This window comes from Pseudophryne corroboree, chromosome 2, assembly GCF_028390025.1.
Source record: "Pseudophryne corroboree isolate aPseCor3 chromosome 2, aPseCor3.hap2, whole genome shotgun sequence".
Lineage (NCBI taxonomy): Eukaryota > Metazoa > Chordata > Amphibia > Anura > Myobatrachidae > Pseudophryne > Pseudophryne corroboree.
This window is the reverse complement of record NC_086445.1, coordinates 608,768,629-608,912,807: the sequence shown is the minus strand read 5'-3', so window position 1 is coordinate 608,912,807 and position 144,179 is coordinate 608,768,629. Positions and strand designations below refer to the sequence as shown.

General features: G+C 45.1%; 1 protein-coding gene across 3 annotated transcripts; it reads left to right on the top strand.

The window, feature by feature from the left end:
- The first annotated feature begins 38,999 nt into the window (after positions 1-38,999).
- On the top strand, positions 39,000-134,025 carry LOC135039548 (mucin-2-like). Of its 3 annotated transcripts, none has more exons than XM_063954741.1 (5): positions 39,000-39,016; positions 54,507-54,596; positions 55,824-55,835; positions 87,738-88,442; positions 131,024-134,025. In XM_063954741.1, exons 2-5 carry the CDS (start codon positions 54,527-54,529, stop codon positions 132,898-132,900), a joined length of 2,664 nt encoding a protein of 887 aa, XP_063810811.1. In that variant the 5' UTR covers positions 39,000-39,016; positions 54,507-54,526; the 3' UTR covers positions 132,901-134,025. The 3 variants fall into 3 exon arrangements, with proteins under 3 accessions (XP_063810811.1, XP_063810809.1, XP_063810810.1); XM_063954739.1 differs by lacking the exon at positions 39,000-39,016 and adding an exon at positions 39,058-39,235 and having other exon boundaries at positions 54,510-54,596; XM_063954740.1 differs by lacking the exon at positions 39,000-39,016 and adding an exon at positions 39,058-39,235.
- Positions 134,026-144,179: the final 10,154 nt, after the last annotated feature.

Sequence of the window (144,179 nt, the reverse complement as noted above, 5' to 3'; positions counted from 1 at the left end):
AGTACAGTATGTGAGCGGCCAAGTCTTGTAGCCATTAGGGCATAATCTAAAACCAATGGCACGGGATCACTGCTTACATTTAGACATGAGCTTGTGTATCTGTCATGAGGCGTGCACATGCCTTTTTTCTCTGACACTTTATTTACAAAAATTATATTGTAATATACTGTACTGTACCTTTACATTCAATAGAAATACTGTATGCACACAGGTTTTCCATGAATCAGGGCAATGCACCAGGAGTGTATCATTACGCTATCTAAAATACACAGTGAATATGGGTGGGTATAAGTGAGTCCTATCACCATAAACTGTCTGCTGTACTGTACAGTACAGCAGATTTGCATCTGGGATGTATAGGTGTGTTTGTAACAAATAAATAATTTACTGTACATTTAGTGTATACAGTATACACATTTCCTGTGGAAAAGACTGTAGAGTCCTGTACAATACTGTACATGGAGCATTTTCTTTACTGATCCATTTATTTATTTATATTTACTTCACACTGTACACTGAACCTTTGGTCCTCCAGCTGTTGTTGAACGAACTACACATACCAGCATGCCTTGCTACAGTTTTGCTATTTGGCCATGCTAAAACTGTTGCAGGGCATGCTGGAATGTGTAGTTCAACAACAGCTGGAGGACTGAGGGTTCCCCATCCCTGATGTACAGTATTGAACAGTGTTTCTTTGGAAACTGACTTCCTGTACAGTATATTTATAGACCAGCTCGTTGTACACCCAACAATCTTGTTTGCCATAATACAGTAGAATATGTATAAAGTACCATATTAAAGAAGCAACTTAAGAAAAATCAGAAAGCATGGCTACAGTATTGTAAATCTTGTAGTCTGAGATATCAAGCCGTGCCATACTGTACATGGCAGGATAAAGTAAATACTGTATGTACAGTACCGTGTGGACAGATCTCTACTTTATGCATTAAATTCCAAATTCAGTTTAGAGTAACCTTGTCCAAAGTCTTTTGTCTGTTTAACTGAAGTAGATGGTCCAAGTGGTTGGTTCTTACAGTATCTTCAATCAAAAGCTATGTCTCTTTGTACAGTACCTACTGTATTACTAATAAAACATTTGCACCTCACACGTCTGAGTATTAGCAGACATTGAGATACTGTACAGTAAGAAGCTAGCTGGTACACAGGATGTGTTCTCTACCACAGGGGGGACTAGGAGGGGGTTGCTTAGAGTCAGGACTGCTTTACAAAAATACTGTACAGTAGCAGTCATACTGTACCTGTATTGACTGGCGCAAATCCCTGTCATTCCAAATTCCTTGTTGTAACTCAGGCTGCGGAAAACATTCTGGGAGATTTGATTTACTGTACTGTATGATGCAGGCAATTAGGAGATAAGAATTGCAATTTGGAGACTCCTGCAATATCCATGAGGGTAGGCAACTACTGTAATGTATGAACCAACAGAATATGTGCGGAGAGGAATTATCCTCCACTGCATAAAGGAAGCACTCAGTACATTTGTGCAAAGTTCTCAAATGCTTTTTTATTTCATAAAATACACACATCATTTATAACCATGTAACATACAGTATTATACTGAAAAAATTAAGCACAATTGTGACTTGAACATTAACACAGTAATGTACAGTACATAAAAAATACTGTACAGTATGCAGCTTAGACAAATCACATTTCTTCATATTTGTGATTATTAGAATTCTTGTTACTCTAAAACAGCCAAGGTACTGTATACAGTACCAGTGCTGTATGAGAAACTAATTTCCAAGATTTTTGAGGGTGCATAGCCCCTCTGAGTTTGGGGCCTGGTACAAGCATACTCCTTTGTCCCCTATGTTGCCAGACCTGGCTGCTGTGTCCACCAGTGACTGACATCACAATACATGTCCGCCCAGTTGTGACATCATGCATGGGGGTACAGTCAGGGGAGATAGACCATAGGCCTCACCAGGAAGAATCCTGGTAGGACGATGTGTCTGTGTGTCCTGTTTTAGGTTTTGCCATGTGCCCCAGCCCACACATGACAGGTGGCCCACCCACCACACTCAGTACACTGCATTGTCCCGATTCATGGCTTCACGGTACGTTATACTGTGCCTCTTGTGCTGCCCATGTCTGGACACTTATAGACAATAGGACAGGGCCACTTTTATTTTCCAATCTGCCCCTCAGACACAGCGGCAGCAAGGATGCAAGGAAAGCTGCATTTGCATACTATCAGGCCATATAAGGCAATTACCCATTGTCAAGATGGCCGAATTATTGTTGTTAGTGTTTTTCCCCCAAAATAGAGTATACAGCTCAGTAAATAATGTACAGTAAAGCTACTGTACATATGTCCTATCAAGATACCGTATTGTACAGTCTTACTGTAAAGGTGTGATACAGTACAGCACTTTACTATACACAGCAACCTCAGGAGAAGGAAATGTAATGTACTGTGCTTTAGAAATACTGCAGTGTCTCACTGAGCTTGCAGTACAGTACTGTACAGTAATTATGACATTGTACAGTTGTACTGTGTGCTGAGTGACTGAGTGGTACAGTATGTTTATGTACAATACTCTGTGTAATGTAAAAGGACCATGGTTAACCAACAGGCAAGCATTCATCATCATGGGTGTCATGAATAAAATCCAAAACAGAAACTTAGTACAGTAATAGGTAAATGTACTGTATAATACTTTCTGCTTCACCTCATTTCCAAGACGAAGCAGGAAGGGACATCAACAAGATGTACTGTACTAAGCAAAAGCTCCCCCCTTTGGTAATTACCCCATAGCACTTCAGCACCGAGTGGAAGCAAGGAAGAGACAAACAACTACAGACCAGTGAGTCTTACATCAGTAGTAGGGAAAAGAAAGCGTTGTACTGCAGATTATCTCAAATACAGCAATTTACAGGATCCCAAACAGCAGTGATCCCTCCCCATTGGTGTTAGTGTATGCTGTTACAGGACTTGGATGCTTATATTGCAAAACTTGTTATTTAGCCACCATCTCCCCCCCCATCCCCATCCCACTTCCCCCATCCCCCCTGAGAGGCTGCTCATTTCATACACAGGGAGGGAGGTCAGGTTACAATAAATGTACAACACAGTACTGTATAGACATGATCTCTTGGGTAAATGGTAGCAGTGATCCCTTCTCATACAGTACAACACAGAAACTCTAATGTCAATGATCTACAGTACAGTGCTGTGTTGCTCGAACAGTAAGTTTCGTAAGGATACACTATTTATATTTATTGATATGTCTATAGGACCTATTGCTGCTGTGTATTTTAGATAAGGGATTCAGATGCTCCTTCAGCATTTCCCTGGCTCTTGCAAAACTGATGCCATTGCTGAGGGCTTCTGCAAGGCACAGGGTCATGAGCGGCTGCCACTTTGTCAACTTGCTATGTGATTGAGTCTGGTGTATCATAATGTGCATAGAGCTCGCTTGTCCCTATCGCTCCTGTGTATTTTAGCTAGGGGATTCAGATGCTCCTTCAGCAGTGCCATGACTCTTGCAAAACTAATGCCACCGCTGGCTTCATCGCTGAGGGCTAACATAACAGAAAATTAATAAAGTATCAGAAAAAAAACATGCACTCGCACTGTGGGAATCGAACCCGGGACTCTTAGCATGGGAAGCGGCACACTTTACCACTCGGGTGTAACGCCACATGATAAATAGACAAGCTCATGTGTAAATGTACTGTAAGCAGTGATCCCTCCCCATTGGTGTTTGTGTATGCCATTACAGGACTTGGACACTTGCAGAACACGGTACATACTTTTATGTCAATGAACTACATTATTGCTTTTACACATTTGTTGCATCTGTTTGCTTTGTCTACGGGACTTGGACGCTCACATAAAGTAACATGGCAATGGATACAGTAAGTGTTTTAACACGTTCGTTTGTGTCCATATAATTTTTATTTTTTTTATTGACTCTCCGTCTGGCCATAGGTCTGTGTGTACAGTATATAGTACATTACATTACAGTCATCACTGACCATTTGCCAGAGCTTGTAGTGTAGATCAATCCGCCGCTATTCTCTCTAAAGTACTGGATTAGTGGAGCATTAGCCACCCAGTGGTGGAGATGTGTATTGCATGCTGAGTATGTAGTCGTGCCTCAACACGCCTGTCTGTGCAAAATCACAGCAATTTAAGCTATCGCCTAGGTGCAACTAAACCTTGGTTTAGGCAGGGAAACAGCAAAGATAACAGAGGCTCCATCTGTATATAAATATATTGACAGTCTGATACTGTTATAAAATTACAATGAAAAAACCATAGATTATGGGAAAAGACTCTCTATATGGGGCACATGGGAATATGCTGCTTAAACGCTTGTCAAAATGTGTCTAACAATTGGAATTAATACTTAACTTACTTACTTACTTACTTACTTTGGCCTAATATACTGTCAGTCTGACCAATAATTGATGAAACTCCTTATATCAAAGCATCCTGCTTTTTATTACTGTATCTGTATTTCAGGTTCCAGATAATTTATAACAGTAACAGAAAAAAAGGGGGGTGGACTAGCCACGCTGAAAAAAACGCACTCAATATGCTCAAATTTTATATACCCAAATCCTATTGTGTGCTAAACATATGTTTTATGTGTTTATTAGCAAAGTAGATGGTGCTCCCTGAGAGTAAGAACAAGGTACAAAGAAAAAAACATAGATTATGGAAAAAGACTCTCTATATGGGGCACACGGGAATATGCTGCTTAAAAGCTTGTCAAAATGTGTCTAACAATTGGAATTAATACTTAACTTTTATTGATAATAACTAATTAAAAAGGAGTGAAGAACTCCTAATGTGCTAAAAGGCGAAATATGACAAACAATGACAATAAACATGAAGTTAAAAGTTATACTGGTATAATATGGGAATATTTGGCCTCAGCCTAATACATCAATTGTTTTATATACTGATTATACAGAATAACAGAGCAAGGCAGAGGCTCCTGGTAAGGTTCGGGGTTCTGCTTCCCCGCATCTGCTGTGCATCGAATAAGGGGTGAGAGACCCTTACTATTACCAACCCATGTAGTTGCAGAGTGGTATATAGGTGTCTCTCGGGGTGCCTGTTAGTTAAACACTCTAAAGCTGATGACTGTTGTCAGCGCAGCAATAGTGAGTGTCATGTCGGCATTCCCCCACCACTATACCAGGAAGGAAGGTAGGAGAAAAGAGTTTGTGGATAAAGACACAGATTAAATCTCTATATCATATTACACACTGTATCTGTGTTCTATGTGCTCTGCAGTCCCTGTTCGTTAATTGAACAGTGGGTAGTAACCATAACTCTTATACGATCTCCTACTCAATAAGTTACTCAAAAATACATTAAATGTCATGAGTACTATGCAACAAGAAAAGGGAGCCCAAGGCCAGGCTTTATTAGACAACTGCAATAATGATACGTTGAGGATACTATATACTATATGTCTATATAATTTTTCTGAAAGAAAAGGACAGAGAACAAAGATGAGAGACAAAGCCTTAAGGTCTGTTCTAGGGTCCACACCAGCCTCTGGAATCAAAGACAGTGCCAGGGTTTATGGGTTTCTTTATTCGTTTCTGCTTTTGGCTGATGAGTGAATCAGCGCAGCTAATGAGAGAACGAAAGATGAAACCCAACCCTGGTGTGAATAGTACCAGTCTTATGGGATGCAAAACATTCCACTAATGTTGGACTATAGGCAAAAGTCCGTGCCTGATATTATATATAGCGGTGCATCAGAGATTGGTCTTCCAGATATATGGTGTCTCTGTTCATGATTATTCAGTAGTATTAGACCATATATTAATCGTATTTCTGTCCAATAATCATAGCAGCCTGCAAATTCTGGGGTTGGATATTTTAAAGCCTGCTTATTTCTTACATAGCCATCTATCACCGTGCATCATTGAGAGATCTGAGACCCGTGCTCATGATTACCTCTTCAATCGCACGTCTTCTCCCTCTTTCATGGATCAAAAAATGTTGTAATCAGGGTAGCCAATTCATGTAGCAGTCTGCCAAAACTATATTCACTGAGAATTCAAAACTCATGTATTAAATATGCTTCATTGATTAGGCATATTCTCATGTATTGTTGCAATTTGTAAACATTTATGCAACCTGAAAGATCTAGAGCATGATGATAACTCAATGTTTCACAACCTGCTTGTTACTTATATTTCCTTCATGTGTAACCCAAAAGGTCCTAAGGAATCATGGATCCGTGCTGTAACAGCCCTAGATTGTACGGCTTCCCCATCTCTAATAAAACCGTGTGCAATTCCAAAAACGGCTACATGGTATACCAGGCTGCAAGTATTTCTGACACTCCTGCCACTGTTCATATAGTTAGCCCAGTGCTTACATATAAAGATAGGCTCCAGTGGCTGATATGATTTGTCCGTCTCATCGATTAGGATGAAAAAATATAGAGGCGGCTGCAGAATAGCAATCAGTGCAGAAATCAGATAGCGGCTATGCACTGTGATAGACTACAGGTGCTCTAAACCAGCAGTCACTGGCCAGATGGTCAATCAAATATTCACATGTAAAAATAAGCTCCAAAAACTGAGCTGGCTCTCCGTACCTCATAGGTTAGAGCAAACAACAGAATTAAAGGTAACTGCAGTATGATGACCTGCGAGTAGTCTAGCGCAGTGGTCGCTTTATCATTTCATTAGCTCAGTGCTTATATACAGAAACAGACTCTAGTGGCTAGGTAAAGCCATAACATATTGTGCAGTGTCATTTGAATGTATCTCAAATGAAAGTATTTAAATAACCATATTACCAGTACCTCATTAGGTAGGAACCCCGCTGGCAGTCCCGCTGATGCGCATGGTGGACTGCCTGTTGTACTGGTAATATGTTAGACACATTTTGACAAGCGTTTAAGCAGCATATTCCCGTGTGCCCCATATAGAGAGTCTTTTTCCATAATCTATGGTTTTTTCTTTGTACCTTGTTCTTACTCTCAGGGAGCACCATCTACTTTGCTAATAAACACATAAAACATATGTTTAGCACACAATAGGATTTGGGTATATAAAATTTGAGCATATTGAGTGCGTTTTTTCAGCGCGGCTAGTCCACCCCCCCACCCCACCCCCCTTTTTTTCTGTTACTGTTATAAATTGTTTGGAACCTGAAATACAGATACAGTAATACAAAGCAGGATGCTTTGATATAAGGAGTTTCATCAATTATAGGTCAGACTGACAGTATATTAGGCCAAAGTAATTTCCACTAACACAAAAAAATAAGAATTTACTCACCGGTAATTCTATTTCTCGTAGTCCGTAGTGGATGCTGGGGACTCCGTAAGGACCATGGGGAATAGACGGCTCCGCAGGAGACTGGGCACATCTAAAGAAAGATTTAGGACTATCTGGTGTGCACTGGCTCCTCCCCCTATGACCCTCCTCCAAGCCTCAGTTAGGAACTGTGCCCGGAAGAGCTGACACAATAAGGAAGGTTTTTTGAATCCCGGGTAAGACTCATACCAGCCACACCAATCACACCATATAACACGTGATAGGAACCCCGGTTAACAGTATGATAACAAATGGAGCCTCTGAAGAGATGGCTCACAACAAAACCCGATTTTTGTAACAATAACTATGTACAGGTATTGCAGACAATCCGCACTTGGGATGGGCGCCCAGCATCCACTACGGACTACGAGAAATAGAATTACTGGTGAGTAAATTCTTATTTTCTCTGACGTCCTAGTGGATGCTGGGGACTCCGTAAGGACCATGGGGATTATACCAAAGCTCCCAAACGGGCGGGAGAGTGAGGATGACTCTGCAGCACCGAATGAGAGAATTCCAGGTCCTCCTCAGCCAGGGTATCAAATTTGTAGAAGTTTGCAAACGTGTTTGCCCCTGACCAAGTAGCTGCTCGGCAAAGTTGTAAAGCCGAGACCCCTCGGGCAGCCGCCCAAGATGAGCCCACCTTCCGTGTGGAATGGGCTTTTACAGATTTAGGCTGCGGTAAGCCTACCGCAGAATGCGCCAGCTGAATAGTGCTACAAATCCAGCGCGCAATAGACTGCTTAGAAGCAGGAGCACCCAGCTTGGTGGGTGCATACAGGATAAACAGCGAGTCAGTCTTTCTGACTCCAGCCGTCCTGGAAATATAAATTTTTAGGGCCCTGACTACGTCCAGCAACTTGGAATCCTCCAAGTCCCTAGTAGCCGCAGGCACCACAATAGGTTGGTTCAAGTGAAAAGCTGAGACCACCTTTGGGAGAAACTGAGGACGAGTCCTCAATTCTGCCCTATCCATATGGAAAATCAGATAAGGGCTTTTACAAGACAAAGCCGCCAATTCTGAAACCCGCCTGGCCGACGCCAAGGCCAACAGCATGACCACTTTCCACGTGAGATATTTTAATTCCACAGTCTTAAGTGGTTCGAACCAATGTGATTTCAGGAATGCCAAAACCACATTGAGATCCCAAGGTGCCACTGGGGGCACAAAAGGAGGCTGAATATGCAGTACTCCTTTGACAAAAGTCTGAACTTCGGGCAGTGAAGCCAGTTCTTTTTGGAAGAAAATCGACAGAGCCGAAATCTAGACCTTTATGGACCCCAATTTGAGGCCCAACGTCACCCCTGCTTGCAGGAAGTGCAGGAATCGACCCAGTTGAAATTCCTCCGTCGGGGCCTTCATGGCCTCACACCAAGCAACATATTTTCGCCAAATGCGGTGATAATGTCTTGCGGTGACATCCTTCCTGGCTTTGATCAGGGTAGGGATGACTTCCTCCGGAATACCCTTTTCCTTCAGGATCCGGTGTTCAACCGCCATGCCGTCAAACGCTGCCGCGGTAAGTCTTGGAACAGACAGGGTCCCTGCTGCAGCAGGTCTCGTCTGAGCGGCAGAGGCCAAGGGTCCTCTGTAAGCATCTCTTGAAGTTCCGGGTACCAAGCTCTTCTTGGCCAATCCGGAACCACGAGTATGGTTTTCACTCCTCGCCTTCTTATTATTCTCAGAACCTTGGGTATGAGAGGTAGAGGAGGAAACACATAAACCGACTGGTACACCCATGGTGTCACTAGAGCGTCCACCGCTATCGCCTGAGGGTCTCTTGACCGGGCGCAATATCTTTTCAACTTCTTTTTGAGGCAGGACGCCATCATGTCTACCTGTGGCTTTTCCCACCGGTTGACCAGCATTTGGAAGACTTCTGGATGAAGTCCCCATTCTCCCGGGTGGAGGTCGTGCCTGCTGAGGAAGTCTGCTTCCCAGTTGTCCACTCCCGGAATGAACACTGCCGTCAGTGCTAACACATGATTCTCTGCCCATCTGAGAATCCTTGTGGCTTCTGCCATCGCCATCCTGCTTCTCGTGCCGCCCTGTCTGTTTACATGGGCGACCGCCGTGATGTTGTCTGACTGGATCAGTACCGGCTGGTTTTGAAGCAGGGGTCTTGCCTGGCTTAGGGCATTGTAAATGGCCCTTAGCTCCAGGATATTTATGTGAAGAGAAATCTCCTGATTTGACCACAGTCCTTGGAAATTTCTTCCCTTTGTGACTGCCCCCCAGCCCCGAAGGCTGGCATCCATGGTCACCAGGACCCAGTCCTGTATTCCGAATCTGCGGCCCTCTAGTAGATGAGCCCTCTGCAGCCACCACAGCAGCGACACCCTGGTTCTGGCCGATAGGGTTATCCGCTGTTGCATCTGGAGATGGGACCCGGACCATTTGTCCAACAGGTCCCACTGGAACGTCCTTGCGTGGAACCTTCCGAATGGAATTGCTTCGTACGAAGCTACCATTTTTCCCAGGACTCGTGTGCATTGATGTACCGACACTTTTCCTGGTTTTAGGATGTCTCTGACCAGAGATGACAATTCCTCGGCTTTTTCCAGTGGAAGAAACACTCTTTTCTGGTCTGTGTCCAGAATCATTCCAAGGAACAGAAGACGTGTCGTCGGGACCAGCTGTGACTTTGGAATATTGAGAATCCAGCCGTGCTGTTGTAGCACTTCCTGAGAAAGTGCCACCCCCACTATCAACTGTTCTTTGGACCTCGCCTTTATCAGGAGATCGTTCAAGTACGGGATAATTAAAACTCCCTTCTTGCGAAGGAGTATCATCATTTCGGCCATTACCTTGGTAAAGACCCTCGGTGCCGTGGATAACCCAAACGGCAGCGTCTGGAACTGATAGTGACAGTCCTGTACCACAAATCTGAGGTACTCCTGGTGCGGAGGGTAAATGGGGACATGCAGGTACGCATCCTTGATGTCCAGGGATACCATGTAATCCCCCTCCTCCAGGCTCGCAATAACCGCCCTGAGCGATTCCATCTTGAACTTGAACCTTTTGATATAAGTGTTCAAGGCTTTTAAATTTAAGATGGGTCTCACCGAACCGTCCGGTTTCGGTACCACAAACATTGTGGAGTAGTAACCCTTTCCTTGCTGAAGGAGGGGTACCTTGACGATCACTTTCTGTGAATACAGTTTTTGAATAGCCACCAACACTGCCTCCCTGGCAGAGGGAGTTGCCGGCAAGGCAGATTTTAGGAAACGGCGGGGGGGAGACGTCTCGAATTCCAGCCTGTACCCCTGAGATACTACTTGAAGGACCCAGGGATCCACTTGTGAGAGAGCCCACTGTGTGCTGAAAAACCTGAGACGTGCCCCCACCGTTCCCGATTCCGCCTGAGCAGCCCCAGCGTCATGCTGTGGACTTACCGGACGCAGGGGAGGACTTCTGCTCCTGGGAACTAGCTGTGTGCTGCAGCTTTTTCCCCCTTCCTCTGCCCCTCGGCAGAAAGGATGAGCCTCTAGCCCGCTTATTTTTCTGGGGCCGAAAGGACTGTACCTGATAATACGGTGCTTTCTTTTGCTGTGGGGTAGCCTGTGGCAAAAAAGTCGATTTCCCAGCAGTAGCTGTGGAAACGAGGTCTGAAAGACCTTCCCCAAAAAGTTCCACCCCTTTAAAGGGTAAAACTTCCATGTGCCGCTTGGAGTCGGCATCACCTGACCATTGCCTAGTCCATAACCCCCGTCTGGCGGCAATGGACATAGCGCTTATTTTTGATGCCAGCCGGCAAATATCCCTCTGTGCATCACGCATGTATAAGACCGCGTCTTTTATATGGTCAATCGTTAGCAAAATATTGTCCCTATCCATGATATCAATGTTTTCCGACAGGGAGTCTGACCACGCAGCAGCAGCACTGCACATCCAAGCTGATGCAATAGCGGGTCTCAATATAATGCCAGTGTGTGTGTATATAGCTTTTAGGGTACTTTCCAGCTGTCTATCAGCAGGTTCTTTTAGGGCGGCCGTATCCGGAGACGGTAGTGCCACCTTCTTTGATAAGCGTGTCAGCGCTTTATCTACCCTAGGGGGTGTTTCCCAGCGTGACTTATCCTCTGGCGGGAAAGGGTACGCAGCCATTAACCGTTTAGAAATGATCAATTTCTTATCTGGGGAAGTCCACGCTTCCTCACACACCTCATTTAATTCGTCAGATGCAGGAAAAACTACTGGTAGTTTTTTCTCACCAAACATAATACCCTTTTTTGTGGTACCTGGGGTATCATCAGAAATGTGTAATACATTTTTCATAGCCTCAATCATATAACGGGTGGATCTATTGGAGGGTACACTCGTCTCATCATCGTCGACACTGGAGTTGGTATCCGTGTCGACATCTGTATCTGTCATCTGAGGTAGCGGGCGTTTTATAGCCCCTGATGACATTTGAGACGCTTGGACAGGCACAGGCTGAGTAGCCGGCTGTCCTATGTCGTCAAACCTTTTATGTAAGGAGCTGACACTGTCACGTAATTCCTTCCATAAGTCCATCCACACTGGTGTCGACCCCACAGGGGGTGACATCACATTCACAGGCATTTGCTCCGCCTCCACAGCATTATCCTCATCATACATGTCGACACAGCAGTACCGACACACAGCAGACACACAGGGAATGCTCTTACAGAGGACAGGACCCCACAAAGCCCTTTGGGGAGACAGAGGGAGAGTATGCCAGCACACACCAGGGCGCTATATAACACAGGGATATCACTATACAGAGTGTTTTCCCCTATAGCTGCCTATAATATATATATACTGCGCCTAAATTGTGCCCCCCCCTCTCTTTTTTACCCTTTCTGTAGTGCAGGACTGCAGGGGAGAGCCAGGGAGCTTCCTTCCAGCGAAGCTGTGAGGGAATAATGGCGCCAGTGTGCTGAGGGAGTTGGCTCCACCCCTTTTTCGGCGGGCTTTCTCCCGCTATTTTATCGTTTCTGGCAGGGGTTAATATACACCTATATAGCCTCTGGGGCTATATATGGTGTTAGTTTTGCCAGCCAAGGTGTTATTATTGCTGCTCAGGGCGCCCCCCCCCCCAGCGCCCTGCACCCATCAGTGACCGCAGTGTGTGGTGTGCATGAGGAGCAATGGCGCACAGCTGCAGTGCTGTGCGCTACCTTGGAGAAGACAGAAGTCTTCAGCCGCCGATTTTCCGGACCACCTTCTTGTTTCTGGCTCTGTAAGGGGGACGGCGGTGCGGCTCCGGGAACGGACGACGAGGTCGGGTCCTGTGTTCGATCCCTCTGGAGCTAATGGTGTCCAGTAGCCTAAGAAGCCCAAGCTACCACCACTTAGGTAGGTTCGCTTCTTCTCCCCTTAGTCCTTCATTACAGTGAGCCTGTTGCCAGCAGGTCTCACTGAAAATAAAAAACCTAAACTATACTTTCTTCTAGGAGCTCAGGAGAGCCCCTAGTGTGCATCCAGCTCAGCCGGGCACAGAAATCTAACTGAGGCTTGGAGGAGGGTCATAGGGGGAGGAGCCAGTGCACACCAGATAGTCCTAAATCTTTCTTTAGATGTGCCCAGTCTCCTGCGGAGCCGTCTATTCCCCATGGTCCTTACGGAGTCCCCAGCATCCACTAGGACGTCAGAGAAATTAGTAACACATGCATGCAGTCACAAAATACATGAGTGACATATGCAGTCCATCTCAATAACCTGGATGTTAATGGTTAACAGATTCCCTCTGTATGGTAACAAACAAATAGTGTGTTGCTGTACTAGCTAACAATGTGTCAATGAAAAATGTAATGTGATACAATACCTCTGTGGAGGGGTGGTGGTAATGAAAGAAACAAATCAGAATCATTAAAATGCAGTTCAAAATAAGTATGCCGCATAGATAGATACAATGTATAAGTTAGCTAGCAGTGAAAATATTACTGATTAGTTTAGATTCAATGATGTATCTACCACAATAAAAACATGCATGGGTACACTCAGGGGTTATAGAAAAGAAGGCCTCACGGTGTATGAGCTCTGTAAAGGTGGGTACACACTATTAGATATATCTGCAGATCAATTGATCTGCAGATATATCTATGTACTGATCGGGCAGTGTGCTGTGCATACACACAGCCCGATCCGTCGGGGGACTGACGTCATGAACTGGGCGGGCGTGCGCTCGTACCCGCCCAGTTCACCTGTCAATCACCGCCGGCCGCCGCAGCATGTGTACGGGCAGTCGGACGACCGCCCCGTACACACACAGCGACGCGCCAATATATCGTTAGATATATTGGCTGTCGGCTGTGCTGCGCGGCCGACGCGATACGTCTGTGAACGTCGGAGTTCACAGACGTATCGCCCGTACACACTGGCCGACGGCCCCGCGATGTATCGGCCGTTCAAGAGAACGGCCGATATATCGACCAGTGTGTACGGGCCTTAAGGCAGTTGCTTCTCTGTCTTATGCAAAGGGTCGCAGTGATGACAGAGTGACCGTGTCCGCAGAGCCGGCACTCTAGAAAGGAGACAGGAGTATATAGAATGTCTGCTTTTGGAAAAATGGAGTCAGATTGTCCCTGTTGAATTCAATTAATTAATTAAATTTAGCGCAGGGACACTGCTGACACATAATCCAATGACATCTCTACCTCTCCTCTCCAGAGTGCTGAGATGAGGTGTGGGCAGATGAAAGGAATAGAGCAGGAGAGGGGTAGAACAAAGTTCCGGTGAGGCTGTGGAGAGCTGCTGCTGCCTGCGACATATAGTCACAGTGGACAGCGGTGAGTAGGTCCTGCCACAGCTGTGACAGGATAGAAGGACGAAAGAGTAGGCGGCTGTGGAGAGTAATCGAGTCAGCAGCATGTCCTGTTGCAGTGCAATGTTTTGAATTGCGTAATTGAACTCAAATTTCTTAATATTATTCCTGATATGTTTGACAACCCTTGACATTTTTTTGTAGTGTTATGTCCCATGTGAAATTTATCTCAGAGGATATCATATATCTATTCTAATTACAACTAATAAAAGTTAAGTTTAACTAATTAAATTTTTTCATAATCGAGAACACCCCAACAAGAGTTTTTGCTCTTTTTTCTGTAGAGAGGGAGGGTTTCAGGGAAAGAGAGGAAAAGTGAGAAAGAGAGAGAGTGTTATGGAGAGATAGAGAGAGAGAGAGAGAGAGAGAGAGAGAGAGAGAGAGAGAGAGAAGGAAAGAAAGAAAGGGGAGAGAGAGAGTGACGGAGAAAGAAAGAGGGATGAGAGGGGAGAGCGAGTGAGGGGGAAGAAAGGAAAGAGAGAGAGATGGCCAGGGAGAGAGGGAAGGCAAGCGGGAGTGAGACAGAGGGTGTGTCCGGGGAGAGAGGGGAGCAAGAGAGAGTGTGTGCCAGGAATAGAGAGGGGAGAGCCAGTGAGAGGGAGGGGGAGCGATGTAGAGTGAGAGACAGAGGGTGTCCAGGAGAGAGAGAGAGAGCGTGTCAATAATAGAAAGAGGGAGAGACAAAGAGAGGTAGAGAGAGATAGGGGGAGAGACAGAGAGGGAGGAGAAGTAAGTGGCACAGATTGAGGGTATCAGGGAGGGAGAGAGACAGACAGAGGGGAGCAAAAGAGAGTGAGAGAGTGTTGGGGAGATAAAGAGAGGCATATAGAGAGGGACAAATTGAGGGGAGCAAGAGGGAAAGAGAGAGGAAAGACACAGAGGGAGGGGTAGTGAGTGGGAGAGAGCATCAGGGAGAGAGAGTGCATCAGGGAGAGAAAGTGCATCAGGGAGAGAAAGAGAGAGGTGCAAAAGACAAGAGGGAGAGAGAGAGGGCAGAGATGGGGACAGAGAGATAGAGAGGGGAGAGAGAGGGTGGAAGAGAGAGAGAGAAGGGACAACACCCACCTTCAACAGCCTAAAACTCCCTTCACTCTTCACTTACAGTCTATCTATCTATCTATCTATCTATCTATCTATCTATCTATCCTAGTTCGAAGGACCTGGTCATCTCAGTCTTCCAAAAATGAATTAAAGAAGACTCTTGTTTGGGTGCACTCTTGTTAAAGTTATAATGTTATTATAATATTAAAACATAACGCTTATTGTAATTCCTTAAGATAAATTTAGTATCCACTCATTCTCCCCATGGAGTTAGTATAAAGCAAAAAAAGAAGAAATACACAAGCAAAATTACCATATCAATAAGGTAAAAAAATGTTGTGTGTTCTGGTTTGGTCTGTACCCATTATAGACTGGCATAGAGATGTAGGTACAGTCGTCATACATCTACTTTATGCCTTACCAGCACAAGCAGTGCTTGTTTTATTGGGACCTGAGCAGGCCATGCATGAATTGGTTCCTAATGCAACAGAAATATCTGTTCCATCTCTCGGCTATCACACCTCATCTTCTAATATCTAGATTATAATAACATTATAACTTTAACAAGAGTGCACCCAAACAAGAGCCTTCCTTAATTCATTTTTGCTCTAGCTTTTTTCTGACTCTGGGTGCACCACCAGGCTTCAATTAGAGATTTTCTCTGCATAAAAATAATACTGGTTTATAAAAACACATGTAATTGTGTATGACTGGTGCGGAATCATCAACCTTTCTTGGTCAACTTGTAGTCTTACTGATCCTAGATCAGTTTCAGATTCCTGCACAGTCTGATACTCACAATATCCAGCGGCAAGTGGTTTTTTTTTTTTCTCTTTCCTCTCCCCACTGCCCTGGGATAACCTAGCATCCACTCAACAATACAATTTTGCAATATGTCTGCCTTCTCTTTGAAATCTGAACTCACCAGATGTAGGAACACTGAGGGGTTTGAATATCTCTTTTCGGAAACTGGGGATTCTGGAAGCCTATCTACAGATTGGAGGGGCCCGTTATCCAAACTCCAGAAAACGTTACAAAGGAGAACACGACTTACTTGGGACATCACTACCCTGGAGAATTATATTAAGCATAAAATTGTACCCAGGGGTTTGAGACCTAGGATTTTCCCATCTTTTCCCCTAGCCACAGACAATCTCAAGGCAGAGTGGGAAAATACCCTTTTGAAGTGTTCCAGTGAATTATTACATATACTTGTTAAACACGATACGCTGATCCTTGATCAGGTGGAAAAAGAAATAGAAGAGGTTGGGAAAAGCCTGGAAAAGTGGGAAAAGGATCTTTCCTTTCAATCTACCTTTGAAAAATATAAGAGAGATCTAGAGGTCTATGAAAGAAATATCATAGAACGGAAGCGAAACAAACTCCAGAGGGATAAACGGGACTTTTCACAGGGAAATCAATTTCGTTGGAATACACAGCCCACAAAGTACAGAGATAGGAAACCGAAGGAGGACTATATATTCTCGGAATTTGAGTCATCCAATAGCGAGGACTCTGTGAATGAACTGACAGATATTCCACGCAATAACTATATCCCGGAGGATCGAGAGGACTCACCCTATTTTTTAGGACGGGGCCAGAAGACAAGAGGACGAACAAGACCCGGAGGCCAATACGGAGGGGGAGAAAGAAGAGACAGAGGAAGGAACAATGACTGGGACACCCCACGGACCTCGAGGTATCCGGAACGGCAGAGGAAGGCTCGATAAATTCACTTCCTATGCAACATATAAAGATTATTAATCTTTCTGAGAGAACAATTACCCCTGAACAAACCAAAGTATTAGGCAAGGGCCTATCGTTTTCACCATCAAAACCCTTTAATAGATTTTTGTGGGAGAAAGATCTGAGAATGTATGGGAGAAAATTACTCCTGAAAAAATTCTTTAACAAACAGAATTCCACACGAGGATCGACGGATACCGGTCCCCTTTGGGATAGTGAAGATTTGGGCATGATTGATATTCTTGAAGAACTTCAGCTGGAATCTGGGACAGAAGTGACTAGCAAACACTGTCCTATCTGTAAAGGGAAATCAACTTTCTTTCCCTCTGACAGTAATAGTCCAGAAATTAGAGTTTTTCTGCACATGGTATCCAGGGAATTCGATGAGATACAAAAGAAAAATCGAAATAGACTCTACTTCTTTCCACCAAATCTGGATGTAGGAGAAAGAGCAGCGCTTAAAGAGATACAAGAATGGAAGGATGTGGTAATTAAACCTTCGGATAAAGGAGGGAATATAGTTCTTTGGCCAGTCAAGATGTATGTTATCAACGATTGCTGAGTAACCCAACACCACGATTTCTGAAGGAGTACACTGATCTAACAGAGGAAGCATTAGCCAGAGGAACTATCACCAAACAAGAACATAAATATCTGACTGTACAAAACCCAAAGACACCAACTTTCTACCTTCTCCCCAAAATACATAAAGATCTGAAAAAAACACCTGGGAGACCAATTATGTCTGGTAACGGGGGTCTCCTGGAACAGCCAAGCCGGTTCCTAGACCTACATCTCCATGATTACGTTCTCCAATTACCCTCATATCTCAAGGACACCTCAGATTAACTGCGTAAAATTCATGATATCATCTTTGAAGACAGCTTCCATCTAGTGACTTTAGATGTTGAAGCTCTGTACACTAGTATTGATCACCAAGCAGGCTTGAGGGCTACCAAATATTTCCTTGATGGAGGAGAGAAGAGTGCCTTCAATGATCTCCTGTACACCCTGCTAGCATTTGTATTACAGAAGAATTATTTTACATTCCAAGAACAGTTATATCTTCAGGTTAGGGGTACCGCAATGGGGGCAGCGAGTGCCCCCACGTATGCGAACCTATTTCTTGGATGGTGGGAAAAGATGTTTGTCTTCACTGATACTAACGACAAATATACAGCACATATCATATTATGGCTGAGGTACATAGACAACATATTTGTCATTTGGGATGGAGACCTTAATTTACTTCAGGAATTCAGTCAACTCCTCAATACCAACAACCTGAATTTGAAATTGACACATACTATCAGCCAAGAACGAATAGCTTTTCTGGATGTCCACATATACAAATCTCCCAACGGGTACCTGGCTACTGAATTATATAGGAAAGCAATGGCAACTAGCAACTTACTGTTTCAAACAAGCGCACACTTTCCCCCTACGGTGGAAAATATCCCCAAGGGAGAATTCCTAAGACTCAGACGCAATTGCTCAGAAGATGAGGTATTCAAAGCCAAGAGTTATGAACTGATCCAACGATTACGGGAGAGGGGGTATAGCAAACAATCACTGAAGAGGGCATGTGTGGAAGTAACCAAAACACCAAGGGAGACTCTGATTTTTCCACTCAAATCGACAATACATCAAGAGAAGGATGAGAAAATCAGATTCATTGGGACATTCTGCCCAGAATGGAGGATAATAAAAAAAGCAATAGAAAAATATTTCCCTATTCTGAAATTAGACAGCGATCTAGCACCATTCATAGATGACAACATTCAGATGAGTTGGAGAAGAGCCAAGAATATCAAGGATCTCCTTGTGAGGAGTCATTTTCAAAAACCAATGGCAATCAAACATACCAACTGGCTCTTTCTCCTGTGGGCATTGCAAAGCATGCCCCATTATATTTAAAATCAACTCAGTGATCGATCGATATGGAGAACCAATTCAGATTAAACATTTTTTCAACTGCAGTACCCAAGGAGTGATATACTGTATAGAGTGTAGTTGCAATCTAAAATATGTCGGGATGACGACACGTAAATTAAAGGAGCGCATACTGGAACACGTAGGGAATTGCCGGAATGTTGCCAGTGATCTAACCCGCATGAAGAAATTGACTCCGGTTGCACGGCACTTCCATTCCCATCACACAGATTTTTCAAAAGAATTTAAGGTCTTTGGTCTGGACAAAGTACAGATGGGAATAAGAGGAGGGGATTTGAGTGGAGCACTGCTCAAACGAGAAACTGAATGGATTTCCAAATTAAATACATACAGACCTCTGGTACTCAATGAAAGCATAAATTATAGTGCCTTCCTCTAGAAAACCACACTTGATTAACGTTATATTATCAGAACGGGATATTAACTAATTAAACTTAGTAACAAGTTATGGATATAACCCTAAATTACACTGGGCCCATGCACATAATCCCTCACTCCTATTCCCCTCCTCACCACACATCTCTCCAGCAACACCAATATCACTGCATAACCCTTTTCTTCCACCCAGTTACTTCCTTCTCCCCCATGCATCTTTTGCAATGAATTCTTCCCCACTCACATTCTCACTTCATTTTACTTTAATACACCAGCAGTTAATTATACACACAGAATCCATTCCCCATTCCCCATTCACCTAGCAATTACAACAATACAATTATTCACAATAATCCTTTTTGTCACCACAATGGTCTGGTTTTCTTTTTTCCTTCACGTGTGTTTTTTTCTTATCACCTCCTCACAACATATAACATAACACACATTTAAATTCCCGAATCATTAGTTAATCATAATGCACCACACAATTCTAGCAATTCATTTCCCTGTTAAAATGATACACAATCATTCTATCACAATCCTATTTCCTGACTAGTTCCATATTTCCCCCCCCCTCCCCACCTTTTTTCCCCCTTGCCCACCTCCCCCTAATTCTCCCTTCTAATCAATAATCACACGTCATTACACACATGATATCAAAAGTCCTAATTCCTAAACCTAGCTAATAGGTCACTCTTTAATCAATTCCTAATCTTATTTTATTTGAATATTATTATTTTATTTGTATATGTATATTTATACGTATATTTATAATTCCCCTTTCCCAAAATCACAGGTTTTAACTTACACATAACCCTAATAAAGCTCACACACTATGGTATCACGGTTCAAGTTAAGCACCAGTTACATGCGCATAACTAAGTAACAACGTTAACTAACTAAGAAACGATATCCTTAACATAATCTTTTAACCCGGGATACAGTGACAATAAAGAAGTTCCTTCTCCTGTACACCCGTTTCCTTGTTATAACAATTCAATGAGTGGGTTGCCAGGCAACGAGACGCTATCTTGCCGAGTTATGACGCACGCTCACGTTATCCGAGCAACCGACCAGCACGCCGGTGGATGCGAAGCAATGACTCACGCTATAGTTATTAGAGCAACCGACCCGACCGCTTGTGGGCGCGACTAGGATACGAGCCCCCGGGACGTTTCCAATCCAAAAATGTTCCCAGCAAACGCTTGCGCCTACATCTCACGGACGTCCCATTTCCCTCTCTCTTTCCTTCATCCTACTTTGTATTTTTCTCCTGATCAAGTGCGCCTTGAAATAGCAACACAGGACTTTTTTATCACGCCCCTCTATTCAACAATAATGTAAGTAGGTTACTTAGCAACCACACACAATGTGACGTTTTCCGCTGACGTCAGCGGGGCCGGAACTACTAATTATAGAGAATAAGCAGCCATTGGCTGACCAACATTTACCAGGGCTTTTAAACCCGGTACTGTGATCCGATTATCAGCATTGGAAGTGAGCAAGCCCGCGAGACGGGTGAAACGCGTTTTTCTACCAAAGAATGCATTAGGACCTTGAATCTTCCAGCAAGCCATGCAATAGGACTTAATTTCGGGATCATACCATCACTACAAATCCTCTCTTTTACTGACCCAGGGACCTGGGCGGTATCCGGTATCTAAATCTACACAAATGTTTTATTTCTAAATCTTTGTAAGGGTATCTGAATTTCAATTAACAAAAGTAGAGCTCCCATAGCACCTGGGGCAAACGGATGATATAGTGAATATCACATAATATACTATCCAGAATTGATTGCTTCCCAGATGCTTATGGAAATAAGTTCACTGATATTGATTCTGTAATCATCCCTTATACTATTATATGGGAAGGCTGATATATGTGAAATACTACCACGAATTATGTGTTTTTTTCAGACCATGATGATAATTATACATGTATGAGGAAGCATAATATTCTCTCATAATAACACAATTACTGGGTATCATTACCGCATATGATGTGAAATATTGGTGGAGATGGCTGTGTAAAAAGGACACATGGCTATTCTCACACAGGAAAAGAAGTTCACATTTTTCCTTCTCTGACTCAAGATCTAACCCACACAATCAAATACAATTTATATATGTAATTGTGCTTATTCTTTATATCTTTTCTTCTTTACTCAAAAAATTATTTTTCCTCTCAGTCTTTATCCTATTTCGTAGACTCTCATCTACGATTCCTAGGAGTAATCCTGGGTCTAACGTAGACAGCAGATCTAAACTTTTTTCTTTAAAACTTATTGACTAGGTGCACTGTTAATGGCGAGTGGAACACCTTAATTGCAGTTTACTATCATACCTCACCACAAGAGCCCAATCTCGTCCGATCTTGGATGCAAAACGGTGATGGGCTGGGTTAGTATCTGTGGGGTGACCCTCAGAGAATACCCAGTGTAGTAATTTTGAGGTTGTTCTTTTCAAACTCAATACCAACAGCAGGATCACCACTGCTTCTTCCTTACAACCTTTACCTACTCTGATTCATTTCAGGCAGGAATCTGAGTAACAATTCCATTAATCCTAGTGATACATAGGCACACCCTAAGGTCATGTATTTATCCGTGATAGTGATTTAAATATATTTGTCAACAAAGCATCCCAGATATTAGAAGATGAGGTGTGATAGCCGAGAGATGGAACAGATATTTCTGTTGCATTAGGAACCAATTCATGCATGGCCTGCTCAGGTCCCATTAAAACAAGCACTGCTTGTGCTGGTAAGGCATAAAGTAGATGTATGACGACTGTACCTACATCTCTATGCCAGTCTATAATGGGTATAGACCAAACCAGAACACACAATTTTTTTTTACCTTATTGATATGGTAATTTTGCTTGTGTATTTCTTCTTTTTTTGCTTTATACTAACTCCATGGGGAGAATGAGTGGATACTAAATTTATCTTAAGGAATTACAATAAACGTTATGTTTTAATATTATAATAACATTATAACTTTAACAAGAGTGCACCCAAACAAGAGTCTTCTTTAATTCATTTTAGCTCTAGCTTTTTTCTGACTCTGGGTGCACCACCAGGCTTCAATTAGAGATTTTCTCTGCATAAAATTAATACTGGTTTAGAAAAACACATGTAATTGTGTATGACTGGTGCGGAATCATCAACCTTTCTTGGCCATCTCAGTCTTCCCCCAACCCATTCTGCTGACTTTCCCCCTGTTGGGGTCACACTCTAGGGGCAGCCCTGAAAGCAGGCCAATCATAAACAGGGAACTGGGATTAATAGCACAACCAGGGTCCAGAACTAAGCTCCATGCCCCAAAACCGGTCATGAAAAAAATAATAAAAAAATAATAATGTTGTCTGCTCTGCAAAACCATCAACGATTGGTGGGTAACCTGTTAACCATGGTTGGTTAATGGCCTTCCTAGTACATATTTTCTAACGCCACTTACAAACCATCTATTGCCATAATCTACCAATTCAAATACAGCATGACAGCTGTGCGATACTTAGCTCTCTGGTGATACTGGCACAAAGATGACTGCCTTGTCGTCCATTCCAGGACCCCTCTAGGTATGGTTGACCTAGGTTTGTTGGATAGCACATACACACTATAATGAAGCCCAGACTTGGGCTTCCAGTAGCAGATTCACACAGAATAGAATCATAAATATAATTTACTAAAGAAAAAGTGTTTTTTTTTTATAATAAAGCATTTTTTTTCCTGCTCAGTACCACTCTTGGTGGCCAATTCAATTACAACAAGGTGGTTAAGTTACCATAGAAACTGCATACAAACACTGGGGTAAATTTACTAAGGTGGGATTTTTTTTAGAACTGGTGATGTTGCCCATGGCAACCAATCAGATTTTATCTATTATCTGCTAGAAGCAGCAAGATAAATGGTAAGTAGAATCTGATTGGTTGCCATGGGCAACATCACCAGTTCTAAAAATCTCCCACCTTAGTAAATTTACCCCACTGTGTCCAAACTCACCCCTCTCGTGGCCTGAGCTTACCCTGGACTCACGGATTTTGTATGCATCCCTATTGGGCTGCTAACAAAAATTAGCAAGTCTAGAGCTACTGTAAGTGTGGCATATAGCACTTAGGGGTTTGAAAAATGACAGGTAGGAGCTGGTTGGCTGGTACTTTAACTCCGTCCAGGAGCAGTTTTAGGCATGGGCAAGCCGGGTGGGTGCCCAGGGCGTGGCCGCAGGTGCCACCCACCCGCACCCTGCATCCCGCACTCTGGCTGCAGCAGGCGCTGTGGTCTGTGTGGGTGCCAGCTGTCAGATGCTACAGGTCTCTCCTATAGAGAAGAGTGGGCGGCGATACTAGGGGGCACAACTACAGGGGGCACAGCTACAGGGGGCACAGCTACAGGGGGCACAGCTACAGGGGCACAGCTACAGGGGGCACAACTACTGGGGGCATATCTACTGGGGGCATAACTACAGGCTACACAACTACTGGGGGCAAATCTACAGGGGGCACAACTACAGGGAGCACAACCACAGGGGGCATAACTGTGGCCATGCCCCTTTTTTTACACGCGCCTCTGGCGTGCACCAACCCTGTTTTATCTGTCGTGGAGGGGGGAAGGGAAGGGAAGGGTAGAGAGGCTGACGCAGATAGGAAGGGCAGAGAGGCTGGCACAGACAAGAGAATTGCCGAGAGGCAAGCACAGATGGGATGGGCAGAGCAGCAGACAGATAGAATAACAAAATGGCTGCCATAGACATGAGACAAGCATAAAGGCTGACACAGAAAAGAGAAAAACAGAAAAGCTGGCACAGACACAAGAACAGCAGAAATGCTGGCACAAACAAGGATTGGCAGAGGCTGGCATAGATAGTAGAAGGGTTAGAAAGGTGGGCAGAGACAAGGAGGGGCAGAGAGAGGCTTATGCAGATGGGGACCGGCATAGAAGCTAGCGCAGACTGGATATGATCATAAGATTAACAGAAAGGATGGCACAGACACAGCAGGATATATTTATGCATATAGAAAGGCATGGAGTCTGGAACACGCAACAGAAAGGGCAGAGAGGCTGGCATATGCAGGAAAATAGGCAATACGGGCTGGCATAGGTATGAAAAGGGCAGGAAGGTTGGCATAGGCCATCATTCAGTAAGGATTACATTTACTAAGCTGCTCGCAGCAGCTTTGCAATGCAATACTTAGCAATGCAAATGCAGGAGGAGGTGCATAGCACCTCCTTTCTGCATTTGCAATAGCAAGACAGTAGACAATGCGATCACAGTCTGGGATGATGTTCATCTGTGACAGAAGGCTGAGTAAGCCTGAGCTTCTTTAGGCTTGCTGTCTCAGGGCCATGGAAACTGCATCTCACAATGCATCTCACTCCTGTAAAATGGAGGTTACATGTGTAGTTGCGGTATATCAGCAGAAATTGTCTCCGGTGGCAAGGAACGGAGGACTGCACATGTTAGATCTGCCCCCCCTGCAGTGCACATGGTTTTGCCCAATAGCTAAGAAATTTGCTGCTGCGATCAACTCTGAATTAGGCCCTTAGACCGTCCATTATGCTTTGTGCTACAAGAAAGATCACTTGCTCCCTTGTTATCACACTTTATTTTGATGATCTCACTGTGATAAAGAAGACCTAATTCACATAAAGGGGGAGATTCAAATGTTTGAAAAGTCGGTTGGATGTCTGTTTTTTCCTGTCTATTAGATAGGAAAAAACAGACTCCCAACTGACTTTTCAAACATTTGAATCTACCCCAAAGTCTCTTTTATCCAAAGCGCTTCTTTTGAAATTTTTGTGAGCACCATGTACTCCGCCTCTGTTGTAGAAAGAGCAACTGTGGGTTGTGTTTCCTACTTGCCCAGTTTACAGCGGATTGGGATGCTGGGACCCAGGATCAGATCCTGGCCCGCTGGGTCCCATGCACCACTATAGACAATCTATGTAGCATTGCCAAGAGAATCTATGTGGCATTGCCAAGAGAAAGACGAGAGACATGAAACCGAACAATGCAGAAGAGCTGAAGGCCGCTATTGAAGCATCCTGGGCTTCCATAACAGTTCAGCAGTGCCACAGGCTGATAGAATCCATGCCATGCCGCATTGAGGCAGTAATTCATGCAAAAGGGGCCCAAACCAAGTACTGAGTACATATGCATGATTATACTATTCAGAGGGCCAACAGTTCTGTATTTAAAATCATTTTTTTTATTGATTTTATGTAATTTTCTAATTTTCTGAGATTTTGGATTTGGGGTTATCCAAAAATGGGGATTTGAGATAATGTGGAGTCACTATGGGCTGAAATCTCAAGTGGGGGTATTGATGCAAAAAAATGACTCATAGGCACGTGCTACAAAAAGCCGATATTAGCATACATGAGGAAAAACAACTCGCAGCAAATTTAAAAGGCTGCAGGATTGGGGGGACATCCTAGTGATTGGGGATTTTAATTATCCTGATATAAATTGGAGTAACAATTCATGTGTTAAATCTAGGGGCAACAGCTTCTTAAATACTTTATAGGATCACTACTTGTCTCAAATAGTCGAGGACCCAACTAGAGGTAAAACTACTCTGGATCTAGTAATTACCAATAATGTGGACATTATATCAAATACTAAAGTTAAGGGGACTTTGGGTAACAGTGATCACTATATGATCACATTCGACATCAGTTTCAAGAAGCATAGCAACCAAAACAATTAACTAGAAAAGCTAACTACAGTATGCTGAGATGTGCACTAAACGGCATTGAATGGGAAGTTTTATTCATGGCAAGAACACTACGGAAATGTGGGATGCTTTAAAAGGGTTGCTAGATAGTATATTCACAAATTCAATCCCATGGGCAGTACACGGAGGAGCAATAAACTCAAACCGATGTGGCTTAATAAGGTGGTCAAGGAAGAAATGGATAAAAAGAAGCGTGCTTTCAAAGCATTTAAATCTAATGGAAAGGAGGATTCATTCCATTACTACAAGGAATGCAATAAAAGATGCAAAAAAGTAATAAGAGTAACTAAAATTGAAAACGAAAAGCAAATCACTATAGAGAGTAAAACCAATCCTAAAAAGTTTTTTAAATACATAAACAGTAAAAGTTTAAAAAGGAAAATGTAGGTCAAATAAAAGATGAATTTGGAGTATTGATAAATGATGACGAAATAAAAGCTGAAATACTGAACACATTTTTTTCATCGGTGTTCACCAGAGAAGAACTGACGGTGGGAGTAGTGCATAACGATAGTGACAGTAATGATTTGTGGCTAGATGCTTGTTTAACTGAAGAAGTAGTCCAGGAGAGACTAAGCAAAATTAAGATTAATAAATCACCTGGCCCAGATGGACTTCACCTGAGGGTTCTTATGGAGCTTAGGTCACAACTAGCAAGACCTCTATACTTGATATTCAATAGTTCAATGAGATCAGGCATGGTACCAAAAGATTGTCGAATAGCTAAGGTAGTTCCATTATTTAAAACGGGATCTAAAAATCATTTGTGTAACTACGGACCAGTTAGTTTGACATCTATAGTGGAGAAGATATTGATAGGAATTATAAGGGATAGCATACAGGAGTATCTGCAGACCACTGTGAATGCTGATTTGCATACAGGACAAAAAGCTATACCTTTTACACTGAAATTCGAGCAGCTGTGGCAATGCTGATTTACTCACAGGACTAAAAGCAATACTTAAAACCACACTTAATACACTTTAAAATCGAGCCTCTGCGGCCGCTGTATGCAATCCTTAACCAACGTACTTATTACTCAGTTTGTGTACAAAGTCCCGTACCGTGTACGCACTTTGCGTACTAACGCCGCGATGGACGTGCAAAGTACATGCGGTGCATACACACACAACGACACGCCGTGAGCACTATGCAGCTTCACGTGTGTCTGTAATACACTTACAAATCTAGCAGAGAAAGAGACACGGCACCAATTGTATTTAGGAAGTTGGGATCCGACCCGCCAACATATAATTGATAAAAGGGGGGTAACAACGAGACTTCCGCTTCCGGTTGCATGCAGAGCACAGCGTGATCGTGCTCCTCCGTCCAATACCCAGCATTATATACCTTTTAACGGCTCAAGTAGCCTCCACAGCCTCGCTGTCTGATCTCCCTACCTCATTCTCCCCCCGATGGAGAAGTTTCTAGCCTCTCCGCCCGCCGCTAAGCACCCGCAAACTCGTCAGGAGAAGCGCCGTGCGGACCCCATCATGGTGCCGGACACTGAAGCTGCTCACAGCATCCCGGCCTCAAAGAAAGCTGCGGCTGAAGCATCAGACGATGCAAACTCTCCACAGGTACGTCGTCCCCCTGACTCCCCTGCTACTTATCAGGACATAGTGGATGCTATTAAAAACACTATGACCCCCCTGCTAACACAGGCTGTAGCAGACATCACACAGCAGTTACACCACCTACAGGGAAGAGTCACTGATACAGAACACCGTGTAGCCTCGGTCTGTTATGATATGTCAGAGGCTCAGCGTGCCATTCTAAAACTACAAAAAGAAAACCACCAACTGTGGAACAAAGTTGATGATATAGAAAATCGTTCCAGGAGATCAAATATAAGAGTGGTAGGGATACTGGAATCTGTTAAAGGTCCAGCCCTGCTCTCCTTTGTTTCTGCCACACTTCCACAACTGCTAAAAATTGACGCAGAATGCAAAGACCTAATAATAGAGAGAGTACACAGAGTCGGTCCTCCTCCTAAGCCACATGAGAAAAGACCGCGTGTTGTCATCTTCAAATGCCTTAGCTACCTCCACAAGTTAGCCATATGGAAGGCTTCCCATCAGATTAAAAACCTTTCATGGGAAGGTAAACGCATACATTTATTTCAAGACTTCTCAGTAGAGCTCACAAGAGCTAGAAAAGCCTTCTCTCCAGTATGCTCAGCATTGGTTTCTGCTAAACAGAAATTTGCTCTCATGTATCCGGCGCGCCTGCGCATATTCTTCCAAGACAAACATTATGACTTTAACACTCCGGAAGATGCACAAGCTTTCCTGAATGAAGATCGGCAGTCCCAAGCCGAAGATATATCCGACACACCTCCTGATCACCAGTAATTCTCATCTATGGTCTCATCCACAGAATATATATACAGTTGCATAGACTCTTGTTTAAAAATTCACTCCTCCCCCCCCCCCCCTCCTCTATACAGTTCCACACCTGTTGTACACACTGTGCTGTTATATTCCCTGTCTTTACCACACGGACTCCCAATCTCCACCTGTCGCTATTACCCCTCATACTCAAACAATTGTGCTTGAAATGTAGTAATATGAGTATGGAATGGTCACCTTACACTACCTTATTGATATACGTCAGAGGCCTAGTTATTATGGTATCTATATTAGGGTTTTGGAGCGCCTGTTATGCCCCGTTATGATATTGTACCAAATTCAAACACTGTGATTAGTGTTTTGTTTGTATATTTTACTCTCTCCTATTTGCGGAAGTACCATGCATGCATGCATGCTGATGCAGCTGTAAATATGAGGTATGTAACTCTGTTTCGCCTATGTTCTTTTCTACTCTTCTTGTCTCGTCTCCCCTATCCCTCTTGTATTTTCCTTTTATGTCTCCCTTTCCACTACAGGATTTGCTGCATGTTCCTTAGTATGTCCTCCTGCCCAGAGTTTTCTCCATGCCACGCTCCGAGGTAACTACATTAAGGGTTTGCTCTCTGAATGCTGGGGGTTTTTGCACTCCTGCCAAGCGACGCAAGGTATTAATTTATTTAAACAGACAAAAATTGGATATTGCATTCATTCAGGAGACGCACCTTACGCTCCCGGAAACACTTAAACTACAAATGCTTAACTGGCGCTTACTCGCCTCTTCCTCCTTTAACTCAAAATCCAGAGGGGTAGCAATTTTGATATCTAAATCACTCCCACTTGAGATTATATCAACTGATTGCGATCCAGAGGGTAGGTATACCATCGTTTCCATCAAATTATACTCTACCACCTATACCTTATGCTCAATCTATGCTCCTAATTCCTATTCTAAATCTTTCTTTCAACTTATATTATGTAAACTACTACCCTTTACTTCTAATAATCTCATCTTGGGCGGAGATCTCAATCTGATTTCACACCCACATTTAGACAGATCCCATTCTAGAAGATCCCACCACTCCCTACCTAAATTAGGTATCCCCTCGATCCTGTCAACTCTACAACTAATAGATGTTTGGAGGGCCCTACACCCTACAGAAAGAGGTTACACTTGTTTATCCTCTGCACACCACTCCTTATCCCGCATAGACTACGTCACTCTCTCTAATAACTTATTTACCCAAGTCCTGGATTCAGGTATAGAACCAATCACCATATCCGATCACGCTCTGGTATGGCTTACAATAAAAACCCACAATGAGAGATCTACACATAAAACCTGGAGGTTCCCAGCGCACTTATCTAAAATCCCTAGATTCAATAATCATGTAGTAAACTCGTGGGACGACTACCATGAAAATAATAAACAGTACCTAGCCACTAATCCAACGCTATATTGGATGTCCGCAAAGGCGGTCTTGAGGGGTTCTATCCTGAACTTTGAATCCAAGGAAAAAAAGAACCGTTCTAAATCTTACCTGCTTCTTCAACGATCCCTTACAGAGGCTTACTCAAATTATAGTATACAACCCACCCCCGCCAACAAATCCATATATTTAACAGCTAAAATAAAATTTGAGGAAACCCTTCAAGCCCTAACTGACAAATCACAATTCTACTCTAATTACCGCTTTCACAGATATGGTAACAAAACCAGTAAGTTATTAACCAACATTCTTAATGGAACTAGACCCCCTATGACAGTACACCCCCTAATCCAACCAGATGGCACACATACTACATCCAACAAGCAGATCTCCCAAAATATGCAACACTATTATGCAAACATATACTCTCACCCCCAGGCACCTTCGAATATTGATTCCTCTATACCTTCCCCCCCTCTCAATCCCCCCCGATCCTTATGGGACTCACTTCGTACCCCCAAATTCCTAATGACTCTATTAATTCGTTAACACAACCGATCACTCTCATTGAAGTCACTCAGGCCATTAAATCACTAATATCAGCTAAAGCACCAGGACCAGATGGCTTTAGTGGAGATTTTTATAAATTATTTGAAAATCGTATTGCCCCAATCTTAGTATCAGTCTTTAACTCTATTCTCTTCAACGCAGCCCTCCCCTCTTACTTTAATTCGGCAATTATCAAATTAATACTTAAACCTGGCAGAGACCCTGCTCTATCTGCTTCATATAGGCCCATCTCCTTATTAAATTCTGACTACAAACTCCTTACAAAAATCTTAGCCATGCGTCTCAACCCCATCCTTCCTTCAATAATACACCATGACCAAACGGGATTCATCAAGGGCAGACATTCACTTACAAATATTCGCAAGGTTTTAGCGGCAGTACACACATGTAGTGGGGGAACAGGTGAGTCCAGTGGAAAAGTTATTCTCTCTATCGATGCTGAAAAAGCTTTTGACTTAGTACACTGGTCTCACTTGTTCCTCACTATAGAGAGATTTGGCATCCCACCCACTTTTATCTCGTTTATTAGAACATTCCCAATTCAGAAAGGTACTAGACAGGGATGCCCCCTGTCACCACTTCTTTTTGATTTAGCGATTGAGCCTCTAGCTATTGCCCTTTGCTCCGCATCAGACTTCATAGGCATTAACGTCTCCTCTTTAGAATTAAAAGTGTCCCTCTTTGCAGACGACATGCTACTCTTCATATCAGACCCTGCTAAATCCCTCCCAGTAATATTAGAGATAATATCATCTTTCAGCCTGATAGCAGGTTATAAAATTAATGTCTCTAAATCAGAAATCCTCCCCATATCTACACAATCTCCCGACTTCCACTCCCTATCGATACTATCCCAATTCCGCATAAAATCCTCACAACTTAAATATTTAGGTGTACAGATCACTAACAACTCTCACTCTCTATACCCAGCTAATTTTCCCCCCCTTCTTACAAAAATCTACTCTCAACTAGATGTTTGGTCGAAACTCCCTCTATCACTGCTAGGCAGAGCAGCCGTTTTGAAAAGTGTAATTTTTCCAAAAATATATTATTCCTTACAATTACTACCCTGTGCCCTATCCAAATATGATCTTAGTAATCTCGAGAAAAGAATTTCAAAGTTCTTATGGCAGGGCAAACGTCCGAGATTAGCCCTAAAAAAGCTACACAAAACAAAGTCAAATGGAGGCCTTAGCATCCCAAACTTTGCACTATATTCCATCACAACACAATTCAGGATAATTGCCGATTGGCTCATGGAAACCTCAAAGTTCACTGATAAGGCTCTTGAGCAATCCCTGTTTTATCCATTCTCCCCAGGAGCTCTATTACACACACCTGCCCATTTAATACCTCCACACATTTCAAACCACTCTTTATTTAGAGATACATACAGCAGCTGGATCAGGATGAGTAAAACCCTCAAATTCCCGCATACATACTCACCTTTCTGCCCACTATGGGGCAATCCCAATTTTCACCCCTCCCTAACTAATCCAATGTTCCGCCAATGGTCTCAAAAAGGCCTTAACCTAGCCACAAAACTCTTCGATCCTGGTGGCCATATACTTACCTTTTCCACTCTAAAAGAAGCTTATGATCTCCCTAACTCCCACTTTTATTTATATTTACAAGCTAGACACTACGCACTATGCCTACCATCCTTAAGCTCCTCACTCAAAGTTCCTCACCCTCTGGACGCTATCTTCAAATCCTATATCAATCCTAAATCTTCAACCAAAGCGCTATATGCTCTCCTTCTAAATTCATCGAATGACATTGGTCTAAATAACCTTGCGTCTGCCTGGAGTGCTGACATCCCTGGGGTTACAGGAACCGAGATTATTAACACTGCCCAGTATCAGAAAATAATGAAAATACTCCATTTATCTTGCCTTCAGGAAGTCCACTTTAAGTCTATACACAGAATATATATCTCCCCTGCACAAAGGAAACATATAACTACCTCAGAATCTGGTTCTTGCTACAAATGCTCTATGGCTAATGCCAAATTTTTCCATTGTTTTTGGTCTTGTACTAAGGTATTAAAATTTTGGCGCAAGATTATAGCTTTTCTCAACTCTACATTACACCTAAATCTGGATCTCAACCCACTCGCCTGTTTATGTCTAAATTTCAAAGATTGGAACTTTTCCAAGACAGAGAGCCCGCTCTCAGCATTTCTTATTACAGTGTTCACAATGGCGAAGAAGCTCATCTTGATACATTGGACACAAAAATCTGCCCCGTCTATCAGAGAACTTCGGAACAGGATCCTACAGCTAATCTACTTTGATAAAAGAACACTCTCACTCAACACGGACTGTTCCTTTTGAATGCTTTGTCCGAAAATGGGGAAAATATATCTCTACTTTAGATGATTCTACTCGCTCTGACATATGGAGGAACTTGCTGCAACCCTAACAACTTCACTTAAAAGATTTTAGATTTAATCACAGTCTCTTTGTGTAATTCCTTACTATATAGTCTACGAACTCTCGTTACCCCTCCCTCCCCCTCCCCTCTCATTCACCTCTGTCTTGTCTTCACTTACCCCCTCCCCCCTCCTCCTGCCTTCTCACACTTTTCTCCTCTCATCTTTCATAATTTTATACCTGTTTAATGTTCTTTAGGGACTCACCTCTTATATGCACTGTTTAAATCTTAAGAAAACATACATGTATGATAATATATCATGTAAATGTTTTCTCCCATTTGTTAAGTCCACCACACGGATACTATTATATGTATACAGGTAAATGGATTACAAAACCTCATGTCACCTTTTGAGAGCATTTATTAAGTTTCCATATTATTTGAATGATATGTTACTTATTTGTCAAAAAATCAAATAAAATCTTTAAAAAAAAAAAGGGGGTAACAACAAAGATACAATTACAATAACAGAAAAGAGGCTACAGTCAATGGTACATACGTTTGGTTTCGCCTGCGTTTCCCGGTCCAGTCCGATGACCTTCAGAGATTGAGAGAGAGAGTGTGACCTGGCCTGCAGCTGGCTTTTTATACATTTGTCCAAAATCTAACACAATGGAAACTGTAATCTCTTTGTCCATTGGACACTGGGATGGTCGTTTACAGTACAGGAGAGGTCATAGGTCAGTTTGAATAGGTGGACGATGTCTGGTCCAGGTGCACTTGCAGATGTTCTCCTCTGGGTTCCCGCCGCATATCAAGAGCACAGTAAATACAGTTAATATTTATATTTTGCTGCTGCGCATAACTATTCGCAGGAGCGTGCGATCTTCTGCAAACCAACACTGGAATATTGCTCTTAAAATACCCTACAGCTGGATACCAAACACCACCTTATAACCTAGTTCTGTCCCCTCCTATCCTGTAAAGGTGAATCCCTTTGTTGCTGTACCATTTTAAACAAGTGTAAATTGCTGGTGCGGTGCATGTGGACTATGTGTACATTGTGCACTATTTGGATTAAATATGTAATGTGTTTTTATGGCTTTTCCATGCGATCACAAACACTACCGTAATTACTCATACCACACGCTAATACGCAGAACCGCGGGTGCGATCATACGCAAATTGCGAATATGTGCACGCATGGCAGAATAAGTACGCGCACGGAGGCCATCTGTGTGTAGTTTGTACGTGATGTGTGTACTGAAATATTTTCAACTTCGACACCACTAAGATTATTAGCAAGAACCAGCATGGGTTTGTGAGGGACAGATCATGTCAAACTAACTTAGTTAGCTTCTATGAGGAACTGACCAACAATCTTGACCAGGGAAAAGCAGTGGATGTGGTTTATTTAGATTTTGCAAAAGCCTTTGATACAGTACCCCAGAGGAGACTGGTCATCAAATTAATGGAGCCTGGCCAAGGAAAAACTATTTGTGCATGGATAAGTAACTGGCTGGATAACAGGGTACATCGAGTAGTGGTCAATGGGATGTCCTCCAGATGGGCACCAGTAGTCAGGGGAATACCGCAAGGGTCTGTACTTGGACCACTACTGTTCAACATATTTATCAATGACCTATAAATAGGCCTGGAAAGCACAGTGTCAATCTTTGCAGATGATACTAAACTGTGTAGGGTAATTGATTCGGAAATAGATGTGGAGTCTCTACAAAATGACTTATCTAAACTTGAAATCTGGGCTTCTAAATAGAGAATGAGGTTCAATATAGAAAAATGCAAAGTTATGCACTTTGGGATGAAAAACAAACTTGCATCCTACACATTACATGGGGAAAATCTAGGGGTAACAGTATTAGGGGGTACTCATTGATAATAGGCTTAATAACCATATACAATGTCAAAGTGCAGCAAAGAAGGCAAGTAAAGTGCTAGCATGCATAAAATGGGGCATTGAGACAAGGAATGAGAGTGTAATCCTGCCGCTGTACAAATCATTGGTACTGTACGTCCACACCTGGAATATTGTGTTCAGTTTTGGGCACCACATTATAAAAAAGATATCTGTGAACTCGAAAGGGTTCAAAGGTGAGCTACTAAATTGATTAAAGGACTAGGGGGACTTGATTATGAAGAAAGGCTTACTAGGTTGAATATGTATACACTGGAAAAGAGGCGTCTAAAAAGAGACATCATTAATATCTTCAAATATGTAAATGGACATTACAAAGAGTTATCAGAGGAATTGTTTATCAAAAGAACTCTGTATAGGAAACGAGGGTACCTGCTGAGGCTAGAGGAAAGAAAATTCCATACGCAATGTAGGAAAGGGTTCTTCACTGTTAGAGCAATAAGAATTTGGAATTCCCTGCCAGAGAAGGTAGTAAATGCATTTAAAAATGGATTGGATACATTTCTGACTGAAAAAGATATCCAAGGTTATAGCATTTAAAATATTGACATTGATAATCTGGGAAGAACATGATTTATAATTGTTAACTAGACATAAAACATTACTTCAGCAGGGACATTATAATGAACCCAGCTAATACAGAATACAGGTTGACCCCGGTGGGCATTTTACCTCTTTTCAACCTCATTAACTATGTTACTATGTTACTGTACCTACTAAAATCATCTTTCTTACATTCACCATGGTGCATTGTTGCATAATAAAACAATCAAACACAAGATATTACATTTGGCCATTTTGCATACATTTTGAAACAAATAAGAAAAAATGGATGAATACATTTCTCCTTTAGACTATGGTATATTTTAATAGGAGATGGTGATAACCAGCTCATAGATGAATACACTTAGCCCTGGTGACAGAGAGGCAGCTGTCATGAAGTTGAATGATGACATGCAGAATTATGTTAATTTTTAAAGATGGTGGCAATGTTCAGATAACCTGTGGCAGATGTTATCCTACTTGTATGACCTTATGATGAGTTTAATTTACAGTATATGTATAATTACATATTTGTAGGTGGGGATAATATGTTATAAAAATATATTAATATCTTTATATTTTAATTTTATGAAGTAAAATCTTTATTAATAGTTCATATATGCACACATTGGTGGTGTAGGGGTTAAAAATGCTTATTCGTATATGATATATGTCTTGATATTAATGTATATACAATGGTGTCAAGAAGGGCAGGGTTGCATGCGGACAGTTGGAAAGGTGAGGTGTGTGGAAATATAGGGGGGTATTCATTTGTTTGAAAAGTCAGTTGGGTGTTTGTTTTTTCCTATCTAATAGACCGGAAAAAACAAACACCCAACCAACTTTTCAAACAATTGAATTCCACCCATTGAGAGGGGTTTAAAATGGAGTGCTGCCACAGCAGCAGTGGTCTGCTATTTGCTCCTTCAGAGCGCTCACCTCCCTGTGCTGGCTCTGCAAGAGCAGTAAGAGAGCTGTAAGCAGCGGGCCACCTAGTACAAGGGTTGAGTGGAGCCAGGAAGGAGTCCGGGTCCCACTTTAGTAAAGTGGCCAGAGCAGAAGAGAGCTTGGGGGCAGATGTATTAAGCCTGGAGAAGTGATAAAGCAGTGTTAAGTGCAAGGTGTAAACGCATCAGCCAATCAGCTCCAATATGTAAATTGACAGTTAGGAGCTGATTGGCTGGTGCGTTATCACCTTCCACTTATCACTGCTTTATCACTTCTCCAGGCTTAATACATCTGCCCTGGTATGTTCATACTGAGTGGTGAATCCTGTCAGCAACCGATGGGAGAGGCTGTGGAGAGGTGATCCACTGATCCACCAATGACTGATCCTGTGTGACGTGAGGCAAGACCAACACACTGCATACAGCACAAGTAGGATAGAGCTGAACTAATGTTAGCGCTGACTCACCTTACATTGTAGTAATATAGCCTCAACATAACATAGACAGTTTGGCTATAAGATTGGGGGAATTGTTTAACCACTTAACTGACGATTTTTCCATTCATTACTGAGGTATATGGCTCCTATCTTTCTAGCCATAAGATTTTTAGGGATACTACACTCCCATCTAGTGGCCAAGTAAAATAACTGTGATTTTTATTCCAGCATAAGACTACTGCACGATGTAGCCTATTACCATTAGTTAAATATTTTCAAGGACCTTACAGGGTATAAGAAAGGGTGTAAAATAAATTCCTGCCTCTAACTGCGAAGACATCTGTCTTGTAAAACAATATTTTACATGTACAGTATCCATAAGGATGTAAGAGACTTGATCTAAACTACATATATTCTAACTTCATTCATTATTAAATACATATATATGCATATATATAGGACTTGCATCAATATTATTTTTAGCTATGTGCACAGATAGTCAACAAGTTAGGGGATGAAGTTGTATTCAATTGTTAATCTATGACTGTTAAGTATATGCACTGTATCCATTTTCTTATTTATTAAACTACTGTGTATTAACGTCAGGAGGTGGAAGATGATGAGGAATCTGCATAATGGTAATAAACTTGCCTGTTTTTCAGCAGTATTCAAAATGTAAGTGGTGAATGATATTGCGTTAAATCACTCACATCAGTAAGGGATTTATTGCAGTTCCATACTGTGTACTGGTATTGAGGGTCGTCTCAAAGTTGGCCTCACTATAGCATAGCTGAAAATCATATACTTGGGTGGAGGGAGGCACATTAGTTATTTAGCAATCCACCCAGTGGCAGAACTTGTGAGTGGTGGGCCCAGGTGCAAACATATAATTTGGGACCCCCTCCCACACCAACCCAAGTTCACAATATGCCACATGGCAGTGGAAGACAGGGAAAGGCAAAGGGTGGCGGTATAAGGCAGGGGGAGGCAGAGTTTGACATAGAGAGGCAAAGGGTGACAGAAGGCAAGTGGAGGCAGAGGGTGACAGCAGAAAGCAGGGGAAGGCAGAGAGTGACATGGGGGAGGCAGTGGGTGACGGGTACAAGCATAAAATCCTGCACAGTGCACAGAAAAGGGGGCATGTATCTTGGTGGGGGCAGGAACACATTGGCCTCTGTTCTGTCAGTAACAGGGGCCCCTGCTTATCTCAGTTTGGGACTCGATCAGGCAGACTCTGACAGCACCAGTTACATCTGCCTTTAATTCAGACAGCAGTAAATCTGAAAAGATGTACAGCTGTCTGTTAATTAGAGGCAGTGTCTGGCTGTGATCATTAGCGCTGAGAGTTGGCAAGACTCCTCTATCATTCTGGCACACACAAGGTCAGCCCTGTGTAACTAAGGAAAGGGGCAAGTCCCTCAGGCAATGGGGCCCACCCTACTCTCTGCACTTTGCCATTCATTCGACATTGCTCAAAATGGCCTGCAAGGGGGCCGGGGGTAACCTCATTCTTGACCTGGGCAGCGGTGGGCTCATTAGTCCTCAGGGGCCCCGGTGCAATGCACCTGCTGCAACAGTGGGTTACATGTATTTAAAAGTGATTTGAATGCCTTTCTTGCAAGAAACAATATCTTCAGTTCTAATTATTACCATGCATTACTGGAATGGTTGATCCAGGGAACTGATGTGATTTTTTGTCTTGTTGGGATTCTGTTTTGCTTTACTCTGGATTCACTCTGTTAGAACATACTATATAAGAATGTATTAAATGTAATGGATTTTTTTTTTATTCTTCAACCTTACTAACTACAGTATATAACTAAATTTCTAGAAAATGCACAAAACAAGGAAGACTAAGGGGTACATTTACTAAGATGGGAGTTCTAGTTAAGATGGGATGTTGCCAAGCAAACAATCAGATTCTTCTTCTTATTTATCTAGCACCTTATAGAAGATAATACCTGGAATCTGATTGGTTGCTATGGGCAACATCTCATCTTAAATAGAACTTGATTGATGCCAATTTACTAACCTAACATATATTTTAATATAGGCACTTAATTTACTAAGATAGAAGATAATACCTGGAATCTTATTGGTTGCTATGGGCAACATCCCATCTTAAATAGAACTCCCATCTTAGTAAATTTACCCCTAAGTACCTATATTAAAATATATGTTAGGTTAGTAAATTGGCATCAATCATCTCCAACCTGTTCAATTCTTGCACTACTATGTTTTATTGAATCAGAATTGCAACATAAATCGTTATGTTTTTAACTTTATTTTAAAGTGTGAATTTTATTTTAAGTAGCTAAACTCTGGAGAAACTCACTGAACAGCAACACCCAATGCATGCCTGTTACGTTATTGAGAAGATAATTTAGAGAGAAACTATTTTAATAGAATGGCTCTGGGGTTCTGTGAGAAATTTGACACTATTGTTCAAGTAATCTGAAGGTCAGTCTTCTAATTTGACATTGTTTGATATATTCTGCATTCTCTAAACAAATGCCTTAGGTTAATACAGTAGAGCACATTTTGCACTATTTTTCCTATGTCAGGTGTGGCTACAAAACTGATTGGTGAAATTTTTAAGAGGCACTATTTCACCTTCCATAAACTTCAGTCTGTGATCATTTTGAGGAGTGGCAGGTGACAGTAACAACTGAAGAAAAGGTAATGTAAACAAGATATCTGAAAATGTGCCAGATTACAGAATGAAACTGATGTTATATATAAAATATATATTCTTGACATTGTGTTTTACCTAAAATATTTGTAAACTGTGTTGAGAATAGAAATTGTGGAACTGTTAAATCCACAGGTCAGATTTGTCAAAGAAAAAGGACAGAGCACTATATTTCATTATATTCTGTTACAGTATAACTGAAGCTGGGTACACACTTGTTACATCTTCAAGGGATCTAATTCCATACCAGACTGTTGACACAATCCTGGAGACCTACAGTAGGTTGCAAATACAACATGCAAGCTATGCATACACACTTCTCCAATTATGCTGCCGATCTTTGATCTGCATCTGCTGAAACCATTTGCCAAAAGGTATTGGGTTACAGTACACACTTTTCCAATCTTTGGTAGACCAACAGCCACTCACAGGGATGAATTGTGAGAAGAGCTGAACAAACCAGTCTCAGGAGCAAACACACTTATAAATGAGTCTGGTGATTGGTGATCTGGTCTTCTGATTTTACAGCAGGTTTAAAAATCTTTTAACAAGACTGGATGATCAGAATTACCAGAGGTTGTGTAAGTGTACACACTCTGCCAATGTGTGACCAACTGGTAGTTTAGAGGTAGGATTGGATGAGAATTGGATAAGTGTGTTCCCAGTTTAAGATTGTAAACTTTGAATTCAGCAAATAAGAATGCATTAAACATTTTTATTCTTTTTTTCTTATAACAAATTAAAACTATTGTTTTGAAAAATATTAGCATGTCAGCAGTACAAATGTGAACAGAAGTGTGGGGAGTTGTAGGCATTAGGCAATGACACATTTTCAAATCTTCATTAAACACAATAAATGTTATATCTGAAACCAACTGAATAGACAATGCTGATTGTTAAATCAGAAAGCGACGCAACTGGCCATAAAAAAAAAACAGGCATTCATTTTAATCAGTTTAGAGCAAACTACACAAATAAAGTAAAGTACTTCATTTAGTTGGTAGATAACCTCCAATAACCCCAAAGATATACTGTAATATGGTTTATTCTTAAATTCTAAAATAATAATGATGTTCTAGTGTATGCTTGTTTTGAAAGGACCATTTGTAATTTTGTCAGTGATGATTTTTTTTATTTATAATGTTTTAAAAAATGAATTTACTGTAATATTTAGTCATACAGCTGTTCTAACTTATACTACTAGTGTTCCTTGTCAGACAGTGTTTTTTGTAACAGGTTTGTTACTTGGACAGTACTGTATGTTTTATTTCAGACTAATCCTAACTTTAGGACGCTGCAACCACCAATTATGTGTAATCTCATCTAGGTGTAACCTACAGTATTCCAACCAAGTTAATCATACATAGTACTCCCAAGCTGCCTCGTCGGGTACCTTTTGTGTGTGTGTAATATACAGGGTGAGGCAAAAAAAAACTCCCAGATTTTAAAGGTTGACAAAAAAGGCATGGTAAATGCTATTCAATATTTTAGTACATAATCTAAAACTGCATGGAATATAGTTTATTTTCAGTTGTCTTTAAGTATGATATTGTAATTTCTTGGTGTATAGCAACCTTCAGTTCATTAATGGCTCTTGGTTGATGTATAATGACCTCAGCTTTCAGATGGCCTGTTGGTTGTGGAGAGGCCTTTCATGAAGCTGATGGGGATTGTTTTCTGGGGTTCGGTATGATATCCCGCTGCACGGGATGCTGAGAGTCAGTATACCGACATCGGCATCCCGAGTGGTAGAATGCCGGCAGGGGGCGAGCGCAACAAAGACTCATGCTGGTTCGGTGGCGAGCTACACTCACCAAAGGTTCTATTCTCCCTCTACGGGTGTCGTGACACTCATAGTGGGGGAATCACTCTCCTCACCAGTATATTGGTGGTGGTATGGTGCCCCCACCAGAATCCCAGTGTCGGTATTGTGACAGCCAGGATGCCGATGAGTGGTATGCTAACTGTATACTGTTTTCTGCCCAGTAATGAACATTCTGCGTTTCCTCTTATGTATGCATCACAGCACACAACTCCCGGAATAGCTGGGCATACATGCTACTATGCCATCTTTTGAATGGGAGCACCCACCGCCTATTTATACTAATGGGAGCCGACTAGCTGACTTGTTATATGCAGCAACAATATACAGTAGCAGCACATACTGTATGTGTAGCTAGACAAATGAAAGTGAACTTTATCAAGAAATTGCTGTGATAACACTGAAAATGACCCACCGAGTGATGTGAAACTTCAGAAATTGACAACAAATGTGTATCATGAACGAAGGCCACCATCTGGATGATATAATATTCAAAACCAATTGAAAATAAGCTGTAGTCTACATTTTTAGTATGTACTAAAATTTTGAATAGAATTTACCATACCTTTTTTGAACCTTTGAATCTTTGAGGTTTTTCTGTCTCACCCTGTATAACCTGAGGAAATTATTTATTACCCATAATGACTGCACCAACTCTGAATCATGCTTATACCCCTTTCACACCAGATATGCAGGGGTCTTACCCGGGAATACGGTCCCTGGATCATGCAAGGACATTCCCGGGTAAGACCCCTTGCATACCGCAGTCAGTAGCCCGGCATATTGCCGGGTTGCTGACGTCAGTGGTGACGCGGCGGGGGCGGCGCAAGAGATCACATGATCTCCAAGCGCCGCCTGCTACATAGAAAGTGAACGGGAGCCGGGGCGCATTGACCCGGCTCCCGTTCACACAGACCAGGTTCCCGGGAGGATTCCGGGACCAACCCTGGTCGATTGCAGGGTTGAAATGCCGGGGCAGGAATCCCGGGATTTTGAGCCTGTACCCTTTCACACCGAGAAATTTCCCGGGTTGGTGCGCGTTCATGTGCAATAACCCGGGAAATTTTGGGCTGTGTGAAAGGGGTATTATTGTGCTCTCCCTCTCTCTCTCTCTTTAGTTATCTTATCTACTTGCAGTAATACAAAATCCTGTTAGAATGTGCTACGTTTTTATGTCTATAAAGCTACTTTGAGTCCCTGGGGAAGGGAGGGGGATTTACTAATTGTTTTAGTCTGTGATCCCTAATCATCCCTCAGTGCCGGAATGTTTTTCATAGCAAATCACACATTTACTAACAATCATTTTGGCTGCCATATTGTTATTTAGTGGTGTATTAAGTCGATTTGTGTAGTGTTGTGAGGTGCGACTTTAGCTGTGATAAGCAGCATGTTTGGTCCGAAGTCTGCAATGGATTAGTGCCACCCATGAAGGCTTGTGTGTTGTTAGTGTAGTAAAGAGTTGATTTGTTAAAAAAAAAATTGGCGTTTGATCCCCCCATGGGCACTCGATAGACTTTTCATTGGGTGTGAACTGGCTGCTCCCTCTATGCCCCTCCTCCAGACCTCAGTTGTAGGAACTGTGCCCAGGGAGACGGACATTTTCGAGGAAAGGATTTAACTTTAAACTAGTGGTGAGATACATACCAACTCACACCCTCAACCATGCCACACACATGGCATTCAACATAACACACGCCAACAGGCATGAACTAATTGCAGCAACATGCTGAACCAAGATAACACAACTTGTGTAACTTAAATAACTAAACTGCAGGTACAGTACGCACTGGGACGGGCGCCCAGCATCCTCTACAGGCTAGGAGAAAAGGATTTACCAGTAGGTATCAAAATCCTGTTTTCTCATACGTCCTAGAGGATGCTGGGGACGACATCAAGACCATGGGGTTTATACCAAAGCTCCAGTACGGGCGGGAGAGTGCGGATGACTCTGCAGCACCGATTGACCAAACTTAAGGCACTCATCGGCCAAGGTGTCAAACTTGTAGAACTTAGCGAATGTGTTTGACCCTGACCAGGTAGCTGCTCGGCAAAGTTGTAATGCCGAGACCCCCCCGGGCAGCCGCCCAGGATGAGCCCACCTTCCTAGTGGAGTGGGCCTTTACCAATGTCGGTAACAGCAATCCAGCCATAGTATGAGCTTGCTGAATCGTATTTCTGATCCAACGTGCAATAGTCTGCTTGGAAGCAGGACACCCAATCTTGTTGTGAGCACACAGGACAAACAGGGCCTCTGTTTTCTGTATTCGCTCTGTTCTAGCAACATAGATTTTCAAAGCCCTAACCACATCTAGAGACTTTGACTCAGTTAATGTGTCAGTAACTACTGGCACTACAATAGGTTGGTTTATGTGGAAAGACGAAACCACCTTTGGAAGAAAATGTGGACGAGTTCTCAACTCTGCCCTATCTTCATGGAAGATCAGGTAAGGGCTCTTGTGAGACAAGGCCCCCAATTCAGACACCTATCTTGCAGATGCCAATGCCAAAAGCATCACCACTTTCCAAGTGAGAAACTTCAACTCTATCTTTTGTAGAGGCTCAAACCAATCCGATTGAAGGAACTGCAACACCACGTTAAGGTCCCATGGTGCCACTGGAGGCACGAATGGAGGCTGGATGTGCAGAACCCCTTTCACGAAGGTCTGAACCTCTGGAAGAGAGGCCAATTGTTTTTGGAAGAACACTGACAAGGCCGAAATCTGGACCTTGATTGATCCCAATCGGAGGCCTGCTTCCACACCAGCCTGTAGAAAATGGAGGAAACGTCCTAAGTGAAACTCTTCCGTAGGAGCTTTCTTGGATTCACACCAAGACACATATTTTCTCCAAATACGGTGGTAATGTTTCAACGTTACTCCTTTCCTGGCCTGAATAAGAGTGGGGATGACTTCCTTGGGAATACCCTTTCGGGCTAGGATCCGGCGCTCAACAGCCATGCCGTCAAATGTAGCCGCGGTAAGTCTTGATACACGCACAGCCCCTGCTGCAGCAGGTCCTCGCGAGGAGGAAGAGGCAGAGGATCTTCTACGAGCAACTGCTGAAGATCCTGGTACCAAGCCCTCGTTGGCCAGTCTGGGGCAATGAAGATTGCTCGAACCTTTGTTCTTTTTACGATCCTGAGTACTTTTGGGATCAGCGGAAGTGGAGGGAAGACATACACTGACAGGAAAACCCACTGGGTCACTAGCGCATCCACCACTATTCCTTGAGGGTCTCTCGACCTGGAACAATATCTCTGAAGCTTCTTGTTGAGACGAGATGCCATCATGTCTATTTGAGGAACTCCCCAAAGACTTGTCACCTCTGCAAAGACTTCTTGGTGGAGGCCCCACTCTCCCGGATGGAGATCGTGTCTGCTGAGGAAGTCTGCTTCCCAGTTGTCTACTCCCGGAATGAATATTGCCAACAGAGCTTTTAGATGTTTTTCTGCCCAGAGGAGGATTCTTGTCACCTCTGCCATTGCCGCTCTGCTTTTTGTTCTGCCCAGCCTGTTTATGTACGCGACTGCTGTTACATTGTCCGACTGGATCTGCACGGGACGGTCTTGAAGAAGATGTACTGCTTGTTGAAGGCCGTTGTAAATGGCTCTCAGCTTCAGCACGTTTATGTGCAGGCAGGCTTCCTGATGTGACCAACGTCCTTGGAAGTTTTCTCCTTGAGTGACTGCTCCCCTGCCTCGGAGACTTGCATCCGTGGTTACCAGGACCCAGTCTTGAATCCCGAACTTGCGTCCTTCCAGTAGGTGAGAGCTGTGCAGCCACCACAGGAGCGAAACCCTGGTTTTGGACGACAGGATTATCTTCCGGTGCATGTGTAGATGTGACCCCGACCACTTGTCCAACAGGTCTCACTGGAATATTCTGGCATGGAACCTGCCAAACTGTATGGCCTCGTAGGCCGCCACCATCTTCCCCAACAACCGAATGCACTGATGGATCAACACAGAGGTTGGTTTCAGTATCTGTTTTACCATTTTCTGTATTTCCAAGGCCTTTTCCACCGGCAGAAATACTTTCTGAACTTCTGTGTCCAGAATCATCCTGAGGAAAGACAACCTTGTCGTTGGTTCCAACTGTGACTTTGGATAATTTATGATCCAACCATGTTGTTGGAGTATTGACAGAGAGAGTGAGATGTTTTGTATCAACTGCTCCCTGGAGATCGCCTTTATCAGGAGATCATCCAGATAAGGAATTATATTGACTCTTTGTTGTCTAAGGAGGACCATCATCTCCGCCATCACCATGGTGAATACCCTCGGCGCTGTGGAGAGGCCGAAAGGTAACATCTGGAATTGGTAATGGCAATCCTGAACTGCGAATCTCAGATAAGCCTGGTGAGGAGGATAAATGGGAACATGCAGGTAAGCATCCTTTATGTCTACAGACACCATGTAGTCCCCCTCCTCCAGACTGGAAATCACTGCTCTCAGTGATTCCATCTTGAACCTGAACCATTTTAAATAGAAATTCAGATCTTTTAGGTTTAGGATCGGTCTGACTGAGCCGTCCGGCTTCGGAACTACAAAGAGGCTTGAATAAAACCCCTCCCCTTGTTGTGACAACGGTACCAGGACTATGACCTGGTCCTGACATAACTTTTGGATTGCCGCTATTAATGCTTCTCTCTCTGGCGGCGAAGCTGGCAAGGTCGATTTGAAAAATTGGCATGGGGGAACGTCTTGAAACTCCAGCTTGTATTCCTGGGATATTATTTGCAATACCCAGGGATCCAGGCCAGACAGAATCCAACCTTGGCTGAACAGTTTGAGACGTGCCCCCACCCAAGCGGCCTCCAGCAAGGGAGCCCCAGCGTCATGCTGAAGACTTGGCAGAAGTAGGGGTAGACTTCTGCTCTTGGGAACCAGAAGCCGCTGCGGACTTCTTTCCCTTTCCCCTTCCCTTACCTGTAAAAAAGAGGGGACCTCTCACTTTTTTGTATTTATTAGGCCGAAAGGACTGCATGTGTGGGTGATATGTCTTTTTTGCCGGTGCAGGTGCAAAATGTAAAAACATTGACTTACCTGCGGTAGCCTCCGAGACTAACGCATCCAGGACATCGCCAAATAAGGCCTCACCTTTGTACGGGAGAGCCTCCATGTTTCTTTTGGAATCTGCATCCGCGTTCCACTGGCGAATCCACAACGCCCGCCGAGCCGATACTGCCATGGTAGCGGCTTGTGAACTCAAGATTCCAATATCCTTCATTGCTTCCAGCATGTAGGCGGCAGCATCCTTGATATTCCCTAACTTAAGGAGTATCTCATCTTTGTCAATCGTGTCTATTTCTGATGACACGCTTTCTGACCATTTTTCAATAGCGCAACTCACCCACGTGCAGGCAATAGTGGGCCTGAGGAGTGTACTCTTGGCTACATAAATGGATTTCAATGTAGTTTCCATTTTACGGTCTGCCGGCTCTTTTAGTGAAGCCGTGCCAGGTGCAGGGAGAATTACCTTCTTTGTCAACCTGGACAGAGCACTGTCTAACACAGGGGGTGATTCCCATTTATTCCTGTCCTCTGCTGGGAAAGGGTAAGCTATCTGAATCCTCTTGGGAATACGAAATTTATTTTCAGGATTCATCCACATCCCTTCAAAAAGAGTATTTAGCTCGTGAGAAGGTGGGAAAGTGACTTTGAATTTCTTTTCCTTACAAAAATATGCCTTCTCCTGAGGTACAGGAGTGGCTTATGTAACTTCCAGCACCTCCCTTATAGCCACAATCATATATTGTATATTTTTTTGCCAATTTATGATCTATTTCCCTGGAGTCACTATCGTCGACACAAGAATCAGTGTCTGTGTCGGTATCAGTATTCACAACATTTGCATATGGTCTCTTATGTGACCCAGAGGGGTCGCCTGCGGATGGAACAGAGCCCTGAAAAATCACATCCTCCACAGATTTTCTCCAGCACTCAGCATGAGATTCAGATTTATCTAATCTCCTATTGATATGATGCATACTATCACGTATTTCTTTCACCCATGCAGGCTCTTGGTGTGCCGGCAGCGCCACCACATTACAACTCTGTGTCCCTAAAATGGTTTCCTCTGGGGAGGAACTCCCTGCCTCAGACATGCCTCACACTTGTACAGCACTCACAGACACACTGGGACTTATTTGAGGACAGACCCACAGTAAAATCTGTCAGAGGGACACAATATAGGAGTAGCCAGCTCACAACCCCAGCACCTGTATTTAATGTCTGTGAACACAGAATGCCCACTGACATGCAGCGCTCTTTACACAGTAAAACACATTTGTAAAGCATCCAAATCGCTTTGTGCCCCCCTTATTTACACCCTAAATACTTGTAGTCAGAAGTGGAGGAGGACCAGCTATATCTCTGCAGCCTGAGAGAGAAAATGGTGCTGAGCAGTGTGCTGGCTGCCTGAGGAAGAAGCTCCGCCCTTTTTACCTCAGAGACTGTTTGTAATATTTACACTGGCGGGGGTAGGGCTGTGCCTGGGCATCTTATGCCCCCTATTAGCCAGTTTATAGAGGTATTTTGCTGCCCAGAGCACCCCCCGTGCCCTGCACCTTGCAGTGCCTGTGTGTGTGGGCAGCAATGGCGCGCTGCGCTCCCGCCAGCCGCGCCCCCGCCAGCCGCGCCGTACCTCAGCCGTCACTTACTTGATTGAAGATCATTCTTCTCATACTCACCTGTCTTCTGACTTCTGGCTCTGCGAGGGGGGTGACGGCGTGCTGTGGGAGTGAACATCTAGATACGGCTAGCATTCAGTACCCTTCAGGAGCTAATGGTGTCCTGTCAGCCAGAAGCAGAGCCATGAAACTCTTTAGGAAGTTGGTTCTGCTTTTGCCCCCTCAGTCCCACGAAGCAGGGAGTCTGTTGCCAGCAGTTCTCCCTGAAAATAAAAAACCTAACATAAGTCTTTTCAGAGAAACTCAGTAGAGCTCTTCCGAGTGCATCCAGTCTGCCTGGGCACATTTCTACAACTGAGGTCTGGAGGAGGGGCATAGAGGGAGGAGCCAGTTCACACCCAATGAAAAGTCTTTAGAGTGCCCATGTCTCCTGCGGATCCCGTCTATACCCCATGGTCTTGATGTTGTCCCCAGCATCCTCTAGGACGTATGAGAAAACAGAATTTTGTGTGTGGGTCTTTAATTTTTTTTTTTTTTGCTGTCTTACCATGTGTAGGGAGAATATGGTAGTCCAACAAGGCCTGCCGCTTTATAAGTGAAGACCATCTACGCATTAAGGTGGTCATTCCCAGTTGATCGCTCGTTATTTTTTTTTCGCAACGGAGCGATTAGTCGCTAATGCGCATGCGCAATGTCCGCAGTGCGACTGCGCCAAGTAAATTTGCTATGCAGTTAGGTATTTTACTCACGGCATTACGAGGTTTTTTCTTCGTTCTGGTGATCGTAATGTGATTGACAGGAAGTGGGTGTTTCTGGGCGGAAACAGGCCGTTTTATGGGAGTGTTTGAAAAAACGCTACCGTTTCTGGGAAAAACGCGGGAGTGGCTGGAGAAACGGGGGAGTGTCTGGCCGAACGCTGGGTGTGTTTGTGATGTCAAACCAGGAACGACAAGCACTGAACTGATCGCACTGGAAGAGTAAGTCTCGAGCTACTCAGAAACTGCACAGAGAAGTCTTTTCGCAATATTGCGAATCTTTCGTTCGCAATTTTGATAAGCTAAGATTCACTCCCAGTAGGCGGCGGCTTAGTGTGTGCAAAGCTGCTAAAAGCAGCTTGCGAGCGAACAACTCGGAATGAGGGCCTAAATGAGGGACCACTTTTTTATTTAAAATAAGATGGGGGAGATAAGGGCTTTAGATCCCTCCATCTGTAAAAGATTAGATATTTTGTGTTCTATTTCAATCATTGGGCCTAATTCCAGTTGGATTGCTTGTGGATCCAACCAGCAGTTTTTATTTGCATTGCATTGCTAAGGATTGCATTTGCAAAGCTGCTGCAAGCAAATGCAATCCTTACTAAATTAGGCCCATTGCCTGGTGATTATCAAACAATGGGGGTGATTCCGAGTTGTTCGCTCGCTAGCTGCTTTTAGCAGCATTGCACACGCTAAGCCGCCGCCTACTGGGAGTGCATTTTAGCATAGCAGAATTGCGAACGAAAGATTCGCTAATTTTCTCGTAACGATTACCCCGCAGTTTCTGAGTAGCTCCAGACTTACTCTGCCATTGCGACCAGCTCAGTCCTTTTCATTCCTGGTTTGACGTCCCAAACACACCCAGCGTTCGCCCAGACAATCCCCCGTTTCTCCAGCCACTCCCGCGTTTTTCCCTGGCACGCCTGCGTTTTTCCGCAAACGCTGTGAAAACGCTGAGTATCCGTCCAGAAACACCCACTTCCTGTCAATCACACTCCGATCACTTCAACAATGAAAATTCTTCGTTCTGCTGTGAGTAAATCTACTAAGTTTTGAGCTAAAATACTTAGCGCATGCGCACTGCGTACCATGCGCATGCGCATTTTCGCATTAATTGCTCAGTTGCGAAAATCAGCAACGGGCGAACAACTCGGAATGACCCCCAATAACTATTAATCAGGCACATTGCTTGAGAGAGGAGACTCCCCTCTTTCAAAACAATGTACCTGTATGTATGTGCGGGTCATAGTATTGCGTCCTTCATTCATCTCTATAATATGCAGGTGATCACCAGGCAATTTCTGCTAAGCTGCCACATAATTGTAAACTCCCCTATCTGAAGTATGGGATATGCGGTCTATAGATCTACAGTGTCTAGGTAGACAGTCAATAGGTCGACACCAAATGGTCGACATGCATTTAGTCGACATGGTCAAAAGGTTGACATGATCATTAGATTGACATGCAAATGGGTGACAGTGCTTATGGTAGATAAGTACAAAAGGTAGGAAGGTGCAAATGGTCGACATCCCATTGGTCAACACAGCATATGGTGGACATGAGTTTTTAAAAAAATATTTTTAATTATTTCAACTTTTTCATACTTTACAATCCACGTGGACTATGATTGGGAACAGTAACCTGAAAACAGGCCTAGTGAAGCGGTTCATTAATTAGGGTTTCCTATACTGTGATGGCAAAAACCACACCAAAAAAGAAAAAATGTTTTGTCACCCTTTTTCTGTGTCGACTATTTTTCATGTTGACCTTTCCATGTGTTGACATTTTGACCTTTTCAACTGTCGACCCTTTAAAGGTCAACCTAATTACTACAGATTGAGCTGCACTCATCTGAGGCAGCTCCATCGCAGGCATGCACTTCCGGTATGACTAGGCGATCCGTCCACCTAGTCACGCCGGGAGTACACAGAGACGCTCTCCCATTCTATGAATGGGAGAGCATCTCCTTCTAGGCACACCCGGCTGGAGATTCTCTCCCAATCTAGTGAATGGGGCGCACCCAGGCACAGATGGAGCCATGACTAGCGTGGCTCCATCTGTATGTCGATTTTTTGTCCATGTTGACCTTTTCATTTGATGTCGACCTATTCATTGTAGACCTTTTGTACTGTAGATCTAGTGAACCAAAATCAGGTGCCCGCACTTTACCAGTCTAATTATGGGTGTGATAGGGCATGCAGCACCCACCCACCCATATACAGAAAATGTACAGTATGTTTTCCATGGCGTAGGCTAATATTGTCTGTGATCGCAGGTGATCATCAATTAATAGCTACTAGTAGGCCACATGATTTGACCACTTCTCACTTTCAATATGGGTGCCCACTCAGTTGCATCTGTCGTTTCTTTAGCATGGGGCAACATTGCCTAGTAATCACAAGTGATCACCAGGCAAGAAGTAATAAGAGGCCTTTGTGGTGGCAATAAATCGGGTAGACTGTTAGCAAATTTAATTAGGTCTTCCTGCATTTTGAAACTGAATACTGATGCTTCATCTGTTGTTCACCGACGCACTTCTGTGATCAAAATCTTAGGAATGTGCGGGGATGGCCAGCACAGGGCATTTGTGCCATGCATTCCAGGTCTTGCCCCCCCCCCCCTTCCCCACAGAGGTGTGAAAAAGCATTACATGGAAGCGATGCTTTTACAAAGGCAGGCGGCTACACACCAATGCTTTTGGCTCTGTGGCTGCGTTGACATCACGCAGCTGCCGCTGCACACCCCGCAAACGGTCCCAACACACCTGCAATGTCCGGACCACACACCCCAACGCTGCCACAATGCTGTCTCATCGCCGCCGACATACTTCACGACCTTCACATCTCACTGTGTGCGCATGTGCAGTGCAGCTGCTGCACGTGTGTACACGGTACAGGCCTTCAGCCTGCATTTGCTGCCGCAACCAGGTCTGAATTAGGCCCATACTGATATAGCTACGTACTTGGTATAGGCAAAAAGAGTGAAATAAAGGGAAGGGAACTTAGCTTTAATCTGTGACAAGGTAAGGACAGAGAAGCAATCAAAATCTCAAAACGAACTTGAGTCCCTGAAGGTGCTATGAATGAACCACCACATTTGCTTCACCAATCTGAAAGGCTGGGTTATTAAGGGCATAATCACAGAGTTAGACGAGCATGAAACAAGTTGTTTCCTAAGAATGTCAAACAAGTATGCAAAACAAGGCGTATAGAGAAGGGGTTGATGGCTGTGAAATTCCACTCTAACCCCCAGGCCAAATTGTAGCCAGAAGTGAAGCATCATTCACTTGCTTTGGTCGTTTGAAGCGAGTGGTTTACCAATTGCCATAAAAATTAACAAAAGTTAATTCCATGCAGTGATAAAACACTTTTATTTAAAGAAGTGTACAGCAACACAGATCAAACCAGAGTTAGACAAAGTTCATGAGGACTCTGCTTCTGCATTATAGACCGTTTGTTTCTGGATAAAATAATTTAAACATGGCCTAACCGGCACTGAAGACAAAGCAGGCTCCAGACACCCAGTTTAGATCACCACGTCAGATATGGTGGCAATAATCCACGGAAGATGGCCGAGTCAAGGTGTGTGAGATTGCTGAGGCCATAGGCAGGGCTTAAAGTGGACATGGAGAGGTAGGGTAGCTCACCTCGCCTGTGACCCCTCCTGCTTAGCGCTGCAGAAAGGGGTGTGGCCTCAAAAGGAAGGGGCGTGGCCACACAAAAGTACCACCATTTCAAAATAAGCCTCACAGTAGCACAATCTTATTCACATTGCCCGCACCACATACTAGTGCCCTTTACGCACACAATGCCCACCGCAGTACCCTCCCCTCCTAATTTTAGATTTGATTCACAATATAGCAGTATATGTTGAGCTACCTTTGCTCCCCACTCTTATGTCTTCTATGTGTCCCTTCTGCTTTCTTGTTTCCTTTGTCTGTCACTCTCCTCATGTGTCCATATCGTCATCCTAGGTATCCCTTACTCCCTATATGCTCTCCTTTGTGTCTGATCAACTGAACCTTTCTCTCCTTTACTTATCCCCTACACTTCTCACTCCCTGTACCTCACTCCCCCATCTCACCCCCTGAACTTCTCCCTCCCTCCCCATCTCACCCCCTGCACCTCTCACTCCCCCATCTCACCCCCTACACTTCTCACTCCTCCATCTCACCCCCTGCTCCTCAAACTCCCCCAACTCACCCCCTGCACCTCTCACCCCCTCCCCATCTCACCCCCTGCACTTCTCACTCCCCCATCTCACCCCCTGCACTTCTCACTCCTCCATCTCACCCCCTGCTCCTCTCACTCCCCCAACTCACCCCCTGCACCTCTCACCCCCTCCCCATCTCACCCCCTGCTCCTCTCACTCCCCCAACTCACCACCTGCACCTCTCACCACCTCCCCATCTCACCCCCTGCTCCTCTCACTCCCTCCACCTTTCACCCCCTGCTTCTCTCACCCCCTCCCTATCTCAGCCCCTGCTCCTCTCACTCCCTCCCCATCTCACCCCCTGCTTCAGTGGTCTTGGCCTGGAGCATCAGGTCCCAGCTGCGGATTAACGCTGGCAGCAGCCGCCAGACAGTATTGGCTCACGGATCGGCTGCTATTGAAAAGAAGCAAGGAAGCACTGAATCTGGCGTCGATTGTGCAGCTTTTCATTGGCTGGCGGTCTGCGAGCTGTAATTGGCTCACGCCAGATTTTAGAAAAGATGCCCCTTCTTTTGATTGGTGCTGCAGCCAGTCCGCGAGCCGGGATTGGCTGGCGACCGCTGCCACCTTTACAGTGGAGCAGAGACCTGATGCTGTGGCCGGACAGAGGAGGAACTGGTTCTGCCTGCGATTAGAGGTGACGGAACACAGTTCCGCCCCGTTCCAGCCCACTTTAACCACTGGCCATAGACACCTTGACGGAATAACTACATAAATTCTGCATGAAAAGTTGCACATGAAAAAGCTGTATGCACGATGGGTGCCACGATTGTTTACTCTTGCCCAAAAATGCATGTAAAAGGATGTTTCAATGCAGTGTTTGGCAATGTTTAAGTGCAATTTGCAGGATTTGTGTAATTGATTCATGACTGTAGACGAAACTTGAATCCAGCACTAGACATTTGACAATGGCAGACTTCTTCCTGTTTCCAAATTTAAAAATTTGGCTCAGTGGGAAGAATTTCTCATCAATCATTTAGAGGAGATGCAGAGCTGTACAAAATGTTGTTACATCTTCACTTGCGGTAGTGATGTGATATACATATATACGTAAAGATAGGGCAGCAGAGAGCCTGACTGGGCCCATGTACTTTTGGGGGTGTGGATTAATCACAGGAGGCGTGGCCACACACCCTTATAAAAAATACTGAAAAAAATTGTATTTTTAGCGCCTCCATGGCTACACTGCAGTCCAGCACACAACAGCGTGTGCAGGGCTGAGGAGAAGAGCTGCAGCTGCTGCTGCCAGTTAAGGGGCAGGGGGCCCAGGGCCCCACCATCAGACCTGGGCCCGGGTAATTTGAACCCTCTCCCCCCTCTCTCAGCACCACTGCATAAAGATCAGTGAGTGTGTATTGTGGGCTATGAAGAATTGTGCATATGAGTAATTACACCTGTTTTTAGACAGATCTTTTTACACCAGTGCTGGTGCAGTGCACACTGATAATGATGATGATCACAATGAAACCAAGGGGTATATTTATGAAGCAGTGACTTTTGCATGCCTACAGTATGTTTCCCAGTAAGTCTGACCTCAAAATTTAAAGTGCCATTAACAATAAGTGCAACATTTATGCTCTGCAATGAATATACCTGCCACTAATTTTGAGGTCAAACATGGCATTTTGTAAATACACCTAATTTAGTTTTGTGATCAAGTGTGTCAAACTTGTGATCACTTCTACAACAGTCCTATTGAATTAAATGGAAGAAAATGTGCAATAGCAATTTAATGACAGACATGAACTGTAACATTTACACTTACACTTAAATAAATAAATAAATAAATGTATCTATGGCTTTTTTTTTATAACAAATGTAATGAAGTCTATCTATTAGCAGGGTAAGCAGACATCATTATGAACACAGCCAAGTTCTTCTTGGGAGCCCTGTTCCTGGCCATATGCTTCAATGATTGTCTTTCACAAAGTAAGTACAGCACATCCTGTAATATTTAACAATATTCTGTTGAAATCAAGGTGAAATAACTTCTATTTTTGGCAAAAAATAACAGTTCACATAAAAATGGAATACACAAATCCTTCTAGTCTACCAAAAAATGTACTTTTAGAAAAACCCATATAAACACCTTTTAGATAAGAAATGTACTGTAGCATACCCTCCAACTGTACCTTTTTGACAGGGGTGTACCTGATTTTTGGCTCTATAAACTTCCATTGAAAGTATAGGAAAGGGGCATGGCCATGCCCCCTTTACCCATGACCACGCCCCTTTTTGAATTTGTACCAATTTTTATGTGTAAAATGTTGGAGGGTATGTTGTAGCTATGTTCTTATCGTCACACTGTATCTACTAGCCTTATTAGCCTTCTTCTCACCTTAACTAGAACCAGGATCTGCTTTATACAAACAGTTTTCCTGTGGCTCCTTTAGTTTTTCTCACATCTACAGTACATCTGAAAACCAAGTGGTTGGTTTCAGGCTCCTGGCACCATCACCACACCCCAGTGCTGGTCCTCTTATTTGCACATGCTGGGTGGGGGGAGGGATGTATGGGTGCGGGGGTCAGTGAATGAGATGGGAAGGGGCAGAGATATCACTGTACCGGACCCCTAGATTTCTGGTGCCGGCCCTGGATGCGACATTCAACCTACGGGGCAGAGCATCGCACTGTAATCGTATGCAAAACACGTATGATTTGCATACAATGCATCGTACGATGCGGCAAGATCATATATTCGTATACCAGATTGCTCTAGTGTATGCGAACATAAGATACTATTGGCTCCATGACATTGATGGGGAAATGTTTTGTGATTTTACCAATAAAGCTTGCTGTGTTTTTATCCTGTGAAAAAAAATATTGCATTAAATAAGAGTATCTGATTGGGGTATTCATTTACTTTGTGGTATGCATTCAGTCCAAGTGAGTCAATAAAATATTCCATTCTAGCTTATGCGTACTGAGTAAATGTACCCATACAGTATACGCAGAGCTGATTATACCAGTGGATCTGCCCATGTACTGTATGGCCAGTTTAAGACATCAGATGTGTATATATATACTGGGCAGACTGTAATATTTCTTGGGTTAAGAGAATTTAGCTACAGAACATTTTAGCATTCACTCAGTTGTTTTCTGTTACATTTGGTAATAAAGTATACTAATCTAATTTTTGTTTGGTTTATTTTTCAGCTTTTACTTCAAGTGAGTATATGATACACTGTTGCCTCTGATATTCTTGCATGTACAGTATAGCAATTTAAGTTCAGAAAATAAAAAAGTAACACCTACTTACATCATAAGAGTTAAATATGAAGAGTTTTCTGCAAAAATTTAATAATAAATTTTGTTCTGCTCATCTGTAAAAAAAAAAAAAAATCCAGAGTGCCCACTAGTGACTGCCAGCCAGTTCTCATGCGCACATCTTGCATTGTCCCTTTACCTTGTTGTACTGCAGTCTTTACACAGATTGCAGGTAGAACTATAGTTTTACAGTTAGCATTCAACAATCAGACTCTCAGCCTTTAATTAGGATCATTACTGTCTCACAAATAAAAGCAATCTAATAGAATTGACTAATAATTAAGTGTGATCATATGAAACGTATTCTAATTGTCCAGAAGAGCTCATATAACTGATGTATCCAGTAAGTATTTGAAATAATCAGAAATTCTAATTGCATTGTTTATCCTCCACATGAGACACGAGGGGCAGATAGTAATACTGTACATGCCAAATCAGGCATTTTTTTTGCATGTATGACTTTTGACCGAAGCGTGGCAAGTGCAGCAAGCCTGCAAGGGGACTTGCTGACGGGATTCCAGCAGATGGAATGCCACTGTTGGTATAGTGACAGCCTGCATCCAGTCTGCCAGAATATCATATATATCCCCATAGCTGGATATGCACTTCAGTCTCCTTCCTACATTAGACACCAGCTATGCCATTAAACTCAGACTTCCCATACAGACAACTTTTAATTGTGAAATTATGTTTCTAAATGATTGATAAATTCCTGAAGCATTTCATTACCATTCATGGTATGCAGTTAATTTACTGCAGGGATCCTGACGGTCGAAATACCGATTCCGGAATCTCGACCGCGTAAACAATGCCAGTGGCCGAATTCCTGACAGATGCCCAGTATTCCCTCTAGGGTGGTGGTCCACACCACCACCTGAGGGGGAATAGAATAGTGTAGCGAGCCCGAAGTGTGGCGAGCGTAGCAAGCAAACAAGGGGACACGCTGCACCCGATGTTGGGATTTCGACTGTTGGGATTCCGGCAACAGTCTTCTCACCGTCGGGATCCCAACAGTCCGTCTTTCATACTGAATCCCCATTCACTAATTTCCATAGATCATGTTAGGCAGGCACTTTTTATTTTTTCTAGGTTTATCAAATTGTCAGCACATTATTATAGATATATATTTTTTATGCTGTGTGAAGGTAACATTGTGTAAATGGCAGTTTTCAATTCATAACCTCAACTCAGTTTTTACTACTGTATGTCTGAAGGTATGAAGTCATAAAGTCGGTGTTGACATTCGGAATGTTGACACTAAAAGGACATTCTGGAAATATTAACTTTATGTCAGTGTCAGCATTTGACATGTCAAAACAATGTCCATGTTGACATTCTGAATGGTGATATTTAGGCCATGTCAGTCGAGTCTAGATGGTGGAGGGCCCCAGAGTGTTAACGAGTGTAAGGAAGTCCAGAGTTCAACAGACATCTCCCACCAATGCACTGATACCACGGATCTGGGCCACAGGAGTGTCTCCAAGAGGAAGGTGACAGGTCAGCAGAGCTCCACTCCTGGGAGGTCCCAGAGCAGGTCATGAAAGCTCAACCAGCAGCCGTGAGTTGCTGGGACCCCAGGGAAGTTGTCAGGTAGGGGCAGTGTTCTTAAAACTTCTCAGGAGCAGAGCACTGGTTTTACATGTCTGTCATGATTTTTTGTTTGCTTTTATTCACAACAAAGATACGCCATACAGTACTTTGTGGTTTGCCAACAGTCCACCTTATCAAAATAGTAAAAAGTAGAATTCATTGGGTGGAATTCAAATGTTTGAAAAGTCGGTTGGGTGTCTGTTTTTTCCTGTCTATTAGATAGGAAAAAAACAGAGGCCCAACTGACTTTTCAAACAATTGAATATCCCCCATTGTGTAGGTTTTGCAAAAAATATCTGCACTTGAAATGAAAATGCTTTATTTTTAAAATTTCCATTTGATTTAAATGCTTAGTTTGTGTAAGAAGAATATGAAAGCCCAAGAATGCCTGCCATTTTAAAAGACACACTATCGCATTAAATGAGGCAACACATTTTGGATTTGACACAAGATGAGGGACATATGGGATTTAGAGCCACTTATACAGTATGTAGGGTAAAAATTGTGTACTGTTTCAGTTATTTTGTGGTGAGCCCCAGACAATAGCTTCTAAATGGGCACATTGTTTGAAAGATGAGACTCCCGTCTTTAAAGACATGATGCTTCCATGTGTGTGCAGGCCAGTGTGGGTGAGATAGGCCACAATGTGCCCTTCCCTCATACATAGAAGTTTATGATGATCACCAGACAATAGCTACTAGCGGGCCAAATAATTTAAAAGTAGGAACGCCCACTTTCATATATGGGTGCCCACTTGGTTGCAGCTTTCATTATGGGGGGTGAAAGAACACGTAGTGTCTTCACCCCCATATATAAAACACACATTTTCTGTGGTGGAGAGCAACATTGCCTGGTGACAACAGGTACTAAGGGGCCCCAAAATTTCAAAGTAGGGACTCCTCTTACCAAAATTGGTACCCCTTAACTATTCGCAGCTAGGTTTTCCCACATGCCTTGGCTACATTATTTTTCAATAGAGCACAGAGTTTATGTATGGTGATAAGTGTCAGCACACAGTTTGAAAAAGAGGACTGCCTGCTTTCAAACAAGTGTGCTGATATCTTTCCTAGTGTTGGGGTTCAGGAGTTAGACAGACTGAAAATTCCTCAATTTATCATTTTTATTCAGTTCTTTTCTACAAAAGGGATGAGTGCAGCTGCAGGGGTCCCCACCGATCATAAGGACATACTGACAGCTGTACTAGCACTTGCACAATAAACCACATTTCCTGGTTAAGCTAAACTGGTCTGGTTCTTGGGTCATCCTATAAACTGCCGGTGTGCACATTTAACTCTGCTAAAACCACCACTTGTATACACATTTCCAACACCAAGCTGGTTTGGTGCATTAAAACAGTGGACTTACATCATGGGATAAATCTGTAATGTGAAACCACCCTGTCATTCCAGCTGAACCTGCATGCATGTAAAAAAATGCAACTAGCAGCGTACATCACAAATGCATAAGTAACAATACTTAATCACCAATTGCAGTGGTTCTCAAGCTGTGTGCCTAGGCACTTGCAAGGGTCCCAAAATATAATACACATGGCCATGTTATGTACAATCCCCATACAAGTACATATAAATCAAAAACAATACTTAGGAGGATATTTTATACTTCTCTCAATATTTTTGTAAACATATCAAGCAGCAAACTTGTAGCAACAATTTGTATCTAATAATCAGTCTTTCATCAACAGATTGTTACTTGTATCCAGCGGAGAGTTATTACTTGTAATTTATAGCCAACTATTAAAGCAAAGCATATTAGTATAGCATGATTGTGCTTCTAGTGGCTGATTTAACACTATGGCCCTCATTCCGAGTTGATCGGTCGCAAGGCGAATTTAGCAGAGTTACACACGCTAAGCCGCCGCCTACTGGGAGTGAATCTTAGCTTCTTAAAATTGCGACCGATGTATTCGCAATATTGCGATTACTAACTACTTAGCAGTTTCAGAGTAGCTTCAGACTTACTCTGCCTGTGCGATCAGTTCAGTGCTTGTCGTTCCTGGTTGACGTCACAAACACACCCAGCGTTCGCCCAGGCACTCCCACCGTTTCTCCGGCCACTCCTGCGTTTTTTCCGGAAACGGTAGCGTTTTCAGCCACACGCCCCTGAAACGCCGTGTTTCCGCCCAGTAACACCCATTTCCTGTCAATCACATTACGATCGCCGGAGCGATGAAAAAGCCGTGAGTAAAAATACTTTCTTCATAGTAAAGTTACTTGGCGCAGTCGCAGTGCGAACATTGCGCATGCGTACTAAGCGGATTTTCACTGCGATGCGATGAAAAATACCGAGCGAACAACTCGGAATGAGGGCCAATGTGTCTCTCCCAGATTATTTAGTGATGCAACAATTATAAGGTCTGTGCAATAAGCCAAAGTGCATGCAGCTTCTTGTTAGTGCATTAGTTTCTCGTCATAAAACCATTATCATCCATGCGGCTCAATATTCCAACCAGTTATAAGGTATTAGATGGGATGTGTTTTTTTTGTATAATCTGTTTTTATTTAGGAAAATATGAAGATTACATCACATTTAGACAAAAGAGCTTCAAAACATATAATTAAAGTCATTTGCAGTATAGCCATAAGGGGCAGGGTAGCGTACCACCCTAGACACTGAAGGTCGGTGTAAATACAGGCAATAGTAGGGTGTTCTATAGTGTCAACGTGGTACCTACTCGCTATTTATCCAAACAGTGAGTGTAATCATGATAACATAAGTAACGTAATAGAAAAGCTATAGAAAAGAGCGAAGTATGAAATGAAGGAAAGGATAGAAGAAAAACATAGTGTGACCAAGCCTGGGGGCCCTCGAACTGAGGGGGAGGTGTAATGCAGTCTCTTTAATCGATCAACTGCGGAGCTAAATCATTTAGTGGCGCAAATGTAGTCTTTGTAGTCTTTGGAGGATGTATATTCTATCCACGGTAACCAAGTGGTCATGAACTCTAGGAGTTTATCTCTGGAAACCAGGAGGATGTTCTCCATATTCATATAATAATTGATTCTAGTGAACCATATTTTCCTTGTGGGTGGAGATGGAGATCTCCATAGAGTGGGGATAACTGCCCGTGCTGCATTAGACAGGTGGCGGAGTAATGATGTTTTGTGCTGAGCCAGTGATATTGAAGAGTGGGAAAGCAACCAAAAGCCGGGTCAGTAGGGATAGGGGTATGAAGTATGTCTTGGGAAATGGAGATGACATCAACCCAGAATGGTCGGAGTAGGGGGCAGTTCCACCAGATGTGCATTAGGGAACCAGTGGCATTAAGACATCTCCAGCATCTATCTGTCACTCCAGGATACATGAAATGGAGGAGGGAGGGGTGTCTGTACCATCTAATTAAAAGTTTATATTGGGTTTCCCTAACTTGTATACAGACTGAACTATTATGGGATTTGAGGAATATCATCCGCCAGTCTTTGTCTGATAGTTGAATCCCGAGATCCCTCTCCCAAGCTAACTGGAAGGGTGGGGGCGTCTGAGCACCGGGGCTCTGTAATAATTTGTAAAGTGTGGAAACAGTGTGCTGGGGGGTGCATGTAGAGACGCACAACCTCTCAAACTGTGTTAGTTCCCTAGAGGCTTGAAGATATCTGTGTTTGGAATGCAGAAAATGTCTAAGCTGTAAATATTTCCAGAAATCATGTTGTGGGATTTCCCATTTAGTTCGCACTTCCGAAAACTGTCTAACTCCTGAGGAAGTCGCCAGCTGGCCTACCCTGAAGAGACCCTCAAGGGCCCAATCACGAAAGTGGGAGAGTGTTAAGCCGGGTAGGAAGTCGGGGTTGGCTAGAAAAGAGGTCAACGGGCCGAAATCGGAAGAGAGGAAGGGCCAGCGGCGAGCTTTTTTCCAAAAGGAAAGGGTCGCGGTAACAGTTGGGTGATGGGAGGGAAACTTGGGGAGGGAAGGGAGCCAAGGGAAAATCTCTGGGAATTGTTGCATGTAAAGCCCCTCCAGAACCACCCACTGCTTTGTGTCCCGACTCCTTGTCCAATCCAAAACCCTATTAAGCAAGATTGCCAATAATAGCCTCTGATATCAGGTAACTGGAAACCACCACATCGGGTGGAGCGAATCATAGTGGACCGGCTGATTCTAGGCCGTTTCCGAGACCAGATAAATTGTTGTATCAAGAGTTGGATGGACTTGAACCTGGAGTCTGGGATCCGTATGGGAAGAGCCTGAAGTTTGTAGAGTAGCTTAGGGAGAGTATTCATCTTCACAACATTCACCCTCCCCAGCCAAGAGAGTGGTTTGAGGTACCATCTGCTGTAATCAGCCCTGAGTGTTCGGAGAAGGGGCACAAAATTCAATGAGAACAAACGGGACAGATCGCTCGGCAGTTGTATTCCCAAGTAGGATAGATGGGAGGTATTCCAAGTAAAGGGGAAGGATTGTTTAGCCACTGTGTCGGGGGGGGGGGGGGGGGTGTGGAGATGTTCAGGGTGCAGGATTTGAACATGTTGATTTTGAAGTTGGAAAGTGACCCGAAATTGGACAGCTCCTGCATAAGATGAGGGAGGGAGGAGACCGGGTGCGTTATTGTAGCTAATAAATCGTCAGCAAACAGGGAAAATTTGTGCTCTGTATCACCAACCTTCAGGCCAGTAATGCAATCATTGGCCCTGATAGCTCTAGCAAGAGCTTCGATACAGAGGACAAAGAGTAAAGGGGATAGTGGGCAGCCCTGTCGTGTCCCGTTACCTATGGAAAAGGGGTCGGATAAGGATCCGTTGACTCGGACCCGAGCTGTGGGTGATCCATAAAGTCCCATAATCCTGCCAAGTGCTAGGGGACCCAGTCCGATGTGCCCCAGTACAGACCTCATCAAACCCCAACTGCCTTTTCGGCATCAGTGGACAGCAGCACAGTGGGAGAGCTACCCTGGGATGCTATGTGAATTAGGCTCAATACCTTGGTGGTATTGTCCTTAGCCTCGCGATTCGGGACGAAGCCCACCTGGTCATTGTGAATTAGAGAAGGCAGGAGTACATTCAGTCTGTTTGCCATTAGTTTTGCGAAAAGCTTGACATCGACATTTAGAAGAGATATGGGCCTATAACTGGAGCACACCGAGGGGTCTTTACCGGGTTTAGGAAGAACGGAAATGTGGGCTTCTAAGGACTGGTCTGAGAAATGGGTATCTGCGGAGATAGAATTAAAGGCCTGGAGGAGATAGGATGAGAGGAGATCTTTAAATTGTTTATAGTAGGTAAGCGTGAAGCAATCCGGCCCTGGACTCTTGCCAGAGGGTGTCGAGGTCAGAGCGCTTTCCAGCTCTTGCTGGGTAAAAGGTAGTTCCAAAGCTTCCCTATCTGAAGGGGATAGGACGGGGTAGGACACTTTTTCTAAATATGCCTTCGCCTGTAGAAAGTCATAAGGGTGGGTGGTGCCATCGGATCGGTTCTCCAGGTTACATAAAAGGGAATAATACTGTTTGAAGCATGCAGCTATTTCAGGGGTTTTGAAACGGAGAGCGTCCCCAGGGTCCTTCACGTTATTAATAAATAAAGAGGAGCGTTGGGCTTTAAGAGCCTGGGCCAGGAGGCGACCAGGTTTATTACCCCACTGGTAGTATTTGGAGTTGCATTTACGGACTGAAAGCTGGATACTATCAGTAAGGGTTTTCTTTAGTTGAGCCCGCGTGTCAAGTAGTTCTAGGTAGTCAGTCTCTGATAGAGATGTTTTGTGCGAGGACTCAAGATGGTGGAATCGTTGCAATAGTTTGGTGATTAGTGCTGACCTCTGTTTCTTCATAAATGTTCCCAACTGTATAAGTTTACCCCTTATGGTGCATTTATGCGCTTCCCACAGGATAATCTTAGAGACATCGTCGGTATCATTCATGGAGAAGAATTCAGTCAAAGCCTTTTCTATTTCTCCCCTGCAATATTGGTCCTGTAGCAATGACTCATTAAGACGCCAGGTCCACTGACCCGGGGTAGCCTGGGGGGTTGAAAGAGTCATAGATACTGGGGCGTGGTCAGACCAGGTTATCGAGCCAATGGAGGAGTCTATTAGTATAGGGAGATGTCTATGACTAAGAAATAGATAATTGAGACGGGAGTAGGCTTTGTGTGGGGGTGAGTAGAAGGAGTAGTCTCTTTCAGAGGGATGAAGAACCCTCCAGGAGTCAGCCAGCTGGAGGTCATGGAACAGTCGTCTAACCTGTCGGTATTGACGTTGGGAGGTCCGGGGGGGCGTTAGAGGATGAGTCTAAGGATGGGTCCATTATCCAATTCCGGTCACCCCCAAAACAACAACCCCTGAAAGGAGTGGTTCCATTTGGGAAAGGGCGGAGCAAAAAAATGGGACCTGGTCCCTATTTGGGGCATAAAGTGCAACAAATGTGTATGGGCACATACATATTTTACAACGCACTATCAGGAGACGACCCGGGATCAGCTTATGAACTGATATGTCTGACAGCTGAAGGGTCCTAGAGAATAATATCGCTACACTTTTTGATTTAGAGTCTAGGTTATTATTATAAAAGGCCTGAGGGAAACGGTAGTTAGTCAAGGAGGGGTTCTTAGCTGAGATTTTAAAATGCGTCTCTTGGACCAGCGCAACATCTACGCTATCGGCCCAAAGAGACCGTAAAAGGGAGGTTATTTTCTCCGGTACGTTAAGGCCCTTCGCGTTGATCGATGTTATTTTAACTCTACCAGGGGATGTCATAGGAGACATAGGTCATGATGGAAGGCGGTGGGCCCAGGGTGGTCAACGAGAGGAAAGAGGAAGGAATAGGGGGGAAAAAGAAAGGAACAGAGCATGTAGAAAAGACAACAATAACAATAAAAAAACCCGCAATGGGGTAGCCGATCCATCTGAGGATCGGGAACCAAAGAGGCAAAACAGCCAGGAGCGGGTGAGGGGCAGATGAGGGAGCCACCGCCAAAGGCATATTGAAAATGGGAATAAATTATGCAGTAATCATTGCACATACTTAGTTTTAACAAATTGTAAACTGTAAACTGTAAACCTCTATAACATGAAGAAATCTTCGAGTAGTAGGATGTAAGAAATCTCATAGTCAGGAAACAGGAGCTAACAATCAACGGCCCAATATATAATGGGAGGGGCATAGCCCCAGTAACAGCAAAATATTGGATGAAGGTTCATCAGTGGTGAGAAATGGTATCACGCTGTAACCTAGAGAGATAGGTTAGGGAGAACAAGGACAAACAAAAGATCTCAGGTTATCAATCAGGAGGCATTTGAGTCTTTGTCAGAGGGGGATTCGTTGGAGTCTTTTCTCCCGGCCCTCCGCACCTCCCGCCAGGGGGTTTCTGTACTCGGGGGTTGGAAAGATGGCAACGTTGGAGTAGGGAAGTCCCAGTCGCGTAAGTCAAGTTTTGGTATGCCAAGAACTTTACAGAACACAGGGAGATCCGAGTAGGAGTTGAGGGTGTGTGTTTTCCCCGATGAGGAGACTTGGAGGTTAAAGGGAAAGCCCCAACGGTATTTCAATTGGCGTTTACGTAGCTCGTCCGTTAGGGGCTTGAGGGCCTTCCGTTGTTGGAGGGTGTGCCAGGACAAGTCTTGGTAGATATGAATCAGTGAACCGTTGAAATCAACTCCATCGAGTTGGCGTACCTTGCGCATGATGTCGTCCTTCTGGGTGAAATAATGCAATCTGCAGATGACATCACGTGGTCTGTCTGCGGAGAGGCCTCTTGGTTTCAGAGCATGATGGGCCCTGTCAAAGGTGATAGTATCGTTGGGGTCGTTACCTAATATCTCGTTGAAGATTTTCGTAAGAGCGTCAATCAGGCCTGTTTGAGGGACGTCTTCCGGCAAACCCCACACACGGATGTTGTTTCTCCTCCCTCTGTTGTCCAAATCCGTTAACCGTGTTTGGAGGGAGCGGATCTCTGCCGACTGGGCTTCAATGACATTCGTCAATGACTTCAGAAATGTGTCGGAAGAGACCTGGTAATCTTCCACGCTCGTCACCCGGTCAGAGATGTGGGAGATGTCTTGTCTCATGGTGGCCAATTCACGCCTCACTGTGTCCTGCAGATCCTGTTTAGTGGGTAGGTTTTTCATGTAGGCTAAGATATCTTGTAGATCCCTACCTCCTGGAGGGCAGGCATGCGGTGCGTCCATGCTTGGAGAGGATGGGTGGGAGGCATGCGGGAGAGGGGGGGTTTGCAGCAGAAGGGTTTTCTGTTAAAGCAAGCGAGGTGGATTGTAAAAATGATCTCATAGCGGACTGTGACATGTTCCCCCGTGGAGTTGATGTGCCGGACTTCTAAGAAGATTTCTTGTTCCTGGGCATCACTCAATCAGCATCGAGAAGTTTAGATTCCTTAAGGTCAAGGTAACGAGGTGAAATAAGGTTGCATAGCTCACATGAGAATGCCTTCAGCGGTGTAGCTCCCTATGGGTTGGCATCAGCAGATCATCACAGCATCAGTGGCAACGGCAGCCTGGCATAGCACAAAGCTATAGCACTAGACCGTTGGGGTATCTCAGAGGGGTAGAAAGGCATTCCAATGAGATATGATATGATATGAGGGAGGGCTGCAGGAAAGCCAGGGCGCCGCGGTATGGAGCGTAGCACACTCACGTCCCCCCAGCCTCGGGAAGTATGGCCAGTCCCTGTCCTGTCTCACCAGTAAGTCACCGCCGGTGCTCAGACACTGGATGTCACGGCTGTGAGGGAGAGGGTACCAGCTTCGGGTGTTGCGGGCCGCTGGCATGCATTCCAGGCCACTCGTCTGGGGCCTCAGGGAAAGCTGCGGCAAGATGGTGGCCGCCCTCCTCGTGGAACCTCGCTGCTCGGGGCTCCGGGGGCCAGCCTCCCAGGCCGCCGGGTGTGTAAAGGGGTAGGCTGACGGTGGCGAGTGCTTCACCAACCCTGCGCAGGGCTCCGGAGGCCTCTACAGGCGGATCTGGGTGCCAACGCGGCTCTAGGAGTTTAGGCCAGGCTCCGTGGTCACTCTAGGCCCCGGCTTCAGTCTAGGGAGAGGGCCGCAACCCGCGGGAGCGCTGAGAAGTACTCCCCGATTCCGCGGCACCTCCCCAGGGTATTCAAGCCCATTAGTTAGCAGTGGGGGTGATAAGAGGTTGTGGATGGGTGACCCCAAGTGTCCTGCGAGGGGCTGTTTGTAGGGCACTGTCCGGGCGCGTTGTTGGTGGAACAGTGTGGGGAGGGAAGATGGCCGCCGGAGTCTGCCACTCACTGTCGGAGGAGGATAGTGCGGCGTCTTCCGCTTCCAGCCGCCAGGCAAGTTGATGGGCCGCGCGGAGGAACAGGGCGGCAGGCTCCAGTAAGCTATCTGGCGGGAGGGGGGGATGATGTCCGGCGCCCGTGCGCAGCTCCGTCTCCGGTCTAGATGGGATGTTTATGAGTGCTCAAGGGTCTATTCATGAAGCAGTGAAAAGTGTGGATAAGTGAGCCAGTGGAGAAGTTGCATTACTAGCCACCTCCCAGTCACCACCCAGGAACGCCCATAGCTTTTCCACAGTGTTTCTGATGCCATCTGTCCTGATTACTACAGCACTTTTGTGCAAATACTGGTGGTTGCAAAATATAACTACATGCAGGGGCATTTTAACAGAGGAGGGGGGCCCTGTGCAGTCTCTGGGTGGGCCCTCTCCTCTGCATGGCACAGTAGTCTCCGGCTTTGTGCCGGAGTTACATAGTTACATAGTTAGTGAGGTTGAAAAAAGGCAAAATACCGATTGAGTTCAACCTGTATCCGTATTAAGCAGTGCACATTATAATGCACCAACCAAAATAATGGTTTTGTACCTATTTACAACTATATTTCGTATCACTCCCATATACATAATGTCAATATGTTAAATGCTATAGCCTAGGATGCCTTTTACAGCTAGAAAACTGTCCAATCCATTTTTAAATGCATTTACAGAGTCTTCTTATTGCCCTTACGGTGAAGAACCCTTTCCTACGTTGTGTATGGAATTTTCTCTCCTCTAGCCTCAATGAGTGCCCACGTGTCCTATACAGAGTTTTATTAAAAAACAAATCCCCTGTTAACTCTTTGTATTGACCCTTTACATATTTGAAGATATTAATAATGTCTCCTCTTAGTCTCCTCTTTTCAAGGGAATACAAATTTAACCTACCGTAGTAAACCTTTCCTCATACTCCAGTGTCTCTAATCCTTTAATCAGTTTAGTAGCGCACCTTTGAACTCTTTCGAGCTCCCCGATATTTTTTTTATAATATGGTCCCCAAAATTGAACACAATATTCCAGATGCGGACATACCAATGATTTACAGAGGCAGGATTACATCCGCGTCCCTTGACTCAATACCCCGTTTTATGCATGCAAGGACTTCACTTGCCTTCTTTGCTGCTTTTTGACATTGCGTACTGTTATTAAGCCTATTATCTATGAGCACCCCCAGATCTTTTTCCACCACAGTTACCCCTATCTTTTCCCCATTTAGAGTGTAGGATGCAAGTTTGTTTCTAATCCCAAAGTGCATAACTTTGCATTTATCAATATTGAATCTCATTCCCCATTTAGACTCCCAAGTTTCAAGTTTAAATAAGTCATTTTGTAAAGACTCCACATCGATTTCTGAATGAATTACCTTACACAGTTTAGTATCAACTGCAAAGATTGACACTGTGCTTTCCAGGCCTATTCCTAGATCACTAATAAATATATTAAACAGTAGCAGGCCAATTACGGACCCTTGTGGTATTCCACTGACTATTGGTGCCCAGCTGGAGAACATCCCATTGACCACTACTCGTTGTACCCTGTTACCCAGCCAATTTCCTATCCATGTACAAATAGTATTTCCTAGTTCGAGTTCCCTTAATTTGATGATCAGTCTCTTGTGAGGCACTGTATCGAAGGCTTTTGCAAAATCTAAAAAGATCACATCCACTGCTTTACCTTGGTCGAGATTATCGCTCATTTCCTCGCAGAAGCTAATTAAGTTAGTTTGACACAATTTGTCACTCACAAACCCATGCTGACTATTGCTAATACACTTAGAATTCCATAGATAATCCTCAATGCTATCTCTCAAAATTCCTTCCAATATTTTACCCACTATAGAGGTTATACTAACCGGTCGATAGTTCCCAGGATGATTTTTTGATCCCTTTTTAAATAATGGCACTACCTCAGCTATACGCCAATCCCTCGGTACCATATCTGATCTAATTGAACTATAGAAAATCAAGTATAAGGGTTTTGCCAGCTGAGCCCTAAGCTTCATAATAACCCTCGGGTGAAAGCCATCTGGGCCCGGTGATTTATTAATCTTTATGTTGCTTAGTCTCTCCAGGACTAATTCCTCACTTAAACAAGTATCTAGCCACGCATCATTATCATCTCTGTCGTTATGCACTACTGTCACCGTCTGATCCTCCCTTGTGAATACTGCTGAAAAAAAATTGTTCAGTATATCCGCTTTTATTTTGTCATCATTTATCAGGGATCCCAGTTCATCTTTTAATGGACCTATATTCTCCTTTTTTAACCTTTTACTATTTATGTATTTATAAAACTTTTTAGGATTGGCTTTACTCTCTATAGCTATTTGCTTTTCGTTTACAATTTTAGCTGCTCTAATTACCTTTTTGCATCTTTTATTGCATTCCTTGTAACTGGAATACCTCCTCCCCTCCAATTGATTTAAATGCTTTGAAAGCACGCCTCTTAATAGCCATTTCTTTTTTGACCTCCTTATTAAGCCACATTGGTCTGTGTTTAGTAGTCCTGTGTTTATTTCCCATGTGAATGATTTTGTGAATATTGCTATCAAGCAACCCTTTTAAAGCATCCCACATTTCCGAAGTGTCCTTACCCTGAAACAAAACCTCCCAGTCAATGTTGTTTAGTGCCTGCCTCAGCCTATTGAAGTTAGCTTTCCTAAAGTTTAATGTTTTTGTTGATCCCTTATAGCTTTGTTTTTTTAAACTAATGTCCAATAAGATCATACAGTGGTCACTGTTTCCCAAGGTCTCCACAACTGCAATGTTTGATATAATGTACACATTATTGGTAATAACTAGGTCCAGAATATTTTTACCTCTGGTTGGATCCTTAACTAATTGAGACAAGTACTGATCCTTTAATGTGGTTAGAAACCTGCTGCTCCTAGCTTTTACACACAAATCATTTCTCCGGTTTATATCAGGATAGTTGAAATCCCCAATCACTAGGATGTCCCCCATTCCCGGAGCTTTTTCAGTTTGCTGCCAGAGTTGTTCCTCATCCTGTACGCTAATATCCGGTTGTTTGTAGCATGTGCCAATGACTAGTTTTTTTGCTTCAATGCCCCCGCTTGCGATCACAACCCATAGTGATTCCACGTTACCTCCAGTCCCCTCGTAAAAAACATCTAATATGCTTGGCTTTAGAGATGGTTTTACATAGAGACATATCCCTCCTCCCCTTTTGGAGTCTACTGGGCATGCACAGGTCTCTGGAAACATGGTGCCTGCCATGTTCTGGAGACCAATTTCAGTACTGCACATGTGTTGGGGCCATTTTGGCTGCAGCTGAAGCACCCGACATGGGACTCTGTAAAAGGTAAGTATTAAAATAATGGTGCAGTGTGTGCGGTGTAGCCCCCCCCCCCCTCCTGGTCCCAGGGGCCTGTGTGCCCGGTGCACACTGCACAAATAATAGATACACCAACGGCTACATGAACATCAGCACTGTGTGCATTTAATTCAGAGCTGAATTAGGCACTGAATGTGCAGTGGATGTGGGAGGCAACTGATGTGATACAGGAAGGAGCTTTACCTAGTTTTTGACATGGGAGGGCTGCGCTGTCCCTACCTCTGTCAGCTCTTGCACAGCACACCTTTCTCCCTGCCAGAGTAAGTGATTCCAGCCATGCATTAATCAGAGCTGCAGGCTGAGATCTTTAAAAATTGAGATCACTTTTGTGTGGCTGACTGTGAGGGGAATTCCGCATGGATCACTATTGATACTGAAATTATAATTGTCTCAAAACTGCTGCTGTTAAAAATTGCATGTGAAGAGCCGCACTGAAATGGTAAAATATGCCCACTGATGCGATCGCAACTCCCTGTATGCATTTGCAGAATTACGATCTATATGCAGGAACTGAGTACCAGTGCTGGTGCTAGGGTGTTCAACGCCCTCCTACAAATGATAAATTTGCGCCCTCCCTTACATATGTAATAAAGGGATTATGCGCGCCCGCAAAATAAGGGGTGTGGTGGTATTACAAGGATGAGTGTGGCATAATTTGAATCAGGGGTACTATTGTGTGGCATGGCCACACAGTAGTACCCCCAATTTAAATGATGCCACACAGTAGCACAATCTTATTCACATTACACCTTATGTAGTGCCCCTGATTCATATTACACCACATAGTAGTGCCACTTGTTCATGTCATGTAAAACAGTAGTGCCCCTTAGTCACTTTATGCTACACAGTAGTATCCATTGTACACATTATGCTACACAATAGTAGTCCCCTTATACACAATGGCCACAGTAGTGTCCCTTACTATACAACATTTGCAGTAGTAGCGCCCCTTCCACATGATGGCCACAATAGTAGTGCACAGGGGTGTAGAGAGCAGTGGCAATCCTAGGTACTTTTTTAGGGGTGTGGCAGAATTGCAGGAGGTGTGGCCATGCCTCCTTATAATAATTAATTGTAAAAAGTACTATCAGCATTGGGAAATGGTAGGTGGGGGTGGGGGGCATGATCAGTGTGATCACTCCCCCCTGCACAGGCAGAAGAGAATGCTGCTGCTAAGCCCCACCACAGCCCAGCCAGCACACAGCAGCATGTGCTAGTTGGAGAATGAAGCTGCTGTTACTGACAGGTAAGGGGGATGGTGGGACAACAGAGGACCCAGGCTCCTCCATCATGCATGGGCAATTAGTACCTGCCCTCATCCCCTCATCAGCAGTGGTAGTACCCCTTTCAACCTCAGTAGAAATACCCCTTACACATAGCCCACAGCAGTAGTGCCACACATAATGCCCACAGTAGTAGTGTCCCTTACCCATAACACCCAATGTATTAATGCCACACGTAATGTCCAAAGTAATCGTGCCCCTTACACATAGCTAACAGTAGTAGTGGCACACATACTGCCCACAGTAGCAGTGCCCTTACACATACCACATAGTCACAGTACTGCACTTACTGTACTTATCAGATGCCCATTTCTGCTGCAGCCACCATCCGAAAGCTCTTCATGCTCAGCACCACACACAGCAGCCCAGCACATAGTAGTCTTTCCCCACAGCAGCCTCTCTCTCCACCCCCCACCCCCCCATCACAGCTGCGGCTATCTCTCCCCCCTCCCCAATCAAAGCTGTTGCTATTTCTCTCCCCCACCCCCCTAATCACAGTCATGGGTATCCCCCCCCCCCCCCTCCCTGACCATAGTGCAGCTATGTCTTCCCTGTCCCTCCCCAATTCTAGCTGTGGTTATTTCTTGTCCACTCCTCCCCATCACAGCCATTGCCATCGCTCTCTCTCTCCTCCCTCCTAATAATAGCTGCAGCTATGTTTCCCCTGTCTCCATTCACAGTTGTGGCTATGTACACAAGGTGAGATCCTTGCTATGCCCGATTTTCACTTGCCATTTCCCTTGAACTCCCCGGAGCCCAGATAGCACAGATTTTGACAAACTTTTCTTGAGATCTGTACTATGTGTGCTTACGATTTTGGCTTATGTGAGATTTTGGCTTACGTGAGATTATGGCTTATGTGAGATGTCATTGACATGTGAGATGAACTAGATCAGGGGTGGCCAACCAGTCAAAGACAAAGAGCCAAGAAATCTTGTTAGGTACATCAAAGAGCCGACTTCGAGCCGAAGGCGCACTTGCAAAAATGGGGTGTGACCTTGTGCCTGCTAGGCCACGCCCCAGTATAAAATACATTGAAAAAGCCAGATCCAACATAAAATATATTGAAAAGCCAGATTCACATAATACACTTCAGCCAGCACCTGCCTGTGTCACTCCAGCCAGCTCCCCCATGTGTATTTGGCTCCCTCAGTTCTCAGTCTACGTAGTGCTGCTGCATGTCTGGCTGGAGTGCAGCGGTTTACAGATCTCTTGTGGTCACGTGACTTTGAGTGTTGGGAGCCACATTTGAATAAAGAAAGAGCCGCATGTGGCTCAAGAGCCAAACATTGGCCACCACTTCCATACATGCACACACCATCAATAATACACAGTACGGTACATATCTACACAGCATCCCAGCAGTCACAGCGGCGGAGGGCGGCCTATGGTAGAGGAGAGAGCCAGCAGCAGCAGCGCTTCTACCAATTGCACAGCGCTGCTGCGGCTCCCTCCTCCACCCCCCTCCTCCTTCTTCTCCCCTGCCAGAAGGCTGCCAGAAGCTGCACGAGGAGCCTGAGCCAGTGGAAACGGTAAGTATATCTATCTATCTATCTATCTATCTATCTATCTATCTATCTATCTATCTAGTCTGCCGTATTGTGTAAAAAAGGGGGACGCTGTCTGCCGTAATGTGTAATAAATGGGACGCTGTCTGCCGTAATGTGTAATAAATGGGACGCTGTCTGCCATAACGTGTAATAAATGGGACGCTGTCTGCCGTCATGTGTAATAAATGGGACGCTGTCTGCCGTAATGTGCAAAAAATGGGACGCTGTCTGCCGTAATGTGCAAAAAATGGGACGCTGTCTGCCGTAATGTGTAATAAGGGGACGCTGTCTGCCGTAATGAGTAATAAATGGGACGCTGTCTGCCGTAATGTGCAAAAAATGGGACGCTGTCTGCCGTAATGTGTAATAAATGGGGAATCTGACTGCCGTAATGTGCAAAAAATGGGACGCTGTCTGCCGTAATGTGTAATAAGGGGACGCTGTCTGCGTAATGTGTAAAAATGGGACACTGTCTGCCGTAATGTGTAATAAATGGGATGCTGTCTGCCGTAATGTGTAACAAGGGCACGCTGTCTGCCGTTATGTGTAAACAGTGTACGCTGTCTGCCGCTATGTGTAACAAGGGCACGCTGTCTGCCGTTATGTGTAAAAAGGGCACGCTGTCTGCCGTTATGTGTAAAAAGTGTACGCTGTCTGCCGTTATGTGTAAAAAGGGCACGCTGTCTGCCGTTATGTGTAAAAAGTGCACGCTGTCTGCCGTTATGTGTAAAAAGGGCACGCTGTCTGCCGTTATGTGTAAAAAGTGCACGCTGTCTGCTGTAATGTGTAAAAAGAGGAATCTGTCCGCTGTAAGGTGTAAAAGGGTCTCTACCTGGTGTAGTGGTGCTACTGTGCGGCGTAATTTGAATAATGGAGACTACTGTGTACCGTTTTATGAATTGGTATTATTTTGTGACCACACCCCTTCCCCAAGAAGCCACGCCACTATGTATTTTTGCGCGCGCCTACGGCGCACACTGCCACTGTTTTGCATGCAGGGGTGGGGCTCCGATGCCGTTTCTTGCACACAGTGCTAAAATGTCTAGTTACGGCACTGTTGCTATGTTTCCATTTCTCTGGCCCTGAGCAGGTCCCCCTCACCAGATCCTCTCCAGTGGTGGACTTGGATGGGATGTGGGGGGGGGCAAAGCATTTTGTCGCACCTGGGCCCACCGCTCGCTAGTTCCGCCACTGGTTACACTGCACTACTCCAACACACGTACACACAGGGTTACACTGCACTGCTCCACCATACACACACAGGATTACACTGCACTGCTCCAGTACACAGACAGGGTATCACTGCACTGCTCCAGCAGACACACACTCGGTAACACTGAACTGCTCCAGTACATGCACACACACACACAGGGTTACACTGCACTGCTCCAACACACGTACACACAAGGTTACACTGCACTGCTCCAACACACACACACACACACACACACACACACACACACACACACACACACACACACACAGTTACATTGCACTGCTCCAGTACACACACAGGGATACACTGCACTGCTCCAGCAGACACACACTGGGTAACACTGAACTGCTCCAGCACATACACACACACACACACACACACACACACACACACACACACACACAGTTACACTGCACTGCTCCAACACATGCACACACACACACACACACACACACACACACACACACACACACACTCACACACACACACACGGTTACACTGCACTGCTCCAACACACATACACACAGGGTTACACTGAACTGCTCCAGCACATGCACACACACACACACACACACACACACACACACACACACACACACACACACAGGGTTACACTGAACTGCTCCAACACACATACACACAGGGTTACACTGCACTGCTTCAACATACACACACACACAGGGTTACACTGCACTGCTCACACACACTAGGTTAAAGTACACTGCACACACACATATTGTACATATATAGCTGTCCGCCTCTCCCTACCTTTACACACTTCTAGTGCTGATCTTCTGTATCAGTCAGGGCCCCCTCCTCTCCATTTCTGAAGAGTGCTGTCACATACGCATACAGCACTGGCAGATTATATGTGTGTGAAGCGGCGCCTGTGTTTCTTGGAAGCAGCTCTACGGAAGCTTCCTGGCGCAGCGGAGCGGGACGGCGCCTCTTCAACCCTGCACCGTCCTGCACTGCTAGTTACCGCTTACTGCCTCGTGCCGGCGCTCTATCCTTTTCCTGTGCCCAGGTCGCGTGCTTTCCAAGCCCCCCCCCCCAGTTGCGGCTCTGGAGTACTACTAGGGACGGGCAGCCACTGGAAGAGATGAACAGTCACGAGCAAGAGGAAATGCAGGTATAGTCAGTTGCTGAGTAGGAGAGAGCTGTAATTGAAGTACAAGAGAAGATGGCTGTGAGAACAGGAGAGAAGAGTGCCCTGGTCCAAGGAGCTTACATTCCAGGCGAAGGGGGGAGAGATAGACAGGTGACATGAGGCACATGCAAGCGGAAGGTGGTCAGATGGCAGTAAGTAAGTGACGTAGAAATGGATAAGGCATGAGGCAGGGGGTTGGGAGAGTGGTATCGAGAGTATGTTATGTGGAGGGGTAAGCTTTGATGAACAGGTGAGTTTTCAGTTCCTGTTTGAAACTTTGTAAGGTTGGGGAGAGTATAATACCATAAGGGAGCTCATTCGAGTGAAGGGGTCAGTGTGGGCAAACTCGTGGATTTGCGCATTGGATGCAGCGACCAGGGTAGAGGAGGGGTGATGATCACTGGCCGGCCAGAGAGGACGGGAGGGAGTAAATAGAGCGATAAAGTTGGAGATGTAGGGAGAAGTGGAATCAAATCAAACAGCATTTGATTAGGTTTTAATAGAGGCTGTGCACTTTAATACATTGAAATGCACCTAAGCAAAATTACCTGAGCTAAAATGCATTTTAAGTACAGATGGAGCCGCGATGGAGCCACGCTCATCTGAGGCGGCTCCATCGCAAACGAGCACTCCCGGCGTGACTCGGCGATCCGTCCGCCTAGTCACGCCGGGAGTGCATAGAAACGCTCCCATTCAGAGCGTCTCTGTCCAGGCATGCCCCATTCAAGTGAATGGGGTGCATCTCCGCTATGGGCACGCACGCCGAGGCAGATGGGAACGCTTTCAGCACTAGGCTCACCTGGCGGGCGCGTCTAGTCACAGTCGGAGCCACGACTAGCGTGGCTCCATTTGTACCTTTGTTTTAATGATGTAAACATCAGAAGTGTTCTTGATCTAAATATTAATCCAGAATTCATATATGAAGCTGGAGATTAATGCTCACAATTTATTCCCCAATTTGACCCTGTTGACCTAATGCATGTCTACCATTAAAAGTTGACCTATTGACTGTAGACCTTTTAGTGTAGATCTATAGACCAGATACCCAACTGACCTACTAAGAATATTAAATGAAGGTACAGTAGTAATTTTCATCCAAAAAGGGCAGGAGACGGCATATTCCCAGTATGCTGGAAAGGAGATATAAGTGAAAAAAGAGAAATAAAAGAGGAGGAAACACACAGAGGAGAAAGTGAAAGGGAGTAAAAGACAAATTAGCAAGACAAATTATTGGGTTATAGAGCCAATAATTATAATTTCCTATCAGCGCTCATCACAACAATAAGAAATTATGTATTGCCGGAATGTATTTAAAAACAAATCCAGTGAGAGCTCCTCCAGTAGGAGGCCATTCCTGCAATGTGCAAAAAGTAAAATGATCACTAATCAATGCAATCACTTTACTTGCAGCTTGATGGCCAGATGCGCTGCTGCACATGCTCAATAATCAGACCATGCACATGTCTCAATTAAGAGGACCAAGCGCATCTAAAACGTGATGTCACATTGGTGCACATTTTTGACTTTCCCCTTATAAGAGGAAGTCAATGGACTTTCTCCTGTGCCACAGTATAAGCTCTATTACCTTACTCCAGCATCCAGCATTGTGCTTTCCAGTGTCAAATCTGTGTACTCCATTTCTGGTTCCAGCCTTTCTTGTGTCCGTTTCAGGTCCCTGCCTAACCTGTGCTCCATTCCTGTTTCCTGCCATCCTAGTCTCTGTTCCTGCCATCCTAGTCTCTGTTCCATGGCTCCATACTGTACCTGACCCACCCATCCTACTCTATACCAGTCTATGACCAGTGGTCACCATGGCTATATGCCTCATGGTGAATTACCTAAACCAGCCCTGTATTTGGAATCCCAGTAAGAGGGTGGGACTTGCATGTTGGGTGCATCAAAGCCAAACCTCCTTGCAGAAGTCCATGGTGAACACCACCGTAACATTAGACTCTACGCCTCTGTACTGTGTCTCAGCCAACTCTGTGCCTCATTACAGTGCCCCGGTTCATTTTATATAATATAAAAAAATGCCCTCCAGTTCATTTTATACCACACTACAATGAGCAATTCCAGGGGCATACCTAGATATATTGCAGGCCCCAACGAAAAGTTTGAAAGGACCCCTACGTACCAGCCAATGGCGAAAAATATATATAACACATGTAACTCTGACAGAGAAGGTGGGTCCCTCTCAGCTCTGGGCCCCATAGCAGCTGCACTGCTTGCACCTATGGTAGCTACGCCCTTCTGTGGGGCAGATATAACATGTGCAGAAAGAGGTACATTTGGGTGGGTTATGGCCCTCATTCCGAGTTGTTCGCTCGCAAGCTGCTTTTAGCAGCATTGCACACGCTAAGATGCCGCCCTCTGGGAGTGTATCTTAGCTTATCAAAATTGCGAACGAAAGATTCTCAAAATTGCGAATAGAAATTTCTTAGCAGTTTCTGAGTAGCTCGACACTTACTCTGCCATTGCGATCAGTTCAGTCAGTTTCGATCCTGGTTTGACGTCACAAACACACCCAGCGTTTGCCCAGACACTCCCCCGTTTCTCCAGCCACTCCTGCGTTTTTCCCAGAAACTGTAGCGTTTTTACACACACACCCATAAAACGGCCAGTTTCCGCCCAGAAACACCCACTTCCTGTCAATCACATTACGATCACCAGAACGAAGAAAAACCCTCGTAATGCCGTGAGTAAAATACCTAACTGCATAGCAAATTTACTTGGCGCAGTCGCACTGCGTACATTGGGGGTAATTCTGAGTTGATCGCAGCAGGAACTTTGTTAGCAATTGGGCAAAACCATGTGCACTGCAGGGGAGGCAGATATAACGTGCAGAGAGAGTGTGGTGAGTTCAATCTGCAATCTAAATTGCAGTGTAAATATAAAGCAGCCAGTATTAACCCTGCACAGAAACAAAATAACCCACCCAAATCTAACTCTCTCTTCAAATGTTATATCTGCCCCCCCCTGCAGTGCACATGGTTTTGCCCAACTGCTAAAAAATTTCCTGCTGCGATCAACTTGGATTTACCCCCATTGCGCATGTGCATTAGCGACTAATCGCTCCATTGCGAAAAAAATAATAATGAGCGAACAACTCGGAATGACCCCCTATATTGTTTCTGTGCAGGGTAAATACTGGCTGCTTTATTTTTACACTGCAATTTAGATTTCAGTTTGAACACACCACACCCAAATCTAACTCTCTCTGCACGTTATATCTGCCCCCTCCTGCAGTGCACATGGTTTTGCCCATTAGTGGAAAATCTTGTTTTGCAATCAACCTTCAATTAGGTCCTATGTTCAGAACAGGTAGCAGTTGATTTACCAACGGACACAATACCGATGGTCATAATCCCAACAGCCATTGACCAACAGTCAAAATACCAACACGGTCAAAATACCGACATTCATTATGCTGACATGTTCAAAATGGCAACAAAGGGGGTCATTCAGACCTGATCGCTCACTAGGGTTTTTTTGTACTGCTGCGAGCAGATAGTTGCCGCCCATAGCGGAGTGTATTTTCGCTTTCAAGTGTGCAGCCAGCCAGTACAAAAAAGTTTTGAGCAGTTTCTGAGTAGCCCAGAACTTACTCAGCCGTTGCGATCACTTCAGCCTGTCGGGGGCTGGAATTGATGTTAGACACCCGCCCTGAAAATGCTTGGACACTCCTGCGTTTTTCCAACCACTCCCAGAAAACGGTCAGTTGACACCCACAAACGCCTTCTTCCTGTCAATCTCCTTGCGATCGGTTGTGTGAATGGATTCTTCGTAAAACCCATAGCACATCAACGATCTGCTTTGTACCCGTGCGACGCGCCTGCGCATTGCGGTGCATACGCATGCGCAGTTTTGACCTGATCGCAGCGCAGCAAAAAAACCTAGCGTGTGATCAGGTCTGAATGATCCCATAGTCAGAATGTCAACATGCATTTAAAAGGAATTTTTGCCCCAAAACAGACTTATTCATACTTTACCATCCCAGTGGACCTGAAGCATGGCGAGCGCCGCGAGCCATGCAAGGGGACGTGGTACATTTAGACGGTGTCCAGGTCACACAACCCCCTCCCCCCCCTGCAAAACTTGTGTCTGTATTTTCACATGTCGGCATTTCAAATGTCGGTATCCTGACTATGTTGGCATTATGAACATGTCACCATAATGTATGTCAGTATTTTGAGTGTAGGTCAATGGCTGTCGGGATTATGAGCGTCGGTATTTTGTCCATCAGTAAATCATATTGAACCGATTCAGAACATTAAAATTCTTCCATTGTACTTGCTTGTAGTTTGCTTTAGCAAATACTTTTCTTCAGAATTTCAAGACCTAGGCACAGGTATCTAACATCAATTCCTTCTGTCTAGCTCGTAAAACAGTTGCAAAGGTTTATCATCTCTTAAGATGGCCATACAGTGCATGGTAATTGTGCAAGCCAGCCGACCAGATTGATTTTAACATTTATTGTTCCATGTATGGACCCGATGAGTAATTTTTTCCCAGCCTGAAAAATGACTGAAAAATGGTCTGGAGTGTTTGTTTTGGTTATCAAACCTGTCTGATCAACCTGACCATCGTTCAGCCAACTTCATGCTGTCTATGGAAATCACTTCCATACACTGGGCCTGATTCAGATGTGGTTGCAGGTACTACACTGCAAAGTACTGATTATCGGTATTTTGCACATGCACAGGACCCAATGTGATATATTGCTCTGAAAGCCTTACCATGGGTAGATGTTTTTTTCCACTTTAAGTAGGTTCCTTTTTTCTTCTTAATACAATAGCTCTTAGCGGCGCCGGGGGCGGGAAGATGTCTGCGGTGCCGGGGGGGGGGGGGGAGATGTCTGCGGCGGTGGGGGGAGCAGCGGGGAGAGCAGCAGAGAAGACGGAGCAGACGGGGGGAGGAGAGGAGGAGCTGGGGGGAGCGGCGGCTGCAGCAGCGTAACTGGAGGCTCATGGTGGCGTCCACCCGGCTCCAGCAAGCGGGACCAAGCTTGATGGGCTGTCAGTCACCGGAAAGGTGAGCTTTGGGCTGTTTACCCTCAGTGACAGTAACACAGGGCTCCACCTCTCACAGCCTCCTGTACTCGATCCTGTTGCCTGCACACCAGACCCCTCTCAGTTAACAGCGTTGCTCCCGCTTTCAAAGGTCAGTCAGACCTCTTATTTATAACCCCTGGCCAAGCTGCCAGATCTATCCTGTCCGCAGTGCGAGTAAGTTCAAATCCTTCCTCTCCCCAACTGTCATTTGTGGTGTGCTCTTGCTGTCTGAGTCACATCATTGACCAGTTAACACTGTCACTGCTGTGAGGGCTGTGATTCCAAGCTCCACCAGCAAAAAGGGATGTTTAGGTGGTGGCACAGTATAAGTTAATATACACTTTATATACAGTAGGACCAGGGGTGTATCTACCTATTGGCCAGGATGGCACTCGCCAGAGGGGCGCCAGGCAAGAAGGGGGCGCCGCCTGGCTGTGCCATCCATGGCCAAAGGATAGAAAAGCAGTACTGTCAGACTGTACCTGGTGAGAGTCTGCTACTGCTGGAGCGGCGCTGGTGTCCGGCAGCACCGCACTTGTAATCAGACTCAAAATAAACTACAGCTCCCAGCAGCCCTTGTTGCTGGGAGCTCCCGGCACCAAGGGCTGCTGGGAACTGTAGTTTATTTTGAGTCTGATTACAAGTGCGGTGCTGCTTGGCACTAGTTTGATCATTAGTGCAGTGCGGTGCTGACGGACATCGGCGCCGCGCCGGCAGTAACAGACTCTCACCAGGTACACAGCAATTGTTACATAGCACAGTGCTATAGATCTATTTGCTGGTGAAGATAATAAAAAAGTGGCAGTGTTTGGGAAAAGGAACTGTAGTACCTGGAAAACTACATGATTTTCATCCATGTTAGATGTAAGTAAGTAGTAAGTAAGCGAAAACTTTAACTTGTTGAGTGTAATAAAGAAAATACATATCTTACCTATTTCAAGGCCAGGTTCAATAAAATGTATCTTGGAAGTGATGGCACTCTGATGTTTTTTGTAACAGGAAGCATTTCTACCATCCAACTAATGGTGTTTGGTTAATGGCTGGGTCCATTTGAGGCTCATCTCACAGCAGCTCATTAGCATTTCATTCAGGATGCAGTCAAGATGCCGGCATTTGGCATCCCGGAGTTTGGAAAGCTGACACCAGCATCCCGAAACTGCTCGGAATGCTAATGCTGGCATCCCAACATAGATAGCGATGCAGAATGCCAAAATTCGTATTGAGTTGGTGCCAAAGTCCCCACTGGCAAGCCACGTGAGAGGGTTAGGGTTAGGCTGCGAGGGTGGGAGGGCTAGGGTTAGGCTGCAGGGAGGGAGATTAGGAAGGGTGGGTTAGGGTTAGGCACCACTGAAGAGGCTTTTGGGGGGCGGGGCGGGTTAAGGTCAGGCTGTGGGAAAGGTGGGTTAGGGGTGAGGGATGGTGTAACGTGAATACAAAACACTACTGTGCGGTGTAATGTGAATGAGGGACACTACTGTGTGGCATCATTTGAATTGGAAGTACTACTGTGTCCACGCCCTTCCCCCACAAGACCATGCCCCATTCCAATACTCACACCTTATTCCAAATGTGTGTAGGGGGCCACCAGCACCTTACTTTGCCAGGGGCGCTCGGACCCCTAGATACACCCCTGAGAAGGACCCAACATGTATAGGTACACCCAGGGTCTGGGGTAACACACCATTCTGCGCGTGTACTAATGGGTCCTGTGACACAGGATGGCTGCAGACTGTCAGTCATGGCCGGCCCCAGGCACGTTCCTTAGCAGCGCCCGCGCCGGGCGTCATTTCCTAAGGGCCGCTGGTAGCAGGACGCAATTTTAAATCAGCCGCCGGTTCGTCAGCCAATCAGCACTCACAGAATGGCAGCGGCTCTTGATTAGCTGCCAGACAGCAAGCTTTAACTGGCTGACGGACCGGCGGCTGATTTCAGATGCAGGGGGCAGGAGAGGAGCGCACTGCAGTCTCCTCCCCTCACACAGCAGCAGCAGCGGCCGCAGCGGGAGCAGCAGGAGAGGCCAGTGGTGGTGAGCACGTGCGCCTTCGGTGCATGCATGGAGAGGGTGGGGCACTTCAAAATGTTCTCGCTTGGGGTGCTAGTAGGCAGGGGCGGATTGGCACACCAGGACACCATGACAGATTCCGATGGACCGGTCCCATATGCCCCTCAGCCAGGCTAATTCACACTCAGGCTTGGCTGGCTCACACTGCTTCCAGTACTTGCGGTTCATTGGAACGCAATCCGGAAATTAGGCTAGCGAGCACTTCCGAGTGCCCCTAGCCATGAAAAGTGGTGAAACTTTTCTACCAATGGGGGACCTGGAGAAAGTTATTCAGCCCAGCAGCATCCTCTCCCTGGCCCCAGCCAAAGGTCTCTTCAATGAGCCTGGTCCCGGGAGCAGCAGCATAGCGATAGTCGGAGCCGGGTTCACTACACCCGCCGCCACCTTAGCTCCAGCACTCTCACTGAACTGGCCAGAGCGGTGACTGAGCACTGAAGGGGACCCGGCAGAGAGGTTATTTTTAATTACATTATTTGCATTATCATGTTGGTGTAAGGGTTAGGGCGTCCCCAGTCACAGTGTATGGTTTGGGGACTGGACAGGAGCAGGATGTACCCAGAGGTGTAGCTAGGCGTCATGGTGCCCAGAGCAAGGGCATGTTTTGGTACGCCCCTCCCCTATACTGAATACTAAATTGGGGGCCTAGCCAACATTTGGTGGCATGTTACAGTTGAAAAGAAACAACATCGAAAAATCCTAAATTGGTGACAAAGGTGGTTGTAGACCTTGTGGAGCTCATGGTAATGTGATAATCTCCCAATGCCTCAATTAAAATAATGCGCAAATGTGACCCCCCACAGACCCAAACCCCCTTAACTCTCAATGATAATACTGCATCAAAAATGCCACCCCCCTTCCCCGCACACACACTGTTTCATAGTCCCCAATGCCTTAACCCTAGAACTGATATCCCGGACCTGATAATCCCTCTATGCATCAATGAAAATAATGTTGCAGAATTTCCTGAGAGGCAGGGAGAGATGCTGCAACATTAATGTAGAGAGAAGTGCTGCAGCCGCCGGGGCAGAGAGATGCCACAGCAGCTCGGGCAGGACAAAAGTAACCCTGGTGCACAGCGACAAGCAGACAGTGAGACATATAAAGAGGGTGGGCAAAGCTCCGGCATGTGCCGGCTGTCAGTGTCTCCTGCTGTTGCCTCTGGCCTGCCCTGTTCCCTACCTAGTCTCTGAGTCAGTGTGCACCCCCTGCTTCTCCTGTTCTGTGGCTGCCAGTACAGTGGCCCGCAGGAAGGGTGTGGAGGTGGGCGGCAGCGCACCCTCTAACTTTTCCGGCGCCCGGAGCTCGCTCTCCACTGGAGCCACCCTCGCAACACCCCTGGATGTACCTTGTTCTCACGATGCCAGCTGATCAGGAAGCACTCAAAGCCAGCCCTGGGACAATCTCTAATGCAAAGTCCTTCAGCCCTATAGTTGCCCAATGTCTGTCCATGATGATGGGCCTATTTATGGAATGCGGTGTCTACGTATGTAATGCCATTGGCATTTCTATAATGGGTGCAATGTGTCCAGTGCACACGGGCCCCTGGGTCCGTGTTTCACTACTTGTGTGTGCTCCCTCCCTGTACTGTGCTGTATGTAGTATGTGCTCCCTCCCTGTACTGTGCTGTATGTAGTGTGTGCTCCCTCCCTGTACTATGCTGTATGTAGTGTGTGCTCCCTCCCTGTACTGTGCTGTATGTAGTGTGTGCTCCCTCCCTGTACTATGCTGTTTGTAGTGTGTGCTCCCTCCCTGTACTGTGCTGTATGTAGTGTGTGCTCCCTCCCTGTACTGTGCTGTATGTAGTGTGTGCTCCCTTCCTGTACTGTGCTGTATGTAGTGTGTGCTCCCTCCCTGTACTATGCTGTATGTAGTGTGTGCTCCCTCCCTGTACTGTGCTGTATGTAGTGTGTGCTCCCTCCCTGTACTATGCTGTATGTAGTGTGTGCTCCCTCCCTGTACTGTGCTGTATGTAGTGTGTGCTCTCCCTCCCTGTACTATGCTGTATGTAGTGTGTGCTCCCTCCCTGTACTGTGCTGTATGTAGTGTGTGCCCCCTCCCTGTACTGTGCTGTATGTAGTGTGTGCTCCCTCCCTGTACTGTGCTGTATGTAGTGTGTGCTCCCTCCCTGTACTGTGCTGTATGTAGTGTGTGCTCCCTCCCTGTACTGTGCTGTATGTAGTGTGTGCTCCCTCCCTGTACTGTGCTGTATGTAGTGTGCTCCCTCCCTGTACTGTGCTGTATGTAGTGTGTGCTCCCTCCCTGTACTGTGCTGTATGTAGTGTGTGCTCCCTCCCTGTACTGTGCTGTATGTAGTGTGTTCTCCCTCCCTGTACTGTGCTGTATGTACTGTAGTGTGTGCTCCCTCCCTGTACTGTGCTGTATGTAGTGTGTGCTCCCTCCCTGTACTGTGCTGTATGTAGTGTGTGCTCCCTCCCTGTACTGTGCGGTATGTAGTGTGTGCTCCCCCTCCCTGTACTGTGCTGTATGTAGTGTGTGCTCCCTCCCTGTACTGTGCTGTATGTAGTGTGTGCTCCCTCCCTGTACTGTGCGGTATGTAGTGTGTGCTCCCCCTCCCTGTACTGTGCTGTATGTAGTGTGTGCTCCCTCCCTGTACTGTGCTGTATGTAGTGTGCTCCCTCTCTGTACTGTGCTGTATGTAGTGTGTGCTCCCTCCCTGTACTGTGCTGTATGTAGTGTGTGCTCCCTCCCTGTACTGTGCTGTATGTAGTATGTGCTCCCTCCCTGTACTGTGCTGTATGTAGTGTGTGCTCCCTCCCTGTACTGTGCTGTATGTAGTGTGTGCTCCCTCCCTGTACTGTGCTGTATGTAGTGTGTGCTCCCTCCGTGTACTGTGCTGTATGTAGTGTGTGCTCCCTCCCTGTACTGTGCTGTATGTAGTGTGTGCTCCCTCCCAGTACTGTGCTGTATGTAGTGTGCTCCCTCTCTGTACTGTGCTGTATGTAGTGTGTGCTCCCTCCCTGTACTGTGCTGTATGTAGTATGTGCTCCCTCCCTGTACTGTGCTGTATGTAGTGTGCTCCCTCTCTGTACTGTGCTGTATGTAGTGTGTGCTCCCTCCCTGTACTGTGCTGTATGTAGTGTGTGCTCCCTCCCTGTACTGTGCTGTATGTAGTGTGTGCTCCCTCCCTGTACTGTGCTGTATGTAGTGTGTGCTCCCTCCCTGTACTGTGCTGTATGTAGTGTGTGCTCTCCCTCCCTGTACTGTGCTGTATGTAGTGTGTGCTCCCTCCCTGTACTGTGCTGTATGTAGTGTGTGCTCCCTCCCTGTACTGTGCTGTATGTAGTGTGTGCTCCCTCCCTGTACTGTGCTGTATGTAGTGTGTGCTCCCTCCCTGTACTGTGCTGTATGTAGTGTGTGCTACCTCCCTGTACTGTGCTGTATGTAGTGTGTGCTCCCTCCCTGTACTGTGCTGTATGTAGTGTGTGCTCCCTCCCTGTACTGTGCTGTATGTAGTGTGTGCTCCCTCCCTGTACTGTGCTGTATGTAGTGTGTGCTCTCCCTCCCTGTACTGTGCTGTATGTAGTGTGTGCTCCCTCCCTGTACTGTGCTGTATGTAGTGTGTGCTCCCTCCCTGTACTGTGCTGTATGTAGTGTGTGCTCCCTCCCTGTACTGTGCTGTATGTAGTGTGTGCTCCCTCCCTGTACTGTGCTGTATGTAGTGTGTGCTCTCCCTCCCTGTACTGTGCTGTATGTAGTGTGTGCTCCCTCCCTGTACTGTGCTGTATGTAGTGTGTGCTCCCTCCCTGTACTGTGCTGTATGTAGTGTGTGCTCCCTCCCTGTACTGTGCTGTATGTAGTGTGTGCTCCCTCCCTCTATTGTGCTCTATGTAGTGTGTGCTCCCTCCCTGTACTGTGCTGTATGTAGTGTGTGCTCCCTCCCTCTATTGTGCTCTATGTAGTGTGTGCTCCCTCCCTCTATTGTGCTCTATGTAGTGTGTGCTCCCTCCCTGTACTGTGCTGTATGTAGTGTGTGCTCCCTCCCTCTATTGTGCTCTATGTAGTGTGTGCTCCCTCCCTCTATTGTGCTCTATGTAGTGTGTGCTCCCTCCCTGTACTGTGCTGTATGTAGTGTGTGCTCCCTCCCTGTACTGTGCTGTATGTAGTGTGTGCTCCCTCCCTCTATTGTGCTCTATGTAGTGTGTGCTCCCTCCCTGTACTGTGCTGTATGTAGTGTGTGCTCCCTCCCTCTATTGTGCTCTATGTAGTGTGTGCTCCCTCCCTGTACTGTGCTGTATGTAGTGTGTGCTCCCTCCCTCTATTGTGCTCTATGTAGTGTGTGCTCCCCCTCCTTGTACTTTGAAACATATAAGGTTAAAAAAAGGGGTTTGCAGAATAAAAAAATCAATAAAATCAGAAGTAGATTCAGTAGATATTGAAAGTGGGCATATCAGACCTTGTACATTCAGATGTACATCAGGGAAGGGCATTGTAGCAGCATATGCATAAAGTATTAGCATAGCATAAAGCAAAGGAGGCCCTAACTCTGTCTATCTCTCAGGACCTCTGAGGAGTGACCCCACCCTCTTGACAGACTGCTCCCCCTCAACAGAATCTGCCCCCATTAGGGCTGCTTCCATAAATTTCCCGGGCTGGTGTTCGATCCCAGTCCGCCCCTGCTAGTAGGCCTGGAGTCAGCCCTGCTGACAGTAATTGATAGTCTGCTGCATTGTGGAGGGCAGAGATGGGCTCTGTTATTGAAAATGTAGGTATGTCGCTGGCATTTAGAGGGAAGAGGCCAGGTATCTCCGTCGTTGCATGGAGATTTCCTGACATCTGCGACAGGCGGGTTGCATGTCCCCATGAGTGCCTCAAGGCAACCGACGGTGCTGGGGAAGATCTGATACTACGTCCGTGGATACAGTTTGGATCAGTAATGCAGCAGGTGTGACGTCTCATGCTGTATTACCATATTAGTGCTATCGCTGCTGCTTCTATGTAAGCAGCATCAATAGCAACTCCAACTACGTCTGAATTAGCCCCATTGTGCAGAGAACGGAGGTGCTCAGATTATCAGGTCCGTGTTCCTCACTTCTTCCACATCAGATCGCCGGCTGCACTATTATGCAGTCTATGCTCAGCTTTACTCTCACAAATAAGATCTCATATGATTTTATTTGTCACTTCTTTTATTTACCTATTATCTAAATGAAAAAAAAAAAAATCAGATATGTTTTTCTTGTTTTAAAAAATACATCACAATTTGACTGAGCAACTATGCAAACTATAAAGTATAAAGTGTATGTTACATTCTGCACAAGAGTATCTCTCACATCCTATGATTTTTATTTCCACAGATGCACAATCATGCAGTTACTGCAATTCAACTGTTTCTGCTTCTTGCAACCAACAATCAAACTATGTCATCTGCTCCTGCAACGCTGACTATGTCGGAAATGGTTTCAGCTGCACAAAAAGAGTATTTTGTGACAGCAAACCATGCTGTCCACAAGGGTATTCCTGGAATACGGCACAAAAAGCATGTGTAGATATAAATGAATGCAGCAGTAGTTCAACAAATGTGTGTCTCACCGGTTGTACAAATACACCTGGCTCATACAGGTGTACTGCTGACCCTGCTAACCCGCCATGTCCTACAAGTGCCTGTCCTACCGGTAATGACTGTATAAAAGATCAGAGTAATACAAGACAATGTATTGATCCTTGTTCTAATTACCAAGAGCTGGATGGATCAAACCGACTCTACACTATCAGCTCTTCTGGAAGATTCTCCACTGACAAATATTACTTTGGTTGGTACCGCTACAAGAATGGACTAAGGCTGAGGCAAGGCTGTGTGTCATCTTTAAAATGTGGTTCCCTTCAGCCATACAGTATAAGTAGCCACCCAAGTATTTATGACGGTGTGAAATCAATTGCTCTGTATTCTAATACATTATCAGGCTGCTATACTGGGCAAAATATTTCTGTGAAAGCCTGTCCTGGAGGATATTATGTGTACAAGTTTTCAGGGCTTCTGGTGGCCGAGGATTACTGCACAGGTGAGTTGAATATCTTGATTTAACTTGGTTATACAGTTTTTTCCAATATTATATATGTAATACAATTATATAGTTTGTATGCGACTATTAACTCAAAATAGTAAATTATAAAGGAGGTCTTTAAGCATAAAACACAATACTTTAGATAGGCATACACTATACAATTATCTGGCAGATAATCTGCCAGATCTAGCTGGTTGTAACAAAAATCTGGCAGTGGATGAGAGCAAATGACAATTGACCATTTGCTCCCAGACACTGGAAAACGAACAAAACCTGTTGTTCATACAAATTGGTTAAACCACAGAAAGATTTTGTCCATTTTCTAGTGTTTGGGAGCAAATGGTCGATTGTCATATTGCTCTCATCTGTTACCAGATTTTCATTCCAACCAGCCAGATGTGGCAGATTATCTGCTAGATAATTGTATAGTGTATGCCCAGCATTAAGACAAAATGCAAATACAAAAGTCAAAGAATTCATAAATGACTTTTAATATTCTTAATAATTAACACTAGGGTATACATTTGTATACATTTTTTCTTATAATACACATTCAGGAACTCATCAATCATAACAGCCATTGGTGCTAATTATGAGTTGGAAGAGAATCCTGTAACTGGGTGTAATATGTGCAACAGGAAAAATGGATTTGTGATGCAGGGTGGAAAATATAAAATATACAACTTTATATAGAGATGTGAGAGGTGTGAGACGGCCCAACTGTAACATACAGTGTATTATGGAGCTAGCCAGTATGTGTGTGCAGTGTTCAGGGTATGCAGCCCGTGCAGTACAGCGTGATTTGGCCCCAAACCTTTGCACCTTTGAAAACTGTGATCTTATCATTATATTTACATAATTTACACACACACACACACACACACACACACACACACACACACACACACACACACACACACACACACACACACCTTGTCCATAAGGGGGGTACACACGGAGCGATGTTCAGCTAATTTCTAAGCAATCTGACTAGCTTGCTTAGAAATTAGCTGAACATCCCTCCGTGTAGGGATGCCGGCAACAGCGATGCTCGGTCCCGCGTGTCACTATCGCCAGTGCTAGATTGGCCTGCATGCAGGCACAATCTAGGAGGTCGCTCATTTCACTGCTGGGTGAAATGAGCGTCCCCCCGTTTCCGTCACCCCCCTCGCTCCACACATCGCGCTGTGCTGTGTGGGGGAGAGATGTGTGCTGAGTGGTCTGTGCTAGATCGCTCAGCACACATCTCTGGGGAAATCGCCCCATCAGTGCAGCCCTATAAGGTGGCCACAACATCCCTCTCCAGGTCTGAGCTCTCAGCCGGTTCCACCTCACTTCTCCTTCAGATGGTGGTGGCTTCTCTCTCCTCTCCAGTGCCAAGCTCTCAGTCAGCTCCTCCTCTCTTCTCCTTCGGATGGCCACGACCTCCCTCTACTCTCCACGGCCAAACTCTCAGCCGGCTCTACCTCTCTTCTCCTTCGGGTGGCTGCAACCTCCCTTCCTCTCCAGGGCTGAGCTCTCAGTCAGCTGCACTCCTCTTTTCTTTGGATGGCTGAGACCTCCCTCTCCTCTCCAGGGCCGAGCTCTTAGTCGGCTCCACCTCTCTTTTTCCTTCAGATGGCCGTGGCCTCCCTGTCTGTAATTAAAAAAATAATAATAATATATATATAGATAGATAGATAGATAGATAGATAGATAGATAGATAGATAGATAGATATAGAGATAGATATATAAAACCATCCATACAAGAACGGCACTGAAGGCGTTGAAAAAATGCAAAGACCTGTATTTAGGCCCTAAATACAGGTTTTCGAATTTTTTCAATGCCTCAAGTGCCGTTCTTGTATGGATGGTTATTGCTTTGTTTATGATTCAGGCATGGAGAGCCTGATCAATTCGAACTGAGTGCCGGCTGCTGTGGATGCAATATATATATATATATATATACAGTATAAACCCGAGTCAGGATCAAAAGCACACATTGGCATCAATAAATACAACACCTAAACATATTATCAACAAATTTTTAAAACATGTAAATGAATAATACAGTAAAGGCCCATACACACTTGACGATAAAATGAGCGACGTCGTTCATTTCAGCCCTCATCAACGACGTCGCTCATTATATCGTCAAGTGTGTATGCATCCGACGACCACCGATGCGCGGCCCCGTGGGACGTTAACGACCCTCGCTTATCTGTGGAGCATGTATGCTCAATTTCCACTATGGTCGTTACCGACCAGAGACGTCGTTGAATGTGTATGGTGTGAACGACCAACGACCAAGCCACTGTTCACCAGCCCTGTTCCCAGCTCATTATTTTAATAAACTGTTCAGCTTGGATGCTTCAACGATGAATGGTCTTTGGTCGTTGGTCTTTGGTCGTTGGTAGTGTATATGCTCATGTCGTTTGCTCAGCTGTTCAAGGGAAGTTCAAGGGAAGTCGTTAACGATGTGTGCATCGTCAAGTGTGTATGGGCCTTAAGTCTTGACCCGGAAGTTACTTTAATGCAGCCAACACAGTTGTATATACAATTAAAATATTTATTTATATTTATTAACCAGTTAGCATCTGCGTGCTTTACTGATGGGTAATGTGTGATTGTAACATATTCCTAGATAACAAAGCATTCCATTCAGGATTGAAAGCTCTTAAAAATTCAGTTTTCAGAGACCCAAAAGGTTTTTGGTATTACTATGGTGATATCTATCATGTTACTTAGTGCCATTTTATAAATTGAAGAGAAATCCATATGAATACCAATAAGGAATAGACAATTAACTTAACTTTCTGTATTTTGTAGACATTGATCTGAAACTTTGTTTTATTTAAGACTTTGAAACTTTACATTTTTATCCGCTATTCAGCTGCTCTTACATATGCTAAATGATTGCTACTTTAGGTTATTATTAACATCTCTTATATGACACAAGTTTATGGGGCTGATTCTGAGTCAGATGTAGATGTGGCCGCAGCTTCAGTCACGTCTGTGTCATTATGATATATGCCGCTTAAACTCATTCCCTGTGTCTCATATCAGTCATACTGTCCCAACATCAGTTTTAAGATGGCGGGCGCACAGAAACATGCATTGAGGAGTTGTTCCAGGCACCTTGAAAGCCAAATGCACATGGCGTGGGGCAGCAACAATGCTGCCCTAGGGGCATCGGCACTGCTTGCACACACCCAATGTTATAGTTTATCAGAAGTATGCTTTCAAAATAATGAAAAATATGATCGACCTGTCAGAAAATAAGAAAATCTCAAAATGTATTCACTTTCCACTGAATACGAATAGGATCACCATTGTGGGGACCTGTGCAAAAGTCTGATAGTCAGTAAGATATAGGTGGTCATTCCGAGTTGTTCGCTCATAAGCTGCTTTTAGCAGCATTGCACACGCTAAGCCGCCGCCTACTGGCAGTGAATCTTAGCTTATCAAAATTGCGAACGAAAGATTAGCAAAATTGCGAATAGACACTTCTTAGCAGTTTCTGAGTAGCTCCAAACTTACTCGGCATCTGCGATCAGTTCAGTGCTTGTCGTTCCTGGTTTGACGTCACAAACACACCCAGCGTTCGCCCAGACACTCCTCCGTTTCTCCAGCCACTACCGCGTTTTTCCCAGAAACGGTAGCGTTTTTTCACACACACCCATAAAACGGGCAGTTTCCGCCCAGAAACACCCACTTCCTGTCAATCACATTACGATCACCAGAACGAAGAAAAAACCTCGTAATGCCGTGAGTAAATTCAGTAGCGGATCTTGCCACGGGCAAGCAGGACTTTTGCCCGGGGCGCCGCCTTCCGGAGGGCGCCGGCGCCATCCGGAGGGCACCGCACCAGGGCAAGATCCGCTACTGCCCAGCTGCCCTCCGCTACTGCCCGCTACGACCCGCCGCTGCCCGCTCCCCGCTCCGAAGGGAACTAGACGCGTAGCGTCTAGTTTCCCTTCATGGAGAGAACCTTTACTGTGCGGTGCGCGATGACGTCATCGCGCACCGCCCAGCTAAGGTCCTCTCCGCGAAGGGAACTAGACGCTACGTGTCTAGTTTCTCGTCGTGGAGAGGACCTTTGCTTTGCGGTGCGCGATGACGTCATCGCGCACCGCACAGCGTTTCAGCAGCGCTACTCTGAACAGGGGGCGTAACTGACCACGCCCCCTGCACAGAACCACACCCCCTACTTACCGCCCAGGGCGCCAATGGCGCTGGAACCGGCCCTGAGTAAATTACCTAACTGCACAGCAAATTTACTTGGCGCAGTCGCACTGCGGACATTGCGCATGCGCATTAGCGACTAATCGCTCCGTTGCGAGAAAAAAATAACGAGCGAACAACTCGGAATGACCCCCATTAAGCGGATGTTGTAGTGTGGATACCTTCAAGTGAGCGTGTATTAAGCACTTGCCTGGTATGGTTGCATCATTTGCAACCACACCAGACAGTGCGTTATCTGATCCAGGCTTGGACTGGCCCACAGGGGTACAGGGGAAACCACCGGTGGGCCCCACTGCCTGGGGGCCCACCTCCTGCTCTAACGATCAGGTTCCAGACTGTGCACTTAAATTATACATCATACATATGTTACCTTATTCTGGACTCTGGTGTATTTTCTACAGTGCATTGCTGTTATTAATCTGTTATTAATCTGGTACATTATCATTCATGCAGCAGCTGAATTACTATATATATTTATGAAGGAGCCCAAAAAGTTGCACTCACTAATGGTTAGTCAAACCAATTAGCTGGCAGGCCACACCCCCTCTGCAGACTGGCCACACCCCTAATATGGGCCCCCTACGACTGCATTTCCCCGGTGGGCCCTACATGCCCCAGTCCGACACTGATCTGATCTGGTCACAATCGATGTGACCGGTCAGATACACAGTGTGGACGGCTGCAAGAAGAGAATTTTCCCACAGCTGCTGTTCTCAGAGGGACCTTCCAATCCCTCTGCTTCCCTGCACCCTCCCCCAGTGTCTACCATGCTACCGATCACTGCTGACAATGCAGTACTCCCTGCCCAGCGGCTGCCGACATTAGCAGCCACTGAGAAAATTTAAATTAACTTAATTGCTACTCACTGCTGACAATGCAGTACTCCCTGCCCAGCGGCTGCCGACATTAGCAGCCACTGAGAAACTGTAAATTAACTTCATCGCTATTGTGTACCTGGTTATCAACGTTGTAAAATATTCCTTCCTACCCACCCAAGTTCTGTCTGTGTTCACACATTGAATAAAACAGACTTTGTGGGGACATTTGACATAATGGTAACAGTTCCTTGTGGGGACCAAACTTGTCTAAATTTTCACACACAATTTGTACTCAAACACCGACTGCGAAAAAAAGCAGTACCCCCATAAACCATACTTTTTTTTTTTTAGAAAATACTACAAGTCTTTTTGTTCATAAACTTCCTATCGGCAGATGTGAGACTGAGTGTAAAGCCACACAGTGAACCTTTTTTGCTAATAACTAAATTCTAACTTATCTAGAAATAACAACATAGATAACTGAAATTCCATTAATATCGGTCAACCGTATTTATTTTATAACACTTAACTAAGTATAGTGAAAGAAAGAAAGAAAGAAAGAAAGAAAGAAAGAAAGACCAGTCCATCAGCAACATTACATGTTAATGCTGATCCCATGTCCACAGCATGCCTTTAAGTAAACCAATTGGTTATTTGTCAATAACTGATCGAGGCCCCAACTCCCCCCCCCCCCCTCCAAGAACACCATAATAGGGCCTGCCAGACAGCCAATGCCCCTGACTCCCAGTAGGGTAGGTCAGACTAGATCGGTGATTTGAGAAGAGAGAGCGCGCCTCCATAAAGCAGCGCAATAGCCACCAGACTGCCGTTCTTTCCCACCACAGATTGACAAAACCCAACAGGCAAAAGAAAAGAAAAAATGTAAAGGAGACCAAATTAGGGAGGGAAGGTGGGTAATCCAGGAAAAAGAGGCAGGCCCTCTCTAACAAATTGCCTAAGATGTCCTCAGCTCCCACCCTAAACCACTCCCTTAAACCCAATTGGTTAAGCTCCCTAGCCTAATTAACTCTACAAATTCCTGTGTATAGGTTTCCCAGTCTCACCCCCCACCCCCCCCAGGAGTTTATACTTGCTCACGCTCATTCGAGCACTCGGCCGTCTTTATAACAATCAAAAGAAAATGTAACCAGAGGGGCAAATTTTTTATTTGATTTTTAGTGACATTTCAATAAAGTGAACCAGCAAAAACAGGGTGAGGCAAAATTAAAGCGTCCAGATTTCAAAGGTTAATAAAAGGCATCGTAAACGCTATTTCAAATTTTAGTACATAATCTAAAAGCTCATGAAATACACCTGGCCCATCTAGGAGTGGCACTGCAGTGGCAGACAGGATGGTACTTTTTAAAAAATAGGTCCCAAAGAGCATATCATGCAAAGAAAGAAAAGAGGTGCAAGATGGAATTGTCCTTGGGCCCTTCCACCCACCCTTATGTTGTATAAACAGGACATGCACGCTTTAACAAACCAATCATTTCAGCGACGGGGTCTGCCACACGACTGTGGATGAAATGATTGGTTTGTCTGGGCCTACACAAAAAAAAAGAAGCAATTAATCCCCCCACCAAAAAAAGAAGCAATTAATCTCTCCTTCCACAAACTGGCTCAACAAAGGCAAGATGTCGTCCTTATCCTCCGATTCCTCACCTTTTTCAGTGTGTACAGAGTATTACTTTGTCCCAACTGGAATCCACCATCACAGGTCCCTGTGTACTTTCTGGAGGAAATTGCTGGTAAGGGTCTTCCTGGAGGAATTTATAACCCATTTTGATGAACATCATCTTCTCCACATTTTATGGAAGTAACCTCCTACGCCAATTCCTGACAAGGTTACCGGCTGCACTAAACACTTTCGGAGTACACACTGGAGGGGGGGCAATGTAGGTAAAATAAAGTCAGTTTGTGCAAGGGCCTCCAAATTACCTCTTTTTTCTGCCAGTATACATACGGACTGTCTGACATGCCTACTTGGATGCTGTCACCCATCTAATCCTCCACCATTCTTTCAATGGTGACAGCATCATATGCAGTGACAGTAGATATGTTAGTAAATGTTGGCAGCTCCTTCATTCCGGGCCAGATGTCAAAACTTGCTCCTGACTTCCCTGCATCACCGCCAGCGGATGGCCTCGGAAATGTTATCCTTTTCCTTGCAGCTCCAGTTGCTGTAGAAAATGAAGGAAGAGCTGTTGACGGGTCACGTTCTGCTTGAGTTGACAATTTTCTCACCTGCAGGTCTTTGAACCTCTGCAGACTTGTGTTTGCCGGAAAGAGAGATACAACATAGGCTTTAAACCTAGTAGTGAGCACGGTGGTCAAAATGTAGTGCTCTGATTTCAACAGATTGATACCCTTGAATCCTGGCAAAGCGAATGAAGGGCTCCATCCACAAGTCCCACATACTTAGTGGAATGGCTCCATCTGAGCTCCTCCTTCAATTTCTTCAGCTGCTTCTGCAAAAGCCTGATGAGGGGAATAACCTGACTCAAGCTGTCAATGTCTGAACGGACTTCACATGTGGCAAGTTCGAAGGGTTGGAGAACCTTGCACAACACGGAAATCATTCTCCACTGCGCTTGAGTCAGGTACATTCCCCCTCCTTTGCCTATATTGTAGGTGGATGTATAGGCTTGAATGGCCTTATGCTGCTCCTCCATCCTCTGAAGCATATAGAGTGTTGAATTCTACCTCGTTACCACCTCTTGGTTCAAGTTATGCAGGGCAGGTTCAGGAGTGTTTGCTGGCACTCCAGTCTTCGGCACGCAGTTGCTGAAAGTCAAAAGTGGCCCGCTATATTTTTGGGTCACCGACAGCATCTCCTGTGCGTCCCAAATTCTGCACCACCAAATTAATTGTATGTGCAAAACATGGAATGTGCTGGAATTTGCCCAGATGTAATGCACGCACAATATTGGTGGCGTTGTCAGATATAAAAAATCCCCAGGAGAGTCTAAGTGGGGTAAGCCATTGTGCGATGATGTCCCCAAGTTTCTGTAAGAGGATGTCAGCAGTGTGACTCTTATGGAAATCGGTGGTACACAGCGTAGCCTGCCTAGGAACGAGTTGGCGTTTGTGAGATGCTGCTACTAGTGCCACTGCTGTTGTTGCTGTGGGAGGCAATACATCTACCCAGTGGGCTGTCACAGTCACGTAGTCCTTAGTTTGCCCTGCTCCACTTGTTCACATGTTCATGGTTAAGTGGACACTGGGTACAACCGCATTTTTCAGTACACTGAGGACACTTTTCTTATTGTCCCTGTACAGTTCGGGAATCGCTTGCCTAGTAAAGTGGTATTTAGACGGGATTTGGTACCGGGGACACAGTACATCCATCAACTGGCTAAATCCCACTGCACTAATGGCGGAAATCCGGATGCACATCTAACACCACCATAGTTGTTATGGCCTCAGTAATCCGCTTTGCAACAGGGTGACTGCTGTCATATTTCATCTTCCTCGCAAAGGATTGTTGGACAGTCAATTGCTTAGTTGAAGTCATACAAGTGGTCTTTGGACTTCCCCTCTGGGATGACGATCGACTCCCAGCAGCAACAACAGCAGCAGTAGGCGTACCATTTAAGGACCCTCCAGAGGAATCCCGGTTAGGAGAGGACTCATCAGTCATGCCAGTGACATGGCCTGCAGGACTACTTACGTTCCTGACTGAGGAGGAAATTGACGTTGAGGGAGTTGGTGGTGTGGCTTGCAGGAGCTTGGGTACAACAGGAAGAAGGGATTTAGGTGTCAGTGGACTGCTTATGCTCTTACCAAAGGTTTCTGTACTTGACAATGACTTCTGATTAATGCACTGCAGGTGATGTGTAAGGGAGGATGTTCCTAGGTGGTTAAGATCCTTACCCCTACTTATTACAGACTGACAAAGGCAACACACGGCTTTACACCTGTTGTCTGGATTGTGGAGAAATAATTCCACACCGAAGAGGTGGCTTTTTTGGTATTTTGCCCAGGCATGACAATGGACTTTCTTATCCCATGGACAACAACTGTCTCCACTGGTGTCTTATTCAAACAAACCACATCACCATCAAAATCCTCATTGTCAACTTCCTCCTCAGCGCCAGCTACACCAATATACTCCTCATCCTGTTGTACGTCTACAGTGACATCCTTAATCTCAATATCAGCAACTGGACTGGCGGTGCTCCTCCCAGCAATTGCAGGGGGTGTGCAGTTGGTGTTAGGAGCCTCCTCTTTCCATACAGTATTGGGAAGGTCAGGCCTAGACATCGGACACACTTGGACTCTCTTTGGGGATTTGTGATATCTCTGAGCGCACAGTTGTTTTTTCCGATGCTTTAACAAGCTTAATTTTTGAAAAAAATTTGAGAGGGAGGAGGGCTTCATTAGAAGCTGAGCCACCAGTTATGAACAAAGGCCAAGGCCTTAGCCTTTCCTTGCCACTTCATGTCGTGAATGGCATATTGACAATTTTACATTTCTCATCAGATAATTTATTTTTCTTTCTGATTATTAATTCTTGCTTCTTCGATTTTACATGCCCTCTATGACATTGGACATCGGCCTTAGCAGACAACGTTGATGGAATGGCATCATCAATGTCATGACTGGTGGCTTCATCAGCTTCAGCACTAGTACTAGGAACTGGAAGTGGTTCCTGATCTTCCACTATTTTTTCCTCCAAATTGTTGTTCTCCGTTTAAAAGGACAGCACCACTTTATTATTACAGCACCCCTGTATTCTTACAGCATACAGGACCACTGTGCTTTTATTTTAACAACAGAAGCACCCCTGAATTATTACAGCAAACAAAACTGGGCCAGAACCCCCGTATTTTCACAGCATACAGGACCAGTGTGCTTTTATTTTAAAAACTGCACTCCTGAATGTTTACAGCATACATGGACAGTGTTCTTTTATTTTAACACCTGCACCCCTTAATTTTGACAGCATACAGGACCAGCATGCTTTTATTTTAACAATAGAAGCACCCCTGAATTATTACAGCATACAAGACTGGGCCAGCACCCCTGTATTTTCACAGCATGCAGGATCAGTGTGCTTTTATTTTAACAACTGCACCCCTGAATTATTACATCATACAAGACTGGGCCAGCACTTCTGTATCTTCACAGCATACAGGACCAGTGTGTTATATTTTAACAACTGCACCCCTGAATTTTTACAGCATATAGGGCCAGTGTGCTTTTATTTTAACAACTGCACCCCTGCATTTTTACAGCATACAGGACCAGTGTGCTTTTATTTTAACAGGAGCACCCCTGAATTATTACAGCATCCAAGACTGGGCCAGCACCCCTGTATTTTCACAGCATACAGGACCAGTGTGCTTTTATTTTAACAACTGCACCCTTGAATTTTTACAGCATACAGGACCAGTGTGCTTTTATTTTAACAGAAACAACCCTGAATTTTTACAGCACACAGGGCCAGTGTGCTTTTATTTTTTCAACTGCACCCCTGAATTTTTACAGCATACAAGACAGTGCCAACACCCCTGTATTTTCACAGCAAACAGAATCAGTGTGCTATTATTTTTACAACTGCACCCCTTAATTTTTACAGCATACAGGGCCAGTGTGCTTTTATTTTAACATCTGCACCCCTGAATTTTTACAGCTTACAAAACAGGGTCAGCACCCCTGTAATTTTACAGCATACAGGACCAGTGTGCTTTTATTTTAACAACTGCACCCCTGAATTTTTACAGCATACAAGGCAGTGTCAACACCCCTGTATTTTCACAGCATACAGGAACAGCGTACTATTATTTTAACAACTGCACCCCTGATTTTTTACAGCACACAGGGCCAGTGTGCTTTTATTTTAACAACTGTACCCTTGAATTTTTACAGCATACAAGACAGTGCCAAAACCCCTGTATTTTCACAGCCTAGAGGACCAGTGTGCTATTATTTTAACAACTGCACCCCTGAATTTTTACAGCACACAGGGCCAGTGTGCTTTTATTTTAACATCAACACCCCTGTATTTTTACAGCATTCAGGACCAGCATGCTTTTATTTTAACAACAGAGTCACCCCTGAATTTTTACAGCATACAAGACTGGGCCAGCATCCCTGAATTTTTACAGCATACAGGACCAGTGTGCTTTTATTTTAACAACTGCACTGCTGAATTTTTACAGGAGAAGAGATCTCGGAATAATGGTCCTAATTTAGAGATGGAAGCAATTAGCACAGTTACCGCATCTTTGTATGCATCCGCTGTGCTAAAATATGTAAAAGTTGCAGGAGGCGCATGTATTAATTAGATTGACACCCATTGAATGCTTATGTGTTGTGCTCCTGCAACCAAAGATGCAGCATCTGATTATCTGCATGAATGTCGGTTATTTGGGTAATTATCAGGGTGACCAGAAAATTCACACTGCTGAAGTCAATGAAGCTGCGTACAAGGATGCAGTCACTGGCTTCAACACACCCAGAACATTCCATTCCTGCAACACTGCCTGTTGTTGCCCCCAAATGCAAGCAGCATGTTCAGGGCACTGTCTGCGAGCGACATCACTCGCAACTCCCCCCCCCCCCGGTTTCTGTGCAGATTCAAAACCATCTGAGATTTGTGTAATTAGACCCCATATCCCCCCATCTGTTCAGAAAGAATAATTGTGTACTTTTTCAGTTATCGGGGGTCATTCCGAGTTGTTTGCTCGTTATTTTTTTTCACTACGGAGCGATTAGTCGCAAACTGCGCATGCGCAATGTACGCAGGGCGCCTGCGCCAAGTAAATTAGCACAAAAGTTTGATATTTTACTCACGGCGTAACTAAGTTTTTTCATCATTCTGCTGATCGTAGTGTGATTGACAGGAAGTGGGTGTTTCTGGGAGGAAACTGGCCGTTTTCTGGGAGTGTGCGGAAAAAGGCAGGCGTTTCAAGGAAAAACGTGGGAGTGTCTGGAGAAATGGGGGAGTGGCTGGGTGAATGCTGGGTGTGTTTGTGACGTCAAACCAGGAACGAAAATAGGGATTTTTGTTTACTTACCGTAAAATCTTTCTCTGAGTCCATCTGGGGGACGCTGCGCCGTTACTTGTGGGTTAGAGGTGTGTGGTAGTGGAGTTTGGCACAGAATCTATTAAAAGCTGCCTCCTCCCCCCTCTAACCCCTCCCATCTACTTCCTGCTCAGCCATCATTCAGTTAACGTTTAGCCAAGCCAAAGATGATAGACCCAAAAAAACAACCAAATAAACCAGACAAAACTACGGGAGGGATCGCAGCGTCCCCCAGATGGACTCAGAGAAAGAGATTTTACGGTAAATAAACAAAAGTCCCTATTTCTCTGTCATCCATCTGGGGGACGCTGCGCTGTTACTTGTGGGATTTCCCAAAGCAAGCTAATGAGAGGAGGGAGATGTTGACGGCATAGCCATCTGTAAAATACGATGCCCAACAGAGGCAGTCTCAAAACCAAAAGTAAGAAAACGGTAAAACTTTGTGAACGTATGAACTGGCGACCAGGTCGCCGCCCTGCACAGTTGCTCAATAGATGCACCACCGCGAACAGCCCAAGAAGCTCCAACTGCTCTAGTCGAATGAGCCCTAATTGAGTCAGGAACCGAAACATTTGAAGACACGTAAGCCTGTCTGATGGCCGAAGTTACCCAATGAGCCACAGTGTTCTTGGAGGCCGGCCAACCTCGTTTGGGAGCATCAATCAATACCAACAAGGTATCCTTACGACGGAAAGACTCCGTGCGAGACAAATAAATACGTAAGGCCCGAACAACATCCAAGAGGGCCAAATGGGAATTCTCCCCCGGAGAAGACGACGGAGTAAAAGCTGGAAGAACAATGTCCTGATTTAAATGAAATGCCGAAACAACCTTTGGCAGGAAAGAAGGTTTAGTCCGCAGAACCACCCGGTTCTCATGAAACACTAACAAGGGTGGCCTGCAAGAAAGAGCCGCCAACTCAGACACTCGCCTAGCGGAAGCAATAGCCAAAAGAAAAACAACTTTTTGTGTCAGATAACGCAGTTTCACAGATTCCAAAGGCTCAAATGGAGATTTTTGAAGGGCCGTAAGGACCAAGTTTAAATCCCATGGAGGAACCAGAGGAACAAAAGGTGGTTGAATCTGAAGTACTCCCTGAAGGAATGCCCCGCTTTTCGCACCAAGCAATGTAAATACGCCATACCCTATGATAAATGCCGGAAGTCACCGGCTTCCTAGCCCGAATCATCGTCTGTACAACAGAATGCGAAAGACCTTTTGCTTTTAAAATCTTGGATTCAAGAACCAAACCGTCAAAGCCAGCCGACTTAAATCTGGGTGGCGACAAGGCCCTTGAAGAAGAAGATCTGGACATAGGGGAAGGTGAAAGTGGTCTCCGACGACCATGCTGCGCAGAAGAGTGTACCACTGTCGGTGCGGCCAATCTGGAGCCACCAGAATTATGGCGAGACCTTCTCGCCGAATGCGTTGAAGTAGACGTGGAAGCATTGGAATTGGCGGAAACACGTACCCCAGTTGGAACTGCCATGGAGCTGTTAGAGCATCGATTAGAAATGCTTGAGGATCCTGAGTACTCGAACCGTAGTGAGGAAGTTTCTTGTTGAGTCGACACACCATTAGGTCTACATCTGGCAGTCCCCAGCGGTCCACTAGAGAAACACTTCCTGGTGAAGTTCCCATTCTCCCGGATGGATCATGTGACGACTCAAAAAATCCGCTTCCCAGTTCTCGACTCCTGGAATGTGAATTGCGGATATTACGGGAACCCAACGTTCCGCCCACGTGAGAATCTGAGCGACCTCTCTCATTGCGGGCCAGCTGCGAGTTCCTCCTTGTTTGTTGATGTAAGCCACTGCCGTGGCGTTGTCGGACTGCACACGAACCGGATGACCCTGTACCATGGTCTGAATCTGAAGGAGTGCGTACCGGATTGCCCTCAATTCCAGAATGTTGATCTGTAATTTTGACCCCTGACTGGTCCAGCGCCCCTGGAAGTGATAAGTCTGGAACACTGCTCCCCAACCGCTGAGGCTTGCATCCGTGGTGATCATCAACCAAGACCAAACCGTGAACGTTGCTCCTTTTCTCAAATTCTGACTCTGAAGCCACCAGTGAAGCGACTGATGAGTCCTTTCCGACAAGCGGATCAACTGCAATTCGAGACGTGGATCCTGCCGAGCCCAACAGCCGAGAATCTGAGCTTGAAGAGGTCGGGCATGAAATCTGGCGTATGGAACTGCCTCGAAGGAGGACACCATTTTGTCCAACACCTGCATGCATCTGAGGACTGACACTACCGGTAAGTGTAACAGGGTCCGGATTCTGGCCTGTAGATCCTGAATCTTGTCCGTAGGAAGAAACACCTTCTGGCTGTTGGTATCGAATAAAAGTCCCAGAAAATCCATTTTCTGGGAAGGAAGTAACGACGACTTTGGAAAGTTGATTATCCACCCGAACGACTGCAGAGTTTCTGTCGTTAGACGCAGGTTCTGAGTGAGAATTTCCGCTGACGGGGCCTTGACCAACAGGTCGTCCAAGTATGGAGTGATGTTGATCCCTTGGCAACGGAGAACCACGACGACATGACCCATTACCTTTGTAAAAACTCGAGGAGCCGTAGAAAGACCAAAGGAAAGAGCCTGAAATTGAAAATGCCATGGCCCGACTGCAAATCCCAGAAGAGGCTGATGACCTATCCAAATCGGGACATGTAAGTAGGCGTCTTTTATGTCTATTGAAGCCAAATATTCCCCTGGCTCCATGGCGGCGATAATTGAACGAATGGATTCCATCTTGAATTTTTGGGTTGAGAGATACGGGTTGAGGGCTTTTAGATTCAGAATGGGTCGGAACGAACCATCCGGTTTGTCCACGAGAAAAAGACCCGAGTAAAAACACCGACCCCTCTGAGGAGAGGGCACCGGAATGATTACTCAATTTTGTAAGAGAGTTGCTGTTGCCTGAAGAAGAGCTTGACATCTGGAGGGATCGTCTGGGAGAGGTGTGACGAATAGCCGGAAAGAGGCTGTCTCTTCGAGATCCAACATATATCCTCTGGATATGACCCCCATTACCCACCGATCTGGTTTCGACAGGAGCCACACTTCCCTGAACTGAAGTAACCGAGCCCCAACCTTCATCGATCCCTCTGGAAGACCTGAAGCGTCGTGCCTCAGGCTTGTCGGCAGGCTTACTGGCCGGTCTGCGAGTAGCCTGAGGTCCTCTACCTCTAAATGCCCCTCTTCGTGGAAATCTGGAGAAGGCACGAAAGGTCTGGAAACTACCTCTGCCCTGCGTACGAAAGGACCAAAACCTTGTAGGTTTCGGTTTGTGAGGAGCAGATGGAAGAAAGGGGCTCTTTCCTCCAGTAGTATCCGAAATAATCTTCTTTAACTCCGATCCAAAAAGAAACTCCCCTTCAAAAGGAACTGCCGTCAAGGTCTGCTTTGAGTCCGAATTAGCATTCCAAACCCTAAGCCAAAGAGACCGTCTTGCTGATACTGTCAAGGCAGATACCCGGGCCTGTAGCGCAACAGAATCTAACAAGGCCTCACCTACATAAGTAAGCGCCTCCGAAATCTGTTCTGCTAACTGAATGGCTTCCGACGGATCGTCCGACTGCATCCCAGATACGACCTGTGCTAGCCATTCATCCACGGCCTTAAGGACCCAGGCACCCGCCAGAACTGGACGGAGAGAGACCCCTGATAAAGAAAACATAGATTTTAGTAATGCTTCTATTTTCCTATCGGTAGGGTCTTTTAATGTCACGGACTGTACCGAAGGAATAACCGTAGCTTTTGCCAAATGTGAAATAGGAGCGTCTACCTTTGGGGCTGTCTCCCAAAATTTTGTATCTTCCTCCGTAAAAGAATATAGAAATTTTAATTTCTTAGGCGCCTGGAAATGAGAATCCAGTTTCAGCCAGGGTTCTTTTAAAATATCCGCAAAGTGAGAGTAAGAAGGGAAGGCAGTAACCTGTCTCTTCTGTCATTTGAAGAAGGGAGAGGAAGTCTCCGCCACTGCCACATCCTGAATATTAAGAGTCTGACGAATGGCTTCTATTAGTAATCTAACACCTGAGCTAGTAGATAGCTCCTCATCTTCCCAAGCCGAAACTTCTTCCCATTCAGGATCTACCTCCCCTTCCTCCAATGGAGATGTCAGAGAATCCAACTCCTCTCCCGGAAACGTTAAAGTGGGTAACGGCTGTGGTCGCTTAGTAGCCGCCGAACTGCTGGCAGAATTTACAAACTTATTTAAAGACTGAGTTAAATCAGTAAGACATTTGCCCATATTTTGGGCCCACAGAGGCTCCACCTGAGTCTGAGCAGATTCTGCCTCCGACCTAGACTGACGCAAATCTGAAATGGCGTCCACCATGTTCTTGACCCATGGGGGCACAGACTGATCTGTGGAACTTCCCTGCTGATCCGCCACTGATGCACCAGAGCACGAAGTACAGAGGATACCCGCGTCAGCACTACCCTTAGCCAGCTTTGAGCCACACTGTGAACAGGAAAAATAAACTACAGAGGCCGTCTTGCCCTTTGTAGTCTTGTCCGGTTTACTGGCCATATTTTATTCCATTTATGTTTAATATGTAAGAGCACTAAACATGTACTATAAATCCCCTAGACAAGTGTCTCCCGATTTTAGTGACCCCAAGAATGCTGACTGCTATCCCCCACTAGGGCTAGCCCACAATATACTTGCAGTTAGTTGTGTGACTAATGAAAAAACTTCCCCCAGGAGATAGTGGCATCCGTGTGTGCTTGAGTAGCACAGCGTCCCCCAGAATGCAGCCGGAGAAGATGGCGCCCCGGAGCCTTCAGGAAGCTGCAGGCAGAGCTGGGCGGGAAGCCGTCCCTGCAGGCCTGACGTAACCGCCGCGGCTGTTCCCTGGGAGATTACCGAAACCGGAAGTTCGGGTCTCCCGCGCGCCGCAACACACAGCGGCTGTCGTGGCAGCGTGTGTTGGTCCCAGGGAGTGTATAACACTCTCCCGGACCTAGTTTCTGTATGTCCCCACAACCCGACCGCTCACCCTCACTGCGGTGGGAGGGGGGAGGTGTTCGATGCGGGCGGGCGGCTGGCTGGCCAGCTGGCAGGCGGGGGGGGGGTATATATATGTACATAAAGCAGAGTAACAATAGATGGGACAGCCCAATACTGTCAGTGACAGATTGTGGCTGTCCTGTACCTTATTCCTGCCGCATCCTGAAGAAAAGGATGGCCCCAGTGACCAAAGTGTGGTGACCTCCAGCGGCAGCCCAGAGTGGGAATACTAAACCCACTCCAGTAGTACCTGTCACCTGTAAACAGGGACTAGGTACTTTTGAGAACAAAACTCCAAAAAAAAAAAACCTAAGGAGAAGAAAAACTGTGTCTGTACTCCACAGGCACAAAACTAAAACTGAATGATGGCTGAGCAGGAAGTAGATGGGAGGGGTTAGAGGGGGAAGGAGGCAGCTTTTAATAAATTCTGTGCCAAACTCCACTACCACACACCTCTAACCCACAAGTAACGGCGCAGCGTCCCCCCAGATGGATGACAGAGAAAGGACTGAGCTGGTCGCAATGGCAGAGTAAGTCTGGAGCTACTCAGAAACTGCAGGGTAATCGTTACGAGAAAATTAGCGAATCTTTTGTTCGCAATTCTGCTAAGCTAAGATACACTCCCAGAGGCCAGCGGCTTAGCGTGTGCAATGCTGCTAAAAGCAGCTAGCGAGTGAACAACTCAGAATCACCCCCATTGTTCATACAATGATGAAGCCACAGGGACTTCAGTGGGCTTCAGGGGAGACTCATGGACCTCCGTTCATAACATGCAATCAGTCATGCAGGCTTAGTCATTCGCAGCTGTGAAGAGTGAAACTGACAGGAGACAGCAGACTGTGTATAAATCACCCTCATGCAGTGCTTAAAGTGGTCCTAGAGAGGTGGTGGAACTCACCCCCCCTTCCCCCGGAGCCCATACAATAAAGGTATTGCGTGCGCTGTAGGCGTGAGCTCCAAAAAGGGGATGTGGTCTCAAAAAGAAAGGGGCATGGTCACACAATAGTAATAATGCCCACAGTAGTAGCACCCCTAATCCACATAATGCCGACAGCAGTAGCGTCCCTTTTACAATGCCCACAGTAGTAGTGCTCCTTATATAGAGCCCATAGTAGTGGTGCCCCTTATGCAATGCCCCAAGTAGTAGTGCCCCTTATGTCCCCAGGAGTGATGTCCCTTATGAAGTGCCCCCTTTACAATTCCCTCGTAAGTAGTGCCCCCATTAGTAATGCCCTTGTGTAGTATTGCCCCCAGTAGTAATGTCGCCTGTAGTAATGCCCCCAGTCATTTAGCCCATGTAGTTTGCCCCAAGTAGTAATGCCCCCAGTAGTTTAGCCCCTGTAGTTATGCCCCCAGTAGTAATGCCCCCCCTGTATTTTGCCCCGTTGTAGTTTAGCCCCTCTGTAGTTTAGCCCCCCTGTAGTTTAGGCCCCCTGTAGTAATGCCCCCAATAGTTTAGCCCCCGGTAGTAATGCGCACCTGTAGTTATGCCCCCAGTAGTAATGCACCCCTGTAGTTATGCCCCCAGTAGTAATGCGCCCCTGTAGTTATGCCCCCAGTAGTAATGCCCCCAATAGTTTAGCCCCCAGTAATAATGCGCCCCTGTATTTATTCTCCCAGTAGTATTGCACCCCTGTAGTTTGCCCCAGTAGTTAGCCCCTGTAATTTAGCCCCATGGAATAAAAGACTTTTTTAATAAAACAAAACAAGAATAAAAACAATAATGATCATACCCGGGAGGGTCGGAAGAGAAATAGATGGTGTGCAGAAAAAACGGGGCCCCGTTAATCTGATCTCCTCCTGGTCTCCCACGGGTAGATTTCTCCAATGTAGGTCTCTCCACCTGGGTATGATCACCATTGTTTTTATTCTTGTTTTGTTTTATTAAAAAGTCTTTTATTCCAACCTTCTCTCTGGTTCTTTTTGAGAGAAAAAAGCGCAAGGTTGGAAATTAAGAGTGAATAAGAAAGACCTACCCTACATGCTTGTGATATATCCAATTGATTGTGAGTGCCATACATAGGGGGCAACCCCGGCATTTTTTCTTCACTTGGTGACGGAGCATCCTTCACAGGGAGTTGTGGTTGTGCATGCCTTTTTATTCCTACATTTGTGTAAGTGCGTGGGAAGGGGGAGTTTTCCCCGTCAAACTGATATACCTTTGAAAATTTGTGTAGAACGACACTTCAACATTGTTTCATGAGATCGTATATGTTTTCTTATTACACAGTTGTGTAAGTTTATTGGAAGGGGGATTTCCCCGGCACATGACATATTTTCCGTTTTGGGATTAACAACATAAAAAGGGAAAGTGACTTTAAAAATTGTTTGGAAATAATACGCAAGGATCTCGGTGTATATTTGTTTTTTCTTGTATGTACGAGGACATTCTGTGAGGAATTGAAAAGAGAGAATTTCAAGATGCATCTCATATAAGAAATTAAGGGAAGTGTCCATGTGTGAGCGCCTGAGCACTATGAGAGAGATGTCATGATGTCTCTCTCATAGCGTGCACTGAGCCGGAAGCCGGAGCTCAGTAATGATCTCCTGCTGCCGGCTTCCGGTATGCAGGGAGAGCCAGGCACCGCTGGTAATAAAATCTCAGTGGGCGCCCAGCATCTCCCTGGGCATCGCCGGCACACAACGGGTGAGGTGAGCCGGAGGAAGCGGGACTGCATTCCGTCTCCAAGTGGAACTGACGGAATGCAGTTCTGCCCCGTTATGGCTAACTTTAACCCCTGCCCTCATGTAAAACGTGTGAGAGATGTGTCTTTATTTTCACTTACAGCCCATTTTAAAGCACTCTGGTTTGCATATCATTAGTGACATTTCCTGATTAAGGGGTTTTTTCAGAGTTGATCGCAGCAGCAAATTTGTTAGCAGTTGAGCAAAACCATGGCCCTCATTCCGAGTTGTTCGCTCGCAAGCTGCTTTTAGCAGCTTTGCACACGCTAAGCCGCCGCCTACTGGGAGTGAATCTTAGCTTATCAAAATTGGGACCGACGGATTCGCAATATTGCGATTAGACCTCTTTTAGCAGTTTCTGAGTAGCTCCAGACTTACTCGGCATCTGCGATCAGTTCAGTCCGTTTAGTTCCTGGTTTGACGTCACAAACACACCCAGCGTTCGCCCAGACACTCCTCCGTTTCTCCAGCCACTCCCTCGTTTTTCCCGGAAACGGTAGCGTTTATTCGCACACTCCCATAAAACGGCCTGTTTCCGCCCAGAAACACCCACTTCCTGTCAATCACATTACGATCACCAGAACGATGAAAAAACCGTGAGTAAAATACCTAACTGTATAGCAAATTTACTTGGCGCAGTCGCACTGCGGACATTGCGCATGCGCATTAGCGACTAATCGCTCCGTTGCGAAAGAAAAATAACGAGCGAACAACTCGGAATGACCCCCCATGTGTACTGCAGGTGTGGCCGATATAACATTTGCAGAGAGAGCTAGATTTGTGTGGGTTATTTTGTTTCTGTGCAGGATAAATACTAGCTGCTTTATTTTTACACTGCAATTTAGATTTCAGTTTGAACACACCCCACCCAAATCTAACTCTCTCTGCACATGTTATATCTGCCCCCCCCCCCCTACAGTGCACATGGTTTTGCCCAACTGCTAACAAATTTACTGCTGTGATCAACTCTGAATTAGGCCCTAAAGCTGCAAATGGCTTCATCTTATACCTGACAATTTTAGTAATATTTATGCTTTTTATTATTATTATTATTATTATTATTATTATTATCCTTTATTTGTATGGCGCCACAAGGGTTCCGCAGCTCCCAATTACAGAGTACATAAACAAATAATCAAAAAGAAGAAAACAGTAACTTACAGTTGATGACAAACAATATAGGACAAGTACAAGGTAAATAAACATAGCTACATCAGCAGATGACACTGACATAAGTATCAGGTGGCATAAGACTGCTGGATTTGGTGATTTTTAAGATTATTAAAGTAAGAAAAGGAAAAGCACATGAGGGAAGAGGGCCCTACTTGTGAGAGCTTACATTCTAAAGGGGAGGGGTAGACAGACAGGGGTGAGACAGACAGGGTACATAGAGAGCATGTATATATAGATATAACAATGCACAGTAGATACTGGATGTATATCTGAGAATACTTGTACTAAATATTCAGGTAGAAGTACACTTGTTCTTAACTAACACTGTCTAAAATGACATGTAGAATACTTAAGTGCCTGTAAATGATGAGACAGGTGGATTTACAGAGGAGATAGTGCCCTGCAGTCCTGGAGACCAGCCGCAGCTACTTGTGTAAAGATGGCGCCCAAATCTCTGTAGGGGGTGAGGGAGAGTGAGAAGCAGCTCCAGGACAGGAACACCAGCAGTAGATGGGGCATGGAGCTGGGGGAGGAGCTACAGGTCAAGCGCCTTATCCCCTATGCTGGTCTTCACCACCGGGTACTGTGGCGCCTTGTTAAAAGGACTTTTGTGAAATCCAACCTGTGCTCCCTGCCCTGGTGGATATAGTGGGGTCCCTGTACGGCCACAGTGTCCACGCCAGCGTCGCGGTCCGTCTCCTAAGATATCAATAATTATGCATTTCCTATGTTAACTGAATTTTGCTAAGCTATCTTTACTCTTTTATGTGTCTGACATCTTCTACCATTTCTCGTAACTCCCTAACCACAAATCTAACTGAAATGTCACTGAGTGCACGACAGAATTGCAAAGTTCTGTACTTTTCCAAGTCTTTAATTGCTGTAAAACCATTTGAACAGACTATAGAATGGTTTCTATAGACACAAATATAAAATGAATTCCATGGACAAAATTGCTTCCCCTTTATCAACAGTAAATACTAAGGGGCACACCATTTAAAAGATCAGACTCCTCTCTTTCAGATTAAGGCACCCACGTGCAGGGCCGGTACTAGGGTGTTCAGTGCGTACCTGCAAACTATACATTTGCGGCCTACCTCCCATACTCAATAAAGGGACAGTGCAAGCCCCCCAAAATGGGTGTGGTCTCAAAAGGAATGGGTGTGGCAACATTATAGTACCCCCAGTTCAAATTATGCCACACATTAGCACAATCTTTTTCACATTACAGTACATGTACTGCTCAAGATTCATATTACCCCATATGTTGTAGTAGTGTTCCTTATTATATATATTTACGTTACGTCACTCAGTAGTGCCCCTTACACACTTTACGTCACACAGTAGTGCCCCTTATTCACATTACTATATGTCACACAGTAGTTGTGCCCCTTATACATATAATGGCTATGTAGCAACCAGCAATGTCCTAAACAGTAAATACTGCAGAAATGAGCTGGCAATTCTTTTTAGAGAGGTATCAGAATGAGGGGCCCCTTTTTAATATAATAGAGTCAAAACCACAAGCAGGAAGATATTACAGTAACTCACCAGGATATAGCAGGAGCTGGCATCTCAGTAGCAGATCAGAAGGGTGAAGTCACTGCAGATGGCAGTCCTGCTGCAGAAGGGCAGCCTGATGGTGACAGGAGAGCAGCAGCATTCATCAGCGCAGGGACCAAACTGCTGGCCTATGGAGAACAGTAGTGCAGATAGACAGCTGAATCCGCAGGAGCAGGGGACAGGTAGCAGAGAGGAGCCTGGACCCGCAAGGGGCAGCACTGATCCTCTGGAACCAGAGGCCAGACAACCTCAGTCAGTGGGGAAGATAGGTGGCTGCACCTATGCTGATGCTGGGAAGGTCCAGAGTGTTGGCGGTGGGAAGGGATCAGCAGCCAGCCTTAAACAATCTGGGATCCGGGAGCAGGCACAGCAGGTGGTCACAGAGAGGGGTGCCGATGGGTGCACAAAAGTAAACACTCCTGTAAAGGATGCAGGTCACAGGTGTCTCTGGAACAGTTGAGGGGTCCCAAAGGCACAACGTGGAGGAGAGAAGGGACCTCACTCCGAGGGAAGGAGCAGACCTGGAGGCAAGATGAGCAGCTACCACCTGCCGCCCCTGCCTGTCAAGCAGTGTGACAGGCGATGCGGCAGTTGGCAGCAACTACAGACATCTCCAGCCTGGTGCCTCCCTTTGCATCCATTTGCCGAGCGGGTTGCACCAGGCCTGCCCACGTGTTTGACGGTCAGTAGAGAGGAAATAGGACAGAATGGGTGGTATTCAAATGATATATCACACCCAATCTCCTTTCTAAATAGAACCCCGTTATCGCGCATATTGCTCACACATAGTAATCAGGTTTAGCTGCATAAAGGGTTGGGCACCTTGCTACCACAGGGGTAGCGAGCTGAAATGATGATACCATGCCCATCAGCAGAAACAGAACGGAAGGGGGTGAAAAGAATTGAATACCACCCAATGTGTCCTTCCCCCATGCATGGAAAACTCCATAACACTGGGCAATATTTTCCGGTGATCACCTGTAATAATAGTTGGTTAGGGGTCACATAGTGTGAAAAAGAGGGCTCACCTCTTTTATATGTGGGTGGATGTAGTTTTGATATGATGTGATGTGATGCCCTCCCACATATATATATATATATATAGAAATGTCTATATTCCTTACTACAAAGCAATATTGTTTGGTGATCACAGGTGATCACCATGAACTATCTACTAGTGAGCCACATAATTTGAAACTAGGGACTCCCTGCTTTCAAATATGTGTGCCCAAATGGTGGCAGCTATTAATTTAGAGGTTATAGGGTCCTCCCCCATACATAGGGAAAACATGTTTTCCAAGGTGATGACCAAAAAATTTGTACTGAGAGGACCTAATATTTGAAATAGCAGAACCGTATTCCCCTTCATCCCTGTCCCTTAATAACTTGTAGCCAGGTTGTGGGAGATTTTTTATATTATTTAGCAAGCACTTCCATATTAAGCTTTGGCCACTGTAGGGAGTCTTCCCTAGTCATCTGGACCTCTGGGACACTGTGGGTGCATATACAAGGATGATCCCGCTGCAAAGTTGCTAATGGGGGTATGGTCAAGCATGTGGCCAGGGCCGGTACCAGTGATGCTTACACATGTACGCCCGCTGTACCAGTGATGCTAACACATGTAACGGCCCCTGTACCAGTGATGCTTACACACGTAACGCCCCCTGTACCAGTGACGCTTACACACGAAAATGCCCCATGTACCAGTGCAGCTTACACACGTAATGCTCCCCTGTACCAGAGACGCTTACACACATAATGCCCCCTGTACTAGTGCCGCTTACACACGTAACGCCCCCCGTACCAGTGACGCTTACACACGTAACACCCCCTCTACCAGTGACGCTTACACACGTAACGCCCCCTGTACCAGTGATGCTTACACACGTAACGCCCCCCATACCAGTGACGCTTACACACGTAACACTCCCTGTACCAGTGACGCTTACACACGTAACGCCCCCTGTACCAGTGACGCTTACACACGAAAATGCCCCATGTACCAGTGCAGCTTACACACGTAATGCTCCCCTGTACCAGAGACGCTTACACACATAATGCTTCCTGTACTAGTGCCGCTTACACACGTAACGCCCCCCGTACCAGTGACACTTACACACGTAACACCCCCTGTACCAGTGACGCTTACACACGTAACACCCCCTGTAGCAGTGACGCTTACACACATAACACCCCCTGTACCAGTGATGCTCTCACACGTAACACCCCTTGTAGCAGTTCCGCTGTCACACGTAATGCCCCCTGTAGCAGTGCCGCTATCACACATAACGCCCCCTGTAGCAGTGCCTCTATCACACATAACTCCCCCTGTAGCAGTGATGCTATCACACGATACTGCCCCCTGTAGCAGTGACGCTTACACATTATGCCACACAGACACACATACACACACACACACATACATACATACTGTACATACATTACACACATACACAATCACACATAAATACACACACACTTACCTAAAGAAATCTGGCAGGCTGGAGATGTAGCAGCTCATCCTCTGTGTAGCAGGGTGCTGCAGCCTGTACCCGTGTAGCTCCGCCCCCTTTTGGGTACCTAGCGGCCACTGCACACAGGGGAGGTGAGAGTAGGCTTATGCTGCCGGCCCTACAGTACTTTACAAGCAGTAGCTGTACCTCTCTGAGGGGTCTATTTACTAAGCCTTGAATGTAGATAAAGTTGCTGGAGATAAAGTACCAGCCAATCAGCTCTTAACTGTCATTTTTAAAATACAGCCTGTGGCATGGCAGTTAGGAGCTGATTGGCTAGTACTTTATCTCCAGCAACTTTATCTTCATCCAAGGCTTAGTAAATAGACCCCTTAGTCTCTAACAGCCTGGTCCACTCCATGTAGCACCGCCCCATTAATCTCAGCCCTCTCTGTCCTGTGAGGCCCCGCCCACTTTTCTGACCAACACAATCAAGTGAGGGAGGACTGGAGGCTTGCCTTAAAGCTGCCAGGGCCGCTGCCTGTCACATAGGGGCAGATTTATTAAGCTTGGTGAAGTGATAAATTGGAAGGTGATAAAGCACCAGCCAGTCAGCTACTAACTGTCATTTTTCAAACCCAGCCTGTGACATGTTAGTTAGGATCTGATTGGCTGGTTCTTTATCACCTTCCCCTTTATCACTTCACCAGGCTTAATAAATCTGCCCCATAGTGTGAAAGGGTCAGCAGCAGCAGCAGGGGGACAGGCGCAGCGGCAGCTCAGGGATGCAGAGCAGGGAGAGCGCCTCTCCGTTCTGGTGCCTACCTGCACTGCATCCCTTTGCTGAGCGGGTGGCGCCGGGCCTGCATGTGGCAGTGTTGCAACCCATCATAACTAAGCAGACCCTGCATTTCTGCAATGCTTTAGTCTGCCAATGGAGTGGCATTGCCATATTTTGGAAATATGGCTGCACCCCTAAGACTACGCCCTGAGACTCAGAGACATGCAGTAAGCTAAATGATCAGGAGGCACTGGCTAGCACCAGAGACAGATTTACACACAATATATGACCCAAAGAGTACATCTAGGCATTATACACAGGTGCAGCAGTATAAACTCCTGGAAATTTAGTGAGTGTTGATCAGAGATGTGCGGAAAAGATAAGCAGTGCCTCACCTGCCATAAACTTTTTACTCCAGAGTTATGGCTATAAAACAATTAGAATAATGCAATGAAGATATTTCTAACATATTCTTTGTATTTTTCATATACTTTATGCAGTCAAAACTAGAGATGTGCACTTGAAATTTTTCTGGTTTTGTGTTTTGGTTTTGGGTTCGGTTCCGCGGCCGTGTTTTGGGTTCGACCGCGTTTTGGCAAAACCTCACCGAATTTTTTTTGTTGGATTCGGGTGTGTTTTGGATTCGGGTGTTTTTTTTCAAAAAACACTAAAAAACAGCTTAAATCATAGAATTTGGGGGTCATTTTGATCCCAAAGTATTATTAACCTCAAAAACCATAATTTCCACTCATTTTCAGTCTATTCTGAATACCTCACACCTCACAATATTATTTTTAGTCCTAAAATTTGCACCGAGGTCGCTGGATGACTAAGCTAAGCGACCCTAGTGGCCGACACAAACACCGGGCCCATCTAGGAGTGGCACTGCAGTGTCACGCAGGATGGCCCTTCCAAAAAACACTCCCCAAACAGCACATGACGCAAAGAAAAAAAGAGGCGCAATGAGGTAGCTGTGTGAGTAAGATAAGCGACCCTAGTGGCCGACACAAACACCTGGCCCATCTAGGAGTATCACTGCAGTGTCACGCAGGATGGCCCTTCCAAAAAACACTCCCCAAACAGCACATGACGCAAAGAAAAAAAGAGGCGCAATGAGGTAGCTGTGTGAGTAAGATAAGCGACCCTAGTGGCCGACACAAACACCTGGCCCATCTAGGAGTGTCACTGCAGTGTCACGCAGGATGGCCCTTCCAAAAAACACTCCCCAAACAGCACATGACGCAAAGAAAAAAAGAGGCGCAATGAGGTAGCTGTGTGAGTAAGATAAGCGACCCTAGTGGCCGACACAAACACCTGGCCCATCTAGGAGTGTCACTGCAGTGTCACGCAGGATGGCCCTTCCAAAAAACACTCCCCAAACAGCACATGACGCAAAGAAAAAAAGAGGCGCAATGAGGTAGCTGTGTGAGTAAGATAAGCGACCATAGTGGCCGACACAAACACCTGGCCCATCTAGGAGTGGCACTGCAGTGTCACGCAGGATGGCCCTTCCAAAAAACACTCCCCAAACAGCACATGACGCAAAGAAAAAAAGAGGCGCAATGAGGTAGCTGTGTGAGTAAGTTAAGCGACCCTAGTGGCCGACACAAACACCTGGCCCATCTAGGAGTGGCACTGCAGTGTCACGCAGGATGGCCCTTCCAAAAAACACTCCCCAAACAGCACATGACGCAAAGAAAAAAAGAGGCGCAATGAGGTAGCTGTGTGAGTAAGATAAGCGACCCTAGTGGCCGACACAAACACCTGGCCCATCTAGGAGTGGCACTGCAGTGTCACGCAGGATGGCCCTTCCAAAAAACACTCCCCAAACAGCACATGACGCAAAGAAGAAAAAAAGAGGCGCAATGAGGTAGCTGTGTGAGTAAGATAAGCGACCCTAGTGGCCGACACAAACACCTGGCCCATCTAGGAGTGGCACTGCAGTGTCACGCAGGATGGCCCTTCCAAAAAACACTCCCCAAACAGCACATGACGCAAATAAAAATGAAAGAAAAAAGAGGTGCAAGATGGAATTGTCCTTGGGCCCTCCCACCCACCCTTATGTTGTATAAACAGGACATGCACACTTTAACCAACCCATCATTTCAGTGACAGGGTCTGCCACACGACTGTGACTGAAATGACGGGTTGGTTTGGACCCCCACCGAAAAAGAAGCAATTAATCTCTCCTTGCACAAACTGGCTCTACAGAGGCAAGATGTCCACCTCATCATCATCCTCCGATATATCACCGTGTACATCCCGCTCCTCACAGATTATCAATACGTCCCCACTGGAATCCACCATCTCAGCTCCCTGTGTACTTTGTGGAGGCAATTGCTGCTGGTCAATGTCTCCACGGAGGAATTGATTATAATTCATTTTAATGAACATCATCTTCTCCACATTTTCTGGATGTAACCTCGTACGCCGATTGCTGACAAGGTGAGCGGCGGCACTAAACACTCTTTCGGAGTACACACTTGTGGGAGGGCAACTTAGGTAGAATAAAGCCAGTTTGTGCAAGGGCCTCCAAATTGCCTCTTTTTCCGCCAGTATAAGTACGGACTGTCTGACGTGCCTACTTGGATGCGGTCACTCATATAATCCTCCACCATTCTTTCAATGGTGAGAGAATCATATGCAGTGACAGTAGACGACATGTCCGTAATCGTTGTCAGGTCCTTCAGTCCGGACCAGATGTCAGCATCAGCAGTCGCTCCAGACTGCCCTGCATCACCGCCAGCGGGTGGGCTCGGAATTCTGAGCCTTTTCCTCGCACCCCCAGTTGCGGGAGAATGTGAAGGAGGAGATGTTGACAGGTCGCGTTCTGCTTGACTTGACAATTTTGTCACCAGCAGGTCTTTGAACCCCAGCAGACTTGTGTCTGCCGGAAAGAGAGATCCAAGGTAGGTTTTAAATCTAGGATCGAGCACGGTGGCCAAAATGTAGTGCTCTGATTTCAACAGATTGACCACCCGTGAATCCTTGTTAAGCGAATTAAGGGCTCCATCCACAAGTCCCACATGCCTAGCGGAATCGCTCCGTGTTAGCTCCTCCTTCAATGCCTCCAGCTTCTTTTGCAAAAGCCTGATGAGGGGAATGACCTGACTCAGGCTGGCAGTGTCTGAACTGACTTCACGTGTGGCAAGTTCAAAAGGTTGCAGAACCTTGCACAACGTTGAAATCATTCTCCACTGCGCTTGAGACAGGTACATTCCACCTCCTATATCGTGCTCAATTGTATAGGCTTGAATGGCCTTTTGCTGCTCCTCCAACCTCTGAAGCATATATAGGGTTGAATTCCACCTCGTTACCACTTCTTGCTTCAGATGATGGCAGGGCAGGTTCAGGCGTTTTTGGTGGTGCTCCAGTCTTCTGTACGTGGTGCCTGTACGCCGAAAGTGTCCCGCAATTCTTCTGGCCACCGACAGCATCTCTTGCACGCCCCTGTCGTTTTTTTAAAAATTCTGCACCACCAAATTCAAGGTATGTGCAAAACATGGGACGTGCTGGAATTTGCCCATATTTAATGCACACACAATATTGCTGGCGTTGTCCGATGCCACAAATCCACAGGAGAGTCCAATTGGGGTAAGCCATTCCGCAATGATCTTCCTCAGTTGCCGTAAGAGGTTTTTAGCTGTGTGCGTATTCTGGAAACCGGTGATACAAAGCGTAGCCTGCCTAGGAAAGAGTTGGCGTTTGCGAGATGCTGCTACTGGTGCCGCCGCTGCTGTTCTTGCGGCGGGAGTCCATACATCTACCCAGTGGGCTGTCACAGTCATATAGTCCTGTCCACATGTCCGTGGTTAAGTGGACATTGGGTACAACTGCATTTTTTAGGACACTGGTGAGTCTTTTTCTGACGTCCGTGTACATTCTCGGTATCGCCTGCCTAGAGAAGTGGAACCTAGATGGTATTTGGTAACGGGGGCACACTACCTCAAGAAATTGTCTAGTTCCCTGTGAACTAACGGCGGATACCGGACGCACGTCTAACACCAACATAGTTGTCAAGGCCTCAGTTATCCGCTTTGCAACAGGATGACTGCTGTGATATTTCATCTTCCTCGCAAAGGACTGTTGGACAGTCAATTGCTTGGTGGAAGTAGTAAAAGTGGGCTTACGACTTCCCCTCTGGGATGACCATCGACTCCCAGCAGCAACAACAGCAGCGCCAGCAGCAGTATGCGTTACACGCAAGGATGCATCGGAGGAATCCCAGGCAGGAGAGGACTCGTCAGAATTGCCAGTGACATGGCCTGCAGGACTATTGGCATTCCTGGGGAAGGAGGAAATTGACACTGAGGGAGTTGGTGGGGTGGTTTGCGTGAGCTTGGTTACAAGAGGAAGGGATTTACTGGTCAGTGGACTGCTTCCGCTGTCGCCCAAAGTTTTTGAACTTGTCACTGACTTATTATGAATGCGCTGCAGGTGACGTATAAGGGAGGATGTTCCGAGGTGGTTAACGTCCTTACCCCTACTTATTACAGCTTGACAAAGGCAACACATGGCTTGACAAATCTTGTCCGCATTTCTGTTGAAATACTTCCACACCGAAGAGCTGATTTTTTTGGTATTTTCACCAGGCATGTCAACGGCTCTATTCCTCCCACGGACAACAGGTGTCTCCCCGGGTGCCTGACTTAAACAAACCACCTCACCATCAGAATACTCCTTGTCAATTTCCTCCCCAGCGCCAGCAACACCCATATCCTCCTCATCCTGGTGTACTTCAACACTGACATCTTCAATCTGACTATCAGGAACTGGACTGCGGGTGCTCCTTCCAGCACTTGCAGGGGGCGTGCAAATGGTGGAAGGCGCATGCTCTTCACGTCCAGTGTTGGGAAGGTCAGGCATCGCAACCGACACAATTGGACTCTCCTTGTGGATTTGGGATTTCGAAGAACGCACAGTTCTTTGCGGTATTTTTTGCCAGCTTGAGTCTTTTCATTTTTCTAGCGAGAGGCTGAGTGCTTCCATCCTCATGTGAAGCTGAACCACTAGCCATGAACATAGGCCAGGGCCTCAGCCGTTCCTTGCCACTCCGTGTGGTAAATGGCATATTGGCAAGTTTACGCTTCTCCTCCGACAATTTTATTTTAGATTTTGGAGTCCTTTTTTTACTGATATTTGGTGTTTTGGATTTTACATGCTCTGTACTATGACATTGGGCATTGGCCTTGGCAGACGACGTTGCTGGCATTTCATCGTCTCGGCCATGACTAGTGGCAGCAGCTTCAGCACGAGGTGGAAGTGGATCTTGATCTTTCCCTAATTTTGGAACCTCAACATTTTTGTTCTCCATATTTTAATAGGCACAACTAAAAGGCACCTCAGGTAAACAATGGAGATGGATGGATACTAGTATACTTATGGATGGACGAGCGACTGCCGACACAGAGGTAGCTACAGCCGTGGACTACCGTACTGCGTCTGCTGCTAATATAGACTGGATGATAATGAGATGAAATTAATATATATATATATATATATATATATAATATCACTAGTACTGCAGCCGGACAGGTATATATATTTATTATGTAATGACTGATGACGGACCTGCTGGACACTGTCAGCTCAGCAGCACCGCAGACTGCTACAGTAAGCTACTATAGTAGTATGTATCAAGAAGAAAGAAAAAAAAAAAAAACACGGGTAGGTGGTATACAATTATGGATGGACCAGCGACTGCCGACACAGAGGTAGCTACAGCCGTGGACTACCGTACTGTGTCTGCTGCTAATATAGACTGGATGATAATGAGATGAAATTAATATATATATATATAATATCACTAGTACTGCAGCCGGACAGGTATATATATTTATTATGTAATGACTGATGACGGACCTGCTGGACACTGTCAGCTCAGCAGCACCGCAGACTGCTACAGTAAGCTACTATAGTAGTATGTATCAAGAAGAAAGAAAAAAAAAAACACGGGTAGGTGGTATACAATTATGGATGGACCAGCGACTGCCGACACAGAGGTAGCTACAGCCGTGGACTACCGTACTGTGTCTGCTGCTAATATAGACTGGATGATAATGAGATGAAATTAATATATATATATATAATATCACTAGTACTGCAGCCGGACAGGTATATATATTTATTATGTAATGACTGATGACGGACCTGCTGGACACTGTCAGCTCAGCAGCACCGCAGACTGCTACAGTAAGCTACTATAGTAGTAAGTATCAAGAAGAAAGAAAAAAAAAAAAAACAGGGGTAGGTGGTATACAATTATGGATGGACCAGCGACTGCCGACACAGAGGTAGCTACAGCCGTGGACTACCGTACTGTGTCTGCTGCTAATATAGACTGGATGATAATGAGATGAAATTAATATATATATATATATAATATCACTAGTTCTGCAGCCGGACAGGTATATATATTTATTATGTAATGACTGATGACGGACCTGCTGGACACTGCCAGCTCAGCAGCACCGCAGACTGCTACAGTAAGCTACTATAGTAGTATGTATCAAGAAGAAAAAAAAAAAAAAAAAACACGGGTAGGTGGTATACAATTATATATATATTATATACAATTATATATATATATATATATATATATATATTAAACTGGTGGTGATTAATTAAACTGGTGGTCAGGTCACTGGTCACACTATCAGCAACTTGCAAGTAGTACTCCTAAGCAGACAATCACAATATATACTGGTGGTCAGTGTGGTCACAATGGCAGTGTGGCACTCTGGCAGCAAAAGTGTGCACTGTACGTTAAAATATGTACTCCTGCTCTCAGACTCTAACTGCTCCCCACTGTCTCCCCCACAAGTCAGATATACAGTCACACTATCACTTCAGCAAGTAGTAGTACTCCTCCTAATGCTCCCCAAAATTACTAAAGTAAATACTGTGTCTCTCTCTACTCTAGTAGTCTCACTCTCTTCTCTATAAACGGACAGGACGCCAGCCACGTCCTCTCCCTATCAATCTCAATGCACGTGTGAAAATGGCGGCGACGCGCGGCTCCTTATATAGAATCCGAGTCTCGCGATAGAATCCGAGCCTCGCGAGAATCCGACAGCGGGATGATGACGTTCGGGCACGCTCGGGTTAACCGAGCAAGGCGGGAAGATCCGAGTCGCTCGGACCCGTGTAAAAAAACCTGAAGTTCGGGCGGGTTCGGATTCCGAGGAACCGAACCCGCTCATCTCTAGTCAAAACTATGGCACAAACATTAGCATGACAGGAAAGGCTCTGCCTCACCTCATTGCACGTCACTGCTGAGACTTTATACCCTCTCTCGAAAGCCCTGGTTACATTTAACATTATCACTCAAAGTATGTGACAAGTAACTTTGTGGATAAACTAGAAGTTTTCTGCAATATCTGGTTTCTCTGGTATTTTTTTTCAAATGACCCCTGGCTTAGGCTTCCAAAGTACGCAAGAAAAAAATTATAATTAACATAGTTGTAAAACTAATAATGATTCTTTTTACATATTCACTGTTATACATTATACATTATGAAGGTGTCTGTCTCACTGTGGTACTGTATCTGGAGTCTCACTGAGATTTTATTGGTTACATATGTTACAGTATACAGTGCTTTGCTAAAGTATTCACCCCCCTTTGCATTTTTCATGTTTTGTTGCCTCACAAACTGGAATTAAAATGGATTGTTTGAAGGTTTGCATCATTTCATTCACAGAACATGGATACAACTCTGAAGATTTTTTTTTTCTTATTGTGAAGCAAACAACAAGTAGGACAAAATAACAGAAAACGTCAGCTTGCATAACTATTCACCCCCCCTAAAGTCAGTACTTTGTAGAGCCACCTTTTGCGGCAATTACAGCTTCAAGTTGCTTTGGATAAGTTGCTATGAGCTTGCCACATCTTGCCACTGGGATTTTTGCACATTCCCCAAGGTAAAACTGCTCCAGCTCCTTCATGTCGGATGGTTTCCGCTTGTGAACAGCAATCTTCAAGTCTGACAACAGATTCTCAATTGGATTGAGATCTGGGCTTTGACTAGGCCATTCCAACACATTTAAATATTTCCCCTTAAACCACTAAAGGGTTGCTTTAGCAGTATGCTTCGGGTCATTGTCCTGCTGGAAGGTGACCCTCCGTCCCAGTCTCCAATCACTGAAACAGGTTTTGCTCGAGAATATCCCTGTATTTAGCACCATCCATCTTTCCCTCGACTCTAAACAGTTTCCCAGTCCCTGCTGCTGAAAAACATCCCCACAGCATGATGCTGCCAGCACCATGTTTCACTGTGGGGATGGTGTTCTTGGGGTGATGGGATGTGTTAGGTTTGCGCCAGACATAGCGTTTTCCTTGGTGGCCGAAAAGTAACATTTTAGTATGATCTGACCAGAGCACCTTCTTCCATACATTTGGGGAGTCGTCCACATGCCTTTTGGCAAACTCAAAACATGCCTTCTTATTTTTAACACTAAGTAATGGCTTTTTTCTGGCCACTCTTCCACAAATCCCAGCTCTATGGAGTGTATGGCTTATTGTGGTCACATGCGCAGATGCACCAGTCTCTGCTGTGGAACTCTGCAGCTCCTTCAGGGTAGGTTTGTTGTAGTACCATGTTCATTCCATTTGAAGATGATGGATTTGATGGTGCTCCTGGGTATCATCAAAGATTTGGATATTTTTTTATAACCCAACCCTGACTTGTACTTCTCAACAACGTTGTCCCTGACTTGTTTGGAGAGCTCCTTGGTCTTCATGGTGTGATGCCTCTTGCTTAGTGGTGTTGCAGCCTCTGGGGCCTTTTAGAAAAGGTGTGTTTATACTGACAGATCATGTGACACTTAAATTGCACACAGGTGGACTTCATTTCACTTATTGTGACTTCTGAAGGTAATTGGTTGCACCAGAACTTTTGAGGGGCTTCATAGCAAAAGGGATGAATACATATGCACATGCCAATTTTTATTTATAAAAATCATTTTTTATATAATTTTTTCTTATTTCACTTCACCAACTTAGACTATTTTGTGCAGATCCATCACATAAAATTCAGATTAAAAACAAAAATTATATTTCAGGTTGTAATGTAACAAAATAGGTAAAAGGGGGGTGAATAGATTAGCAAGGCACTGAATATACTGTTATGTGCTTTTGAAATGAGTCTGTTATTGCTCTTTTCTAGTTGCACTCTTGGTTAACCTAGCATATGTTTTACTATTCTCCCAAAGTTACAGTATCATTGATTCCCTCTTTCTAGCAAAAGATGAAGATCTTGTTCCCTTAGGAAACAAGCCAAATTCTGGAAATTCTTGTGGTAAAGGTGGGCCTGAATATCGTTAGGAGAATTATGGTTTTGTGGGATGGGGAGAAACTGGAGTACCAAATTCCAAGCCTCCAGAACAGTTTGAGCATTGCACTGTATTACAGAACACACCTTAAGCTGGGTACACATTGGCAGATATTTCTACAGTTCAATCGATCTGCAGATATATCTGCTCATGGGGGTTGTTCATACACACAGAAAGATACACCAATATATATGCAGATATATTGGACATCTGTTGTACAATCTATCTGTGAAAGACATCACAATCAATTTTCAAATCAATAGGAGAAGGTGAACTGAATTTCTGAGACTAGCAAGAGCTGTAATACTGGCTAATTTTATTTATTTTTTTACTTTGATGACATTAGGATTATATTTCAGGGGAGCATCACAAAATACATGCAGGAGGAGAAAAAATCTTGGATGTGTGCTCAAAAATACTACCTAGTGGTATTTTTCCACAATTGACTTCATGATTTAAGTTGTTTATCTCTCTGGTGATGCCAAAGAAACCTTTATATGCATACATTTATCCTTCAAAATGTAAGGATTTTACCATTGAGGTAAGGTGTTGGCAGACTATCTCTTGGGAGAAGATTCACATGACTCTTTCCATTAGTGCAGTCACCTGGGTGCGAATGCTACACATTTAAGAATATTACACTATATTTTTCTCATTTTTTTAAATTACATATATCAACTGAGGAAAAATACCAGTATAGGATAACTTATGCCATTTTGTCACTGTAAAATCTTCATCACAGGTACACAGTCTTTTGAAAGTGCTGCTGAGCTGCACAAGTGTCATAGGGGATAGACTGAAAGTAGGGCATTCTCTAGGAGTATGTGACATATGGGCAGGGATCAGTAAGAGCCAGTAAGAGCAGCTTCCCGAGAATCTGGAGAGCAGCAACCAGCAGCTGACTTTTGGGTCATGCAGTGCTGGGCAGCTCGGAGCCCTGAGCAGTGGATGAGAGGTAGATGCCATAATGTTCTACACCTGACATTTTTTCTAGTAATGAAAGATAGAGAGTGAATAATTCAGAATTTGTGTTGGTCAAAAGGTCTGAAATTTTATTAGACCCATTCTGCTCTTACATGGCAGTGAGGCAGGGTCCATGTAAATAGTGCAGGGCGCAAGCTATTTAAAAATGGACAGATATCATATGGTGGGAACATAGATCACATAGAGGTCTTGGTGAGGAGTTTATCAGATTATTAATTATCACAAGGTGAAAGCCAAAATCTAGAATGCTAAATTATTTTAGGATACTCTAAGGTTATGGAAAAAGCAAGAAATGTTTTTGTACTGGCTGTTTTAGGTAATGTAGGTGTTGGCTTCTCATGACTAGTGGATAGATATCAGAAGTCCCATTTAAGCCATCCCTCTCTCAGGAAACACCTCAAGAAACTCTCTAATTTCTTCAGATGTTTTATCTGTTATCCAACACTAGGGAAATGCAACCTGGTTAGGCATAACATTTTTATACCACCAAGAGTGTTGGCTGACCGATTACCGTATAGACTCCCTATGACCATTGTAAGAATTAAAGTTATAATAATTGTAATAATTGAGAGCCCATTGAACAGTCCACATTCAGTGATGTAGTCACATTGTTCTCGTCCTGAATACAGATAAATATATCTATAGCTACACAAAACTTCCAATTCCCATGCCTCACATCTAGAGGATGTTTTAGGTGTGCCTGATTTCTTATCAACCAATATAATACAAAAGAATACTAGCAGATACGGGAGAAACCAAAAACAAACAAAAAAATCAAACAAAATGGTCAATACTTAAAATTGTTTTATTAAGGATAATTGCATCTACAAAATATCAAAATATTGCCGTGAACATATGAGTAAAAAAAATATAAGTATTGAAATAAAAATAATGCAAACAATTTAAAAACACGGTATCAAAAGATAAAATGGAGGCATAAAAAGAAAGCATAAAAAGAAAAACAAAATTCTCAATTAAAATTGGTGACGCATTTCACAACACCTGGCCACTTCCTTAAGTAGTGAAGAATGAATCACCCAGGGATAAGGTGGGAAACCCATATTCTCTCCTCAGGCCAGAGATATAGGGCACCCTTTGGCACAACTCTTACATCAGATTTTTGAAAAAATCTCTGTTTGCCACTACCATAATGTTATCCCATTATAAATTAATGTATTTTAACTTTAATGTGCCCGTAATCAGCCACATCAGTTTTACAAGGATCAGAAGTCTCCCTGGGCTCTCTGTAATGTGATCTCAGGTCTCAGGAATTCTTTGTGGAAAAATAGAGATTATGATAGGAGACGATATTTACCAATGGTGTATAGAGAGGGATGTGAATGTGGCCTGCAGTTTGGTATTAACTGGCAATTTTTCCACTATTACGGATGACATTGTGTTGACAGAATTGTCCCCACTGTATGGAATCTGTCAACCCACTATAGTGGATTAACGAAAGGGACAATCTGGGGATATGTTTGCTATTCTTTTGAGCAATAAGAATTTATTAAAACCAGATTAATTTCTGATACATTTTTTCTAATGTCCCCATGAACCCACTGTAGGGGCAAACATAAGTTCTGGTAGGCACACCGAAATATGCTGCCAAAAAATCCTTTGGGCAACATATCTAAATATGAGTTACTGTATATTGACACCAAACAGAATACATTGTAGGAAGTAGTTGCAAGAAGCCATTGATTTCCAAAGTCCATGCTTTTGTTGATGTCTTTGCTTCACAAAGACAGAGGTATACCTTGGCCTGTTTCACTTCACTAGGAGGTTCATATTTCATATGTAGTTATAAGTCAGGAAGGCCCTTTAACTAATATATAACCAACATGCATCATTCCTGATACATATCAATAAGATTCCAAGATTCCAGAAGTTGTGAAACAGAATTACATAGCCACTCTGTGAGGACCATTTGTTTTTTATTTCCTTTATTTTGCAGAACAGTTTGCCTTTCCAAACAACACTTCAAATATTGAACTTGGGGAAATTTGGAGTCAGTATCATAAGGTCATAAATTATCTGGTCTGTGTAATAGGCTATTCTATCCTAAAGCAGGTATTACACAGTGCTAAAATGAATGTCTCTACTGAAGTAGGCAGTCTAGATTCTCTAATATTACCTTACAGGTAACATGCAGGATATGAATCCACTGCTAACCAGGTGGTATCTAATGCTCCAGACTTTGTAATTTTTTTTTTTGCCTTTTTTTTTTTTTGAGGCACAAAGGGTGGATGTTTCAACCTTCTACATAGGGGGGGCTAGGACCACCCTCTCAGGTGCAAGGGTGAAAATCTCAAGGAGGAAAGAGATAAGTTCTCTATTCTTTTGTTAACTTTACAGGTGTATATCAGTTATATAATTAGACAGTACTATTTTTCTAGGAAATCTGGGGGTGAGGCAGGAGTGAGTGTTGATATGGGCGGAGATACCACTGGGGTGGGGCATCACTTAGTGTGTAAATCAATTTAAGAAAAAAACACTACAGTTTGGGATGTGTGGTTGGGTGTTATAACATGTCAATGTATCGCATAAAAACCTGATCCACATACAATACAGTGAAAAAAACTGATCCACATACAATATACTAAAAAAGCCAGATCCACGTACAATATTTTTTTGGCTGCCTCATGTAATTAGAGGTCAGAATGTCTGATTGTTTGGTGTGACTCCAGCTGCAGCCTCCCCCCATGTGTCACATCAGCTCTCCCATGTCACTTCAGCACCGCATATCACTCCATTCCCCCATGTCCCTACTGTTGCCCTCCCGTCACTCCTGCTAACCACCATATCAATCCTCTCTTGTCAGTCCACCCCTCTGTGTGTTGCTTCAAACCCCAGCTTAAACTTACCTTCTTTGGCTTCTGCCTGCAGCGTTGCTCCTTTATGTGGGTCCTCTGCCCTGTCGACTGCTGCCCTTCAGCGATGCAATGCTGAAGGGCAGCAGCGATGCAATACTGTGACATCATGCAAATAACACCTTCATGCCTGTGCCTTGTTCTACGTTTCATGCCTTCGCCAGGTCCTCCATTTCATGCCTGCACCGAGTCGTCCTCTGTTTAATGCCTGCACCCAGGGATGGACTGGGCTACGAATTCGGCCTTGGCATACGCGCGTGCACATGCCAGGGGGCGTGCCGGCATGCACGCTTGCAGCAAGTCAGGGGGGCCTGGACTCGCGGCATGAACCCGTTTCCATGGAGATGGGCGTGGGCGCGCGATCAGATCACGGCGGCGTGCCGCGAGTCATGGGGCTTGGACTCGCGGCACGCTTCCATTTCTATGGAGACGGGAGGGGAGCCGGGAGCAGAGCAGAGAGCTGGAGACTACGCTGCGTGCGTATTTCCCTGCTCTCTGCCTGACAGGACCGGCCCACAAGCCCATCGGCCCTTCTGGCATGTGCCAGAAGTGCCAGATGGGCAGTCGGGCCCTGCCTGCACCGAGTCGTCATCTTTATGCCTGCACTGGGTGCTCCTCTTCATGCATGAGCTGCTGATTTTCTGTCCACCCTTGCTGCCGGACCTGTGGATAGGCAGTTCTGTAACACCATTCCTGATTACATCATTTTACAAAAGACCTTCGGGAACTGCTAAGAAATATAGGTCTGCACTTAGAATACTAAAAACGTTGTCTAGCTAAAAGAAAATGTTTGAAATTCCACTGGGTATACTATGCCGGCATCCGGGATCCCAGTGGTCAGCATACCGATGCCTGGATCCCAGCCGCCAGAATGCCGGTGGCGGGACAAGCACTAGCAAGCTTCTTGAGGGCTTGCTGTGCTCAACAAGCTGAGGGCTCGGTGGCTCACTGCGCTCGCCCCAGGTTCTATTCCCACTCTATCAGGGACATGCGGTGAGCTAATTGGCTCAGGAGGCACTGGCTAACCCCAGAGACAGATTTACATGCAATATATGAGCCAAAGGGTACGTCTGGACATTATACACAGGTCCAGCATTATAAACTCCTGGAAATCTGGTGAGTTTTGATCAGAGATGTGTGGAAAGGATACACAGGTGAGGCACTGCCTCACCTGCCATAGACTTTTTACTCCAGAGTTTGGGCTATAACAATTATTAGAATAATGCAAAGAAGATGTTTCAAACAAATTATCAGTATTTTTCATATATTTTATTCAGTCAAAACTCTGGTTTAAACTTAAGTATGACAGTTAAGGCTCTGCCTCACCTGCCTCACCCCACCGCATGTCACTGCACTCTATGGGTGTCATGGATAGCCTCTATTAGCCTGGATTCTGGCTGTCGGCATTGTCAGTGGTCAGGATTCTGGCATCGGTATCCTGACCACTGGGATCCTGACTGCCGCCAATATAACTAAAAAACTTAGGAACAAGTGTGACAGCATGAAATATACAGTAAGAAGCGAGACTTCAGCAACATAATGTAGCTTCGGGGGTTTAAGTGGCAATTTTTGTTAAATGCAATACCAGCCTGATGTTACCTGTAAAATATTGTAGATTTTACGCAAGGCTACACCACAAAAAAACCCTGTCACTGCCCACAACTTGCAGGCTGTTACATTTACTTCTTTAGATTGGTGTATATTGGGGGTAATTTTGCATAACATTTGCATTTTTTATTGACTTTTATCTACTTTCAACAATGAACTTATTCGATTTTTTTGCAGCTAATAAATTGTAAAATTTTTATAGCAAGCTGCACCGAGAAATTTTTGTGTAGTAATGTATCCTGATTGCATTTTTTTTCATATAATTTGATATTTTATTGGGACAATATTATTACATTACATATGGATTTCTTTAATTTTTATTTTGGTTTACTTTGCATTTATTGGAGGCCTTCCCTGAGCTAGCTGGTCTAGACATTGGGGGTCATTCTGACCCGATCACACGCTGCAGTTTTTTGCACCTGTGCGAACAGGTCACAACTGCGCATGCATGCAGCTAGCAATACGCAGGTGCGTCGTTGCTTGGCGACGGCCGTCGCCAGGCAGCAACAAGAACAGCGAAGGAAGCGATCGCAGCAGCAAGCGCAAAAAGATTGATAGAAGGGAGGTGGAACTGGGTGGCAACTGACCATTTTCTGGAAGTGGTGAGGAAAATGCAGGCGTGTTGAGACGTTTGCAGGGCGTGTGTCTGGCGTCAATTCCGGGATCTGACAGGCTGATGTAATCACAGTGGCTTAGTAAGTACAGAGCCACTCAGAAACTATACAAAACTTTTTTGCCCCTCTCCCCTGCACATGCGATCACACACTTGCTTAGCTAAAATACACTCCCCCGTATGCGGCGTCTATCTGATCGTATAGGCTGCAAAAAGTTGCAGCATGCGATCAACTCGGAATGACTGAGTTGAAGTGTTGGTCTATATTTGCTTTATTGTACACTGACATTTATACTTTGATAAAATTATTTATTTCAAAGATTGAATCAGTTCCATTTCATTATTAAATTTAACAAGCAAAGTAATTCACAATGTCTGAAATATAATAAAAATCTTAACACATTATAATATAATATACACATAATATGTTAACACATTAACAAGCAGTATCTTTTGACTAAAGTATCTCATGGATAGCTTAACTATTCTGTTTCAGATAGGTTCCATGATTCACAAAACTAAATAAGATGTTATTATTAGTAATCAATATACTGTATACTGTATAGATGCAAAGGATAACTATGGTACAGTAAGTTTATAAACATTAAAGTACATTTTTTTTTTAGCAAAGCAAGCTCTTAATGATATAAGTTAACAGCAATTTGCCATTTGTGGGCAAGACAGTTAACATAGTGGTCAGCACTGCTGCCTGACAGCGCTGTGGTAATAAGTTACATTTATCACCAAGGCGCTACCTGTACGATGTTATGTTTGTGTGGGTTTTTCTGTGTGCTCTGGTTTTTTCCCAACACTACAAAAGCATATAGTAAATTGGCTACTGATAAAAGAATGAACCCTGGTGTGTACGTATGTGTCCATGTGGTAGAGAATACTCAGTAGATTGTACACTCCACTGGGGCAGGGACTGAAATGAATCACTATGCAATATTTGTGTGCTACCATATATAAATAACTGATAATAATAATAATAATAATAATAATAATAATGACAATGCACTGAGTAGACTCTGACCCTGTGTCAGGGTCTACTGTGCATACACAGATCTCCAGGCATAAGGCGCTGGTACCATCTTTCCAGTTAATTTACTTTTGTGCATGCACAGATCTTTGGGAAAATGGCATCTGCGCCATTTTCAATATGAATTCATTACACGGGATATGGTGGAGAAGGAAGTATAAGCTGTTGCTTCAGGGTCTGTGCGGTGTGGGCCTGTCTGGACTTGTGGGTACTGCACGCCCTGTACCCAATATAAATAGGTGCAATTTACAGGTAAACAACATTAGTCCTGTTTCTCATATTTAGCATGTGGAACCAATAAAATTAATATTGATACTCCTATAATATTTTATCATGCAAGGCTGTTAAGGCGCTACTTAATTTATGTTTTTCTGTTCTTGCAGAAGTATCACCTCTACTTACAACTACGACAGCTACTACTACTACTACCACCACCACTCCAACCACAACAACTACTACTACAGCTGCCACAACCACCACCACTCCAACCACTACCACTCCAACCACCACCACTCCAACCACTACCACTCCAACCACGACTACCACCACCACTCCAACCACTACCACTCCAACCACGACTACCACCACCACCACCACTCCAACCACTACCACTCCAACCACCACCACTCCAACCACTACCACTCCAACCACTACCACTCCAACCACGACTACCACCACCACTCCAACCACTACCACTCCAACCACTGCCACTCCAACCACGACTACCACCACCACCACCACTCCAACCACTACCACTCCAACCACGACTACCACCACCACCACTCCAACCACTACCACTCCAACCACGACTACCACCACCACCACTCCAACCACCACCACTCCAACCACAACCACTCCAACCTCTACTATCACAACCACTACCACTCCAACCACCACCACTCCAACCACTACCACTCCAACCACTACCACTCCAACCACGACTACCACCACCACTCCAACCACTACCACTCCAACCACTCCAACCACGACTACCACCACCACCACCACCACTCCAACCACTACCACTCCAACCACGACTACCACCACCACCACTCCAACCACCACCACCACTCCAACCACAACCACTCCAACCTCTACTATCACAACCACTATCACTCCAACCACAAACATTTTAACCACCACCACTCCAACCACTACCACTCCAACCACCACCACTCCAACCACTACCACTTCAACCACTACCACTCCAACCACGACTACCACCACCACTCCAACCACTACCACCACTCCAACCACAACCACTCCAACCTCTACTATCACAACCACTATCACTCCAACCACAAACATTTTAACCACCACCTCTCCAACCACTACCACTCCAACCACCACCACTCCAACCACTACCACTTCAACCACTACCACTCCAACCACGACTACCACCACCACTCCAACCACTACCACTCCAACCACTCCAACCACGACTACCACCACCACCACTCCAACCACTACCACTCCAACCACGACTACCACCACCACCACTCCAACCACCACCACTCCAACCACCACCACTCCAACCACAACCACTCCAACCTCTACTATCACAACCACTATCACTCCAACCACAAACATTTTAACCACCACCACTCCAACCACTACCACTCCAACCACTACCACTCCAACCACGACTACCACCACCACCACTCCAACCACTACCACTACAACCATAACAACACCAACACCTCCAGGCATTACAACCTCTTCCTCTTACACCACAAAATCACCATTTACTACACAACCAATTGTGATATCAACTACAGACATATATCCAGAAGAGAACATAACTGTTACAACAGTACGAAGCACAAGTACATTAAGTGTCCGCATTTTATCACAATTAATAAATAACAAAGAGGTAAAAACCCTAGAACTAAATGAAACCACTACTGTTAATGTTGAGATGAAGACCATCAGCGCTAGTGAAATCAACATTAAAACCACAAACTCCATATCCCCTACTTCAATCTTCATTCATGTTGGTGGTGAAGAACCTCAATCCTTTAACAACCAAACAGATACTGTGATTCAAACAAGTGAAAGAAAAATCATAAACACAGAACAGTTTAATCCTGATGCCTACTGCAGCAAAGCAGCAAAGATTAACACAGTCACAGAGACATCTGCCAATGCTGGAGACCTTTGCTCCATGGACACATCATCTTCCACCACAACAACCACGACTACAACTGAGGAAGTCATTGTGCTAGGTCCTGATGGATTCTCCAAGAGCTGTGCTAACTAATAATGTTGCTACAGTATATCTCGATGCCAAAATTCTTATTATTGATTTTGACAACTCAACCAGATGAAATTATAGCAGACTGCCATATTCTTCCTTGCTAAAGGGTATATGACATTTTTTTACTTTGCTTTATGCAATATACTGTTGTCATATGATAGAAATTAGAAGTTGTTATTTTAAGATGTAACAAAGCAATTCTGTTACATTCACGGGGCTTATGTAATAGCTTGCCTTTACATAACACCGGGTTGGTGTTGTCTTTCATATGATTGCAGTTTTAAAAATATGGGCAACCTTGCTGGAATCTTGCCATTACATAAGCTCCTAGGTACGAAGAACAAAAGTAGAAATAAACATTTTTCACTTAGCAAATTTTGGCAGGTTAACTGAAATATCAAGCAATATTATAACACATACATACAGTAGCATATCTGCTAATAGAGTACAATACTACATATGAGCTATAAACTGACATTGCTCATAGCTTAGGGCACTATTTCTCACCAAGAAATGCAAATTTGCTCAGTAACAGTAGACACATTGGTGCAAATTAACCATGTAAAGGAAAATGCCTCTTACCACAGTTTGGATTTTTAAATACACATATTATGATTCATATTTGGGTAAAGAGAAGCTTCTATTATCTAGAAAATACAGAATTTTTGTATTACTTTATATTAAATTACATTCCAATTAGCGATGGTAGCAGAACTAAAAGTTTACAACTACCCAAATTTTAAATGTAAAATCTAAAATCTATCATTTCATTGTTTCTATGATTAATGTACTCAAACTATATTACTGTATTTTCCTTTTGGCTTCTTGTGAGATATACAGCTACAGTGTATTTCTTTATAATATATTTAGTTTATTTAAGAGGTTTGTAGATTATTTTAGTAGATCAACTACATGGAAAGTTGAAGTTTTATGCCAATTTGTCAGTTGAAATAAAGCTTCTGTCCAATGTCAAATTGTAGCATGAACATTAAGTTCTGTTGGTATGATTTGCTTGCATAATGTTTATAATCTTACTGGGTATAAATAAAGGGTCACTTCTTGTGCACGCATGTTTGACTGACTATCCATTGGAAGAGTATGTAGACATAAACATTACAGTATCCATCACTCCGCTTGCATCAGACTCTTTTTTTCATAGTACTGTTTCACACTCTTTTCTCCTCTAAGTCTCTATTGTCTGTACTGTCTTTTTAGTTTAATTAAAATATCCACAGCTGATTTATTAAAAAAATACATTTTTCATTTTAGTTCTGAAACGTTCTGCTTATACTGTAGCAGTCAATGATATACAGTATCACCAAATCCAGATTATTTCTTAAACTTCCATATTTTCCATGACGCTCAAACATGTCATCTGCCTCTTTTTTTCTTTGAAGAACCTTTACCAGTGGCATGCGGTGAGGTCAGTGGCTGGTGAGGCACTGCAGCCATAATGTCCGCCGAGTCCTGCCAACTAAACCTACCACCGTGGAACCAATGCCCACTACCGTCTCCATCCTTGATACCCGCTACCCCCACCACTAATGGCCCCGGCCCCCCGCCACTAATTTGCATCTCAGTCCAATACCGTCGCTGCCAATGCCCGCAGCCTGCCTGCTCAGAAAACTTGTGATGAGCAGGCGGCTAATACATTGTACATTTTTATAAAATAAATATTAGTATTTAGGACTGGGGAGGGAGTGGGAGGAGGACATGAATGCAATTTTGTTGTCCAGGGCTTCCATTAACTTAATAGCGCCGTGGGTGCGCTGCTATTGATTTAATGGAAGTCCTGGACAACAAAATAGCCAACAGTGGGTGACAGGGAGACGGTGACGCCAGGTAGTTGACAGCACTGGGTGAGAGGGAGAGGGTGACAGGGAGACAGTGACGCCAGGTAGTTGACAGCAGTGGGTGAGAGGGAGAGGGTGACAGGGAGATGGTGACGACAGAGAGGGTGACAGCAGTCGCTGACAGGGAGAAGGTGACACCAGCGAGAAGGTGACAAGGAGAGTTTGATGCCAGGGAGACGGTGACAGCAGTGGATGACAAGGAGAGGGTGACACCAGCGAGAAAGTGACAGGGAGAGTGTGATGCCAGGGAGACGGTGACAGCAGCGGGTGACAGAGAGTGAAGCTTGGGAGAAGTTGACAGCAGCGGGTGACAGGGAGTGACGCCAGGGAACAGGCAGGGCCAGATTAACAATGGGGCTGATGGAGCTGCAGCTCCAGGCCCACCCTCCAAAATAGGCCCACTGCATCTGCAGAACTCTGTGCTGCAGTAGATAGGAAATAAAATTTCCTTCAACTGCAGCCTGCAGGATACCGAGCTCCTCCCCCTCCAGCCTTAACAAACAAGACACTCCCGGCCCCCGGCGCCGATGCGCTGGGTCAAATGCCGCTGGCAGCATAGATGGTTTTCCCGTGATGGCGGTGGAAGCACTGGAAGGCTTTCCCGTCTCTCCCTGCGCCGCATAGGCACGTTGACTCGCTGCTTGTTCCGCATCACATGTCATCACAGTGGGCATCAGCATCACAGAGGTCCCGCCCCGCCAACACTGCACCGAGCCTATGTAATGAATACATCCCAGGGCTGGCCGGCTGGCAGTCCTATGCAACAGATCCGTGAAGGTGGTTGGCGGCTGCAGGTAGGGTGCCTGATCCACGTAAAAGAGTAGAGGGGTCAAACCTGTCACCTGCTAGCTGCTGCTACTCTTATACAGTAATGTGTCATGCTGAGGCACTGCTAGTTAAAAAGCTAAAGATATATAATATAAGTTTTCATAATATTTACATATATAAGTATATATAAATATTTATAGACATGCAGTAATATATATATATATATATACTATTTGTAGATAGTCCTGCACTCCCATTAACTCTGGTAGAAATGCCCAGGTGCTCTTCGCAGAATAGTTGTGATAAATACGAAATAAACAGCGGCGCTCCAGGTCAAACAACAAACAGGTTGTATTAAAGCCAGTGCCGTAACTAGGCATTTTAGCGCTGTGTGCAAGAAACGACATTGGCGCGCCCCCCCATGTAAGATAGGGGCAGTGCGCGCCATAGGTGCGCAAAAAATATATAGGGGCGTGGCTTCACGAGGAAGGGGCGTGGCCACAAAATAATAGCAATTCATACTACGGTGCACAGTAGTCTACATTATTCAAATTACGCTGCACAGTAGCGCCACTACACCAGGTAGAGCCCCTTTTATACATTACAGCAAACAGCGTCCCCCTTTTTACACATTACAGCAGACAGTCTCCCTTTTAACACATTGCGGCAGCCAGTCCCCCTTTTTACACATTGCAGCAGACAGCGTCCCCTTTTTTACACATTACAGCAGACAGCGTCCCCTTTTTTAACATTACGGCAGACAGCGTCCCCTTTTTACACATTACAGCAGACAGCGTCCCCGTTTTTACACATTACGGCAGACGGTGTCCCCCTTTATACACATTGCGGCAGCCAGTCCCCCTTTTTACACATTGCGGCAGCCAGTCCCCCTTTTTACACATTGCGGCAGCCCGTCCCCCTTTTTACACATTGCGGCAGCCAGTCCCCATTTTTACACATTGCGGCAGGCTCCTCGTGCAGCTCCCTCGGTGCAGGAAGGTGAGAAGGAGGAGGAGGGAGGGGGACTGAAGCCGCAAGCAGCGCTATTTCATTGGTAGTAAGCGCCGCTGCAGCATCCCCCTCTCCTTCCGTATTGGCTGCCCGGCGCTGCTGTGGATGCTGGGATGGAGGAACCGCATCCCAGCATCCACAGCAGCGCCGGGCAGCCAATACAGAAGGAGAGGGGGATGCTGCAGCGGCGCTTACTACCAATGAAATAGCGCTGCTGCGGCTCCAGTCCCCCTCCCTCCTCCTCCTTCTCACCTGCCCGGCGCTGTAGCTCTCCTCCACAGCGCGGCAGCGGCGCACGGCGCAGACTTCAGAGGCATGTAATGAGTCAATTTGATGCGTGTACCAATGTTCCAGCCTATGGGCCCGAAACGTTTGATCCTGTTTTGATGTAATGCATTCAACTCACTGTTGTTTACAAGTATTTGCTGGGCCAGTCTCCAAGTGCTGCTGCTTGCCTGTACAATATATATATATATATATATATATATATATATATAAGAAAAAACGTTGTACCTGCACTCACTTACTGCCCAGGAACACATACTGCTCAGGTGCCATCCATTAGACTAGAAAGACTCAACTAATACACACTCCAACTGGCGGCACTCACAAGACTTGGTATTGTGGAATAAACAGACGAACTGCGTCTCAGTGTTCAACGTTTCAGTCGTAAGACTTTTATCAAGAACATGTGAAAAGTGATAAAACATACCTTAAATAGTGTGCTCCATACGTTGCCCCCAGTTGCGCTTCCGGATGCCGCCTGTCCCAGCCGGATGACGTCACCTGGCGCGCTCCCATACTCCGTCCTCGCGTCCCCGGACACGCGATACTCGAATGACGAGATCACGTCACGTTACACGCCGACGGGTGGAACGCAGCGCCTGTTCCGCTCTCCGGTAGTCAATGACGCTCCGTGCGGTTACTAAGGGGAACTGTCAAGAGAACAAAAAAATGTACAAACCAAGCAAAAATCAACGTGATATGCAAAACAAGATCAGTACAAGTATAATGCAATACAGATGTACATCATATACATAAACTGAGCTAATGATGATATAAATCATTAAGACCACATAAAGTGGATAAATAAACAAAAAAGCAATACTAGTGAGGCAAAATGCCGGTAGATGTAATGTGTATGGCAAAAAATATAATAAAAAAATTTAAAAAGGTGGTGCAAAGCACTACCTGGTGCAGTATTATTATGCTAATGTCTAATGGGATGATAAAAGGATAATACTGTATCCATAAATTCAATAACTATAAATCTAATACGATATGCTGCTGCTTCTGCCAAAAACATCAGGAGCAGCATATCAACAATTGCATCATATATATTAGTAACAAATTGTAATATGTGCAGAAAAACAGGGAGCTATTAGGTCCAGTGACTGGTAATCAGTTATATGGGGCCTGATGGATTGACACTATATAATGCTATTGCTCAGGGCTCACAAGGATATTAACCACAGCAGCATCAGAGGGGAATATTTCAGATAACACTCTGGCGGCACTTACCATACAATTTCCAGAGGTACCCTTAATTTACAGTTTGCCAAAGATTCACAAATCATTACAAGCCCCACCAGGCCGCCCGATTATCTCGGCCAGAAACTCTCTGTACAGCAACATCTCAAAATATCTTGACCAATTTCTTCAACCTTTGGTCCAGGGAGAGAAAACTTACCTCAAAGACACGAATACCTTTTTGGATAAGCTAGGAAATTTGGATCGACTTCCTGAGAATACATTACTCTGTACAATAGACGTTGTTTCTCTATACACGAGTATTCCTCATGATGAAGGATTGAGGCATTTAGAAGAGTTCATTACACACAAAGTGGAATATGATGGTCCTCCGGTGCGGCTGTTCATGGAATTAATGGAGAAGACACTCACCCGGAATTATTTCCTATTTAATAAAGAATTCTATGTCCAACTTAGAGGGTGTGCCATGGGCAGCCACGTGGCACCGTCTTATGCGAACGTCTATATGTTCAAGATTGAACAATCCCTGTTCTTTCAACATCAGTCCTTTCAACAACATTGCCTTTTCTTTATAAGATATATTGACAATATCTTCTTACTGTGGTCTGGATCGGCCGCTAGCTTCCACAGCATGATGTCGGATATTAATGGTGCTCACCCTTACATTAAGTTCACTTACGAAAGCCATCATCAGCAAATCCATTTTTTGGATGTGAATATCCACTGGGATGGACTAGAACTGAGTACATCAATTTACATCAAGCCCACGGATGTCAATAATGTACTGCATGCACAAAGTCACCATCCGACACCCTTAAAGAAAGGTCTCCCGTATTCCCAATTTTTGGGAATCCGTAGAATCACCACCAATGAAAATTTGGCGTTGGAAGAGATTGAGCGGATGAGTTCCAAGTACATTGCACAGGGTTACACCAAGAAAGAACTGAACTGTGCCAAGACTAAAGTCATGCAGCTTAGTAGAGAACAACTGAGGATACCTCTAACTAAGGAGAAGGGACGGACGACAATTTTTGTTAACAACTTTAACACAGCTTCCAAGTTTATAAATACAGCCACCAAGAGGTATTGGCCGATTGTTAATACGGACTCCTCCCTAAAGGCCTTACAAGGGTCAAGATTAATGATGGCCTACAGACGAAACAAGAATTTGAAGGACTGGCTAGTTCATAACAACATTGAAACTCCAAATGAAAGTAGGAAAGAACATTTTCTCACTAAAAAGGCAGGCAGCTACAGGTGCATTGGGTGCACAACATGTCGATACTTAGAGACTGGGAATTATGGCCCTCATTCCGAGTTGATCGGTCGCAAGGCGAATTTAGCAGAGTTACACACGCTAAGCCGCCGCCTACTGGGAGTGAATCTTAGCTTCTTAAAATTGCGACCGATGTATTCGCAATATTGCGATTACTAACTACTTAGCAGTTTCAGAGTAGCTCCAGACTTACTCTGCCTGTGCGATCAGTTCAGTGCTTGTCGTTCCTGGTTGACGTCACAAACACACCCAGCGTTCGCCCAGACACTCCCACCGTTTCTCCGGCCACTCCTGCGTTTTTTCCGGAAACGGTAGCGTTTTCAGCCACACGCCCCTGAAACGCCGTGTTTCCGCCCAGTAACACCCATTTCCTGTCAATCACATTACGATCGCCGGAGCGAAGAAAAAGCCGTGAGTAAAAATACTTTCTTCATAGTAAAGTTACTTGGCGCAGTCGCAGTGCGAACTTTGCGCATGCGTCCTAAGCGGATTTTCACTGCGATGCGATGAAAAAGAACGAGCGAACAACTCGGAATGAGGGCCTATGTGTTACACCCTTATTCGGGCAAGAAGATGCTCATTCACCATGTCCTGACGTGCACCACGAGATATGTAGTGTACCTCATTCGCTGTCCCTGCAGTCTTGTTTACATCGGGAAGACGACATGCACACTACGAGAAAGGATGACACAACACAGGTCGGCTATACGGATGGCCCTGGAGGGTAAACCGGTCGACCAGCCAGTTGCTCGGCAGTTTAAAGAGAAGAAACATTCCTTATCCTCTCTAGTGTACAAGCTTATAGATCATGTACCACCGTCTATTCGAGGAGGCGACAGGGACAAGAAGCTGCTGCAGCTGGAAGCAAAGTGGATCCATCGCATGAACTCAGTCTTTCCTTTTGGTCTGAATGAGACCCTGTCTTTTTCCTGTTTTTTTGTGAAGTAGAGGCCGCTCAAGGCTGACAGCACTGCATTCTGACGAATTTTTGAATTTCTGTGTTGAGTTTGTTGTATAATTATGTTTTTTTTATTATTGATTCATCTCTAGAGTGAAAATAAACTTAAGCCCTGAGCAATAGCATTATATAGTGTCAATCCATCAGGCCCCATATAACTGATTACCAGTCACTGGACCTAATAGCTCCCTGTTTTTCTGCACATATTACAATTTGTTACTAATATATATGATGCAATTGTTGATATGCTGCTCCTGATGTTTTTGGCAGAAGCAGCAGCATATCGTATTAGATTTATAGTTATTGAATTTATGGATACAGTATTATCCTTTTATCATCCCATTAGACATTAGCATAATAATACTGCACCAGGTAGTGCTTTGCACCACCTTTTTAAAAATTTTTATTAGATTTTTTGCCATACACATTACATCTGCCGGCATTTTGCCTCACTAGTATTGCTTTTTTGTTTATTTATCCACTTTATGTGGTCTTAATGATTTATATGACCATTAGCTCAGTTTATGTATATGATGTACATCTGTATTGCATTATACTTGTACTGATCTTGTTTTGCATATCACGTTGATTTTTGCTTGGTTTGTACATTTTTTTGCTTTCTTGACAGTTCCCCTTAGTAACCGCACGGAGCGTCATTGACTACCGGAGAGCGGAACAGGCACTGCGTTCCACCCGTCGGCGTGTAACGTGACGTGATCTCGTCATTCGAGTATCGCGTGTCCGGGGACGCGAGGACGGAGTATGGGAGCGCGCCAGGTGACGTCATCCGGCTGGGACAGGCGGCGTCCGGAAGCGCAACTGGAGGCACCGTATGGAGCACACTATTTAAGGTATGTTTTATCACTTTTCACATGTTCTTGATAAAAGTCTTACGACTGAAACGTTGAACACTGAGACGCAGTTCGTCTGTTTATTCCACAATACCAAGTCTTGTGAGTGCCGCCAGTTGGAGTGTGAATATATATATATATATATATATATATATACATACACACACACACACACACACACACACACACAGTGGTCGAGGTGGTGCGGTATGGTATACCGCCACTTCTTCCACTGACCTGGAAATGCACTGAAAGTGCAGCCGGAGGCGAGGGAAGTGGCCATCCTGCTGCACATTGTGCTCCCAGTCCCTGCGCGGCGGCCGGTGGCTGTGTAGAGTGCAGTACTAGCTCACAGCCGCCCGTCGCCGCTCACCGCCAGCCGCTCACCGCACGCCGCCAGCAGCTCACCGCTGCCAGCCACCAGCAACAACTGAGGTAATGTTCCCCTGCTGTCACCTCTCTCCCTGTCGTCACTCTCTCTCCCTGTCATCACTCTCTCTCCCTGTCGTCACTGTCACTCTCTCTCCCTGTTGTCACTCTCCGTTGTCACTCTCTCTACCTGTCGTCACTCTCTCTCCCTGTCATCACTCTCTCTCCCTGTCGTCACTCTCTCTCCCTGTCATCACTGTCATCACTCTCTCCCTGTCGTCACTCTCTTTCCCTGTCGTCACTGTCGTCACTCTCTCTCCCTGTCGTCACTCTCTCTCCCTGTCGTCACTCTCTCTCCCTGTCATCACTGTCATCACTCTCTCCCTGTCGTCACTCTCTTTCCCTGTCGTCACTGTCGTCACTCTCTCTCCCTGTCGTCACTCTCTCTCCCTGTCGTCACTGTTGTCACTCTCCCTGTCGTCACTCTCTCTCCCTGTCGTCACTGTCATCACTCTCTCTCCCTGTCGTCACTCTCTCTCCCTGTCGTCACTGTTGTCACTCTCCCTGTCGTCACTCTCTCTCCCTGTCGTCACTGTCATCACTCTCTCTCCCTGTCGTCACTCTCTCTCCCTGTCGTCACTGTCGTCACTCTCTCTCCCTGTCGTCACTGTCGTCACTCTCTCTCCCTGTCGTCACTCTCTCTCCCTGTCATCCCTGTCGTCACTCTCTCTCCCTGTCGTCACTCTCGCTATCGTCACTCTCCCTGTCGTCACTGTCGTCTCTCTCTCTCCCTGTCGTCACTCTCTCTCCCTGTCGTCACTCTCTCTCTCGTCTCTCCCTGTCGTCACTCTGGCTGTCCCTGCTGTCACAATTTCAGCTCATTCATTGTGCTATAATGTGAATTTCATCTCATTCAGTGTGCTACAATGTGAGTTTCAGCTCATTCAGTGTGCTACAATGTGAGTTTCGGCTCATTCAGTGTGCTATAATGTGAATTTCAGCTCGTACCATGTGCTATAATGTGAATTTCAGCTCGTACCGTGTGCTATAAGGTGAAAGGGGCACCAGTACTAGATAGTATAAGGGACTCTACTACACTGGACACGCCCCTGTTGGGCGACCATGCCCCCTTTTCTGGCGTGGTCACCCACTTCAAAATTTCCAATTTAACCACTGTATATATATATATATATATATATATATATATATATATATATATACACACACAAATATAAAGTATGTGTGTGTGTGTGTGTGTGTGTGTGTGTGTATATATATCGAAGCTAAGTCTGTAGACAGTACAGCGCAGTGTGGGTTCGCTGTGTACGTGGCCACTGGTTCTGAACCTTGCAGGGAGAGGCGATGTGGGTGTAGGCACCGGAGCATGGGAGGAGGGGCATGCTGCAGCCCTTTGTTGCAGGGAGAGTTTATGTGGGAGCGGGCAGTCCTCTGCTGCAGGGAGCCGCGATGTGTGAGCGGGTAGCGGAGCACCAGAGGAGGGACAGGCTGCAGCACACACACAGAAGTGGAAGATGGCACCTAACACCCACGGCGACAGTGGAAGCTGCTCCCTAAACAACCAGAGTAGACCTACTCAGCTGCAAACAGCTGTGTGTGAGGGCCCCTATTGTGTAGGGGCCCGGAACGGCCGCCCCTGATGCTCCTCCCTTAATCCGGCCATGTCTGTACATATGGCGGGGCAAACAGCACAATGCAGGACATATAGTTGGGAAAGGGTAGACAGCACAGTGCAGGACATACACATGGGAAGGGGCAGACAGCACAGTGCAGGACATACACATGGGAAGGGGCAGACAGCACAGTGCAGGACATACACATGGGAAGGTGCAGTCAGCACAGTGCAGGACATACACATGGGAAGGGGCAGACAGCACAGTGCAGGACATACACATGGGAAGGGGCAGTCAGCACAGTGCAGGACATACACATGGGAAGGGGCAGACAGCACAGTGCAGGACATACACATGGGAAGGGGCAGTCAGCACAGTGCAGGACATACACATGGGAAGGGGCAGACAGCACAGTGCAGGACATACACATGGGAAGGTGCAGTCAGCACAGTGCAGGACATACATATGGTGATGGACGGAAATCACAATACAGGACATATAGTTGGGGGGGGTGGGGAGGGATGTGTAACACAATGCAGGACATACAGGTGAAGGAGAAAGACACCACAATGGGAGACATACAGTTGGGAATGGGGGGGGGGGGTAACACAATGGAGGACATACATACATATAGGGAGAGGGATGACAGCATAAAGCAAAATACAGATGAAGGGGGTGAAAGGCAAAGTACAAAATACACAGCTGAAAGGTAGCACAATACAAAACATGTAGGCCCTGATGTATCAAGCCTTGAAGAGTGATAAATAGCACAGTGATACAGTACCAGCCAATGAGCTCCTAACTGTCATTTTTCAAACACAGCCTGTAACGTGACAGTTAGAAGCTGATTGGCTGGCACTTTATCACTGTGCTATTTATCACTCTCCAAGTCTTGATACATCGGGGCCTACATGTTTTGTATTGTGCTACCTTTCAGCTGTGTATTCTGTACTTTATCACTGTGCTATTTATCACTCTCCAAGGCTTGATAAATGGGGGCCATAGTGAGGCTTTGTACAGGAAAATCAAGATATGGGAGTGATACCAATAATATACATACAGACATATGGAAGG

Coding starts and splice junctions, on each gene's coding strand:
- LOC135039548 (XM_063954741.1), top strand. CDS start 54,527: ATGAACACAGCCAAGTTCTTCTTGGGAGCCCTGTTCCTGGCCATATGC. Junction 88,443..131,023: donor GGCCGAGGATTACTGCACAG/GTGAGTTGAATA, acceptor CTGTTCTTGCAG/AAGTATCACCTCTACTTACA.